Raw genomic sequence first — 129,632 nt, 5'->3', positions numbered from 1 at the left:
ACTGATTTCCATACTGGCTGGACTAGTTTACATTCCCACCAGCATTATATAAGACAACCCCTTCTCTTTCTAGCCTCCTGTTTCCTCTTCTGCAGGATGTAGAGGTAGCTCGCTGCTCCCCACCGCTACTGCCGAATCCTTTCACACCTGGAAACCTTGGACCCTTGCTCTGAGACCCACTAGTAATTTTCCTCTCTTTTCCAATCAGCAAATATTTGAGGATGTGCTCACATGCTTAGCCTTCTGGCTTTGCATATTTGGTTGCTTGTTTCTCTGCTCAAGTTTTTTCTTTTCGAGCAAAACAGTAAAAACACAGGGCTCCGAGAGGGGTCAAGAGAATGTTTCTCAGTGGAAGATTTGTGTCTCTCCTAGTAGAGGTGCTGGGGCTCCCTCAAAGCAGTGGGAAGCCCTTCTATCCTCTGACTCATAGCAACGGGGAGAAGTTTCCCATTGCCAACCAGGAGCTGGCCCTGACAATCCATCTCCCTTATTGTTTGAACTGTGCAAGCCCCAGGCTTCTTGTATACTTCCTAAGACGCTTGGGACAGGCTGCGAAGCATAGCTGCCCGCGTTTCCACATTTGCAGTGGGCTTTTGCAATACCTATTTTATCAGCTTTCTCCTGACTGTTATAGAAGGCGGGTCAATCAATATTCATTAACCTTGCTGCACTAAAGAGTGCCATGAAGCGGCTCACCCATAAGCAGTAAGAACATAAAGATAAAACAGAAAAATGGAAGGTAGAAGTCAAGGACCTGTAGCAACGGCTAGTGGTTAAGAGCACTTACTGCTCTTCCAAGAGGACACAGGTTTAGTTCCCACCACCCATGCTGGGCAGCTCACAACTGCCTATAGCTGCAGCTCCAGGGGGTCTGACACCCTCTTCTAGCCTACCCAGGCACCACCACACACATGGTATAAACATAAATAAAATAAAAATCTTTTTTTTTTCTAGATAGAGGTCCAATTCAAACAGGGACTTTCCTGTTATTTTTTTTGGGGGGGAGTCATAGAATATTGGTAGGTTCTGAGGCTCCATTTGTCTCTTGTCCCCATGAGGATCCTGTTCCACTCACAGCATTGGAACACATAGGAAAGGCTTTGCTGCCTTTCCCAGACCCATTAACCTTTTCCCTCTGTGGTGCTAGGAATCCAGCCCCGGGTCCTGGGCTACACAAGCGCCTGACCACCGAGCTATAGCCTCAAACCTTCCTACTTTTTTTTTAAGGCAGATTCTTGCTAAGTTACCCTGCTAGTCTTGAACTCATTCTACAATCTAGAATGGGTCTTAAATTCCCAATTCCCTTATCTCAGCCTCTCAAGTAGCTAGGATTACAGTCATGTGTCACCAGTCTGGCTCACACTGAACTCTGTGTAGGTATAGATGTGTATGTATGTGTCTACATGTTCAGTGCATTCAAGCACACATGTATGGGAATGCATGTGCACATATTCATTAGAGGCCAGAGGAGAGGTTATACCAGGTGTCTTTTTCCATCACTCTCCACCTTATGTATTGAAGCAGAGTCTCTCATTTGGACCCAGAGCTTGCCACTTTGGCTAGTTAGCCAGCTTGCTCTGGGGGATCCCCTGTCTCTACTTCCCATGTGCTTGGATTACAGGGAGGTTGCATGCCCATCTGGCATTTACATGGGTACTGAGAATCCAAACTCTTCTTTCGAATTTTCCTCATGCTGGCATGGCAAATGCTTTACCTACTGATCCGTCTCCCCAGTCCCTCACACTGGACTCTTGCTGCAACAAATGACAACATGAAGCTCCTCTAAGACTTTAGGACCGGGTGCATGCCTGCTTGCTGCAATGTTATGGGCTACTACCAGGTAAAAGGAGGACTCAATCTTCTGAACCCCAGCTCCGTATTGCGATGTCACTTTCAAGAGAAGATTGTCATTTGGGTACGTGTACAGGCTGGTGACAAGGGCAGTCTCTGAGAAGGGCACCAAAGCACAGCATTAGTATGTTCTAGAAAGAGGGGGCTTTGCTCAGCTGTTTGGGTGGCAAGCCTATGAGCAGCAGCCTTTTAATAAACAGTAAGATATAATATAAAACTACAGGCCAAATGGCTTATTTGCAAGAAGAAATATGGCTTGAAGCAATCCTAATCTTTGTCATTTTGTTTAAAAGCATACAGAGCAAACAGAACTGTCATCTGGAGATTTCATGATTAGCATATTTGCTTTAAAGCACAGAAGCTAGCTCAGCTCTATTCCTACTGGCTATGGGACCTTTTAGTGTACATGCGGCATGTATCCATCTGTCTATCCATCTACATTTACATGGCACAGTGAGCATGGCAGTAAACACCTATAGCCTTGGCACTCAGAAGGCAGAGGTAGGAAGATCAAGAATTCAAATCTGGCTGGGGGACTACACAGTGAGATTCTGCTTTCTAAATAAAAATGAGGTGCTGGAGAGATGGCTCAGTGGTTAAGAGCACTTGTTGCTCTATCAGAGGACCCGAGTTCAGTTCCCAGCACCTTGCATGGTGGTGGTTCCCAACCAGTTTCAGATCTGACTCCCTCTTCTGACCTCTGTGGGCACTGCATGCATGGGGTGCACATATGTACACACAGGCAAAACATTTACACACATAAATCTAAAAGAGGTTTAAATAAAAAATCTACATGGCAGAGAGACAAAAAATACTAAAACATGTATTATGTGGACAATGTTTTTCTCTGTTCTGTCACCCAGAATACCCTGGCCGCCACTGTCTCTCTCCCAAGGGGACCACTATGTTGCTTCACATATCTCTCCAATTTATATATGTAGACACACATAAATATCTTCACGTATGTGCTGAAACACATAGATCTTTAGTTGAGGAAGAGAGGACTTGTCTTAATTTAAAAGGGGTCAAGTTCAAATTTCTCAGTTCCTTCAGGCTTTGGGATAGCCCCTCCCTCAAGGCATGGTTGGAGAAAAACACATGGAAAATTTACTTAAAAGCTGAGGATGACATTGAACTCTTGATCTTCTACTTCTCATGTGCTGAGTTTATAGGTATACACCACCATAACCAGATTATGTAATACTAGGAATTGAACCTAGGACTCTGTGCATGCTAAGTAAGTACTCTACCAACTGAGCTACATCCTCAGCCTCCTAATTTATCTTTCATGTCTCCATTTAGACTCTTTGCCCTTCTTCTGCTCACCTGTCTGTCTTTTAATCAAAGCAATGCTTTCTCTCTCATGACACATAATCATTCATATAGCAAATATTTCTGACAGTGCATGCCAAGTACTGTTCTAGATTGATCTATATTGCATCATCAATGATAAACTTGTAATCCCAGCACTTGGGAAGTACAGGCAGGAAGATCAGAAGATCAAAGTCACCCTTGTTTCATCTTTCTTCTGGGATCCCCTTCAGGAGTGCTTGGGATTGAACCCAAAGCCTTGCTTATGCATGGTAGGTGTGGTGGTTTAATAAGAACAGACCCCATAGATGCATGTGTTTGAATGCTTGGCCCCTAGGGAGTGGCACTCTTAGGAGGTGTGGCCTTGTTGGAGGAAGTGTGTCACTGTGGAGGAGGGCTTTGAGGTCTCAGCTGCTTAAGCCCAGGCTCAGTGGCTCATAGTACTTTTCCAGCTACCTGCAGATCAAGATGTAAAACTCTCAGCTCCTTCTCCAGCACCATGTCTACCTGCATGCTGCCATGCTTTCCACCATGATAACAATGAACTAACCTCTGAAACTGTAAGCCAGCCCCAATTGCATGTTTTCTTTTATAAGAGTTTCTGTGATCATGGTGTCTCTTCACAGCAATAGAAACCTTAACTAAGACACTTGGTAAGCACTCTACCACTGATCTAGATTCCCAGTCCAGATATATAGTATTACAGCAAACTTTATGTAACATAAAACTGCTCTTCACAAATATGTGATTCAATGGATGTTTTTAGTATATTCACAAGGATATGCAACTCTAATTCCAGAACATTTTCATCACTTCAAAAAGAAACTGATTAACAGTCACTCTTCATCCTTCTTTTCAGGTCCTAGTGACCCTAATCTATCTCAATGGATTAGTCTACTATGGATATTTCATGTAAGTAGAATCATACAACTATATAATAATGCAGTTATTAAATGAATGACTTCTCTCTACTATTGTGTTTTTAAGTGTCATTCATATAGCCTCTATCGGCACTTTATTTCTTTTTATGACTATTAGTTCACTGTATGGAAACCATTATTGCTTTAATCTGTTGATGAATATTTGAGTTGTTTCCAGTTTTTGGTTATTTCAAATAATGCTGCAGCCTGGTGTGGTGGTACAAGTCTGTAATCCTAGTACTTGGAAGGTAGAGGCATGAGCATCAGAAATTCAAGGTCATTCTTGTCTACACAGGGAATAAAGAGCTAACTTGGGCTATGTAATACTTGGTCTCCAAAATATAAAACAAAATAAAGCTAGGCCTGGAAAGATAGCTTAGTTAGTAAAAAAGCACTTGCATACCTAGTAGGATCCCTAGCACCCACCTACAAATCCAAGCACAACTGTGTGCATCTGTAATCCCAGTGCTGGGGAGGTGGAAACAGGCGGACCCCTTGGGCTTGATGGCTAAGGAGTCTAGCCAATCAGTGAGCTTTAGGGTTGGTAAAGAGCCTATTTCAAAAAACAAGGCAGAGAAATGATTGTGGCAGACGCCCTATATCTACCTCTGATCTCCACATGCTTGTGTATCCCCACACTCAAACAGGGACACACACACACACACACACACACACACACACACACACACACACCAAGTAATGAGGCTATACCTGTTCCTGTATAAGTTCTTTTGTGGATGTATGTTTCATTTTCTTAATAATACACCTAAAAGCCAGGTGTAGTGTGCATACCTTTGATCCCAGCACTCAGGAAGCAGAGGCAGATGAATCTCTGAGTTTGAGAGGCCAGCCTGGTCTCCAGAACTAGTTTTGGGACAGTCAGACCTACCCGACAATCCCTGTCTTGAAAACCAAGAAATTAAAAAAAAAAAAGAAAAAGAAATATATATATACCTAAAAATGGAATGGCTAGGTCATATTATTTTTATTTTTTGAGATAGGGTCTTATTGTGTAGCCCTGGCTGGCCTTAAACTCACAGTCTCCCACCTCTGTCTCCCAGGTGCTGGGATTAAAAATGTGTGCCCACCATACCCACCTCTAATCTTTTTGAGGATCTGCCAGGCTATTTTCCAAAGCAATCAACCATTTAATGTTTCCAGCAGGAAGATATGAGGGTCTCCACTTTTCAATAGCTGTTACCATTTTTCTCTGAGGATTGTCATTCACGTAGGTGCAAAATGGCTGTTCTGAAGTTTATGAGACGGGGACTCCATCTGTCTTGTTCATCCTATATCCTAGAATCTAGGAGAGTACCTGGAACTTCTCAGATACTAAATATTTTATTGGGGGATTGGGTATAGCTCACTGATAGAGTACATATCCAACATACATGGAGTCCCAGCTTCAATCTCCAGCACTTAAGTTGGGGGGGGGGATAACTATATATGTACACACATACACACACATACATATATATGTGTAGTAAATAAATAAGATCAAAAGCTACTTTGTTAAGATGGTTAATATATTTAACTTCAAAAATAGATGCGTCAAGAATCTAGGTTTTTTTCCATGTACAGTACTGAATCACCCCTTTTCTGATACCATGGTCTTTCTTCTGAGAAGAAAATGGATGAATGTCCCCTTTTTATAATTTGTGATTTTTATTTATGTGTATGTGTTTACATGAGTGAGTGCTACTTATGTGTGGATGCCAGTGGAAACCAAAAAATGTCATCAGATTCCTTGGAATTAGAGTTAGAAACCAAGCTCAGGTCCTCTGCAAGAGCAGTATACTTCCTATTCAGCCATCTCTCCAGCCTCTGTAAGGTTCTTTTTCTATTTCTTCAGATCATTCTTTTTGGTTTTAGAAGTGCATATATTCCTGATTTAGACACAGATAATATCGTGGATATTATCTCAATGTGTTTGATATATATATATATATATATATATATATATATATATATATATATATATATTTATAAAATCTTAGATTTACTTATTTTTTGTGTATGAATGCCTTGCCTGCATGTATATAGCGCATCATGTGCATGCTCATTGGGTACCCTGGATCTGGGGTTATGGATGGTTGTGAATCACCACATATGTGCTAAGAATGAACCTGGGGCCTCTGCAAGAGCAACAAGTGCTCTTAACCCCTGAGCCATCTCTCCAGCTCCGATACACACACACACACACATTTGGTTTTTCAAAACAGGGTTTCTCCGTGTAGCCCTGGCTCTCTTGGAACTTGTTTCATAGACCAGGTTGGCCTCGAACTCAGAGACCTCCCCTTGCCTCTGCCTGGGATTAAAAGTATGGTGCCACAGCCCCGATATTTCTTGTATGAGTTTTTCTTACAAAACTCTGAACTTTTTTGTTCAGGGCCTTTTGCTCACCCCCAGATACTCTATGCTTGCAAATAGCCATCTTCTTGTGGCCTTCCAGGCTAGCCACACTGGAAGAGGCAAGTCTATTAGCCCTTTTTATCTCTCTCCACTCTCCATACCCATTTTTGGAAGCACCTGGCACACTTGACAAAGTGACAGAGGAAGTCAGGCTAGGGACTGGGTGACGCTCACATCCAGCGCTGAGCACTTGAAAAATTATTTGTTCAATGAATAAGCGAATGTGAATAGATAAGAAAGACTGGGACTGAACTGGAAAGGTTCAATGCAATCTGGTCAACAAATATTTATTGAGTAGTGACTGTGTCCTTGCCTTGTGGCTCTATGTCAAAATACATGGTAAACAAAAACAGGAGTCGGCCTTGGACAAGGAGTTTCTAAAACCACTTCTTAGCTGCATCTTTCTATTTCCATGCTTTTATCCACCTATTGATTTTTTGAGGATTACATTCTAGCCTAAGAAATCAACTCGTTTCCTTAGATTCAAATACTTGGTTCTCATCTGTCAGCAAAATCCCGATTCCTCTGTGCCCCCAGGGCACTGTTGTATCTCCTAAGAGCTAACCCCAAATGTTTGGGTCCAAGCTAACTCCCCTCAAAATGCTAAACTTCCTAATGTTGGTCGGGGTCCTTGGATGGGAACCTCCAAGCGAACGGACAGCACATCCACCAGAGGGTGCTGTGAGGGCAGGTTTGTGGCGGGAGGGGAGCTCGCCCAATGACCCTCCAACACAGGTAGGCGTTTTAGTTGGTTTCCTTTCTTTCTAGTTTCCTTCCCACCCTCTAGAACCGTCGCCGCCCCTCCCCCACGCAAGGATTCTTCTTGCACACAGGGATTCGACTTTCGCGGCGACTCTAGCCGTGCTTGGTTCCGGAAGAAGTCTCGCCTCTGTCGCAGACGCCCCGTGGCTGGAGCTCTCCTGTCCCCGGACCGCCAGGGGCGCAGGCGGCGGGTGGGTGGGGACCTCCAGGGCTGCAGCGGTCCGCGGCGCCGCAGGGGCCGCGAAAGGGTTAACCCGGCGGGGGGGAGGGGGGGCGCGGGCCGCGCGTGCGCTCTGCCGCCCTCCATTGTCTCCACGGCGGCGAGGAGCGCCGGCGAGCGCAGCCCGGGACCGAGCGGGGCGGTGCGGCTGGCTGGAGGAGCCGGCGGCGGCTGGAGCCGGAGCGCGACGCCACGCGACCGCGGCTTCCAGAGCTCCGCCTGGCTGCCCCACCGCCGCGAGCCCTCCCGAGGCCTGGAGGAGTCCCGGCCGTCGGCCCCGGTCGTCGAGTCCTGAGACCGGGGACGCGCGCGGCGCCCCGAGCCTCCGCCGCTTCCTGCTGCGGGCGGGCGGGCGGGCGGGCGGCCTCCTCCGGCGCCTCCCTCCCTTCGCTGCGGCTCCTCAGGCTCTCGAGCCCGGGGGCGGCCTGTGGCGCGCGGCGCCCGCTCCGGACCGCGCGTCTTCGGACCTTAAGGAGAACATGCATTCGTCTTGGACTGTTTGAAATTCTTAGTTTGGGGTCCCCGCTCGCTCGCTTTTTCCGCCCCGCGGATTTCCTGAGGGTTTTTTCCTCTCTCTCGCTCTCTCTCTCTTTTTTTTTTTTTTCATTTTCTCCCCTCGAGGCTCTTTTGTAAACCTCCCCCCCCCCTTTATGTTCGCCCAGCCCTCCACCCGCTTCTGAGTAGTGGGGGAGGGTTTAGGCCTCCAGGTTCCCGCCCCACCGGGGCCCGGGCGAACATGGGGGGCAAGCAGAGCACGGCGGCCCGCTCTCGGGGCCCCTTCCCGGGGGTCTCTACCGATGACAGCGCCGTGCCCCCGCCGGGAGGAGCGCCCCACTTTGGGCACTACCGGACGGGCGGCGGAGCTATGGGGCTGCGCAGCCGCTCGGTCAGCTCGGTGGCGGGCATGGGCATGGACCCCAGCACGGCCGGAGGGGTGCCCTTTGGCCTCTACACCCCCGCCTCCCGCGGGACCGGCGACTCGGAGAGGGCGCCGGGCGGCGGAGGGTCCACGTCGGACTCCACCTATGCTCACGGCAATGGTTACCAGGAGACCGGCGGCGGTCACCATAGAGACGGGATGCTGTACCTGGGCTCCCGAGCCTCGCTGGCGGATGCTCTACCTCTGCACATCGCACCCAGGTGGTTCAGCTCGCACAGTGGTGAGTCCGCGGGTGACAGAGGCCTTAAAGGGTGGAGTGTAAGGGAGGGCGCGCCGGGGCGCCCCAAACCTCTTCGTGTGCTAAGCTATGGGTATGAAGCTAACTCCTGCCTTTCCCTTGGTTCCTCCTGTGCCAGAGGATGAATAAGATCAAGTGGTTTAACTACTGCCTAGGGAAAAAGCTGTCTACCAGGCTGCGGGGCCGGGCGTTTTAGGACTACAGGCATGTGTTCACTTGTGGATGGCAGAGTGAAACCTGCCCATTGAAGTCCCATTTATTAGCATCGTGATCCTCAGAGAAGAGGTCTTCTTGTCTGGCTTACAGTTTGGACTGTCTTCTTTTCTGCCACAGCAGCATGGTGTCTACCTGTCTGGTTAGGGAGGTAATGTCTCCTAAACAAAGAGTGAGAAAAGAAATAAAACTAAGGGGCAAGTGGTTCTTAGGTTAGGGTTCTTACCCTTGCTAGGAAAGGGAGGTGGCTAGTTTTCCCTGCCAGCTGGGTAGCTGTATAAATTGTTTAAAATGGAGCAGGAGGCTGGCTTAGACAGGTGTGGTCTGCTATATGGAAAGCCTTCCTCCTTGGATTTGCAGGGCCAGGGTTCTGGTCTCCCATGCTGCATTCAGTAGACTTGGCTCAGTGACTCTCACATCCCTCCATCTTTTTTTCTCCTGCTCCATGATAAGTGCCTGATCTTCTCGTGAATCTGCATCTTTTTTTTAAAAAAAACAAAACAAAAAAAAAAAAAAACAAAGCACCAGCAAGGTGGAGTATTATTGCCCTGCAGTTGGCACATGACTGGGGAGGAGGAAGATTGAAAGAATCTGGATGAATTCATTCTGTGCTCCTCTGGTGACAAGCCAGGAAAAGGCTGGAGGGGGATTTCCCAGGCTCTGGCTGGTAGGGCAGAAAAGGCCTGGCAGTTGCTTCTAGAGGAAAACAGGTCTGTCTGCTTGGCTGTCCTGAGAAGGGCAAGGCAGGCTTCTGGAAACCTGGTCAAAGGGGTGTGAGACTGCTTGCTGTTTGCTAATTAGCAGTTGAAGTGAAGAGGTAACATATTCAGACTCCTTTGGGTGAGTTGGGAAATTTTAGATACTGTGTAGGAGAAAGCATTCTCCTCTCCTTAGGGTACATTATGAAAGATTTACCTGTGGGATTACTCTTGTAGCTATTTCAAAACAGTAGGTTTTAGGGGGTTCTCTCCTTTTTTCTTTCTTTTGGTCAAGTCCATAGTCTTAAATTTTTGATATAACTTTGGTAGGGGTATAGTGGCTAGTTTAGAGTCTCTCTGACTGTAATTAAACTGTTGGAAATCAAATACAAGGCATATCTGCCTTCGGTACCCTTTAGGCATTTGGTTTTGCGTTAGGCATCTTGGAATTAACAATCTTCCTATTTAGTTTGAGTCCAGAAGGAGTCTACTGTATTTGTGAGACTATTGTGATTACATTTGTAAATAAACTGTCATTGATATGCTTTTAAAACTGAAAATTAGTGTAAATAGGTTCTCTAAAATCACAGAGTGATTTTTGAGTGTGGCAAACAACTAATTTTATAAAGTCTTTTTTTTTTTTTTTTTTTTTTTTGGTTTTTTCGAGACAAGGTTTCTCTGTGTAGCTTTGCGCCTTTCCTGGAACTCACTTGGTAGCCCAGGCTGGCCTCGAACTCACAGAGATCCACCTGGCTCTGCCTCCCGAGTGCTGGGATTAAAGGCATGCGCCACCACCGCCCGGCTCTTTATAAAGGTCTTATATGGAGGAGTGAGAAAATCTTACCTTTTGGACAAGATTTCTTAAGTCTGTCTCTTACTAGAAACTTCTTTATCCTTGTTCCACTGCCAGGTTCCCTGATAAAGTTAGGCGCTTACAACTGAATTCCAAATTTTCACACTCTTCAGCTGTGAAGCCTTAGATTTCTCCCCCACCATCACACCCCCATTCAGGCTGAGAGTAGGGAGCACCACTGAACAATAGGAATACAAGAAAAGCTGGAGATACTAATCTTTTCAGTGTCTCTAAAGTGTGTGTTAACATTATAGGTAATACATTTATTTATTTATTTATTTTTATTTATTTTAGTATATGGGACCATTCTGTCCTTTTGCAAGACTTTGAGCCTATTGAATGCTCCCCCCCCCCCCCCCCAGGGCATCCTGCAGTTCACCTCAAACTGCCTCCACAAATTCCCAGATGCCTTTTGCTGGGGTGGGTGTACCAGCCTGACCGAGAACCACTGTTTAAAGGGATTGGCTCTTTTGTACAAATAAAGTAATTAGCTTTTCCTGTGCTGTTCTCTTGAGGTGAGGGCTCATTTGCATCAGTGGTTCTGTCTCCTAGAACAGGCCATGGAATTTTCTGGGGCATCCTTTTCTCTCTTGTTCATGGCTGCAAGAAGAGAAGCCCTTTCTACTTTGGAGCCTTTGAGTTAGGTCTGAGCATCTTTTGCTCTTGAGTGGTAAGATTCCAGCGGTAAGGTTTTCGAGCTTGATTGACCAGATGCCTGGAAACTGATACAGTGTCGTTACTTGTGTTTTCAAGGTGCTTTGGGGACTCCTGAGAGCGCAGAAAGCCATCATTAGTGAAACAAGTCAAGGCTGTGGGCTTATGCTGTGTCTGGAAGTAGACTATTGAGGGGTTCCATTCTTAGGTCCTCTTCTGAGTAGCTTTGACCTTGGACAAGACACAGCACCTTTCTCTAGGCTGATCTTTGTTATTTTAAAAATAGATGTGGTAATCCTCAGTGGTGGCAGCTTGTAATGGTTGTTCTCCAAAACCCTATGAGAGGATATACTGCAATCACATTTGTCTTCCCTGTTCCTGTGCCTTCCTCACGCTGTGACCCTTGAACATCTTGAGTTCTTTATGACAGAAATGTTTGTTCTTCCATTCTTCACATAGATAGCTCCTATGGACCCCTTAGGGCTCAACAGAAATTTCTCCTCAGAGGCCACTCTTAACATCTGGCCCTACCTGTGATTGTTTTCAATCATTTGTGCTAATCTTAACAGGGTTTTGTTTTTTTTTTTTTTAGCATGTTTTATAAGCATTTATCGACTTACTTATTTTTTCTTGTAGTTTGATTAAGTTCTCAGCTCTGTGAGACCAGAATGATCTTTGATCACTGCTGTAAGTCTTACACTGTGCCTGGTACAGGTATTTGCTGAATGAAAAAATGTGAATGGTTTATGTCCATCATCTCCTTCATCACTGTAACTCTACTCCCAGTTTGCAGGCGAGGTGAGGAACTCAGACAGCTAGCTAGTAGGTAGCAGAGGTAGGGACTGGAATGCTAGCCTGATAGCACCAGAACCCTGGCTCTTTTTATTTAGTACTTTGTTTGATTAATTATTATTTGTTTGTTTTGAGACAAGGTCTTAATATATGACCCTGACTGGCCTCAAACTTATATAATACAGGTTGGCTTTGAACTCTTAATCCTTTTGCCTTCACCTGAATTGTTTCAGTTATAAGCATTTGTTGCTTATGTCCAGCTGTGCCTCTCTCATCTGTAACTTAAGGAAGTAGTACCCTGGAAACTTACTAGCCAGTAAGTAGGAAGGCTAGGCTTATGATAGTGCCTGACTTAGAACCTTGAGCAGACGAGTCATGTAGTCCGGGATTTATTATATGTTCATCTGTAGATATCTGTCCTCCAGCAGAGTCATTGTTGAGGGTCTTTTGTGTATACACAAAAACAAAAGCCAGAGGAAATCCAAAAGGAACATGGTGGTGTCTTAGAGACAGTGGTGGTGTTCTGTGCCTGCTCTGTCTCCTTAGAACTTGATGAGCGGAGAGGTCTACATGTATGGGAACATAGGCCCCAGATGGAGGCTGGTGCTGTCTGGAGTCTGACCTACATCCAGTTCTCCCATAAATACTACTGAGGAAAACCACTTTGGAGAAGCAGTTACAGCCCTCTCCTTTCACTGTTCAGCTGCTGGTTTTGTTCTGAGGTGATACTATAGCTTTTGGTTTTCTGATGCTACTCTGGAGGTCTTTCTTTTTTGTAGTAGTTCTGTTAATCTTGGAATAGGGGTTCCCAAATATGGAGAGAAAACATGAAATATCCACCGTGTTAGGAGATGTTGTTATTTTCTGAGTTCTGCTGGAAAATGGCTGGCTATTGAGGGGTTTGGTCTGGCTTCTTAGTAATGTATGTGTATATTCAAAAAATCTGAATTTGTTCTGTATTTGTTCTGAGGCTGAGATGGAATGACTTTGCTAAGTGTCTGAATATGCTAGCAGGGTATCTTCTAAATTCTATTTTGCTGTCACACTAGGATTTTCAAAAGGTTTAATTTTTATCCTAGTTGCCAACTCTTGGAGTGGATCAGAAAACCTTTGTGTCTCACTGTAGGTATGCTGGAGGTAATGGGCCTTTGTGAGCTTTCTGAAGAAGCAAAAGCATTCTGTGGTCCCTAAAGAGCTAGATCCATGCCCTGCCCAGCTTTGCAAGAACATGCTAACCTTAATGAAGACTTTGTTTTTAATGCAGGATTTTTGGCTTTTTATTACCATGAGGGGCTTATTTTCCACGCTTCCTTCAGGAAAGATAATTTCCTAAGAGTCTTAGTTAACTCTTCCTCACGAGATCTGAAAGGCATTGCAAGCAACAGTGGTTAAATCCTTAACGTGGTTGCTTTATGGATGTGTATATTTTTATATTAAACAGACTCATCGCCAACTATGTCACAAGGAATACTGTGAGCCAGGGCATCCTTAACCAGAGAGAGAGTGCTAGCTCCATTCTTGAGAAGGAACATGCTGTGTATTCTACAAATGTGATGATACTCCATCTGAGCTCAATGGGCACTGAACTCAAGTTTTAGAATACCCAGTTATAGCCAGTAAGGTGGCTTAGCAGATAAGGGCACCTTGCCACCAAGCTGATGATTTGAGTTCAATCCCCAGGACGCACAAGGTGGAAGGAGAGAACCAACTCTCCTAAATTGTCCTCTGACCTCCACATGTCCATATACACATGTACACACATACATGCACACAAATAAAGTAAAAACTTGTGATACTTTAATTTGGCAGGAAAGACCTCATAGGGAACCAATGTTGACTTAGATGGATATTGGTCCTGCTCTTCTTAAGCCTTAAGTTAGGTTAACCACAGTAGGTCTCTGAAGTTGTGGTACTCATCGAATAAGTTAGCCCCAAACCTGAATGCTAACTTTAGTCTCTAGAATGATAGGTTATTATATATTTTTATACATTTTCCCCCTAAAGATTGCTGTGGCCCAGTCGAAATCAAATGGTTGGGTCTTAGCAGTCCCTTCCCCCACTTTTGGGTTTCTCTGTGTATCCCTATCTGTCTTGGATCTCACTCTGTAGACCAGGCTGGTCTTGAACTCAGAGATCCACCTGCCTCTGCCTCCCAAGTGTGCGCCACCACTCTCTGGCTGGTTCTTAGCATCTTAACATTATAGGCTTAAGTACTAGAAGAGGCTTATCAGAGACCTAGCAGTTTGTACTTTTTGGTTTTTCGAGACAGGGTTTCTCTGTGTAGCTTTACGCCTTTCCTGGAACTCACTTGGTAGACCAGGCTGGCCTCGAACTCACAGAGATCCGCCTGCCTCTGCCTCCGAGTGCTGGGATTAAAGGCGTGGGGCACCCCCCCAACACACCTCACCCCCCCCCACCCCCCGCCAGTTTGTACTTCTTAAGTTCTCATAAGAACTAGCTGTGGTGGTGCACGCCTTTAATCCCAGCACTTGGGGGGGGGGGGCAGAGGCCGGTGATCTGTGAGTCCAAGGCCAGCCTGGTCTACAGAGTGAGTTTCATGACAGCTAGGGCTACACAGAGAAACCAAGGTGGGGTGGGGGGAGAGAACCAAGTTTATCTTTGCATCCAGAGTTGGGTTCCTGTCTCTGGTGTGCTGTTTGGATAAGGAGTAAAGACCAATGATCAAGTAGGAAGTTGATAAGGAACCAAATTTCATCTTAAATCAGCAGCGGGGACAGTTTCTGGACTGATGGCAATTTATCTTGAGATCTCCCTGACTTGGAAGGCAAGCAAAAAGGTGAAGTCACAATATCATGTGACTCAAGGTGAGGTGAGGCATGATAAGAATTTATAGTGTACTCTCGGACATATAACAAGAATTAAGCCGGGCGGTGGTGGTGCACACCTTTAATCCCAGCGCTCGGGAGGCAGAGGCAGGCGGATCTCTGTGAGTTCGAGGCTAGCCTGGTCTACAGAGGGAGATCCAAGAAAGGTGCAAAGCTACACAGAGAAACCCTGTCTCGAAAAACAAAACAAAACAAAAAAAGAATTAAACAGATATAAACAGGAGCTCTCCTGATAACTGAATGACTCCAGAGTATTCCTAAATTTGACTGGGCCTGGTGTTCTCTGTGGAGCCTCAGGACAATGCAGATGTCTGGACCCCAATCCCAGAGTTCAGTAGAGCCGAGGAGAATTTGTAACAGATTCTGAGAGTGTAGTTAGTGTAGCATCTACTCAGCTCTGTCATGGATTTCATTTTCCCTTCTGAAACAGAAAGAACTTGGTGCTTATTTGGGTGTGTTTATTAGCATTGTTTTTTGATATTTCTAAACAAGGTAGATATTTTCTAGACAGGATCCATACAAGTATTTTTCACCAGCAAGAGCATTCTTCATAATTTTTTTTTTCCCCACATGGAGCTAAGCATTTGTCTCCTACATAAAGGCCTAAGCCAGTCTGCCATGGTCTTGAGAACAGACAGTAATTAGCAGCGTCCTCCTGGGTGTGCCTCCCCCTCCTTTTCCTGTAAGGCCCAGTCGCCTTGGGCTGTCGGTACCACTGAAGGGCCTGCTGAGTTGTGGCCTCTCACATACAGGCCCAGCCCGGAGCTGCAGAGGTCAAGAGCTAGGACAAATCATGACACTAAAGTGGACACATTACCCAGTTTCCATATTCCCCTCACTGTCTCAAAGCAGGAGAAACTGGTTGCACTGAGACATTCATTTAGTCAACTGATAATTATTGAGTACCTGCCGTATTCCAGGAACTTTTGTAGTTGCGGGGAACATCTTAAAGATTAACATTCTTTTCAAGAATCTTTGCTTTCTTCCTCTCCCCCCTCGCCCCCAGACAGGGTTTCTCTGTGTAACAGCCCTAGGCTGTCGTGGATCTCACTCTGTAGACCAGGCTGACCTCAAACTCACAGAGATCCGCCTGTCTCTACCTCCCAAGCACTGGGATTAAAGCCTTTCTTCCTTTTTAAGAGTCTGTTCTCCTCAGGCTTTAGGTTTTATCTTCTTTATCAGCTCTGTTGTGTAAACACACTCAGGTGTGTGAGGTTGCTGCACAGGTGTTTCTTCTGAACTCTTCAGTGACTGTCCATTTTTTACTAAACTCTATTTCTGGGCTAGGCAGGTGATCTTTGTGTTTCTAGCAGACTAAGAAATGTCTCAGGTGACCTAGTATCAGGGCTCTCTGTCTTCTCAAAGAGAACATCTAAAGAAGGGCTATTTTTCAGAATTGTCATTTTATCCTTGGACTTCAGTATCTTTGTTATGCCTTTGTTTTCTGGTTATTGAACACTAGAAGCATGGTTTACCACTTTTCTATGTCTGTCTTTGTTAAGGAAAGTTCCCCTTGGTCTGGTAAGTGTAGGTTTCTGAGCTCCATGGTATCGATAATCCAGTGCCCCCCACCCCCCGTTGCTTTATACTGAGGTAAAATACATTTTTTTCAAGACAGGGTTTCTCTGTGTAGCCCTGGCTGTCCTAGAACTCACTCTGTAGACCAGGCTAGCCTCGAACTCACAGAGAGCCTCCTACCTCTGTCTCCCGGTGCTGAGATTAAAGGTATGTGCCACCACCACCCGGCTCATCTTCGCCATTTTTAAGTGTCTAGCTGAGTGGTGCAGTAAGGATTGCAGTAAGGGATTGTAAAGTGTTTGTCTTGTGACTGTTTCACTTAGCTAATGCCCGTTACCTTCAGCCATGTTGTATCTCCTCCTGTCAGAATTTCCTTCCGTTTCAGGGTTGAGCATTACCACACAATGTGTGTTACAAAGTGTATAATACAGAATGTATACCACATTTTGCTTCTCTGTGCATTTGTCACTGACACATGGATTGCTTCCATGTTATTGTGGCTAATACTGTTGTGAGTGTACAAATTTAGACCCTAATTTTGCACCACCACCACCACCACCACCACCACCACCACCACCACCACCACCACCACCACCACCACCGCTCCAGTGATGGGGATGTTTCTAGGCTCTATAACCACTGAGCCATATCCCCAATGTTTTCATATATACCCAGGAGTAAAATTGCTGCATTGTATTTTCTATTTTTTTGAGATAGTGCCTCATGTAGTTCAAACTGGCAAACTCACTGTGTAGCTGAGGATAAATGTGAACATCTGACCCCCTGCCTCCAGCTCGAGTGCCAGGATTACCTGCCCGGTTTGTTTGGTGCTGGTGATTGAACTTGGCGTCATACATTGAAGGCAAATACTACCAAGTTCAGCTATGTCCCCAGCCCCTCTGTTTTGGAACCATTGTCCCCTTTCTCTCAGGTCTTGGCTGTATTGCTGGGGGATGGTCTGGAATTCACTGTGTAGACCCTGCTGGCTTAAACTCAGAGATCTGCTTGCCTCTGCCTCCTGAGTGCTGAGATTATAGGCATGGAATCACTTTTTTTTTTTATAATAGCTAACCTAATGAGTGTGATGTTGTAGTTTACATTTCTGCCATATGATTTTTTTTCCTAGCCATTCGTACATCTTTGTAGAAATATGTGTTCATATCATTTGCCTATGTGATTTTTTTTTTCATTTCATGTATATGGGTGTTTTGCACCTTGCACCCCCCCCCCCCCAATCTATGCACTACATTTGTGCTTGCTACCCTTGGATTCCAGTCTCCCAGAACTGGAGTTACAGAAGGTTGTGAGCTGCCATGTGGTTGCTGGGAATTGAAACTAGGTCCTCTGGAAGAGCAGCCAGTGCTCTTAACCACTGAGCCATCTCTCCAGCCCCTCCTCTGTCTATTTTTGAATCAGGTTAGGTTTTTGTTTTGTTTTGGGTTTTTTTTTTTTTTTTTGGATGATTTTTCAAGACAGGATTTTTGTGTGTAATAGCCCTAGCTGTCCTGTAATTAGCTCTGTAGACCAGGCTGGCCTTGAACTTGCAGAGATCTGCCTGCCTCTGCCTCCCGAGCAGAGGATTAAAGTTGTGCGCCACCACCGCTTGACTGTTTTTTCTTTTATCCTCATTTTTAATGTTGTTTTCAGTAATTTACTAAAGCCTTGTATGATAGCCAATACCAGTGACTGTTATTCCCAAGAATAACTAATAAACCTTTATTACTTTTTGCTCAAAATGAAGAATTTAAAAGGTTCATGTTGATGATTTTTTTCTTTTTGTTTTATTGAGAAACTATGACAACTGGCTGTTAGATATGCCTTAATTTCTGAAAGGCGACTTGGTGAAATGTTGCCATGAGTGTCGAGTGCACGTGCGTTTTGTCATCTTGAGCTTGTTGAATTAGACTCATAATATGGCCCCAAACTTCTTGTTTGTAGTACCCTTCCCTCTATAAAATATGATTAAAACATACTTCACAAACATCTGTTCTAAAATTACTCACTTCCATATTGTGTGTTACTGTATATCTTCTAAGGTCAAAGGTGACTTCTTAGCATGTAGGAGAAGCAGAGCTACTCAGATGATTTGGGACAGAGCTAGAAAGTCCCACGACCCCAAGCCTGTGTGGTCATTTTGCCCACAGTTCTGAGCTCTTTGGAGACATTTTTGTTTGTTTCCATCGCCAGTAACTTTTTTCCTTTAGAGAAGAGCTAGTTAGGATTCATTTATTCTGATACTCCCCTGAGGCCAGAAAATTCTACAGGAACTTAAAGGAACCCTTGGGATTCCACACTAACAAATTAGTTTCGTGAAATACTGTTTATTCTGTTTATTTACACCCTCAAAGTTATAATACCACTTATACTAGCTAGAAGGTTTTCTAAAACACCAGTCACTACTATAACAACCATCCCCAAATTCCCATGTAAACCATCGATTATTGGATTGACACAAACCTGGTCAAATAAGGCTGAAACTTCTGTACCATTGTAACCAGATGCCCTGGAGAGCTGTAGGTAAGTCTTAAGACCTGTGGTGAGGGCTGGCTTGCAAGCTAGCTGCCTTCCATCTTAATATCTGACTGGCCCAGTTATATTAGTCGAGTTTAATCAGTCCTACCTGTTCTCTCAATCTGAAGGCCAAATGCAGCACAAAAAGCTAAGTGAATATAAACATCTCCTGTATTTGGGTATAGGAATCTCCAGTGAAGTGGCAGACCTATGAAAAATACTATTATGAGCTGTTCTATTTTGCTGTGGCTTTGGAAAACCTTTGGATTTCTTTACTGAAATTTGTTTAGGGAAAAAAATCTTTTTAATGAAACAGTGTGAGTCACAAAGCAGCCACCCCTTCTTATAATAGCATTTCTCACCAGAGGAATTTTTGGTAGCTGTTGGGGGGAGGGATGTGAGTAGGTTGTGGATGATACATCCCTTGGTAGAACATAGCCAAAGGCTGCTACATGACAGCTCTGGTGCTTTCCTTGCTGACACCAAGCTCTGAATTCAAAATGCAGGACTGCAGAACAGAACAGAGAAACTTGGGTTAGTGAATGGATAACAGCAGCATGAACAATGAGATTGGAGCCTCGACATTGTAGATCAGTTCAAATCCCATTGCAGTGTAAAAGGATCGTGCAACAGGCCTGCAGTCAGAGTACTGATCCATATAGAGCAGAATATCGGCTTTCTGGGTTAGGAGATGGCAGTGGACCTAATGATGCCCATTTGAAGATCACAAATAGTTTCTTTCCTTCACTCTCTGCCCATTTCCAGATTGAAGTTACAAAGTGGAGGCACCTTCATTCAAAGAGTGGATTTGTAGAACTTGTCTTTGCCCTTAAAACTTTTGGTTCAAAATGGGGTTGTATTAAATTAAAATGCTTCTGCATAGTAAGGAAAGTGATTACCAGGCCAGCAGCCCGTTCTACAGAGCGAGTTTCAGGACAGCCAGGACGATGCAGAGAAACCCTATGTTGAAAAAAAAAAAAAGATAGTTTATAGAATGGTAGAAAATCTACCAGCTATTGATCCAACAAGAGATTAATATTCAGAATATACAAAATCACAAAACAAACAAAAAAACACTTAGCCGGGTTGTGGTGGCCCACACCTTTAATACCACCAGCACTTGTGGGGTGAGGGGCAGAGTCAGCAGGATCTCTGATTTGGAGACCAGCCTGGTCTACAGAGCGAGTTCTAGGACAGCCAGGACTACACCGAGAAAGCCTGTCTCGAAAAATCAACAAAACAAAACAAAATAGAATTTAGAATAGGGCTGGAGAGGTGTCTTAATGATCAGGAGCATTTTCTGCTCTTTTAGAGGACCCAGGTTCTGTTCCTATAGCATCCTCATGTTGTCTTACAACTGTGTAACTCCAACTCCATGGTGTTCCAATGCCCTCTTCTGGCCTCTGTGAGTGCTGCATGCGTATGCTGCACAGACGTACATAGACTCAAAACTCACATTAAGAAGAAAATTTAGAATTAAGATACCAGTATTCAAAAGCACTTGCCCTACACCTGTCTCCAAACCCAAGATTTAAGTTTGAAGGTTTTTGGGGGGTTGTGTTTGTTTAGAGCTAGGGTCTCATGTATTCCAGTCTAGCCTTCCCCTCATTATATAGCTACAGTTGACTTTCAACTTCTGATTCTCCTGCCTCTGCCTCCCTACTGCTGGGATAGCAGACATGAATAACTTCTTGGGTTATGTGGCCCTGGGGATTGAACTTAAGGCTTCATGCATGCTGGCAAGCATTCTGTTTATTGAGCTAACCCCCATTACTTTTTTTAGAGACAATAAAGTCTTGCTTATACTGGCCTATAACTTTGTAACCCATGCTGGCCTCAAACTAGCAATCCTCCTGACTCAGCTTCCTCCTGTTGTGTTTATAGATAAGAACTACCACAGCTATCTCTTGAGTCTTAGTTCTAACTGTCATCTTCTTCATTGACTCACAGTTCCACAGGCCTCATTTCCGAACCACAGCTTTATGTAAGATGTAGACACAGGAAAATCTGACAAGTTTTACAGCTCTTAAGATTTGAAAAGTCATGGCTGACTCCTATTTGTATTTTCCTGACTTTGTACTTTTTTTCCCCCACAAAGCCTCATACCAGTTCTAAGTCTCCAGGGCTCAAAGGGGGGAAACAGGAAATCCATATTTGATGCCTGAGAACCAGCAACAACTAATAGAGAAAGGGCACCAGTCCTCGGAGGGAGAGTTCTGGGCCTGGGGTGACCTGTATCAGTTCCTATACAACTTAGGTTGTGTAGTAGAAACTCAACTTTTCTGTGATGTCATCATTATAAAGTAGCTTTCTGTCTAAGGAGCAAAACACTTAGGAAAGGGGTCTTTTATCTAGCAGTAGGAGTCACTCTCCTATTTCTCTTACGTGGAGACTTGCTGGATGCTTATCTTAGGATCCCAGCTGCAGCCGGAAGTCCTTCCTCTTTCCTCCCCTTTCCTCTTAGTAATGAACTCTCAAGATTTTAGTCTTGTGGTTGGTGAATGGGTAAGTCAGATGGTCGGCGCTGTTTCGGTTTTTGTTTTACTGGTACATTTCAGGAAATCAGATAGTGCTGTGACTGAATAGGAGCTCTTCGGTGACTAAATGTTTTCAAACTAGGAACCATTTCAGGAATTCAAAAGATAATATACTTAATAGGCAAATGATAATTAAAACATAGACATAATTGTGTATGTCCTTTCCATTCTCATTTTCTCCATTTCTCCTCAACAATAACCATTGCCCTGACTGTGGTGTTTATCCTGATATATATGTGTAAGTGTATAATATATATCATATACATATATGTCATCTATGTATGCATGTATGTGTATATATATTATTTTTGCTGCTTACATTTGTCCAGAGCTGTATTTATTGTACTTGTTAATTTTTTATACATTGCATAGACTGCATCCTAATGTCTAAATGTGTGTGTGTGTGTGTATAACAAAACAGATTTGCAATGTGTAAATTGGTTTTACTTACTACCACAGTAGTTCACTTCCATTTCCATACTATTGGATGACTTTACATTACCATCTGTTGTTGTTCCCTTCTTAATAAATAAGTATTAAAATTGTTTTCACTTGCTTCAAGAATGTTTTCATGTTTCCTTAGCTTTTTTTTTTTTTTTTAAACAGTTGTTATATAGCCTGGGTAGGTCTTGAACTCATTTTGTATAGCTGGAGATGGTCTTGAACCCCTGATCCTTTTGGCTATCCCTCCCAAATGCTAGGATTAAAACATGCCGCCACCACACCTGGCCTCCTTACACTCTAATGAGTTTTTCTAGGGCACAACCTTAGTCATGAATAGCTAGGTCATAGAGGTGTGTATATGTGTATCTTTAGCTCTGAATTAAATAGTACCCAATATATGTCTGGTGTGCTTGTACCAGTTTGTACTCTCCAGATAGCATGCTTTCCTTCCTTTGTGTTTTTGTCTAAAAGTTTAATAGGATTTGGCTTGTGGTGGGTGTAAATTTCATATCATTATTTGTTATTGTATTTGTTATTAATACATTTGATAAAATTTATTTACATATATGTTAATATTGTATATTTAAGCATCATTTTTCAATTGTGAAATACTTGCTCATGTCTTTCTGTAGCACAAATTCTAATTGGTCTTAATAATAAAAATCCAGAGTTAATATAGGGGTAAATGCCAAAAGAGGAGAGAGACAAAGGAACAAGCCACAGCCACTTCTTACCTCCCCTGAATTCTCAGCCTGAAAGGGGGCGAGCTCCTGTCTCCTCCCACCTTTATATTCCTTTCTCTGCTCAGCCATCACTTCCTGTCTCCACCTCCCTAGTGCTGGGATCAAAGGCGTGAGCCACCACTGCCTGGCTCTGTTTCTCTTTTACACTGGATCAGTCTTGCATCTCTCACTCATGTTACTATTAGGTGGCTCACCTTCCTTTAACATCTCTCTCTCCTTTATTTATAGCATGTATATGCACATGTGTTTTTTTTTTTAAGATTTATTTATTATGTATACAGCATGTATGACTGCAGGCCAAAAGAGGGCACCAGATCTCATTACAGATGGTTGTGAGCCACCATGTGGTTGCTGGGAATTGAACTCAGGTCCTCTGGAAGAACAGCCAGTGCTCTTAACCTCTGAGCCATCTCTCCAGCCCATGCACATGTGTTTTGTTCCATAGTTTTTGTGTGGAGTTTAGAGGACAGCTAGGGTTCCTGGGATTGAACTCAGGTTGTCAGGCTTGGTACCAAGCACTGTTATCCACTGAGCCGTCTCTTTGGATTGGTTCTGTCTTGGTTTTGCTTTGCTGTCACTTGTAATATAGAAGTATCCTCTATTTGGGTTTATTTCTTTATTCTCTGATTTCATGTGGTTAACTCAATTTTAATATGACTGACTAGTCATATTTTCTTTCATGGCATATGCATTTTGTATGGTAAATATTTTCTTTCCCTGAAGTTTTTGGCTTTCAGGGCTGGAGAGATGGCTCAGAGGTTACGAGCACTGGCTGCTCTTCCAGAGGTCCTGAGTTCAATTCCCAGCACCCACGTGGTGGCTCACAACATTTGTAATGAGATCTGGTGCCCTCTTCTGGTGTGCCAGCACACATGCAGACAGAACACTGTATCTATAAAAAATCTTTTTTTAAAAAATTGGCTTTCATATTTAAAAACTTAATATATGGAGAATTAATTTCTTGTTGTTTTCTCAGAATTTGATAATAGCTCTAGGTTGGCTCCTGTCTCCACCTCCCAAGGACTGGTATTATAGGGGTATGCTACTACTTCCAAATTTTGAGAATTAATAGATTTTTCTCTTTTCATGTGAATAACCAGCTCTCTCAACATCCTGTTAGCAGTATCAAGTCTTTACTCTGTGGTTTGTAGAGCCACCCCTGTCCTGTCAGCTCTTTCCAGGCATATTTCTTACTGGCTTGTTCTGTTCCATGGATCAATTTGTCTGTCCTTGTGCTGATACTGTCTTGATTACTATAGTTTTTTGTTATTTTGTTTGTTTTTGAGACAAAGTCTCTATTATGTAGCTCTGGCTGTCCTTGAACTCACTCTGTAGACCAGACTGGCCTCAGACAGATCCACCTGCCTCTGCCTTCTGTGCTGGGATTAAAGGTGTGGGCATCACACCTAGCTGTGTGGCAATTGCAAATCCTTTCCCTTACTGGATTCTTTTTCGGGACTATTGGCTAAGTGAAACTTTCCAGGGTTACAATAAGGGATCGAGATGGGAGCAACAAAGTGAAGCCCGAAGTTCCAGGGATTACTGTTTATACCTGGGATTCTTAACGGCAGGATGTCTGGTGCACCCGCCCTAATGGGCAGTTTCACATTTTTCCTCTGCTATATTGCACAAACAACATTTCCCTATGTCTTTGTATCACAAAGAGCAGTTTTGAGTGTTTCAGACAACAATAAAAACAAAAACTGCCTGACTATTTTGGATACTTTTTGATTCCAGACAAATTTTAGGATCTGTGTTATTAATATCAGTGAGCAAAAAGAACTGAACTGCTGAGATTTATATCCTCATCACAGACTCATTTGCCATGTTTTTGTTGTTAATTTTTCACTGGTTTGTTTTTCTGTTTTTTTGAGTTCCAGGTTTCCTGGATGTATGTATGGCAATCCTTTTACCTTAGCCTTCCAAGTGCCAAGATTACAGGGCTGTGTCCCATGCCCACTTCATTTGCTGTCTTTATAAACGGATGATGAGACTGGATTTACAGATGTAAGAATTGATTTTTTTTTTTTTGAAGATTTACGTATTTTATTGTGTGTGTATGGGTGTTGTACCACATATGTGCCTGGTGCCCATGTAGGCCAAAAGAGGATGTCAGATCCCTCAGAACTGGAGCACATACACAGTTGTTAGCCACCATGTGGATGCTGGGAATTGAACCTAGATCATCTGAAATGCAGACAGTGTTCTTAACTGCTGAGCCATCTCTCCGGCCCCAAGAATATAATTTTTAAAATAGTTTTTTACATATTTTCAATTTATGAAATTATTTTCAGGTGGGGCAGTGGTGGTGCACGCCTTTAATCCCAGCACTGGGAGGCAGAGGCAGGCGGATCTCTTGTGAGTTCGAGGCCAGCCTGGTCTACAGAGTGAGATCCAGGAAAGGCGGAAAGCTACACAGAGAAACCCTGTCTTGAAAAACAAAAAAACAACAAAAAAAATTTTTCAGAACTTTTACAAACAGATTCACACACCTACTGTTAATATTCTGATCAGCCCCTTGAAATCCCACCCTTGGCTCCGCCCTCCATCTTGATGTAAAAACCTCATTCTAAGGGAAATCTCCTCCCCTTCCTCGCTTTCTCTTCCACTTTTCTTCCCACAAGTTGCACACCTTCCCCCTCTCCCTCCCTCCCTCTCCTTCCTCTTTCTCTTTCTGTCTCTTTCCTATCTTTCTCTTCATCTCTCTGTTATAATCAACTCTCCATGTGGATACAGCAGCTGAGTTGTGAGTTACTGGCCGCCGCCCGCATGGCATGCATCTGCCCAGCCCACCGGGGCATCTGCCGAGCATGTTTCCCGGCATGCCCGGGATACCCTCAGGGGTCCCCCTTGCAATAATTCATAATACCTACAGCTTTAAAACTCCTTGGATATTACCAGAAATACAAATAATTGACAAGTATTACGTTCTTGGCTCTGTAAAGCAGCTTAAGATCTTAAACTAGAATTGGTAAGTCTGAAAAGTCCACATTGACCTGATCCTGGGAAGAGGAGTATCATGTGATCTTAAAAGTGACAAGGTCTGAAGGGGTGTTAGGCCTAACACTGAGACCTACTTTAGTCAGAATTCCTTGTGTGAACCAAAATAGATACAGCCTCTGCTATGTCTTGGTACTTTGATGCAGTCTGTTGAAAGGCAGCTTTTAAAAAGCCCTTTTAGGGGGATGGAGTGATGCTCAGCAGGGAGGAATGCTTGGCTGCACTTGCAGAAGACCTGGGTTCAGCTCCCAGTACCCACATGGTGGCTCACAAGTCTGTAGCCCTAGTTGCAGAGAATCCAATGTTCTCTTCTGGCCACTGAGGGCACCAGGCATGCATGTGGTGCATAGACATACACACAGGCAAAACACATAGACACATAAAATAATTTAAAAACTTTTAAAAAATGATTTATTTATTTATTTTTATTTTACGTGCATTGGTGTTTTGTTTGTATGCATGTCTGTGTGAGAGTATCAGATCTCCTGGAGTTGGACTTATAGACAGTTGTGAGCTTCATGTAGGTGCTGGGAATTGAACCTGGGTCCTTTAGAAGAGCAGCCAGTGCTCTTAACCGCTGAGCCATCTCTCCAGCCCCTTAAATATTTTTGTGTTTTTTTAAATATATAATTTATTTTATATCCACTGGTGTTTTGCCTACATGCATGATTGTGTGAAGATGTCATATCTTTTTTTTTTTTTTTTTTTTGTTTTTTTTTTTGGTTTTTCGAGACAGGGTTTCTCTGTGTAGCTTTGCGCCTTTCCTGGGACTCACTTGGTAGCCCAGGCTGGCCTCGAACTCACAGAGATCCGCCTGGCTCTGCCTCCCGAGTGCTGGGATTAAAGGGGTGCGCCACCACCGCCTGGCTGAAGATGTCATATCTTATAGACAGTTGTGAGCTGCCATGTGGGTGCTGGGATTTGAACCTGGGTCCTCTGGAAGAATATTCAGTGCTCCTAACTGCTGAGCCATCTCTCCTTACAAACTTTTTTAAAGACACCTTTTTTTTTTTTTTAAAAAAAGAGACAGGGTTTCTCTGTGTAGTTTTGGTGCCTGTCCTGGATCTTGCTCTGTAGACCAGGATGGCCTTGAATTCACAGAGATTCACCTGGCTCTGCCTCTCCTTGCTGGGACTAAAGGCGTGCACCACCACTGCCCAACTTTAAAGACAACTTTTTATTATTATTATTATTATTATTATTATTATTATTATTTTGAGACAGGATTTCACTTTGTAGCTCTCGATAGCCTAGCACTTCCTGGCACTTGTTATATACCCCAGGCTGGCCTTGAACTCAGATCCACCCAAGTGTAGGTATCTACCACACCGGGTGGTGGTGGCACACACCTTTAATCCCAGCACTTGGGAGGCAGAGCCAGGCGGATCTCTGTGAGTTCGAGGCTAGCCTTGTTTACAAAGCGAGTTCCAGGAAAGGCGCAAAGCTGTCTCGAAAAACAAAAAACAAAACAAAACAAAAAGTACCTACCACCAACCCAACCTGGCCATGTGTTTTATTTCCTGTCTTCCATCAGATTAGTTGGGTTGTCTTTATCCTATACTTCCATCTATACCTTTCTCCATTCCCTACCATCTGGAAGCTTTCAGTTCTTTTAGTTGCTCCTCCTGAATTTTTGGTCTGCATACTTCAACGAAATCTAAAGTTAAATCATTATCTCTACTCTCTTCCTAAATAAGAACCCACAGTTTGTGTTACACATTGCTTTGGTTCCGTATTATAATCCACTTTGTTTTCATACGCTAGAATTAGTTATTGCTATTCTTATTTGATAACGTCTGCTCACTTGGATTCACCCACCTGCTTACCCTTCCTCTGCCTCCTGTTCTTTCATCTTACTTCAACCTGAGCTACACTCCCTGTCACCATAGGTGGGCTGCACAGGTGTTTTGTCATTCTACTACTGCTAATTTTTGGGTTTTGTTGTTGTTTTTTGTTTTTTTGCCAAATACGTTTTTATTTGTCATGACATTGGATAATTTACCTGGGGTTAAAAAAAAAAAAAAAAAGCCTGGGTTTGTAGGTTTTTCTTTTCTTTCTTTTTTCTTTTCTTCTCTCAATAGTTTTACTGCTGTGTTTTGTTTAGTTCCTGAATTGTAGTGGTGAGGTCTCTTTCTAAACTCTCGAGCTTATCTTTTGTCTGCTGCTCTGTTCCCTTTGTTCTTGGTTTTCTGCAAGCTTACTATAATGTGATCCTCACTTGATTTACCTTTATTTGTTCTGTTCTTTGTTTGTACTCAAATATAAGATTTCATAGCCTTCAAAGCACTTAAGAAAGTGCCTTGCATTTATATCTACAATTTTTTTTTGTTTTTGCTTTTTGTTTTTTGAGACAGGGTTTCTCTGTGTAGCCCTGGCTGGCCTGAAACTCACTCTGTAGACCAGGCTGGCCTTGAACTCAAGAGATCCACCTGTCTCTGCCTCCCTAGTACTGGGATTAAAGGTGTGGACCACCACTACCCAGCTCTTTAATTTTCTCATCTCTGTCTTCCCATGGCATAGATTGTTTCTTCACGCCACTTTTAATTTATAGCTTTATATTTCATTGAACTACATTTTAGATTCCTTGCAGTACTAAAGGTTATTTACATCTTGTCTTCAGTTGTAGAAAAACAAACAAAAATGAACAAATCACCTTTTTAATGCTTTTCTTGTTTTCCCCTCTTTGAGAAAGCAAGTGGGGTTAGCTAGCTGCTTTCTTTTACCTTCTCTTCCTGCTCAAAAACTCCATGAAGCCTTATCACTCTGGCATCATGCTGTTGAGCAAACAAGCACTGTGAACGTGAGGGTAGGCAGGAAGCTAGAGCCCAGCATGGCTTTGTGCTCCACTCCCAGAGGAAGAGCAGCTCCTGAGTCATGTGGGGGAAACCTTACAGCATTGTACCTCTGGGGGCTCACAGCTGTGCAGGAATCTGTTTCTATAGCAACAGAAGGCTTAACTCTTCCTCAGTTCTCAGAATATGCAGAGAAGTGACATGATAAACTTTGAGAGCGTCCTGTGCTCTAGGCAGGCTAGATTCATTTTCTCCCTTCTAGATCAATTGTCCAGTACAGTGGCCAATAGCTATGGGTGGTTATTTAAATTACAATTAATTAAATTGAAAATTCTGTTTCATGATTTTTAGTTTGTTTTTATTTTTGAGACAACATCTTAAGAAATTGCTTTATTAGCCTAGACTGGACCACATTAGATAGTCCAGCTTGGCCTTGAATACAAGGCAGTCCTCCTGCCATACCCTCCCAAGTGCTAGGAATATTGTACACCACTGTGTCAGCTTCAAATTCCATTGCTGAGTCACATGAGCTACATTTCCAGGATTTAGCACCTACAGATGGCTAGGGAGTGTCACAATTGGGTGACACACATAAAGAACAGTTGCACAACTGTAAAGTTCTGTAGATGGTACTGTAATAAACTCCGCCACAGCATTTTCACAGTCAACTCCTTTGTTAAATGTGTGATTTCAGTTGCCCTCCCAGTGCCTAGAGTCTGGAAGGCTCTCTTTTGAGTTACCATATTTTGTACCATCTGTATATTAAAAGAATCCAGAGAGGATATTGAGTCCTAAAAATGGCTTGTGGTTCGTTGATGATTCCAAGCTTGCCCCTTTTACCTATAGTTTGGTATGATGTAAAGAGGAGAAACCAGGTAAATAGAAAGGTCATGTTAAGTAAGCTTTAGGGAGAGTAAAGACTAACTTCTACATTGGCTTATTGGTCTTAATCAGCTGTGATTAAGCTGAGATGGAGAGGACAAGTTTGTGAGACGACTGGACAAAGCTAACTCATCTTAATGAAAAGTGTATATATATATATACATATATATTCATGAAAATATAATGGAACAAATTGTTTTACATGCTGGCTTAAATACCCCCCCCCCCCCCTTTTTTTTTTTTTTTTTTTTTTTTTTTTGAGACAGGGTCCTACTCTGTAGCCTGACTGGCCTAGACTGTGCTATGTAAGCCAAGCCAGTCTTGAACTCACAGAAATCTGCCTGCCTAAAGGTGTCAGCCACCAGACTTTGCCTAAAACACCTTTACCAGGGGCTGGAGGGAAGGATGGCTTAGCAGTTAAGAGCCTGCATTGTCTTGCACAGGACCAGAGGTGCTTCCCAGCACCATAGCAACCTGAAACTCCAGCTCCAGGGATTCCAGCACCCGCTTCCATCTTTCCCAGGCACTGCACTTATGTACACAGTACCCTTACACACACAAACACACACACACACACACACACACACACACACACACACACTTAAAAATAAAATCTTAAAACCTTTGGGATCTGGCTCAGTGTATGAGGAACTTACTGCATGTCATAGTTCAATTCAGCTGTCAACTTGACACATTTGGGAAGAGGGAACCTCAGTTGTTGAGTTGCTTCCATCGGCTTAGCCTGTGGACCTGCCTCTGGGCGGTTTCTTGATTAATTTTAGGCACGCAAGGGGTAGTGCCATCCCTTAGGTGGGTGGTGGTCCTGGGTTATATAAGAAAGCAAGCTGAGCAAGCCAAAGAAGAAAGAAAACCAGTAATAAGATCTTACTGAAATTTGACTCAGGTTGGAAGTTCCTTATAAGGAAACCATCTTCCTCTTCATCCTTTGGAGTTGCCATCTCAGTTCTCCTTTGAGTTGCTATAGAATGGTTTAGACACACACACACACACACACACACACACACACACACACACACACACTCACTCTGAATCTCATTCCCCATTCACATATAACAGCATTTTACTGGCTGAAGTCCAGAGAGACCAAGGTTAAGAATAGTGTGGGTCACACTAGCTCTAGCCCAGTGAACAAAAGGAAGAGCCATCCTAGTTTTGGCTTGTGACAGACGATGCCAAAATTTTCTTCACTCAATTATGGAGCTCTGGTGGAGACTCAGAGTCCTTCCTAACACAGTGTTCCAGGTGCCCACCACCCATACCAACCTGTGACAGTGCCATGCCCTTCGTTGCTCTCCTTTGCTAGGAATTTGAGGCTTGGGATTTGTATTCAGAGAAAGATTGTAGATGCTGGTAATGTAAGCCAGATGCATTTTAAAGAATGAACCATCATGGCCCAAGGCACAGAATCGGTACCTAAGTGAAGATGGAGCTAAGAGTGTGATTTGGGATGTGTTTAGTTCATGCCGATGGTTTTGTGGGATTGGCAAAGGTGGCTTGGGGTTGACTTTTTGGAAAAAAAAAAAAAGAATCTGAAGACAAAAAGACAGTTTGTGAGCTGAAAGGGGGGAATTCAGAAAGAATTCAGAGGCAGCATTTGTAAAGAGAAGTCATAAAAGAAAAACAAAATGTCCTTCAAATGATGAATGCTCTGTGGAAACAAAAGTTAATCGAACTTGGTGCTTTCTAAATGTGGGATTTCTTGTTGGATAAATCAGGACCCAAAAGTTCCTCCATTTTTTTTTAATCCCAAAAATCACCAGTTTTCAAACATTAGTATAGAAAGTGTAAGCCTCCCTTCCAAATCTTCTGTATTTCTCCAGATGTTTTCCCCAGCAGATGGATGCTTGTGAATAAAACACATGATGCTTAGCTTCCCTACGTCTGGATTTGTTTACTTTAATTCCTCTTCATCGTTCCATGTAATTCCATGCTTTGTGAATTATATTTTTTTATTCTTGTTTCTGTTATAATTTCTAGAAATTTTTCTTCACTGGACGTTACACTGTTTATAGGAACTCTCTCTGACTGTCCGGCCATCGTGACTGCCTTTGCTAGAGACATCATATCTTCCATCTCTGTAAGTTGTCGGAAGAACCCATAGGGAAAGATCGCATAGCACATCCTCTGAGCTTAGTTTGTTCTTAGGGAGTATTGAGTTATAAGCTAGAAAGTATTCAGAGCTGGGACTGGAGCGATGGCTCAGTGGTTACTGCTCTTTCAAAAGACCTGAGTTCAGTCTCTAATACCCACATAAGGCAGCTCACAACCTCCTGTACTTCCAGCTTAGGGGGTCTGAAGCCTCTGACCTTGGAGTGCACATGTTCTCAGCTGCACATACCTCCCACCCTTCTCCACTCATACACAACTAAAAGTAAAATCATTTATTTGTTTGTTTGTTTGTTTGTATATTTATTTATTTCCAGACAGGGTTTCTCTGTGTAGCTCTGCCTGTCCTGGATCTCACTCTGTAGAACTCACAGAGATCCACCTGCCTCTGCCTCCTGAGTGCTGGGATTAAAGGCCTGGGCCGCCTCTGCCGCCACCACTCGGTTTAGAGCTTTTTTTTTTTTTTTTTTTAAATTTAGAGCTGGGCACCAACTGCAGGGAATATGTGGTAAATAAATGATGTCAGCTGTGGACTCAAAGAGCCTAGCTCTTCCAGCCCTCAGTTCTGGGCCTGACTTGCACACTGCTTCTTTGCATTTTCTATCTAGTGGGATGATTGCTTCTGCCAATGACTAGAGCATAAAGGTTTTTTTTCTTTGTTTGTTTTTAAGTCTTGGATTCACAATCTGGCCAGCTCTAAAAGAAAACACTTTGCACTGGGATGTGGTTCAGGTTAGGCTGTGAGAGGATGAGCTTAGCTGGGGACTTTTGCTTCCTTGGGGTACTGCACCCTGAAACTGTCAAGTGAGCAGCATTCTGGTAGGGCCTGCCCTGTAGTCATTGGTTGGGGCCAGGGCTGTGACTGAAACTGGTATTGGAGCACACAGGGGGATGTTTAAGTGAGGTAGATCCACCAGCCCCAAGGTCTGAGCAGCTGTTAGGTATCAGGCTGGCAAGTGTCCTGAGGAGTTCCTGTCTCCTCTGGTAACCTGTGGGATAGTGAACTGACCACTAACTCAGCATTTTATTTGAATTTATAAAAGACCTCTGATTTGTGTCTTGGTAGACATCTGAAATATTCCTAAGTAAGAAAAAGCATCCTTTCTAAGTGTTAGGTTTTTTTTGTTTGGTGCTAGGGGTTGAACCCAGGGCCTTATACATATTACACAAATGTTCTACAAGAGTCTCCTCATGTGTAGTTTAAACTGGCTTCAACTCCCCATCCTTCTGCCTCAGTCTACCAAGTGCTGGGATTATAGGCATGTACTACCACATTTGGTAATATGTTGGGTTTATTTTTGTTGTTGTTTTTAATATTTAAAAAAATGAGTGTGTGTGTGTGTGTGTGTGTGTGTGTGTGTGTGTGTGTGTGTACATCACAAGTATGTGGAGGTTGGAGGATAACCTGCATGAGTTAAGTTCTCTCCACCATGTGGGTTCCCAGGAACAAACTCAGGTCATTAGGTTTGGTGGCAAAGAGCCCTTAGCCACTAAGCCGTCTCACTGGCCTGGTGTTGGTATTTTAGAGATGTTGCTACTTACTACATGTGACTGAGGCCTAGAACCTGGAAATAGGGCTTAGGATGAAGCTGAGCCCATTGCCCAACAGCAGGGCTATTGTTTATTGAGTTCCAGTAGATGACATGTGTCATTTCCTCCTTTCCCAGAGAAAGTAGAGAGATGAGCAGATTAGGAAAGTACTTGGGAAAATTCTGTAATGATTTGCACTTGAGCCAGGCTTAACACTTGAATACTTGGACTTTTCCCTGCTGTGACTCTTGCTTTTCTGTAGTCTGGGTTTTGTTAGGTAATGCGTCTTTTTAAAGCAGACAAGTAGAGTTGTAACAAATAGTAACACATGATAACAATATTTCTGACAGCAGACATTTATTTAATTAATGCTTACTAAGAGCCTGCCACTGTTTAAATGTGTTCGGTATATTCATTCTTTGTCTTTGCCCTGTGACATATTTGACAGATGCAGAAACTAAGCCCCAGTACTTAGGAACTTGCCTAAATGTCACATAGCAGGCAAGTGATGTGGCTTTAATGAATGGCACCTCATACTGTTAAGTGGCCATTCGGAAATGCAATTATTAGGATCTTTTTTAGCCCTGATGGTCTTTCCTTCAATTTACAAACCTTTGTAGTTCTATAAAATGATGAAGAAATAACAGACATTTTCTTACCTCTGTCTGCTCTAAGAATTGCACTCTTTTATTCCTCGTTATGACCAGTCCCTTTAACCACTTTTGACTCCAGTGGGATCTACAGTCCACAGACCCTGTGTCCTCCACCCTCTCCTGCCTGTCTTTCTCCCTTATAGCTTAAATTCCTCAGCCGATGATAGTAAGTCACTCTCAATGCCTTTCCCCCCTTCTGCCTTGTTACAGCTTGGCCAAGCCTCAACCTTGGTTAAATCAAGTTTGCCTGCTGTGTGGGTGTAGTCCTGGGAGGGAAGAAATGCAGAGCACCCCCCTTCTCCACTCTCCATTCCTGATCACCAAGTTTAAATGGGTTTAAACATGACCTGGGAAAGCTGACCTTTTTTATAGTGCATTCATTCCAACTTCTAGAGGGTTGTTCCTTACCTTCTCCTCCTCAAAACTATCTCCTTCATAGCTGACTGGTGGCACACACCTGCAGTCTCAACACTTGAGAGGCAGAGGCAGGAGAATTGCCAGTTCTGGGCCAATCTGGGATACATAATGAGATCCTTTGTTAGTCCCCCCTCACCCATCTTAGCCTTTGGTGAAGACCTTACTTTTACTTTCTTTTTCATTGAGAAAACAGTTAACTACCCTATCTACCCATCACCCACCTATATACATCTCTGCTATTCTTGTCTTTCCTGTAACATTATGAATTGTCCATATTCTTTGCAAAGGCTGACCCCTCTCCTTGTAAATTAGATCTCAGCCATTTTCCATAAGTCATTATGGAATCCTCAGCACTGATCTCCAGGCCTTCTCTGTTCTCTCCTAAGTGTGGCTTCTCTGGCACATTCCTATCAGCACTGGTGCAAACTGCTGGCATTTCTCCCACTTGAAAATAGCAATAACAGAGTATATCCTGCTTTCATTTCACTACTTCCCATGATAGCAAAACTCGTAAGAATTCTCATTCTGGGACTGGGGAGATGGCTCAGCGTTAAGAGCATTTATTGCTCTTGGAGAGGACCGTGGTTTTCTAGTTTCTTCTTTTAGGACCCAGAGTATGTAGTAGATTAGTGAATGTTCCATACATGTTTGAAGAGAAAGTATTTTCTGCTATTGGAGGATTGTTCTGGCATTGTTGGTTGAGTCAGTTTGGTTGTTGGTCTTGTTTGTTTGGTTGGTTGGTTGGGTTTTTGGTTTTGGTTTTTCCAGACAGGGTTTTTCTGTGTAGCCCTGGCTGTCCTGGATCTCGCTCTGTAGACCAGGCTGGCCTCGAACTCACAGAGATCCGCCTGCCTCTGCCTCCATGCGCTGGCACTAAAGGCGTGTGCCACTGCCCTTGGTTGTTTTCAATTCTTCCAGAACTATACTGATTTATGTTTACTTATTTAATTAATTGCACAGGGAAGTGTTAAAAAGCCACACCAACTTCCATTGATGAGCATCTTTGTTTGCCCTCTGACTTTTGCCTTTCTGTGTCTTTTTTTTTTTTTTTTTTTTTTTTAGGGTCTCATTATGCATCCCTGATTGGCCTGTAACTCACAGAGATCTCTGCCCTGCAAGTGCTGGGATTAAAGGCATGCTCCTGCTCCACCACACCAGGCACTATCTGTATCTATAGATATTTTCTGGTAGAAAATGTATGGTTTGGCATATTGCTTTTTTTTTTTTTAATCCAGACTAATAATTTTTTGCATCTTTAGTTAGTGTTTTGTTTGTTTTTGAAACATATAGCCCAGGCTAGCCTCAAATTCACTTTGTAGCTAGGGATGACCTTGAACTTATATATGTGTGTGTGTGTGTGTGTGTGTGTGTGTGTGTGTGTGTGTGCGCGCGCTGCAGGGTATGCAGAAGCCAAATGAAGACACTGAATGTCCTGCTCTATCACATTCTACCTTATTCCTGTGACAAAGGGTTTCATACTGAACCTGAAACCAGCAAATGCCATCAGTCCTCTTGTCTCCTCCCCCACAGTGTTGGGTTTCAGGCCCAGGTGCATATGCAGCCACAGCAAGCTTTTTAGGTAGTTGCTGGGCATTTGCTCTCAGGTTCTCATGTTTGTGCAGCAAAAACTCTTGCCCACTCATTTATATCCACAACCCTGACCTTGAACTTCTCATCCTCCTTCCTGTACCTCCCCAGGGCTCCCTGCAGGCTGAGGTAGCAGTACTCTACCAGCTGAGCTACATCCCCAACCCTTTCAGCTGATATTTATGCCATTGCAGTGTAAGAACAATATGAGTCTTAAGATAATATTCTTCCATTCATTTCCTCCGTGACCTCTGTGATTTTCATATATTTTATGTGCTCATGTGTGTGTGCCTGAGAGGAGAGTCAATGAATAGACACTAAAAGTAAAACCCACAGTTTGCAGTTCACAAAACAGACATGTGATGTAAACAGGTAGTAAAACTCAAGCCATAGGAAGAAGACACTTGAAAGGCACAAATAGCCTCATTTTTCTGGTTCTCTGCTTCAAGTGGCTTGAAGGGTGAGGGAAATTTTAACCTAACAGACAGATGAAGGCTGGGCTATAATTAGTAAGAGGCTGCCATTATCAGTTCAGTGCCGCACAGGTCCCACTTATATAAGAATGCAGAGGGATCATAAGGAAGCTCAGTCTTGTAAATTCAGAATTCAGCTCCTTGCTGCTAGCACTCCTGAGTATGAAAATCAGATTCCCCATTTCACATAAGCCTTCCTCTTACCCGGCGGGAAAACCAAGGACCTGTTGCCTCAGGGTCACTGTTCACTAGCCAGATCTCTGTCGGGAAATGGATCTCTAAGATTTGCTTAGCTGCTATGGGCTCCTGGCTCATCTCAGGTTCTCCTTTTAAGAACACAACTCTGGCAGCCAAGTTATCTGCTCCCTTATCCTGAAAGGTTTGGACAGGCTACCAAAAATGGAGAATCAACTTAATTTCTTTGAGCTATTGAAATCTTGAACATTTATAAAGCAATGCTGGTGCTTCAATAGTACTTGGGCAAGTAAGATTTGTTCAGTGATGGTATATATTTGTATATGTCTACATTAATGAATAAAGCAATGTGTGATTCAGTTTCTTTAATGTGTTTAAAGAAAATCTTTGGGCTATGTAACACTTTGTGAGCTCTAGCTCCATTGATCTAGGGTGGAAGAAAGCAACCATGTTCTTGAGTGCCTGACCTGTGCCAGGCACAGGTATGGAACTTGGCATATATTCTCTTTTCCTTTATAGCGATCCCAAGTATAGAAAGAAATTACTCCCATCATATGATCGGAAATGACAGCATCAGGATTTCTGCCTGGCATCTGCATTGTATTTTGCAACCTTTAGGATGGGCACACTTAAATGCGGTTGTGTTTGTTCTCTTTCCTGTCGGTTGACGGAAAATGTTGCTATGCAGGGGTAAGAACAGTGGATAATATTGCTGAGATCTATAGCTTTGGGGCCTTCTATTTAAGAATGGGACTCCACTGATAGGTTAATGTATATGATGTTAGTTTTACTTTTCTTCATGTTTTAATTCCTAGTTTCCTTTTCCATTCCTAAATTCCTTTTTTTTTTCCTTGACAAGGTCTAACTGTGTAGCTTAGGTTGATCTGGAACTCATAATGCAGACAACCACGCTGGCCTTGAATTCAAAGAGACCCATATGCCTCTGCCTCCTGACTACTGGGATAACTTGCTGACAGATATGGAACGGTCTATGATAAGGAAATTAATTGGAACCTGCTCATGAACCCTTCTTTCCTTCCACCTGGCAGTTGGGTTTTGGGCTCCAAGTCCCTGTGATTTTAGAGCTGAATCAAAATCCACTTTTAAAAATATATAATTTATTTTTATTTTATGTGCATTGGTGTTTTGCCTATGTGTATGACTGTGTGAGGGTGTCAGAATCCCTGGAACTGGAGTTATAGACAGGTGTGAGCTGCTGTGTGGGTGCTGAGAGTTGAACCCGGGTCCTCCGGAAGAGCAGCCAGTGCTCTTAACCACTGAGCCATCTCTCCAGCCCCTCAAAACCTATTTTTGTTGTCTATTGTTAGGCAATAAAATTTGCCTTAAAACGTAATGCCTTGCTGAGCTGAGTTGACGGCTCAGTCAGTAAAGTCCTTGCTGTGCAAATGTGAGGACCTGAGTCCAGTTCCCCAGAACCTCTGGGACAATCGAGCATGGTGGTGTGCGCTTGTAATCATAGTATTGGAGAGGTGGAGACGACAAGTGGGTTTTTTGGCCAGCCAGTTAGACTGGCTTGCTGGCCAGTCAGTCAGCCTAGCGTACTTGACAAATTCCTGGCCTCTGAGAGACCCTATCTCAAAAAGAAAAAAATTGTTGGACAGTGCCTGAGTCAGGATACCTGAGGTAGTCCTTAGCCTCTGCACACATGTGCACATGTAACCACATACATACAAAACTTCACATGCATGTACACATACAATTTAATGACTTACAGCCATAATAATTCTGTGACCCAGGAATTCAGGCTGGGTTCAGCTGGATTGTTGTTTGTGTAGCAACAGCTGGGATGCTTGTATTCAGACAGCAACTGGAGCTGGAATGTCTAAAATAACTGCTGGAGTCTTTGCCACCTTGACTGGCATGATTAGGAGGTAGAGTCCCTCTCTCCATGTGGCTCTGCCTTTGTTTGACTGGCTTGGGTTTTTAATGGCAACTAGATTCCAGGGGAAAAGCATTCTAAGCGACTACAGCAGAAATTTGCAATTCTTTTTTTTTAAATTATTTTAATTATGTGTGTGTGGCAGGAAGAGGTTTGTGGACATGAATGCAAGTGCCCACAAAGGTCAGAGATCCCCCTGGAGCTGGGGTTACAAACTGTTTTGTTTATTTATTTATTTAATTTTTTTTGGAGCTGAGGATCGAACCCAGGGCCTTGTGCTTGCTAGGCAAGCGCTCTACCACTGAGCTAAATCCCCAACCCCAACTGTTTTAAGCCATTTGTAGTGGGTGCTGGAAACTGAACTCAGGTCCTCAGGAAGAGCAGTATCTGCTCTTAACCATGGAGTCATCTCTCTAGCTCCAAGAAGTTATAATTCCTGAAGGGCCTGGCTTCAGAAGATTTCTCTCTGTAGTCTGGCCCATTGATAAGGGGATGTCGGGAGATGGGACATTGTAGAAGAACCTCTGAGATAGAAGCATAATCTACCCTTCTGTGAAGAACTTGACTCCACTCCAGGTCGATTAAGTCAGAATCCCTAAAGAACCAGATGCTCTTGGGAAAGTTGGCTGTGTACACTTGGAAGCATACTCTCCTGAGCCTGGCAGTCAGGCTCTGCATGCAACAATGGAAGCCCTCACTCCTTTGATTATGCTGATAAAATAAATTGAACATAATTTAAGTGCTGCTAACATTTTTCCCCTAGGTCTTGATCCCATTTTTAACTTCTATGAAAACTCTCCGACTAGGACTGTTCAGTAGGAGAGCACTTAGTAGCTTATGAAGGCCCAGGTTTGATCCCCAGCATCAGAACAAAGTAGCAAAGCAGAGCACCTCTGCAGACACGCTGGTGTATACTTTGGTGCCCTTTCAGTGAGCTACAACTCCTGTCCTGGTCTTCTTAAGACAGCGTTACTTAGGAGTCGTTTGAAACAAGTGTCTCACTGTGTAGCCCTGGCTGTCCTCAAACTTGGGGTCTTGCTGCCTGTGCCTCCCAGTGCTGGAAGTTTGTGTAAAGGCATGTGTAAAGTTTGCAGCAAAATTGAGAGGTAAGGATTTTTGTTTGTGTGGTTTTTTTTTTAAGCTCATACATAAATGTGTTGTATTATGCATTAATTTAAGGATTTAAAAAAATAGTTACAAATCCAGAACCATTTGTTAAAAGGGCCGTCTCTTTTCACCCATCTCTTCCTCATTATACTTAGTATTCCTCATTCTCACTGGTGAGTTGGCCATCCATATGCTTGTATAGGAGTGGCAGAGTGTCTGTCATAAAGGATGAATGATGCCTTGTCCTCTTTCATCTTCTTGGGAAGCTGAGATGGGAAGATCGAGAATCCAAGGCCTGTATCACTCTCCTGTCTCCTTTCTTTATCTTAAAGCCATCTTTGTACCAGTGAGTTTCCAAGATGCCTGGTCAAGTCTAGTTCCCTGTGCCCTGAGTGATGGGCAATTTTTTTTTTTTTTAAATGCCGAATGCCTTTTATTGAAGGAGGGAGGAGGTCTTAAATACAGGCTTATAGTACAATGGGAGAACCCCGGAGGGCAGAAGTTCACTACCGATGTTTTACAATCTTGCATGCCCAATATGTATGATACACAGACAAGGAACTTCCCTTAAGCATTCAGGAGGGTGGAACTCGGCAGGGAATTAGCATAGGGAGGATATCAAGGTCAAGGTCAGCAAGCCAGGCAACAGTTACCCAAAATGGGGGCCAGGGCCCTACAGGTCCCCTTTTTACTAAAAAATGAGCTTCTGACATAGGTTGCGTGGGACGTCAGCAGGTCACCTTACCTGTCATGGTGCCACACGGGCACTCTGTCTTAGGTTGGTGAGCACCCCCCAGGCATTACCTGTCTCTGAATACTCATTATCATACAGGCTCAATCATGTGTGAGCTGCAGAGTTAACTGCTGCCAAAGATCTCAAAGTGGTGCTGGGCTTGCAATCTGTGTGTTCAACACAGAAAAGACCAACAGAAGTCCTAACTCACCCATTAGCCAGTAGGCTAAAGGCAACTGAGCCATTCCCTTCCTTAACGAGCCTTACTGCAAATTGGAGTCCTTTTTAAGATGGTATCAATAGGCACTTTTGAGAGTGAGTGCTTTTATCAGAATTTTTTTGTCCGTTATTGCCTAAGTGGCTAACACATTATCACCCTGGCAGATGTGCCTTTATCTTTTCAGGGGGTTGTGAGAGGAAGTTCACATTGCACACTAGTGCTTCTTTCTGCAATTTTACTTTGCAGAACATTTAATCTTAGTCTTAACAAAAGTTGGCAGTTGTCTTTTAACGCTTCAGATTATGTATGTCTTTAAATAGGCTGCCTTCCAAAACTAAGGGTTTCGCTTTGTTTTGTTTTGGGGTTTGTGTTTGTTTGTTTGAACTAACTCTGTAGACTAGACTGGCTTTGAATTCAGAGATTCGCCTGCCTCTGCCACTTGCTGCCTGCATCTGCCTCCTGAGTGCCGGGATTAATGGCATGTACCACCACTACTGAAAACTAAGTTTTCAATGTTTTTTCTTCACCAGGCCTTTTTATGTCCAATTTGCTTAACTAAAATTTATTGAGAATTTGAATAGACAGGAGCCATTTTAGGTTTTACTAAATGTGTAGGAATGATTAATTATGGCTCTTGTTGTGGGACTTTACAGTTTAGTAAAAGTTACTGAGTTTAATACACAAGTGTAAAAGGCAGCATGTGGGAGTTGGGTGGAGACCAGCTTTCAAAGCCTGCTGGGCTTTCGGGAGCTTCCCTTTGCACTTATAAACAATAAAACCTTGATTCTTGGTATTTAACCCTGGGTATTGGCCATCACCCTCTTTCAGCTTTTGTGACTCACTTTCCTGCCACTTTTTTTTTTTTTTTTTTTTTTTTTTTTTTTTTTTTTTTTTTTTTTTTTTTTTTTTTAAAGATTTATTTATTTATTTATTATTTGTATACAGTGTTCTGCCTGCATGTGTCCCTGCAGGCCAGAAGAGGGCATCAGATCTCATTACAGATGGTTGTGAGCCACCATGTGCTTGCTGGGAATTGAACTCAGGACCTCTGGAAGAGCATTCAGTGCTCTTAACCTCTGAGCCATGTCTCCAGCCTCCTGCCACTTTTCTTAAGGCCGAGGCTAGAAATATGGCAGTCCTCCTGTCTCAGCTTCTTGAGTGCTGTCATTACAGGCATGGACATTGCCATGTCTAACTCCCTGGGCTGCTGCTTCTCCTTTTGTTTTTTCAAGGCTTTTTCAAGTTTCTCTGTGTAGCCCTGGCTGTCCTGGAACTCCCTACTGTAGACCAGGCTGGCCTCGAACTCAAAGATCCGCCTGCTTCTGCCTCTCAAGTGCTGAGCCAACATACCTGGACTCCTGGGCTTCTTAAAAATGGAATTCTTTTTTATTGTTTGGACATGCCTCCCTATATAGCCATGACTGTCCTGGAACTCATTATGTAGCCCAGGCTGGCACTCACTATCCTCCTGGTTCAAGAATTCTTTTCTCTAACATTGCCTAACACTTTGATCAGAAGATGGAGGTGATAGAGTATTTAAAATAGTGATTATTTTAGCTGCTACCTCTTCCCTTCCATCCTGTTAAATTAAAAAAAAAAAAAAAAAGCTTCGTTTTCACTGAAATCCCCTGGCAGGTGCCTTAGTTGGATTAATAGGGGTGCTTCTGGTGGCCTCAGGAATCTGGCTTTGGCACATGTTCTTTAAGCATTCGGTGTGAGTGTTTTTTAATTTGCCCACACCCATGCAATCCATGTTTCCTGTGCCAATACCAGAATAACCCTGGCCAGGGATCAAGATAAGCCTAGTAACTGTCCTAAAATTAAATGCTTAAACTCTGTTTGCCCTTTGCATTTTATTTTGAAGTCCTGAGCCCTTTTTCACCACTTAGGACAAGGCGAGGAAGGAGACACTTGGAGTCAGTATCCTAGATGTAGTAAGGGGCTGGGTAAGAAGGACAGTCATTGTTAATAAGCAGAGATAGAGCCAGTATAAATTTTCTGGGTTAAAGATAGTTTTAACCCAACAATAGGATGCTGTGACATTATTAATCACTGGCTTTCCCCAAGCAAACTATAGTAGTCTGGACTGTGAGTGTGAACTATACTGAACCAGGCCCGTGCCTCTGATGCTCCTCCAGCTCAGCTATGCTGCTCCTTAACGAGCTCACCAAGTAGCCCCAGTGAGGATATATTATGTGTATCCATGACACCTTTCAGATTATAGGAAATCATTCAAACTCTGAGAAAGAGGCTTTTGCCTAAGAGTGGCTTATAGTCTGACTACAAAATAAATTGCTTTTATTGCTGGTTTTATCATCTCCCTGTATGTACATTTGCTGCTGGTATAGTAAAAAGATGGTGGTGAGCTTTGTGTCCCCTGAAGAAGCCTTTGCAAATAGGTAGTGGGGAGAAGGGTAGACCATGTTTAAGCATAACCCTTTAGTTATTGTTTGAATGTATGTAGACATCAGAGTCACTTTTTAAAAATGTAACATTTCAGGCAGATGAGCTGGCTCACTGGATAAAGGTGCTTGCCACCAAGCCTGACAGCCTGAGTTCTAACCACAGAGAGAGAGGGAGAGAGAGAGAGAGAGAGGGAGGAGAAAGAAAGAAGCATTTCAAATGTACTGATGTAATATAGCAAATATATATACTTGTAACCAAGATTGTTGTATGAGTTCTGACAAAGCTTGCCTGGAGATCAGAAGCAGAGTAGCCAGCCACTTCTTACCTCTTCGAAATCTCAGACTGCATGTGTGGGGATCCTATCTCTATGAATCCTCAGAACGAATGGTCGAGAGATCCTGTCTCCACCCACCGTATATTCCTGTCCCTAACTCCCATGTGCTGGGATTAAAGGCACATGGGAGGCTGGGATCACAAGATGTCTGTATATTTTTTATGGGACTTTTTCCTGTTTTGGATTTTATTTTGTGGGGTTTTTGTTTTTTTGTTTTTTTTGTTTTTTGTTTTTTTTTGTTTGTTTGTTTTGTTTTGCTTTGTTTTGTTTGAGACAGGATCTCACTCTGAAGCCCAGGATAGCCTGGAATTCAATATATAGCTTATGATTACTTCAAACACAAGGCAGTCCTCTGCCTCAGCTTCTCACATACTCAGATTATAGATATGAGCCAGTACAGTTCAGTTGGATTTCTCTATATTTATGCCATCTCAGAGAGCCCCCATAGCTTTCTATGTGTTAATATAAATAGGTCTAGGGATATAGGTTCAATCCCTAGTACTGAAAAAGAAAAAAAGGGTGGGGGGGAAATGTTTACTTCTTTGAGATTTCCTTTTAAAATTCAGTACTGTGTTGTGTTTTTTGAGATGTTCTGTGCATATCCAACATGACACTCTTTATTAGTCTATATGCACAGGGAGCAGTTAATTGGAACACTTTTGTACCTGTTTGTAACCATTAGCATGAATGGTGCTGTGGGTTTTGCATGTGCAGATCTCTTGCCTTTCCCAATGCAGATAGATGGTCCTGTTATAGATGTCCTATTATAGTTGAGTTCTTTATGTCATTTCTGTCATGCTTAGGACTGCTGTAAGGATGCGCCACAGATTGAGTACCTTGTTCCAGATGCCTATAGTCTGTCATCAAGGTGTCAGCATGACGCTGTCTTTGGAGGCCTCTGTCCTTGGCTGGCAGATGGCCACCTTCTCCACATGTCTCCACACGGTCTTCCATTTGTGTCTGTGTTCTAATCTCTTACAAGGATAACAGTTATATTCTATTAGGGCCCACTCCCAAAACCCCATTTTAATATGCTGATTCGGCTTCTAATACATTATTGGATTAAAGCAAATAAAGTGGACCCCCTTTGCTTTACAAGGAGAATGCTCTTGGAGCCTTGCACTTGGTGACAGTTACAGTGAGTCTGTGGATATTGTTTATTAGGCCAGAGAAGATTCTTTGTGCCCTGTTTGCTCTCAAGAACGGAGAACATGAGGCCTGCCTCAAACTAGAGATCAGAAAACTTGGGTTCCTTCCTCATAGAGGTTCAGAAAAATAGCATGGGCTGTCTCTAAGGCTGATTTGGAAGACAGGAGCTTCAGACAGAGCAAATAACAGCATAAAAAGGCGTGGGTGTTTGACAGGCCAGTCACAGGCACAGGCACATAGGTATCCCTATGTTGCTCTGCTGCCCCTCAGTGTTTCTGTCAGCAACCCAGCATCTTTCCGCTGACTTCTTTCTGTCACTACACTGGTTTCTTTTGGTCACCATTAGGAGTCGTCTCCTCTTTGGATGTACTCTGGGCCTCCTCAGGCTTTGCATTGAGTGTTCTGATTTCCCATTGTTGTTACTTCCTAGCATATGCATTTTCCTAACTTGAGTGAGATACAGTTTCTGTACACTCACCGAAAGTACACCCCAGTAGATTTTATTATGTCCACAGGGTTGTGCAGCATCACCGCAGTCAGTTTTAGAACATTGTCATTATCTCCCAATGAAAGTTTCCCATACTTTTAAAAAATACTTAGTTTTTAAAATTCTATATCCATGCACTCGTGTGTGTGTGTGTGTGTGTGTGTGTGTGTGTGTGTGTGTGTGTGTGAGAGAGAGAGAGAGAGAGAGAGAGAGAGAGAGAGAGAGAGAGAGAGAGAGAAAGACAGAGACAGAGACAGAGAGAGAGAGAGAGAGAGAGAGAGAGAGAGAGAGAGAGAGCGCGAGCGCATGCATGCCATGGTACAATGTGTCGGTTAGAGGACAGCTTGCAAGCACCAGTTCTCTCTTTCCCCCATGTTGGTCCCAGGATCAAACTCAAGTCGTTAGACTTGTCAGCAGGTGCCTTTACCTGTTGCGCCGTCTAGCTGGCCATCCCATACTGTTTAAAAAATTCTCTTGCGGGGCTGGAGAGATGGCTCAGCGGTTAAGAGCAAGGGCTGCTCTTCCAGATGACCCAGGTTCAATTCCCAGTACCCACAAGGCAGCTCACAACTGTCTGTAACTCCTGTTCTGGGGGATCCTACACACTTACAAAGACATACTTGTAGGCAAAATACCAACGTACATAAAATGCAAATAAATTATTAAAAAAATTCTGTTGGGGAAGGGGTTGTTTGAGACAAGATCTTGTCCTTAGCCCAGGTTGACCTGGAACTCACTGTGTAGCACCTGCTGGCCTTGAACTTGTAGCCCTTCTGCCTCAGCACCCACATCGGAAGAGTTCCAGTGTGTACCTCTATATTCAGCTCTCATGACCTGTAGACATACCCATCTCCTCTCACTCTTGTAGTCCAGTACAGTCTACTTTCTGTCTGTATAGATTTATATTTTTCTTCTAGAATATACTTTTAAATTTTTTCCTGGGTTCTCCTTTAAATGTATCCTACAAGCTTGTTTTTTGTTGTTTTGGGACTGGTCTTTTGTAGCCCAGGCTAGCTCAAACTCCGCATGTAGCTGAGTATAATTTGAACTCCTGATTCTCCTCCCTTTACTTCAAGTACCTGCGACTACAGGCCTATCTTCCCACAAACTGTTTAATCATAAATTTTTGGGGAGGGGAGTGAGGACAGGAACAAGGTCTCACAGTGTAGCCCAGGCTGGACTGGAACTTATTATGTAGACCAGGCTGATCTCAGATATAATCTTCCTGGCTCATCTTCCCCATTGCTGGAATTATAGGTATGATGCCTAGCTTGAGGAATAATTTTGTCATGTTTGTATTGTTTCTAAGAATCACTTTGATATTAACATAAGAAGCCTTATGCTTCTTATTCATATTCATATTCAGGATTCATAGTTATAGAATATATAGTGAAATTATTCTTAGATTGTTTGATGAAGTTGGCAATTACATTTCCTTAGATGATCCAATACAAATGCATACTATTTGCTGTTTTAGGAATTATGGAATCCAGATTGCATGAATTAGACTAATTCTCAGATGATCTACCCGGGGCTTCTGTATATATCTATCTAAAGTTTCTTGGATGGAAACCACATTAAATAATTGGTCCAGATATAGTGGTATATACAGTAATCTCAGCTTAGTTCATGAAAAGAAGAGCCTTGGCTACATAGTAAAGTTGAAGCCAACCTGTGCTAAATGAACCTATCTCAAATGACAACAATAAACATAAAGCAAACAAAAATGAAGAAAAAGATTCAATCAAGGATTATGTTTTATATGTAGTTGTCATGTATCCTTAGTTCTGTTTCTTCTGGAACACTTCTCTTCGAATGGGATTGACATTTCTGAAGAACAAAGACCAGAAATGGTTGATATTTTGCGTTTGTCAGATTGTTTCCTTTAGGTTTAAATTCAAGTTAAGTTTTCTTGGCAGAAAAAGAACTATGCAGATGATTTGTGTTCTTCTGTATCAATGTCATTTTGTCCCATGAGTTCATTAAAGTAGTGTCTGAGTGTCTGCTAGGCAAAGGTGATCTGTGGTTTGGTAACTCTGAAATGGTATGACTGTCTCATTTCCTAGTAATCTTGGTCCCAAGAGCTTTAGGAACAGTAATAATCACCTCTACTACTGAACTACGTTCCCATATCTCCTCTCTTCAAGAGTATTTGTTTCATTTATTATTAGTCATTAATGTGTTTTTTTATGTAAAAGTGAAATACTATTATCTACTTTAAAAAATCATATTCTTTTGGGGGGTGGGGGTTGAGACAGGGTTTCTCTGTAGTTCTGGTGCCTGTCCTGGATCTCGCTCTTGTAGACCAGGCTGGCCTCGAACTCAGAGATCCACTTGTCTCTACCTCCTGAGTGCTGGGATTAAATACACGTGCCACCAAACCTGGCTTTCAGTGGTATTTTTGTCTCTAGAATTTTGAGTCTGTCTTTTCTGCCATCATCCTTCAGTATACTTAATTGGGTCTGTCAGATTGCACCGTTTCCTGCTCCTTGCCCTTGGTGGATTGCTTTGTAATTTTTGACTGAGTTCATCTTAAGCAGAATACATAGATCTGGCTAGTGGCTGCAGACTGTGGGCAGCCTTTCGCTTCTGTGAATAGCACAGGCAGAAATGTCCTTTCCTTTCCCCCTCGTTTCTGTTCTCTTGGTTTCTGGCACCTGGGGCTTTCTAGTGCTTTCCTTGTTCTCCGTCAGCAGAAGGTACTGGAAGCATAGGGCTTGCTGGTTGTCTAGGTGTTTGTTTATATTACTGTAACTGGAAGTTCCCAGGATTTTCATTTTCAGAATTGAGACTGGATACTTGAAAGGGTTTTTGAGACTCGAATTCATTCTCTTCTGTGAACTTTCAGAAATACCTATAGTTGATATATTTTGTATCATTTTGAAAGTCTGAGAATCTTGACTCTCAAATTATTATTAACCCTGATTACAGAGGCCTTACACCTTTGTTCTTAATGATTGGAGATTGGAGAAGGGATGGGGTGGTGGCAAGCAGTAAGGAGGAGAGTGAAATTGTAAATTATAGCTTAGAGTATCTTTCCCTGCTTAATCTTTAGTTCTTAAGGGCATCAGCATATCACCATTTTAAATGTGAGAAGCATGGTTTTCTTTTCAGTATGATTAAACCTGAGAAAATTATTCCATTTTAAAATGAAAGGCCTCATGTCTCACTCCTTCGAGGCTCTAGTTTCTGAGGTTTGTGATACATATTTTAAAAGTCAGTGTCTTACTTACAGTAAAAGAACTGGAATAATCTACCTAAAAGGAGAAAAGTGTGCTTTGGGCCTAAGTTTTAGAGGTTTTAAGGCCGTGGTCATTTTACCTGGTTGCCTTTGGGCCTGTGCTAAGGCAATGACTTATGGGAGAGTGTGTCATAGAGAAAGCTGCTCCTTTCATGGCAGCTGGGAAGCCAAGAAAGGGAAAGAGGATGGGCCAGGAAACCAGTAAACCAGTGTCCCTTCCCTTAAAGAAAGACTTCTTATTGTATGTGTGTGTGTGGTGTGGGGAAGGGGAGCGCATGTCCCAGTGTGCACTTGGAGGTCAGAGGACAACTTTCAGTTGAGTCTCTCCTTCCACCTTTATGTAAGGTCCTGGGATTAAACCCAGGTCTTCAGGCTTGCATAGCAAGCACCATTACCCGCTGAGGCATTTCTCTGGCCCCCCAAATCCCTTTCAAGGGCATGCTCTCATGCGATTGTAAAATTGTAACCACATCCTGCCTTTTAAAGGCTCTACAACCTTCTCATTAGTGCCCAAGGCTGGGGACTATGGTGTTTTTTTTTTGTTTTTTTTTTAACAGCATATGGACTTTTAGAGGACGTTTATCCAAGCCATAGCAACTGGATATAATAGGTGTGAAATATTCAGTTAAAAAACAAGACAACAAACCGGGGGTAGTGATGATTACCTATCATCCTGGCTATTGGAAAGCTGAGGCAAAGGATTGTCCTTGAGGCCAGGTGGGCTACATAGAGAATTCCAAGCCAGTCTGGCTATGAAATGAGACCCTGTCTCATATGAAATGTTCATATGAAATGAACCTTTAGAGTTCAAATTGCAGCTGCTCCAATAAAAATACAGGAAAGGCCTGTATTTTTCTTTTGGCTCCTTCAGCTGCCTTTACACCATCACAAGTTTGGCTTGTTGAGTCCTGATGTTTGGAGAGAACACAGTTTTTGCATTGCTAGTTTTACTATCTGAAAAGAAGGAAGAGATAATATTTATTCACAATTGGCTCAAAAGTAGCGATGGACATTTTTGGTATTAACTCCTTTGGTTGGAGCATTAGAACGGATAAACTTTTGTGGTTGAGATCCCTTCTCTGCAGTAACTGATTAGGTGGGGGTAGGGGTGTGTGTGTGTGTGTGTGTGTGTGTGTGTGTGTGTGTGTGTGTGTGTGTTTTGAAACATATCTTGTATAAACCAGGTTGACCTCATACTCACAGCCACCTGCCTCTACTTTTCAAATGCTGGGATTAAAGGTGTGTGCCACCATGCCTGTCTAAATTGGTAGTTCTTAGGTGTTTCACAATCATTTGAGGAACATTTGTTTAATTTTTACTTTGAAATTATTATAGGGCCAGGTGGTGTTGGTGTATGCCTTTAACCCCAGCACCTGGGAGGCAGAGGCAGGCCTGTAAGTTTGAGGCCAGCCTGGTCTATAGAGTGAGTTCCAGGTTAGCCAGGACTGTTTCACTGAGAAACAGGAGGGGAAAAAAAAGAAAGAAAGAAAAGAAAAGAAAAGAAAAAGAAAAAAAAGTATGATGTGGGAAACATAAGCTGAAAAATTTTGGGGTTGGGGATTTAGTTCAGTGGTAGAGCGCTTACCTAGCAAGCGCAAGGCCCTGGGTTCGATCCTCAACTCTGGGGAAAAAAAAAAAGAGAGAAATTATTATAGATATATTCAAAGTTATAAAAAAGAGTAGGTGGGCTCTTAAGTCTTCACTGTTTCCCACAAGGATTTATTTAATAAAACTAGGGTTTCTCAAAATGAGAAAATGGAACTTGGAGCCATTGGTACAATTTACAAGCTTTATTCAGATTCTTCAGTTTTTTGTTTTTTTTTGGGGGGGGGTTGTTGTTGTTGTTGTTCTTTGTTTTTCAAGACAAGGTTTCTCTGTGTAGTTGGTACCTATCCTGGAGCTCACTCTGTAGACTAGGCTGGCCTCGAACTCACAGAGATCCGCCTGACTCTGCTTCCCAAGTGCTGGGATTAAAGGCATGCGCCACCACTGCCTGGCTCAGATTCTTCAGTTTTTCATGAATTCATTTGTGTATGTTTTTATGCTCGTGCATGTTATCATTTGTGTGGGTTCATGTATTCAACATCACGGAGATACAAAATTGGTCCAGACCAGAGAGGGCTTTGACGCTGCTGCTCTCCCCTGCCTCTCCCCATCATTAGCCCTTATCAGAACTGATCTGTTCTCCATCTCTATAATTTTGTCATTTTTATAATTCTATATAATTAAAATCATGTGGAGTGTAACTCTTGGGATTGGTTTTTATTGTCAAGCTTTATTGTCTATAGTTATTTCTTTTTGATTGCTAAACATATACCATGGTGTGGATGGATAACCTATTTGTTTTACCTATCTGAGGAGCTTTCTTTAAAAAAATAAAACAAAACAACAAAAACCAACTACTACAGAGTTCTAGTCATTGTGATGTACACATGTAATCACTTGGGAAGTAGAGGCAAGAGGATCATGAATTCCAGGTCAGCCTGAACTACATAGTAAGATCTTTTTTTGTTTTGTTTTGGTTTTTGGAGATGGGGTTTCTCTGTGTAGCCTTGGCTGTCCTGGAACTCCTTCTGTAGACCAGGCTGGCCTCTGCCTCCCAAGTGCTGGGATTAAAGGCCTGTGCCACTACTGCTCAGCAGTAAAATAGTATCTCAAACAAAACAAAAACCCAAGGGTTATACGTGTAGGTCAGTGCTACAATGCTTGACCAGCAGACGGAAGCCCTCCCTTCAACCCCCAGCATCTAAAAAAAAAATCACCTGTCTTGCAAGGCTCAGCCACATTACTACTCCACAGCTACCCACTCCCCACCCCATTATCTTTTTTTATTATGCTTGTTATCACACATTTGTTTGTCTCTATTCTTCTACCCATCAACCTATTTTGATGCATTTATAAATAAACTGTATACCTGTCTCTGAATATTTTGATGCAGTATTCAGTGTTGGCTTTGGTGTTTTTCTCAGTGTAAAGTTTATATGTAATAAAATACACACACTAAGAATATATTCACTGAGTTTTGCTCTCAGCCCAACCTGACTCCCTCTCTAGACAGAGAATTTCACATTCTCCACCCATCTTACAGACTACAGTGAACCCTAGCATGCATTGTCTATCAAAGGTCTCTGATTTCGTTGTCTGTCCTGTCAGGAATGCTTGATGCTTGTTTCTCTGATGTGAGTGCTGACCTTGCTCCTGCAGAGCGGCTTCCATCCTTTAGCAGACAGGCCTACTGAAGAGTAAAACTGAGAAGCAGCCACTCAGTACCCCTCCACCCTGCCTGTGTTTTCCCACGCTTGCTTTATCACAAACTGCTCATCTGTGCCTCCCTTCCATCCTCCATCTTACTGTTACAATTTTGTCAAATGCAGACTTTATCTGAACATGCTGTCCTCAGTAATTCTGCTCCTGCGGAGCACAGACTTAACACTGAAGGCAGAACTGGTGGCCCCTGTCAAAAGGAGACTGAGCCTGCAGACAGGAGAAGCTTTCTCATTGGTTGTCATAGGGGTGACGTGTGTAGACATCCTCTGACTTAGCCCTGTGAGGTGCCTAGATTGGACCTGAGGGAGGAACCTCCTGAGGAAATGGACTCTGAGCGTAAGGTGGGCTCATTGCCTTCCTGAGGCTCTATTTATAGTCCTCAGAGGGAATCTCAGGGATTTTATATCACCTCCCACCCTACCTTATAAAATTAGTTCAGGTGGGTGGCTAGAACCATGAAGTTAAACACCAATTATCTAAATATACATAGGAGGTGGGAACAGAGGGTCAGAAAAGAACCCATGTTCTCTAACTTGAGGATTCCAAATGCAGGGATAAAACTGGCAGATGCCTCCTCATGTCTGCAGCTGTCAGGGGCTGCTGGAGCCCACCAGCTTCCCTCTCTGCATCCACAAGTCTAGCTAGAAGTGCTTCGTGCTGGAAAACACAGCTATGAGTGTTACTTAGTGGGGTTTGTTGTTTGGTTTTGGTTTTGAGACAGTCTTTGTTATGTAGTACAGACTAGCTTCTAACTCAAGATCCTCCTGCCTCAGCATCTCCAGTGCTGGGATTACAGGTGTGTACCACCGAACCTGGCTATAATTTCATATATTAAAAAGCAAATTTGACTTTTAACTAGAGTTTTCCTCATAAGTTCCTATCATGTCTCAGTCTGTACTTTGGCACATCCTATCACATTTTAAAAGCAAATATTTGACTTTAGAGAGAAGCATTAGCCTACTTCAGGGTTGTTCCTGGGCTCCTGTTCAGGCTGTCCCTCTGTGTCATCTGTAGGCTTGTTCTGCCCATGCTGTCATGGCAACTCAAGGTCTTCCAGTGTATGCCCTTTGCTGGTCAGGCTTCCCAGGCCTGGTCAGAACTTTACTTTTTGTTGACTCCATTATCTACTGTTTCAGCTAATGTGGTGTTCATTTTAAATGATTTGTTCCCTCATTGGCAGTTGGCTTTATGCTTTCACTTCCTCCAGCAAGGCCGCTTAGTTTCCCATGATTTTATAGTTCTCCTGGGAAAGACAGAGGTCCTTGTGGAAATAATTAAGCTAGTGGTTTTTCATATGCATTGTCTTCAAGAGTGTGAAGATCCTTCAACATTTGATTCAGAAATGAAGTTTCTGACTTTAGCAGTTAGGTTTGAAGAAGAAAACTAGAGTCCAGTAACTGCTGTTGGGGCTGGGCTCTTCTCAGAGCTCTGGTTCTAGAGATGGGGGTGAGAAGAGGACTGACCTGATGGGGGAAATTGATATGCCTTGGCTTTGCTAGAACTCTGTCTGTTCTGCTTGTTATCTCTGGCTGTAGGAGCCAGCTAGGCCCCAGCTCATCTTTTTTTGTCTGAGATCCTAGGTATATTTCCCCATCAGTCTGTGGAGGATGAGGTGGACAAAAGGTAGAAATGGAGGAAATTGTGTAAGATTATTGGGCCTCTTGCTTGGTTTTCGGCATTGACTCTGATCTCTGAGTAAGATATCTCTAATTAAAAGTCAAAGAAAGATTTAATCATTTAGCAATTGATAACAGTAGTTTCTCCTTGTCTACAAGGGATAGTTTTTCTAAGATCCTCAGTGGGACCCTGGAATCACAAACTCTCAATTTAAAGTGTTTCTCTGTATACCCTGCAGTTAATCCAAGTTAGTCTGTCTGCCCGTGACCTTTGCTCTGGTGTTTCCTCTGCATTGCTGCATTGGAGATTCGAAGCCATGAAGTAAAGCCGTCGTTTTCTTAACACTGTTGATCTGACAACTGACACTTAAAAGGTGAATAGTATATACAGCATGGCTATACCGGACAGGTGATTTATATCTCAAGCAGGATGGAGCATGGTGGAGCAAGATTTATTTCATCATACTACTCAGAAAAGTGTGCAGATTAACGTTTCTGATTTGGGGGGCTAGAGAGGTGGCCTAGAGGTTGAAAGTACTTGCTGTTCTTGCAGAAGACCAGAGTTTAGTTCCCAGTGCCCACATCAAGCAGTTCATAACCACCTGTAACTCCAGCTTCAAGATTTCCAGCACTCTTTTCTGGCCTTTGCAGGCACACCCTTCAGACTGTCCCCCTTTCTTCCCATCTCAGTACTTTTTAACAAACTGTTCTCGTTGAAATAAACATAACATAAATAAATATAAATAAATCTTAAGTAAACTTACAATGCTGGCCTACTGGACTTTCGAGCCTTCCCTTAGTGCATGTCTCCTGTCTTAGTTAGAGTTTCTGTTGCTGTCATAAAAACACCATGACCAAAAGCTGTTTGGGGAGAAGAGGAGCTGTAAATTCCACACCACAGTTCTTCACTAAAGAAAGTCGGGGCAGGAACCCGGAGGCAGGAGCTGATGCAGAGACCATGGAGGGGTGCTGCTTGTGCCTCATCCTTTGCGCAGCCTGCTTTCTTGGAGTCAGACAGGACCCGGAGGTCTCCTTCAACCTGCTTTCTTAAAGCACCCAGGGCCATCAGCCCCAGGGTGGTGTCACCCAAAATGGACCCTCCTCCATCCATCATTAATCAAGACAGTTCTCTAGACTTGCCTGGCTAATCTTATGGAGGTGTTTTCTCAATTGTGATTCCTTCTTCTCAGATAGCTCTAGCTTGCATCAAGTTGACATAGAACATATCCATTCTGTTTTCCTACCTGTCCCTCCATTACTGTCACATATATGACTTAGGTGTTATCTTGAAGTAGAATTAGGACGCAAGGAGCCAGGGTCACCCTTCTGAAGAACTTGATGTCCAGTACTTTAGGTATCGGCCAAGTTCTGTCCTCGGAGCATGAAATCTTCTCTGGTAGACTCTGGGCTTGATGGCACACATTGATTTTACCCTTGGGAGAGAGGCTTTTCTTTGTTCTGGAGGAACCCAGAAAACATAGTCTCAAGTACAGTGCTCCCCCACCCCTCCACCCACTCACACTTTGAGCTGGAAGCTCAGAAAGAAACAAATTCAAGGAAGAACTTTGTCTGGAGTTGCCTGTCTGTCTAAAGGATGTTCGCCCAGTAGACATGAGATTATCAAAGGCTCCCTCCTTGGAGTCTGAGTAAACAGAGATTAACTCACGGGAAGGGAGCCCAGAGTCTAACACCTCGCCCTAAGAGGCTTTACCACTGGCACTGGCTCTTCTTCTGAGGCTTTCTCTGAAAGACTGACTGCACAGCACGACAGCCATTGTTCACAGTGCGTTCATTCCACCCGCTTCCTGTGGCCTCTGCTCACTCCACGGCCTAGGCCCCTGTTCCTCACCGGCATCACATCCCCCTAGACACTCCAAACCCTTGCTTTTTTTTTTTTTGTAGCCCAGAATTCTCCAGAAGCTCAACCATGTGGCCCTTTTTAGTTATGTACTTTGTGTGATTCTGTGTACTTTTATGTTACTAAACTATTCTTTTTCACCTGTTTGCCTACTTGCAGTTCATTCCTCAGAATTGAATACCATCCTTCTCTAAAGAAAAGAGGTTCTTTTGTCCCTATAGCTCACAAAACAGAGGCATTATGGGCACACCAGCTGCCCACCTAGATGAAGAAATTCCCTCCAGGCCTTCCCACTGGATTGCAAAACTGTCTCTTCAGTTGTGAGGCTTGATCTGTTTGAGGGGCTCCTAGCAGGAGGACCAGGACTTACCCCAGTTGCATGAACTGGCTTTTTGGAGCCCATTCCCTATGGTGGGAGACCGTGCTTAGCCTTGATGGGGGGGTGGTGCAGCTAGGTCCTGCCTCAACTTGGTATACTAGTCTTTGTTGACTACCCAAGGGAGGCCTTACCTCCTCTGAGGAGTGGATGGGGAATGAGATGGAGGAGGAAGGGAGGTGGGGGAAGGGGAGGGAGGGGAAACTGGGGATGGTATGTAAATTGAAAAAAAAATAAAATAAAGAAGAAGAATGCTGTCTCTTAACCTTAGGTCCTAGGTAGCAGCTCTCCAAGTGAGCTTACTCATGAAATAACTTTGACTTGGTAGACTAAAAACATGTGCATGCAGTCTTGTGAACTAACGATTGGTTTTCTGACTTAAAAAATAGCTATCTATCTTTGAAAGAGTATGGGTCTTCCCTCAGACCATTAGCTTCAAAGAAAGTTAGCATGTTTTTATTCTGTTAATTCCTGTCTGACAACCCAAAGGCATCCTGGGGTGTTTATGATTTAGTCAGTTTCTTTGCTGAGCAGGCAGGTCATGTTTATACTTTCTGGAGTCAATTCTGGAGTTTGTTTGCTCTCATCTCGGCTGTGTATAGGCGAGGGTTGGTTCTTCGGGTCTCTCTTCCCATGTCTCCTTAGACCTCCTTTTTGCGTCTGTTTTGAAATTGAAGTACCCATAAAGATAAATTGAGTACCTCCTTTAGAAGCAAAGTCTTAAGGAAGTTGACCTTGGGAAAGAATTCACCTGTTCCTAGAGCCCAACCTGCAAGCCCAGTGCCTTTATGTCTGTCGCCCTTTCACTGGACATCTCTGTCCAGAGGCTCTGGAAGGGCTCAGGTTGGATCAAGATGCCATCATTTCTTATGACAACCCTCTCACAAAGCTCTAGGTTTGTGACTAGACCAAGTCTGTGAAAGCAAATATATCACTCTGTGTGTTAGTGTTACCATTCTTACCTTTTTTTGTTAAAGAATAAATCTGGCATCCTTACTCTTGACCAGAGTGGAAAGACCTGCATTTATTTGCAGGTCACTTAGTGTGGGGAGACAAAACTGTATTCTGTAGTCTGTGGACTGGTCTCATGAGAAAGACTTCCAATTTCTCTGAGTTCCCTGGTACACTCAGTGTACTGAGTCCCAGCTCACGTAAGTATCTGGAGCTCCACATTTAGACTTCTAGTAACAACTTTTCCTCTTCCTTACTTTTCAAATTTTATTTATGGGTGCTTTGTCTGAATGTATATCTGTGCACCGTGTCATGCCCAGTGCCCTTGGAGACCAGAAGAGGGCATTGGATCCCCTGGAACTGGGTTGACAGACAGTTGTGAGCCACCATATAGGCACTGGGAATTGAACCTGGGTCCTCTGGAAGAGCAACCAGTGCTCTTAACTACTGAATCATCTCCAGCCCCCGGTTTTTCTTATAGAGAAATGTTACTGCATTTTTTTAGAATCTCTTCTGGTTTCCTCATTCAGAGTCCAGTAGCTCCAAGGCTTCTTAGAATACTTCAGCCTGACTGCCTTCTCCTCCTCCTCCTCCTCCTCCTCCTCCTCCTCCTCCTCCTCTTTGCCCTCCCTTGCCTTGCTTTCATGATTCTAGCATAATTCAAATGCATGTTTTGTGCTGTCTATGCCAAGCAGATTTCTGTCTCCTAAATAGCATTTAGTGAGGTTATTCCAATACAAACGGATGGCAGCAGAATTTTGTTTTCTTGTTTGCACTTTAATAACTACAAGGAAGGTATTTTAATTGAATTAATTTGGTCCTGAATGGAGAGGTGCATGATAAACTCCTTAAGTTCTGAGGGAAAGAGCCTTTCTTTAATGGGAGAGCAGATGGTCCAGTTCTTTCTGCTCTTTCGTGTCCTTTGTCTCCATCTCTTTCGCTTTCAAACCTAGTTCTAGTTCCAAAGATAGAGATAGAATGAAAACCAGCTTCACAAGTGGAATTGAAACCCCATGAGCAAATGAGGGATTCCTCCTCTCTGGCCTCAGAATTGTGACTGGCAGCTGCTTTGGAGGAAATGGTTCTGTTTGCCTTGGAAATGGCTATTTATACATGGGGGCTTGTGTAGAAAGAAGGCTATCAATGCCGTTGTAAAGCCCTTCCACATATCAGGGCCTAACAAAGAACTTCTGTTCTCCCCTTTCGTGTCCTAGAAATAGCCTACTGATATCTGTGGGTGTTCCCCTTACTCTCATATAGGAGTGTATAGATCTGACGGTAGCCTAGGCTGACCCCATTTGGCAGACTTATCATCCATTACATGTATTGTGTTAGCTTTCAGTAGCCTTCCTTGCAGGAGTCACTCTGAGATAAACACTGACACTCAAGTCTAAGATTATTTCCCGATATCAGCGGGGTCAGCACCACTGAGGGCAGTGGGAACCAAAGGGAGGGATAAAGTGGTCAAGGCCTCGTAGAGCAGTGAGAACAAATGGTTAAAGATGAGGGCAGCCTTTTCAGACCAAAAATAACGGCCACAGCCGAACTGGAGAGAAATTGGAAGCTCCCTTTGAGTACTTTGGTAGAAAGTGAAGAGCACATTACTTTAGGCAGATAACTTGTGTTGAAGTTGAACCTGGTGGGAAGTAGGTGGTGGTACTTACACCTGCCCTGCTTGGTTGAATCCAGGAGAGTTATTCCACATTCGATGGTCACTTTCCTTGTCTCTTTTAAGTAAACCAGGTCTCATTGCACACTGTGAGCTTACCTTCTTTGGGACTTAGTTGAGAGGGTTTTGGCCTTGTTGGTTGTTTCTGAACTGTACCAAGTCAAGAGGCTGTACCTCCTAGGCTTTTCATGTGGAAAAGTGAAAGGCCAGGTCCTGGCCTTGATCCTGCCACTCTGTGAGCAGTAAACATTCAAAGTGTCCTCGGTCTGGGGCTAGAGAGCTGGCTCAGAGGTTAAAAGCTCTTCTAGGGGACACATGTTCAAATCCCAACACCCACATGACAGCTAGCAACTGTTGTAATTCTAGTTCCAGAGGATCCAACACCCACTTCTAGCCTCGGTGAGCAGTGTGTGCACCTGGTGTACAGACATACATGCAGACACAGTACCCATACACATGAAATAAAAATAAACAAAACACTTTTGAAGTGTTAACAGATTTGCCAGGAACAGTAAGAGCCAGAGGAACGGCCTGCTGCCTGAGCTGAGTAGGCATTGGGACTCCTTACAGATCATTGCAGCTACTCTCCCCATTGAGCCTTGGCACCAAGTATCTGCAAGATTTCAAAAAGAACAGATAATAAATCTCAGATACTGGGGTAGTATCAGAGAGAACTAGAGCCTTTTTATTTTTGTTTGTGGTAAAATGGCTCAGATCTCCTAGGAACCAGTTTTTCTGCCATCAAAAGACTCCATTCTCTTGAAGTTTGTTTTCGGGTCTTACTTGATCCTTCCGTTTCTAGATGTGAGTAAAGAAATGTTTTGAGCCAGAAGTCTGAGGGTTTTCTTCTACCCAAAGTCGTGGTTGGAAATTGCATAAATCGATTTCAAAGTGGACATAGATTTTAAGCAGATAGATTTGGCTCCTCCCTGTTCTCTAGGCTGGCTTTGTTTCCTTTGATCGCTGGAAGTCGTTTTCTTTGTGTTTCTTCATGCCATTTCTCTTTTCACTCCTTTGTGCTTACAGTGTGGGTAGGATTATATGACCAGTCATCCTGGTTTGGTCATTGGGTTCAGTTGGCTCAGTCCAGCAATATGAAATGCCTTTAATCGATTAACAAACAAACAAACAAACAAAACAACAACAAACCCACAGAAGCACTTAGACTTACCACAGTCAACCCAAGGTGAAATGGCAGTTCTCAGCACTGTATCAGGAGTGGGGAATTGTATCTGTCTACACATAAGAGCACCGGGACCATGAAATCCTCCTCACTGTACTGAGCATAGGAAATTTTGAAGTTAGAGTAAGAGTTTAAGGTTTAAAAAACCTGGATTTTATTCTTGGCTAATACCCTTGATTTTGAGGTAAGACCTCTAAGGTCTTCTCTTCTTTCCTTCTCTGTGCTATGAGGTTACTAGAATTCCTTCACTGTATAAGGGGGAGGTTGCTAAGAAAAGAAGGGAAAATTACGTAAGCCTGTCATGGTGATGTCATTCTCGGGATGCGGAAGAAGTCAGACCCTGCACTGGAGATCTGACATTCTTGGCAGCGTTGTTGTGGTTGATATTTTGTATGTACAAGATGGCCTATCAGAAGTCACCAAAGGAAGAAAACCCTCGACGTATGAGGCTCATCATGGAGATCTGTGTCCCAGTATAACTATCCCTCCACTGTGTTTGTCTTTCCTCATAGACTAGTGTACTATATTAAAGAGTTAATCTAGCTGGGCGTGACGGCACACACTTTAATCCCAGCACCTTGGAGGCAGAGACAGGTGGGTCTCTTGTGAGTTTGAGGCCAGCCAGAGCTACATAGTGAAAGCCTGTTTTGGAGTTTTTGTTGTTGTTTTCTTTTGTTTAAAGTTAATCCAGAAGCCTGCCCCTGTATGTTAGTTTCTGATCTGGCTAAGCCTGCTGCTGAAATGTGAGGAGATGCTGGCTTCTGTTGTATTTCTCTCCAATTATTCTGTAAGAGAAACATAAAATTGGGTTACACCCTTGACAAAATGTAAGCAAGAAATGCCCTTGTTCTTGCTGTGACGATACATACAAGACACCTTGCATACATAGCTGTTCAGTGACTTCAAAAGACTTGAAACAGTTTAAAGAACTGGCTTTGACAGACTGTTCCAGCTCATTTGTAATAACAAGCTTAGAACCGTGTGTGTTTAAAGGCATTTTAGAAGGGCAATGCCTTGAAGTGTCTCACTGAAACAACACTGCACCCAGCCCTGGGAGCTTAGGGTGTCAGGCTGACACCTTACACAGCACTGATCTCTCAAGGCATCTCTGAAGGCAGCTGAAGAGTTTCCACCATCAATGGCTCATGGTCAATACTCTGACCTTTTGCTGAAGTTGAAAGTTGCTGGAGGGAGATGAATTATTTATCAAAAAGAGTCAATTAAAAGGGATAAGTGAAACAGTGCAAACACAGATGTGTCTGTCTTTCCCTTTCCATGGCAGCCTTTTCCTCCTCGTGTGCTTGAATTCATTTTGTCGTGTATTCGTGTAACGGTGGGCACACAGCCAGAGTCACCAGGAGAAGCTCTCAGTACCTCTTAGTCACTGTTGCCATCTTCAGAGCATCCCTGTGAGAATGTCTGTGCTTCAGGAGACTGTGGGTGCTAGAGCTGGAAGGCATGGGACAAGAATTTATTCCATAGAGCGTCCTGGGACAGAAGCCCCAGGGCCCTGGCTCTACCTAGTACAGGGGAGGAATGAGGAGCAATTTTTGAGGTTAATTGTCCCAGTGTCAATAAAAAGAAAAATTCTGTATTGTCCTAAATATAATTACAAAGCCCAAAGAGGAATAGATAAGGGAAGTCAATAAGTTAAACAGTTAGTTACCTGCCAAACCAGTTGAACTAAATATATGCTGAAATCTTGCTTTAAAACCCTTGGTAAATGGTCCCAGTTACCACTGTATCCTTCTTACATAGAACTTTCCACACTGCTCACCTCAGCTGGCTCAAAAGCAACAAGTACTTCTGCCCTTCATGCCCAGAACTTTCCATGTCACCCTGCCCTCTTATCCATAGCTAGTCTAGTTGAATGTAAACTGCTTTCTTTCCCCAAATTTACCATAGTGTACTCTTGATTCTCTCTATGTCCAACTGTTTCTAACCTTGCTGCTGGTAGTTACAGAACTTTGTGTCAAGACCCAGTTCATGGGGCTGCAGAGTTGGAACAATGGTTAAAAGCACAGGCTGTTTTTCCAAAGGACCCAGGTTTGAATCCCAACACCCACATGAAGGTAAACAACTGTCTATAACTCTGGTTCAGAGGACCTGGTACCGTCTTCTGACCTCTATAGGCACCAGGCACCTACACAGTGCATCGTCATCAAATTGGAAGGGAATTTAGAGGGATAAACTAGTGTCCTCACCTCACTTTAGAGGTGAAAAAGTAGAGCCGGGCGGTGCTGGCACACGCCTTCAATCCCAGCACTCAGGAGGCAGAGGCTGGCAGATCTCTGTGTTCAAGGCAAGACTGGTCTACAGAGCGAATTCCAGACCACCAGTATAACATAGTAATAAAATTTGTCTCAAAAAAGGGGAGGCAGGGCATTGGGGGGTTGATAAAAGAAAAGACAAACAGACACCCAGATTTGTCCACAATCATGAGAGTAGTTGGGGATATACTCTAGGTGACAGTTCAGGTGCTATTTTTTTTTTTTTTTTTTCTGTTTTTACCACATCATCCTGGCTGCAAGCCAAGGCCTTTAGAGCCATACTGTGTGAAAGTATTGGCTCATTCTTCCTGCTCTATAGTCAGGAAGAGGGTGGAGGAAGTCTTGGCCTCTACCTCTAGCCTCTTAGAGGGGGATGTGCACATTTTGGGTGAGCCAGTAGATTCCAGTTCCAGTATGGACACTGCCAGTTTTCCCTGTTCCTCTTCATTTCTGACCCCCGTCCTGCCATGGCATCCATAGTGTTTGCCTTACATGGATATGATGCTATGGAGCTTTTAAAAGTATATATAGTGCGACTGGAGAGGTGGCTCAGCAGTTACGAGTACTGGCTGCTCTTCCAGAGAACTTGGAAGTTCAGTTCCCAGCATCCATATGGCAACTCACAGCCATCCTTAACTCTATTTTCAGGGAATCTGGTGCCCTCTTCTGAATTCTTCAGCACCAGGCATGCAGGCAGAGCACTCATACATATAAAATAAAAATAATAAATTTGTAAAAAGATGCCTTGTTAGAATATGATTTTTTACCTGGCAGTGGTGGTGCATCCCTTTATTTAATCCCAGCACTTGGGAGGTAGAGCCAGGCGATCTCTGTGAGTTCCAGGCCAGCCTGGTCTACAGAGCGAGATCCAGGACAGGCACCAAAACTACACAGAGAAACCCTGTCTCGGGAAGAAAAAAAAAAACAAAAAACAATTTTTTTAAGTATATAGTAGTATTTCACTTTTACATTTAAAACTTGTAGTCCAGTAACTAGCCAGTAATTCCAGATACTTAGAAGGCTGAGGCAAGAGAGTCGAAAGCTCAAAGCCTGCTTTGGCTCACAGCATGAGTGCAAAGCCAGAATCATGTAAGCCTAATAACTTGGTGAAAAATTGTCCATGAGTTTAAAAAGCAAAAGAGAGTGAGGAATCTAACTTAGTAGTAGCAGCACATATTCCTAGTACGGGCAAGGCCTTGGCTGTGTCCAGCTCCTCCGTGCACCCCCAGTACTGTGCAAAGTAGTAATGATAGGTGAAGGTAGAGTGCACCGGCAGTTCTGAGAGGGGAGAATGCGTTTTATGAAATCTCCATGTGTCTGTCTGGTGGCACTTGGCACCTTGTGTGTCCACAGATGTCTGGAGAAATGAACACTGTGGACACACTATAAACCTGCCCTGCTCCTTGGGCCAGTGAAGGACCCGCTTCTTTTAGCCTACTCCAGAGAAGCGAAGGAAGGTGAGGTGTCGTTTGTTAGCTAGTGATGTGTATGCCTCCTCCTTCTGTATGGGACAAATGAAAGAAGGGAACAGATCTCCTAGCTTGAGATTTTTTTTATTCAAATATCAGCTCTGTTCTCTGTTTCTTTTAGTTCTTATGTATTTCTCTATCACACAAATAATATATATATTCCTTTAAAGTTCTTTTACCTAAGTCTCCAAATAGCTAATCTTTGAGATAAGAGCCTGATTTTTAAACAAAATTGTTTGGGGAAAAAAAAAGTCTGTATTTTGTTTTGTTCTGTCCACCCACCCACCACCACCAGACCCAGGCATTTTCTTGCATGTTACTTGGGGGTCAGACTGTATACTGGGATCTTATGGCTAGCCTGCCCTCACTTCCCTGTACCTTGGTTTCCTCAACTGTCAGATAGCAGTAACAGTGAGTCAGAGCATGCCCGGAGCCTCAAGAGATGAGATGCTGTAGTGAGGGCAGACACTCGGAGCTGGGCTGACACGTGGGAATGGCACAGAGCTGTGGCGGCTGCTCGTGGTTTTCTGCCCACTACTGTATTCCCCTCCTCCCACCATCCTACTGGGTGGATGGAAAGCTGAATGAGCAGCAGGCTCAGAGTGGCTGTGGGAAGAGAATGGAGACGTTTTCTGGCTACTCTTGGCTATCCTTGAAGTACTAGTACTTGGCACCCAATGTGTCTGGTATCAGTGAGAGCCAACCGGGCTTTTCCAAAGGACTGACTGCCCAGCCTGCCCTGGCTCAGTGTGTCCCTGGCTGTGTTCCTGACGGGGCCCTGCAAACGTGGATGGGCACTAGATGGAGGATCAGGTTGTCAACCAGGCAGCCTTCACATAACTTAAGATTATTGAAATAGGGAACTGAGATGGGGAGGGGGCTTACACACTTAGGAGAATAGGCCATGCTCCTATGGCTGCTGCTCTGAGGCCCTGTGCTTCCCTAAGGAAAGGGGGAATAATATGTGTTCATAGAATGAGAAACTGTACAAATCCCATTGCATTGGTAATTAAGTAATGTGATAATGCAGGCCAGAGATGAAAACAGAGGGGGAAGAAAGGAAGGGAGGGAGGGAGGAAGGAAGGAAAAGAAAGAAAAAATAGAGATGTTAAGAGCTTAGGGGAAGCTGGTCAGTTCTCTTCTTAGTATAGTCTCTATAAGCTAAGGCACTGGGCTGTGTTTGCAGCCATAGAGTGGATGTGTCAGCTTGCTTAGATATGGGAATGACCACTCTGCCACACTACCCCTGGTATGGGGGTCCTTATCTTAGGAGAACCAACTCTATAGACTTGGCTAACTACAGAGGAGGGGAAGGTAGGAGGAAAGTGCAGAACCAGAGACAGAATGGCCACATGAGCATCCCTATTTGCTTTCTCAGGGTAGAGACTAGAATTTGGATTATCTTTCTTTGAAGCTAAATACTACAGAGAAAAGACTTGTGGATACTAACGTAGTCACAAATGGAAAAGCTCCTGGCACCTCTAGTACACAAATCCAAATAAACAGTAGGTAACTGATGGCAGTATTGAGGACACATAAACCACAGAAAGTGCATTTTCCCCAAAATACAAGATGTCATCTATTGCTGTGATGAGACACCATGACAGAAAAGCAAGCTGGGGAGGAAAGGGTTTATTTGACTTCTGTATTACTGTTCATCACTGAAGGAGGTCAGGACAGGAACTCAAGCGGGGTTAGAGCCTGGAGACGGGCTGAGGCAGAGGCCATGGAGGGGTGCTGCTTACTGGCTTGCTCCCTATGATTTGTTCAACCTGCTTTATTATAGAACCCAGGACCACCAGCCCAGGGATGACACCACCCACCATGGACTTGGCCCTCCCCCATCATCACTAATTCAGAAAATGCCCTACAGGCTTGCCTACAGCTCATCTTTTGGAAGCATTTTCTCAGTTGAGGCTCCTTCTGCCTCTTCTTTCCAAATTCAAAGGTTACAGACATGTACCACCCAGCAGGCATGAGCAAGGACACGCTTCTGAATTCATGTTACACAACTGGCTGCCTGGTCACCCATGAGCAGGTAGAGGTGTGGAAGGGGCGGGACCTTTTATTTTAGACATACTATTTGATTTTTGTAACGAACTCAGTTACATCATTAAATATTTTTAAAATTAAATCTCCCCACCTCAGTTATCCATGGGATGAGCCAGACTGGTGTAGACTACTACTCAGATATAAACAGTCTCAGACCATGGCTCTAGCAGAAGGACTCAAGCAGGGTCAGAGCCTGGAGACGGGCTGAGGCAGAGGCCATGGAGGGGTGCTGCTTACTGGCTTGCTCCCTATGATTTGTTCAACCCGCTTTATTATAGAACCCAGGACTACCAGCCCAGAACAATGTGGTTCTTTGCCCCGTAATAATTTATGACATATCAGTTCGCTAACAAAATACCCAAACTGAATAGTTTAAGCCAGTAACAATCATTATGTCTCACGGCATTTATAAGCCAGAAAATTAGGAGCAGCTCAGTGAGGCATGGGGCTTTACAGCTTCCATGAAGCTGCAGTTGGATGGTGACTGTCTTAAAGGCTTTTTCACTCACATGCCTGCCAGCCAATTCAGAGAGACTCAGGAAGGACTAGGAGTCTTAGCATCTCTGTTTCTGTGTAAGTTTTTCATGTGACTTGTCCTGCCTCAAAACCCTCTCTGGGTAGCTGTATATACTGTATCTTAACTTGGCTAGGGTTGCCATTCTAAAAGAACCAGGTGGGAGCCAAATCATTTTTGATTAATTTATATATTTTGAGACAGGATCTCATTATGTATCTGTGACTGGCTTGGAACTCACTATAGACTACACGAGCCCAGAACCCAGTGATCTGCCTACCTCTGCCTTCTGAGTGCTGGGATTAAAAGCATGCATACTACACCTGGCCATATTTCCCTTTTAACCTTGCCTTGAAAGTTGTACAGAAGCATCTCTTGCCACATTCTGTTGGTTCAGGTGCAAGATGACTTAGGTAGAAACATAAAAAGCCTGTCTTTCCTGAGTCCTAGTGTCACATCTGTTTTGGAGAAATAGCAGCCTGCTACAAAGTACAACCCTATTCAAATTCTGTTTTAAATTAAGCTTTTAAAAATAATTTATTTTTATTTTATGTTTATTGGTATATGTCTGTGTGAGGGTGTCAAATTTTGGAGTTACAGACAGTTGTGAGCTGCCATGTGGTTGCTGGGAATCTGGAAGAGCAGTCAGTGCTCTTAACTGTTGAGCCATCTCTCCAGCCCCTTAATTTAAGCTTTTATATTGTTTTTTTTTGTTTTGTTTTGTTTTTCAAGACAGGGTTTCTCTGTGTAGCTTTGCGCCTTTCCTGGAACTCGCTTATGGAGACCAGGCTGGCCTCGAACTCACAGAGATCCGCCTGGCTCTGCCTCCCGAGTGCTGGGATTAAAGGCGTGCGCCACCACCGCCCGGCTCAGCTTTTATATTGTATATCTCAGGCTGACCTGGAGCTCACAGTTCTCCTCCCTCAACTTATCTGCTTGTTGGAGTTACATCCATCTATCTATCTATCTATCTATCTATCTATCTATCTATCTATCTATCTAGATATAGATATCACCACACCTGTCTAGTAGGAGTTACAGGTATGTATTAGCACACCTGTCTAATAGGAGTTACAGGTGTATCAGCACACCTGTGTAGTTGTTGGACTTTTGGGTGTGTATCACCATACCTGTCTAGTTAGAATTACAGCTTCAGAATTCCAGTTGGACTTTTTTTTTTTAACTTATATTGTTAAGTGTATCAGGATAAGCTAACCTTTAGAGAGAAAGGGGCTGTCTTATACTTATAGAGGTGTACGCCAGTAATTCCAGCTACATAGGAGGCTGAGGCAGGAGGATCACAAATTTGAGACGAGAATGAGCAATTTAACAAAACCCTATTTGAAGATAAAATTAAGGCCACAGATGTGGTTCAGTGGCAGAGTACTCATCTGTCACATGTAAGACCTGAGGTTAATCTCCATCACTCTAAAAAAAAAAAAAAAAATTAAAAGGGGATAGGAAATAGATAACTCAATAACATAAGAGCATTTTGCGTAGCATGTATGAGACCCCAGGTTCAATCCTCAACAGCACACAAAGGGGAGATTTTTGCATCAGAGTGTTGGAATTTATAAGCTGTTAAGCCATAGTCAAAAAGCAGTGTCTTCAAGAACAGGTAATGGAAAAAGGAAATAGAATGCAGATCTGACTCATACATGGAAGCTTAGTATGATATAAAAGGGCACCACAAATCCTTGAGAAAAGGATGGGTTGCTCAGTGGATAATGTTGAGAGAATTGACTAAGGAGATAGAAGAACATAAACTGGACCTTCATAGGAAACCACACATGATGGTAGGCTAAAGACCTAATGAGAATTGTTCATACTATAAAACTAACTCACTCAACTATTCCTCATCTACAGATCTGAAATCTGGAAACTGAAAACCAGACACTTACTCTTTAATCCATATGGCTTGAAAACTTGAGCTGAAGTGAGACTGTTTACAGGTTTATTCATCTTGTTTAGTGTGAATATCTTATTCCACTGCAGCTTTTTTTTTTTTTTTTTTTTTTTGAGACAGGGTCTTATGGAGCCCAGGCTGGCCTTGAACTTGATGTATAGCCCAGGATGGTTTTGAACTTCTTTACCTCCTGCCTCCACATGCTGGCATTACAGACATGTACCACCACCATGCATGACCTTATAGTAATGCTAAAATACCATCTTAGATCCACACAACATTGAGATTTCCTCATTTATATTCAAAATGTTTTCCCCACTCAATACGTGTTTAGTGAACATCATTATTGTTCATTGAGCAGTAATACATAGTGAACATTGTTAAACATTTATTACTATAAATCACACTGGAAAATATAATGCTAGCAGAAACAAAGCTGTGTGAGGACATGAGCAATGATGCCTTTTGGAAGGAGGCCTCCTACTATAGCATGTTGTGGGGGTGATATACTACTAAATCATCCTCTTTGTCCTAACCCTGTTTCTCACCGCCCCCCAGGTAGACCTTAGGCAAGTGGTTCTCAACCTTCCTAATGCTGTGACCCATTAATACAGTTTCTCATGTTGTGATGATCCCCAACCATAAAATTTTTTTTGTCACTACTTCATAACTGTAATTTTGCTACTGTTATGAATCTTTTTTTTTAAATTATATATAGTGTTCTGCCTGCATGTGTCCCTGCAGGCCAGAAGATGGCATCAGATCTCATTACAGATGGTTGTGAGCCACCATGTGATTGCTGGCAATTGAACTCAGGACCTCTGGAAGAGCAATCAGTGCTCTTAACCACTGAGCCATCTCTTCAGCCCTATGAATCTTAATGTAAATCTTTTTGGAGATAGAGGTCTGTCAAAGGGGTCACTACCCATAGGTTGAGAATTACTGCCTAATTCTAATCTAAGGGATATTTTGGTTTCTTTGGTCCAGAACATCCTTCCCTGTGTGTGTATGTTCTGTGTGGTGTGGTGGGGATGTATATTGTGTGTGTGATGTGGTGTGTGGTGTGTGGTGTACTGTGTGTGTGTAAGATATGTGTGTGATGTGTATTGTGTGTGTGTGTGTGTATATTATGTGTCTGGTGTATATTGTGGGTGTGGTGTGGTGTGTGGTGTACTGTGTGTGTAAGATATGTGTGTGATGTGTATTGTGTGTGTGTGTGTGTGTATGGAGGATGTGTGTGTGTGATGTATATTATGTGTCTGTGGTGTATATTGTGTGTTGTGTGTGTAATATACATTATGTGTCTGTGGTGTGTATTGTGTGGTTGGTTGTGTGTGTGTGTGTGTGTGTGTGTGTGTGTGTGTGTGTGTGTGTGTGGTGGATTATGTGTACGGTATGTGTGTGTTAGCTAGTATTTGAAGCTAGGGCCTTGTGTGTAATGGAAACACTCTGCTGCTGAGCTACACCCCCACCCTGACATTGGCTTTCTGCAAAGCCAGAGTCAGTTGATTTCTAGAATGACCTTCATTCTAGATTATCTTAGTTTCCTCAGAGTTGTCATTTAACCCATTTCTCTAGCCCTTTGATTTTTTGGTAAACTAGAAATTAGGTTAGGTCTAAATATTTAGTTTCAGTACTTTGGGCAAAAATGAAAGTGCTGTTGCCATGCACTTCATATGTATCCTGTGAGGAAGCATCTAACAAGTACCAGATCTCCATCATTTGTTCATGTAATGAATCATTTGTTAAGGGGGTGACTGTAAGATCTCTCCCTTGGGAAGGTGCATTTATCCATTGCAATGAGCCAGTCACTTTTCAAACTGTTAATTACAAACTGTTAGTTGGTGGCTTGCAGCTGTCCTGTTCTACCCCAGCTAAATGACTGATGATGATCTCATGATAAAGCTTTATGGTCCTGAGGCAGTGATTTCTTCAGTGGTTGAGTAAGCAGTAAGTGTGGTGCTATCCTAGATGTTACATGAGTACTGTGTAATAGGATCTTTCTTAAGTCTGGAAAGATCTGAATCCCAAAACATCACTGGTCCCAGGTTTATGGAATAAAGGCTATAAAGAAGAAGACAATAGAAGGTCACTTTGTCAGATAAACGATGAAAGACTTGTAAAAGCACACGTAGGCAATAACACAGATGGTACTCAAAGCCTAGACCCTCAGGAGGGAGAGTGTGAAAAATAAAGTCAAGGAAGGACTGAACCTTGAGGTCCTGGCCAGTTTTAAGAGGCTAGAGGCTGTGAGTATAGTTCATTGGTAGAATGCCCTAAAGTGTCAATTTCTTAACAATTTTACTTTATGAAATTTACCTAAGGGATGAAACATAACAAGTACCCAAAGTGCCAAGTGAATATTGTTTCTTTTACTAAAAAACGGGGGATAGCCTCAGCATCTATGTGTAGGGAATTAACTAAATAACTTATATTTTCATAAAATAAAGTACTGTATAGCTGGTTGTTTTTTTGTTGTTGGTCTTTGCTTTTGTTTTTGTTTTGTTTTTATTTTTTATTTTATACACAAGGTTTCTCTGTGTAGCCCTGACAGTACTGGAACTTGCTGTGTAGACCAGGCTGGCCTAGAACTCAGAGAACTAGCCTGCCTCTGCCTCCCGAGTGCTGGGGTTAAAGATGTGTACCACCACCGCCCAGCAATATACAGCTGTGTCTTAAGAGATGAGGGAGGTTTGGGATTGCAGTTCGGTTGTTAGGATGCTTGCCTACCATACACCAAGGCTCTGAGTTTGAGCCTCAGCACTGCTTAAACCACCTGTAGTGGTACAAAACTGTAGGGGTAGAGGAGGAGAATCCAAAGTTGAAGGTGATCCTTGGCTGCATACCTAGTTTGAGAGCAGTCTGGGCTACCTGAGATCCTGTCAGGAGGAAGAGCAGGAGAGGAAAGTCCTTTTCCAGGAGGCTAAAGTGGGTTCTGTTCTACACTACTTCCCTATTCCTGTTGTCTACGTGGTTAGTTTTACTCATTGAAGCCACACTCAAGGATTTGTTAACCCAAACACAGCCCTGGGTGGTCCTGTTGTATTGTGATCTTTGAGTATGTTTGAAGTCCCTGCCACCAGCTGCCATAGGGCTGGGATTGGGACTGGTGTCTGTGCAGTAGACTTCCCCCATTGCTTCTATAGCTATAGCCTGCTTTCCATCAGGGTACAAAATATAATACTCAGTCCAACATGAAGGCTTGGCCTCCTTCCTGGCCAAAGCCGAGGATGAGTTTGCCTTTTCATGCTGTGATCTCTTCCCTTGTTTACTACACCTTTTCCTCTTTGGGAAAGTGTGCCTAAAGCTGCTTCACCGTGTGTGTGTGTGTGTGTGTGTGTGTGTGTGTGTGTGTGTGTGTACTGAGAAAGATGGGGCTCTCCTCGGGCCCTCTTCCTCCCCCTAGTTTCATTCAGCAAATGGGTGGAATCAAGCTAATACCTTGAAGAGAATCATTGGGCTCTGAGATATTCAGAAAAAAATGCTGTCTACTGTTCTCTTGACAGAGGTGTGAACAGTGTTCATTGAGTCACTCTCTTCAAGATTTAACTTAAGTTGAACCAGTGTTAGGAAAGGACCACTCAGTGTACTGTGAATGGCTCCCCTAGCTGCTCAGACTAGAATTATTTGATCTGTCCTTTTCCTGCCCATCATGCTCCCACTCCACTCCAGCCCTCACACCTGTTTTGTTCACTACTTAGCCTAATTCATAACTGCAGCCCATATCTTCCCTCCCAACTTCTACCCCTTACAACAAATAAACCAGCTATATTTATTTTTTCTTTTATCAGATTCCCCAGATTTGTATGTCTAAAACGGAGTCATCTTCCTTTGCGTCCTCCAGCACCCTGTTCTCTAGGATTCCATCTTCATGAAAACCCCCGATGGTTTTCTCCTTGTCCTACTCTTAAACTGGAATACACCGCTAACTCCGAACTCCCATTCCTCTGACTTACGGAGTTTGACACACAGTCTGGCCGTATTGCCCTGGCTAGCCTCAAACTTGTGATCCTCCTGCCTCAATCTTCCAAGTGAGTAGCGCCGTTACAGGCCACCACACTTGGCCACGTCTAAGCTAACCTATGTACTTTGCTACTGCAACCTAACAAGTTATTTGTGGATGCCAAAAAGCTCAATAATCAGGATAAATAATTATTCAGAGTCAAGTCAACCAGATGTCCCTTCTGGATTCTGAGTCCACCAGATGGCCCATTGGGCACCAGCCCAGGGCCCAGTAGCATAGGAGACCTTCATGTTTACCAGGGGTTGGCAGGGCAGTGAGGCCTGGTTCTCTCCACCCACACCACCAACAGCCTAAATAGCAGGAACTCCTTAATTGCTCTATAAGCTTTCAGGGTCTCCCAGGCTGTGCTGTTGCCAGAGTTGGTCTATCTTCTGTCTGCCTGCCTGTCTCTATCTTTCTCTCTCTGTCTCTCTCTCAGTATGTATGTGGAGGGGGGGGGAGGGAGGGAGAGAGGAAGGAGTGTGTTAGTTTAGTGTTGGGGTCTTTCTCAATTGCTCTTCACTTTAATTTTTGAGACCTGGCCTCTAACTGAACTTGGAGTTCAATGATTCTGCTAGGTTTACCAGACCAGCAAGCTCTGGAAATGTGCTTTTCTCCACTTCTCTGTCCCTTCCCAGTGCTGAAGTTACAGATACATGCTCCCATATTTTTACATGAGTGCTGGGGATCTCAACTCAGGGTCATGCTTCTGCACCTTTAATGCCAGCAGAGGCAGGTGGGTCTCCGAGTTCAAGGTCAGCCTAATCTACACAATAAATTCTGTACCAGCCAGAGCTACAAAGTAAGTCTTTATCAAAACAGACCAACAAACTAAGTATTTAATAGTTTATTAATAGGATATCATAAATGTAGATCTTTCTATGTATAGTGTAGGTATGTACATGTTAGTGTGGGTGTGCACATGTATGTATATGGAGGTCAGATATACTCCCTACCTTATTATTGAGACAAGGTCTCTCACTGAATCTGGAGCTCACCGATTCTGCTGATTCAGGCTAGCTAGACAGAGTTCCAAGAATCCTCCTGTCTCCACCTCTCCAGCTCAGGGATTACCAGCTTCTTAGATGGGTGTTAGGAATCCAAACTTAGGAACACTCTATAGACTGAGCCATCTCTCCAGCCTGTACTGTGTGTCTTGGTGACTTTTCACAAACTGAACCTTTCTGTATGACCCGTGTCCTAGGACACTGCCTCATGCCCTTTCCTGTCACGGCCGGAGGGCTAATTGCCCTCCTGACTTAGAACAGATTTGCCTGACTTATTTTTACGCTTCAAATAGATAAAAATCGAGCAGTATGTGCTGTAGGTCTGCCTCCTTCACTGAGCATTGTTTGAGAGTCAGCCAGCATAATGTAGTGTAGTGCTGAAGACCTTTAATTAGCCTTGCTGTAATAGTTTCCATTATGTGAATGAACTATACTTTATCCATTTGTTCTTATATTGCAGCTGCATAACAAAATATCCTAAAACTTCATGGTATACAACAACTGTTTATTCTGTGGACATGGTGGGAGCAGCTTGCCTCTGCTTCATGATGAGTCTCAGCCGAAAATGAGGCAGTATCTAATGTGTATGGGTATTTTGCCTGCATGTATGTCTTTGTATCATGTGAGCACTTGGTGCTCATAGAAGCCAGAAGAGGGTGTCAGATACCTTGGAACTGGAGTTACAGATGGTTGTGAGCCTCCATGTAAGGGCTGGGAGTTGAACCTGGGTCCTCTGGAATAGCAGCTAGTGTTCTTAACCACTGAGCCATCTCTCCAGCCCCGTGAGGCAGTATCTTTGGAAACTTTGGTGGTTTAAATGAGAATGCCCTACTTCCCATAGGTTCATATATTTGAATACTTGGTCCTCAGTTAGTGGAGCTGTTTGGAAGGATTTGGAGATATGGCCTTGTTGGAGGTATGTTACTGGAGGTGGGCTTTGAAGGTTCAAAACCCCACACATTGCCATTTAGCTCCTTCTACCTCTTGCTTATGGATCAAGATGTAAGCTCTCAGCTACTGCTCCAGTGCCATGCCTGCCTGCCTGCTGCCATACTCCCTGCCATTCTGCCATGGACTCTAACCCTCTGAAACTATAAGCCCAAAATAAACTCTTCTCTAAGTTGTCTTGATCATGGTATCTTATTATAGCAGTAGAAAAGTAACTAAGGCAGATGGCTCATTCACTCACATGTCTGGCTCTCAGCAGAGACCTCTGCAAGGGTTGTCAGCCCAAGGTGTCTATGTGGTCTAGCTCCCTCCAAGCATGGTGGGTGGTTGTGAGGGCAGGGTCCTAAAAATGCTAGGCAGCAGCCATATTCTTTGTACATCCCCACCTTGTACAGCCTGACATTCTTGCTATACTCTTGGTCCGAATAGTTCAAAGTCCACTCCAGCACTAAATGAGGGGTGTCAGGAGTTCTTGGGGGGCAGTGAGAATAAAACAGTACTGAGGGCATTTTGGAAAAATTACACCTTCCAGCTGATGATAGGTATAGTATTGTATGATTATGTCATTCTTTTCTGAGGCAGCCACATTAGAACTCATCTAGTTCCCCGGTCACCTCAAGGCCTGGCTGGCTTTCCTTATCCTTCAGTCACAGCTTGGACTTCCCTTCTTTTTAACAAGAAGCCTCTCCTGACATTATTGCCATCCTAGCCTCAAAGGTTTTAGTGTAGTTTCCACTCCTTATTCTGGTGCCTTCTCGTAGCCCGATCATAATGCAGACTACGAGGCATGGTTTTGCCTATTTAATTGTCCTTGTCCCTGTTAGAGTTGGAGCCCTGTAAAGCAGCTCTTTCCTTCCATGTGTGTTGTTCAATGTCTTTCCCAGAGCCTGGCATGTAGTAGCTACAGTGAAATAGAGAAAATGGATCCAGCCTTTAGTGTTTGCTTGTTAGAGACAGTGGTGTATGTACCAAACAATGCAACACACATAGGAATTAGTCATATTTTAACATATTCAGACACATACCCTTCTGCAACTAGTCAAGTGTTAGAACAGAAAGGAGTTTTAGATAGATTCATTTCTCCTTCTATAGGTTAAGAATGTGTACAAGTAGATGGTCCAGTGAACAGCAATTCTAGGTCCTCATTGTGATAAGAGGTGTTGCCATGAAGAGGTTGAGGGGGTTGTAACTAATACAAGAAAAACTATCTAATAAGTATATACATTTGAGCCCCTCTACCTTTACTCTGAGATACAGAAACTATGTAAGTTCAGTGATAGACACATAAGCCACTAGTCATGCCATTCCCAGTGTGAGCTCCAAGAAAGCCACCTTTCTGTGACTTACAGGAAGAACTAAGCTGTCTTTCTTCAGTCCTGCTCCCTATCCCCAGCCCTCAGGTCCTGGATCACTTTGCCAACCAGTTATCTAGTTGGATAAAAGAAAGCATTTTTTTTTGTTTTGTTTTTGTTTTTTTTTTTTGTTTTGTTTTGTTTTTCGAGACAGGGTTTCTCTGTGTAGCTTTGTGCCTCTCCTGGAACTCACTTGGTAGCCCAGGCTGGCCTCGAACTCACAGAGATGCGCCTGGCTCTGCCTCCTGAGTTCTGGGATTAAAGGCGTGCGCCACCACCGCCCAGCAAAAGAAAACATTTTTAAAAGGGGAGGAAGCTGGGGGAGCTGGCTCAGTGGCCCATGAAAGCCAGAAGAGGGTCCCTGGAACTGGAGTTACAGATGGCTGTGAGATTCCATGTGGGTGCTGGGAATCAAACCTGGGTCCTCTGGAAGAGCAACCAGTGCTCTTAGCCAGTGTGCCATCTCTCCAGTCCCCGAGGACTTTAAATAGTTGTATTTGTTTTTAACTCAAACATATGTCATGGTGCTACCAGTTCTTTTGTTTCCTTTGTGTGTTTGTATCCCTCAGCCCTTCTTTATTTTTAAGATCTGCCACTGTATGTGTATTTATTCCTGCTAGTGCCTGCTTGTTGATGAGTGTCTAATAGTGTACGTATTCTCTGCTGGACCCCTGCCCATCTCCCATGGGGCTGTTCTGGGCTGCCTGACACTATGATGTGACAGACATCCTCTGTGTCTGAGAAATAGCCCAGAAGTGGGGTTGCTCGTTCACTGTCATAGAGCAGTGAACTTCCTGGAATCTCTTCTAAGGACTCAGATATAACTGTTACCCATTTCCCCCTGTTTGCCTGAGTGGGCAAGGTAGTTTGCTTCAGATGTCCCAGCTTTACCTTAGATCTGGAATTTTGCAGTGCTATCCTCCAGAGAGTAGAGAGAAAGGCTGGGATTTGATTCTCTCGTAGGTTGGACTGCTTTGAATACTTTGACCTGTTCAAATGCCCGCTGTTCCTTCTGTTAATTGCAGAGACTCATTCTCCTGTCTTGAGTCCTTCACTTGTTTCTGGACACTGTCTAGAGGCAGTAAGGGACAGTGGCAGGAGACACAGTGGAACACACTGACCCGAGCATACATTTGGCTTCTCTCTGTGTGTGCCAGGCCACCAGGCTACAGGATGGGTATCGGGAGTCCACTTGCCAGCATACATGAAGTCTGCCCATTTCTATCTTTCCTGCTGGGAGGCTAGAAAAGTCACAACACAGTATTTAGAAGACAGAACACAATGTTCTAAGTTGTATGAAACATTTATGGTGAACTTATGTCTGGAATTTGCTTCAAAATAATCTGGAGCAGGGGAAGTGGGTACAGTAAAGATCAAATGACTGTAAAATTTGTCATCCAAATGTAGACACATTGAAGATTAAAGGAGAGAGCTGTTAATTACACTAGGATAACAAGCTAAAACCAGGTTGTCCTAGCAAACCAAGACGTGTACCCCAGGGAAAAATGAGATGGGACTGACCCTGAGTTTACCATTGTTGTAGCTGGGCAACTAGTACCTGGAATCTCATTTGTTTGTTTGTTTGTTTGTTTGTTTGAGAATTACCATAATGAAAAAGGTTTTTAAGAAGATGCTTATTAGACCACCAAAGCATTCAGAAGGCTCCATTGTCAAGCTGGCAATTTAGCCCAGTGGAAGAGTGTTTTTCATGCATGAGGCCCTGGGTTTGATACCCATCTCCTCCCCACCTCCCCCCACCCCCAAAATAGTCCTTATTGCCCAGGAAATGACTGTTAAGTCCCTTGCCAGCTTGTTAAGAGTAGTAAGCTTAGGTTGTCTTCTGGCTGCACTCAGGGCACACAGAGGTGGAGGAGTTGAGAAGAGTTGATAGGAAGGCTCCACCTGCTCTTGTTGACAGGAAGAATGAGAAGCTGTACATTGTTCTAGCCCAATGTGACTTGGTTTGGGCTGCCCAGCAACCAACCACAACAGTTGCCTTCACACACATCACAGCCTGGTAGTGGTCTCTACATAGGCACATGCGATTGTTATCTGTGGCAGGAAGCAGCCTACAGACAGTGGGTTCTTAACCGACATTCTGCAGCACACACACTTCCCTGTCCTACTTAACCTTCGCCCTGGTTTCAGCAGTTGCTGGAACTGAGGGGTAGAAGGTAGAAGTTTACTCCTCTGTTGAGAGTGAACTCCAACAACAGGCTCACATACCCACAACTGGTTCTTCTTTCCAGTAGTACATGGTCCTCCTTCACACAGTTCCATGCAGGGTAGTTCATTCCTCCAGTGGATATCTTCAAGAACTCTCATATGCCAGACTTAGAGGCTATAGTAGTAAAAGAAAGGCTACCTCCAAGGAACTTATTGTCACAGGGGCCGCTGACATCAGATGCAGCAGCAGTGACCGCTAAGAAGAAAGTAAAGTTGATGGGTGACTGAGAGTGGAGGGATGGGGCTGTTCTAGACGAGGGTTCTAAGGGTGTCATAGAGGGACCGAAAAACAGGTGCAGCAAGGAGGGGGTGAGCAGGTAGCAAAGGTGAGCGATCGGTCACCTCTCACTTGCTGCTAAGTGGTCAAGAGTCAGCTTTAGGATACTATCATGGAAAGGTCATTGGTGACTTAGCAAGTTTGGGATAGGTACAAGAGATACAGGAAGGAGAGAGGTGAAGCTACTCAGTGCAAACAGCTCCTTCTATGTGCTTGAAATCCACCTGCCTCTGCTGGGGTTAAAGGTGTGTACCACCACAGACTCCTTAAATTATCAGATATAAATGACCCTGATTTTGGAATGTAGAACACCAAGAGCCTAATTCAGTCTTCATCCTTTAGAGTTTCATCAAGTAAATCACAAATGGTTGGGCTATTCCTGAAATATCTATTACATGTTTCAGTCTTCCACCTATAATCTTTCATTATGCAAATATTCTGAACTTTTGAGCTTAGACCCTTTTAACAATCTAAATCTGTTAATCCATTTCTCAGAAAAGCACAGTTACCTGAGAACTTGATGTATTTTTTTCTAGAGATAGATGGATCCTGAGTGGATCCCAAGAGTTCAAGAATCTATGAGATATACCTAGACTACTAAAGGCTCCACAACCACAGAATAGGATCTCTGTGGCCCTTTCTCTTCTCTTCCTTACGGGCCAGCCATTGACTCACCAACAGTAGAAATTATATTTACTGTTTTGCTGCATGTGAATGGACAGACTGACTGAATTGCCTATCTTGAATGTGGCCAACAGCTACATTTTCACTGGTATCTAGAAAACATACTGTACTCTATGGGCTAAAAGTTTATGCTCTACCCCCAACTCATGTATGGAGTCCCATGATCCCTGGTGTGGTGTTGTTTGGAGGTAGGGTCTGTGGGAGGTGTAGAGTCTTCATGACGGGGGCTGTGCCCTCAGAAGAGATTGAGACACCAGCACTCTCTACCATGTGAGGACACAAGAAGGCTGGGGCCTGCAAGCCAGGAAACGCGTTCTCACCAAACACCACATCTGTTAGCACCTTCGATCTTGGACTTCTAAGTCAATAGGACTGTGAGAAATAAATATTTGCTGTTTAAGCCACCCAGTCCACATTATTTAGTTATAGCAACCCAAATAGATATCCCACATAAATTGTAGCAGGACCAAGGGAATCACAATTACAGTTTTGTTTTCTTTTCTGAGACAGAGTCTCACTATGTAACCCTGTCTGGCTTGGAACTCATGGAGATCCCATCTTCCTCCCTCCAGAGTACTGGAATTATAGATGCGCACTGCCATGCCTAGTAAATTCTCTTTTAGACAGGCTCTCTCTAGCCCCTGGTTGTCAGGAACTCACCACCGTGCAGACCAGGCTGGACTTGAACTCACTGAGATCCTCCTGCCTATGCCTCCTGAGATTACAGGCGTGTGCCACCACTGAGGCTCTAACTCTACTTTTAAAATATGATGCTTTGGACCAGGTTTGCTGTCACATGCCTCTAATTCCAGCACTTGGGAGGCAGAGGCAAGTAGATCTCTGTGAGTTCGAGGCCAGCCTGGTCTACATAATGAGTTCCAGGACAGCCAGGGTTGTGTAGAGAGAACCTATCTCAAACAAAACAAACAAACAAGATTGGGGTCCCCCCAAACACGCTAGGAGAAAATCCATCCTCTGCCTTTCTGGTGGCCATCTGCTCTTCCTATTGTGGCCCTTTCTTCCATTTTTGAAGCTACAGTGTAACTAATCTTCAGATCTTTCCCCAACTGCTTCCCATAGTTGTATTTCTTCCTCTGACATTCTCCTGCCCCCTCCTTTCTTCATAAGGATGTATGGGATTCTATAGGACCCACCGGGCAACCACATCCCATTGTAAGACTCTTAATTTATCACAGCTGTGTGTGATGTAAGGCAACTTCAGCAGGTTATGAGATTGGGATGTGGATGTTTTTGTAGGGCCATTGTGAAGGGGCCCCAAAATAGCTTGACCACACAGCAGCCATTACAGGCTTAGGGGCCTAGACACAGCTTCTGTGACAGGCTTACTGGCAGGCAACAACACCCAGATCCAGGAAAAGCCTTACGCTGATACCACCCAGGGATCTACCAAGGTGTGAGGAAGTACCTGACATCCCAAACATTCCAACCATTAGATAAAGTGGACAGATGTCCTTGAGCCTAGCACACACCTATTTTTGTTTTACAGACACCCCTAGACAATTGTCAGCCAATCAGGGTCCTGGACGCTGGAAATCCCCTCACCCCAACCTCTGCTATGATAAAAACTCTGCCCCACCTGAGTTCAGGGCTCTCTGCTCTCACCACTGTGTCAGACAGACAGAGAGACCAAGCTCTGGAGCTTGAAATAGAGGCTCTTTGCTTTTACATGCGGGATTCGGTCTCTGTGGTGGTCTTTTGGGGGTCCCCGCGATCTGAGCATAACACTATTATTCTGCCTACCATATATTGTACAAATGTGTGCATGTATGTTGTGATTTAATGGTTAAGTTTGTAAAAGCACTCCTGATTTACAGCTGAGGTAGTTCAGTCAGTGAAGTGCTTGACTGGAGGACCTGAGTTGGATCCCAAAACACACATAAAAAGGATTGGGCTTGATGGTGTATATTTTTAGTACCAGGGCTGGGGGAGCAGAAACAGGCAGATCCCTGGGGCTCACTGGCCAGCCAGCCCAGCCTACTTGGCAAGTTTTAAGCCAGTGAGAGACACTATCTAAAAAAAAAAAAAAAGGTAGACAGTGCCTGAAAAATAATACCTGAGACTACCCTCTGGCCCCCACGTGCACACATGGCGCTCTCTCTCTCTCTCTCTCTCTCTCTCTCTCTCTCTCTCTCTCTCTCTCTCTCTCTCTCTCACACACACACACACACACACACACACACACCTGAGACTACCCTCTGGCCCCCACATGCACACATGGCTCACACACACATACCTAAGTCTACCCTCTGGCCCCCACGTGCACACAGGGCACACACACATATGCATCTGTACACAGTTTGGGAGGTGAAGTGCCCTAATGTTGGCTTCATTTCTCTTGAGTAGAAGAGAAAGCCTAAGAATACTAGAGTGCTGAATCTAGATCTGTATTTTTCTGTTTTGTTCTATCTGGGTGCTTGCTTTTTAATTCTTTCCACACATTTCAATAAGAAGTATTTGTCAATATTTATGTTCCTGAAGCCAATCTTCTGGGAAATTGATGTGCTGACTGGAAATGAGGAAATGTTAAAACCAATATAAAAATAGTCTTCAAGGCAAAATGTCAGAGTGAAGAAGGAATTTGCAGTCCTGTGGTCCTCTAATTTTATAAGCATTTATGAGTGAAAGGTCCAGTACATAGGCAGCACACTGACATAGTATTTTGCCTACTGACTTGTGCTTGACTGTGATGGAACATTCTGTTACAGACCTTTTGCTTGCCAGACAGATTGCTTGTTATCGTTAGGAGGTCCTTGACTTTCTTAACCTTGGCTCTGTTGTCACAGTAAAGATTTATGAGGTGTCCTGTGTTCCTGCTACCATATTGGAGTCTTTTCTTCCAGCCTCCTTGTTCCCACCTTGGACTTCCTCATTTTTATCTACCAGAGTCAAGTAATCTGAGCCAGAGGAGAAGAAAAACAATGGAGTACTCGGCCTTGCATGGCTTAGTAGAGCTCACATACTATTTTCAGGATCTTAGAGTTGGAGGTCCTTTTGGTTTGTGCTGTACCTAGGGACTCTCTAGGAAATGCCTTTGACCCTTTAATCAGTACCTCCTAGTTCTCTAGGATCTTCCTTTCTAGCTGTGGGTGACAGAAAAGCAGGACTTTGGGGACTCTGACGCTCCTTTGGTAGAGCTGAGTGCTGCCCCACAGCCTTCAGGAAAACGCCATCCTACTCTCCTGGCGTTTTTCTCTTTACGTGTCATTTCAAAACACATGTGGCCTTTGGAACTATGTCCTAAGTATCTGCCTCCATGTGCTTTAGTGTATAAGGACAACTGAGCAAAGGATGTGCCAATGAGAAGGGGCCAGAGCTAAGTCCAAGCAAGAATCCAAATCTTCATTGTTACTATGTGCCAGGGCCCAAGCTTGAGCTGATAGTTTTTGAGATGTGGACATGACCAGCATATATTTTGTAATCTGGGATTTTAGTAAGTACCTTCTAGTGGACTTCCAGTGATGTGAAGGCCAGGACCACTGGCAGTAACAGATGTTAAGTTGCACAGTGCAAACAAATAGTTTTATTCTATATGAGCAATTAAGTACCATGGCCATTTGCCAGTAAGTCTAGTATTATACTAATCATGATCTGGTAATATGTTCAAGCATTTTCTCTCTTGTCGTTGAAAAATTCCAATCAGCTAATGGGATGGAAGTGCCTTTAGAAACCCTTTTTCCCCTTTGTCCTTTTCTCTTTCTTAACTGACCTTTTCTTCTCCAAACACATTCTTGCTCATTCTCTCCCGCCTCTCCCCTTTCTCAGAAGGAAAGCTGGAAGTGGGAGAGATGGCTTAGAGGTTAAGAGTATCAACTGCTCTTCCAGAGGACACAGGTTTGATTCCCAGCACCCACATGGCAGCTTATAACTACTGTCTGTAGTGATGCGCAGACATATATGTAGGCAAACACCAATACACATATAATAAATGAATAAAACAAAACAAAACGAAATTGGCATCTCTAGAGGGAAGAACGGAAGCTAATTGAGTATTGGGATTTTTAACTATATCAATAAAGAGCCCCAGGACTTAGAAAACAATCTCTGTCTGGGGGAGAAGAAAGCCTGCCACAAGGCAGATCCAAGACCAGTCCTGTTTTCTTTGGAAGTTTGTTGAAGGTTGGTGCTACAATGAGACTCAGTTTATACCCCCAGTGCCTGGCTCCTGCTGTCCCTGGAGCTGGAAGATGTGATACTCCTTTCTGTTACAATACAGAGACAACTCACAAGTCATTTGCCATTGATAATTGCCCTGTTTACTTAAAGACCAGCTTTTTTTTTTTTTTCCTTATTTGATTTTGGGTTTATTTGTTGACAGGGTATGGTAGTTTGAATGTAATTGGCTCCCATAAGCTCATAGGGAGTGGCACTATTAGGGGGTGTGGCTTTGTTGGAGTGAGTATGGCCTTGTTGGAGGAAGCCTATCACTGTGGGGGTGGGCTTTAAGGTTTCCTATGCTCAGAATACCACCCACCCCACCCCCACCGTGAGTCCGTGGACTTGCTGTTGCCTGCAAGATGTAGCACTCTCAGCCGGGCAGTGGTGGTGCACATCTTTAATCCCAGCACTTGGGAGGCAGAGCCAGGCAGATCTCTGTGAGTTTGCAGCCAGCCTGGGCTACAGAGTGAGATCCAGGAAAGGCTCCAAAACTACACAGAGAAACCCTGTCTCGAAAACAAACAAACAAACAAAAGATGTAGCACTCTCAGCTACTCCAGCACCACGTCTGCCTGCACATCGCCATGTTCTCTGTCATGATGATAATGAACTGAACCTCTGAACTGTAAGTGAGCCATCCCAATTAAATGTTTTCTTTATAAGAGTTGCCGTGGTCCAGTGGTGGCACACGCCTTTAATCCCAGCACTCAGGAGGCAGAGGTAGGAGGATCTCTGAGTTCAAGGCCAGCCTGGTCTACAAAGTGAGTTCCAGGAAAGGATCCAAAGCTACACAGAGAAATCCTGTCTCAAAAAACAAACAGACAAAAAAAAGAGTTGCCGTAGTCATGGTGTCTCTTCACAGCAATAAAAACCCTAAAATACAAGGTCTCACTATATAGCCCTAAATATTCTGTGTTAGTTAAACAGTGCTGCTCCGGGCAGCGGCCATGCCGGGGGAGGAGAGTGTTGATCAGAAGAATCACAGCCATGGTTACCTTTTTAGAGCTTTATTGGGGGGCGGGGGGAGAGGACAGACAGAAGGAGCGGAAAGGAAAGAGAGGGACACACAGAAGGCCCACCCGCTTTTTAGGCTGGGACGCCGTCGCAGTCTGATGACGTAATTAAGGACAAAATCCCTACATTCCAGACTTTCACTTATTGTAAAAAAGCAGGTAGATGGGAATAGAGGCATTGTTCCTCTCAAAAACTGCTTCCAGCTGACTTTTGGACGTCGGTTGGCTCTTGGGGGAATAGAGAAGAGAAGTCTTCCGAAATAGACAGGCGTTGTGGGATGCTGTCTGTCATCCATTTGCTCTGGAGACATGTATCCCTCTTGGCTGTGGCTGGGAACTTTCTGTTTGACAAGATGTTGATGATCTCTGGACTCCAGTTCTGTGGTGTTCCTGTACCATTAGCTGAACAGTGAGTTAGAACAGGGAACTGGGAAGAGAAAAGCTTGTGGTGCATGAGAATTTATTTTTTGGAATTAGGGACAAGGCAAAGATCAGGGCCCTGTCTGTATGCACGTGAGAAACACAGGCAGTTTGAGAATGAGTGGGTGGAGTTAAGGTGAGTTAGGGCTCGAGTCAGTAGAAGCCGCCCAAGCCCGCCCATTTGATCCCACCCACTGCTGGCAGAAGTCAGACAGAAAAGGTTGCTGGGGCAGACGCAGAAGTGGGGAGGAAGAAGGGTTTAGAACTTTAGCAGAAAGCTTGGAGATAAAGTAACTTTTATTTGCCCGTTCGCTGGCAGAAGTTCCCGCCACACTGCTTTGTGGCCGGGTTTTCGCTGTGCTGTGGCCAGGTTTACTGGTGTTATGCGGCCAGGTTTACGCTGTGCCTGCCCCTATCCGCCAATGTAGGTGGCAAATGTATCCGCCCCTTTGTCTCATGGCTGTAGCCAAGAGAACAATAAAAAATTAAAATAACAAACCGGGATCAGACTCCAATCTCAGGCGTCCCCGAGGAGTGAAGAAAGATCTAAGAATCAGTTCAAGTTTGTCATCCTCTTCATCAAGGGATGGGAAGGGCTGCGGCTGCACTGCAGTTGGTCCACCCGGTAGACCTGAGACAGCATTGACCTCCCGTCAGGAGCGAAAATGTGCCTCCCATTGCCAGCACAGCCTGAGGACAACCCCTGGGGTGTCAGTCACAAAGAATATAGCTCAGACTATAGCCACGAGAACGGCGGACTTACTGTGAAGAATCATGGTGGTATCAGTAGTGGTAGCTTTGTGGGGGTCCAGCAGAGGCAGCAAGGGATGCGTACGTGCGTGCTCACGGTCTTGTGGTCTTGCTTGATGGGGGAAGAGGCGGCAGCGGTCACAGCAGGTCCTCGGTGTTCAGTGGTGTATCCGAGTTACGGCACCAATGTTGGTTAAACGGTGCTGCTCTTGGCTGGCCGCTGGCCGCCACCCTCGGCAGCCATGCCGGTGGAGGAGAGTGTTGATCGAAAGAATCACAGCCATGGTTACCTTTTTAGAGCTTTATTGGGGGGGGGGGGGAGAAGGAGGTCCATACGGAAGGAAGGAGCAGAAAGGAAAGAGCGGGACACACAGAGGGCCCACCTGCTTTTTAGGCTGGGACGCCGTCACAGGCTGATGACATAATTAAGGACAGAATCCTTACATTCTGAAACTCATTATGTAGACCAAGGCTGGTCTTGAACTCATAGAGATCCAGCTGCCTCTACCTCTTGAGTGCTAGAATTAAAGGCTACTACTGCTTTAGTTTGGGAGGGAGGATCTAGGAGAGATGGCTTAGAAGTTAAGAGTGGTCATTGTACTTGCTTCCTGTAACTGATGTCATGAGGAACAAGTTAGGGAATCCATCTGTTCTTGAAGAGTATTCTTTGGCATTGCCCAAACACTAGAAAGTCCACACTAGCAGTGATCAGGATTATTGGGTCCCAGGAACATAGGTATGTGGCCTGTTGGAGGTTGAAATGGACATGGGAGAGTCAGGTGAAAGTAGGAAGAGCATGGTACTCAGCTAAATAAGCATGTTACAGCTGGATTTATCCATCTTAATTGCCTAGCTTTTAGGTAATCCCTGGTGTCTGGGAACTAGAAGAAATTCTGGCTTGATCCTTTGTTTACTGGATAATCTTCCATTTTCAACAGAGGGTTGAAATCCATCCTTTAAATAAGACATCTCCAGAATGCAAGCCAAATGCTCCCTTCTGGAGACCTTATACCCACATTTTTTGTGAGGCGGTTGGGATGCCTGTAAACTTGTCCAAGCATGGTAGCCAAGCGACAAGAAGTAATAAATCAGTGTTCATCTTGCCCAGTAATTGGAAACCTGATTTCACGTTCAGGCTAAGGTTTCATTTTCTTGTACCGATCAGGCTTGGGTTGTCACATTCTTGTCCCCATCTACCACCCTGTCCCTGCTAAGTAGCCCTTCTTACAACCTAAAGAAATGGGTTCAATATCCTCCCTATGCTAATTCCCTGCCGGGTTCCACCCTCCTTAATGCTTAAGGGAAGTTCCTTGTCTGTGTATCCTGTATAATGGGCGTTAACAGCTTAGATGCAAGATTGTAAAACATCAGTAGTGAACTTCTGCCATCTGGGGTTCTCCCATTGTGCTGTAAGCCTGTATTTAAGACCTCCCTCCTTCAATAAACAGCATTCGGCCAAAAAAAAAAAAAGTGAAAAAAAATCTAAATAGACATAGATCCCAAAACTTATGAGAAAATGTTGAGCAGAATGTACCTGCTCCTGCTCACAGTCCCAGCATTCATTAGGAAGAGCTTGAGTTTCAAGTCAGGTTAACATGTTAGCACTGAGTGGTGGTGGCACAGACCTTTAATTCTAGCACTCTGGAGGCAGAGGCAGGAGAATCTCTGTGAGTTCAAGGCCAGCCTGGTCTACAGAGCTAATTCCAGGACAGCCAGCGCTACACAGAGTAACCCTATCTTGAAAAACCAAAAAAAGAAATGTTAGCAAGGTCCAATACAGCAAGGAAAGATCCTAAATAAATAAATAAATAAATAAATAAATAAATAAAAAACAAAAAACAATTCCAAGTGGTCAACTCAGAAACCATATACATAGAAGTAACACTAAATGAACTGAGCAGGTTGTATTTATATATCTAAGCATTAAAGAAAAAGAGGTCATGAATTTGAGAGGGAGCAGGGGGGCCCATGGGAGGGAGAAAAGGAGGAAAATGATATAATTATATTTTAATTTTTTTAAATAATGCTTAGCAACCACAAAAATATTTTATTCAATAAAATAAATTTCAATGATAAATAAAATAAAGAAAAAAGAAAAAGAAATGGGTTCAAAGGGAAGAATGTGGAACAGTGACTAGCCTGAGCTCCTGCTTCTGGCAGGTGCGGCTTTTAGTCTCCATACGGCTGGAGTGCTGCTGGGGCAGCCTGGGCTTGTCACGTAGCAGGATGGGTTGGAGCCCCCCGGTGCCTCTCTGCACACTGTTCCCTTTGCTTCCCGCTGTAGACGTCTTCGCTGAACCTGTTCTGGTGTGCAGCAAATGAACAAGACTACTTTACTGATTGAGCCTATGATTTGTTTAAATGTCCATTTTTTCCATGTATTCATTGCATATACTCAAACATTAGCAACTCAAAAAATTGGTGTTCAGGAGGGTGGCGGTGGTACATGCCTTTAATCCCAGAACTTGGGAGGCAGAGGCAGGTAGATCTCTGTGAGTTTGAAGCCATCCTGGTCTACAAAGCGAGATCCAGGACAGCCAGGACTGTTACATAGAGAAATTCTGTCTCAAAAAACAAACAAAAAATTTTGCATGCCACGTTGTCATATTAACAGCTTTCTCCCCTCTCTGTGGGAGATGGATAACACTGCCTCATACAAGTGATGACATCTTGGAGTCCACAACACATTATAAAAGTACAAACTGTGACTCATTTTCCCTATGTGTGCACACACATGCATGGCACACGTGTGGAGGTTAGGTGACAACTTCTAGGAGTCAGTTCTGTCTTTCCTCCATGGGCTCTGGGACTGGAACTCAGCTCACCAGGTTTGCACGGCAAGAACTTTTACCCTGAACCATCTCTCCCGCCTCAGTTCTCCTTTTTTGTTTTGGTTTTCAAGACAGGTTTCTCTAGTTTTGGTGCCTGTCCTGGAACTCACTCTGTAGCACAGGCTGGCCTCAAACTCACAGAGATCCGCCTCCCTCTGCCTCCCGAGTGCTTGAATTAAAGGTGTGCGCCGCCGCCGCCGCCACCGCCGCCGCCACCTGGCCTCAGTTCTCCTTTTTGGGGGGAAGGGGGCAGTCTAGGGTTGGGTTTTTTTGGTTTTGGTTTTTTGTTTTGTTTTGTTTTGTTTTTTTGTTTTGTTTTTTCGAGACAGGGTTTCTCTGTGTAGCTTTGCACCTTTCCTGGAACTCACTTGGTAGCCCAGGCTGGCCTCGAACTCCCAGAGATCCGCCTGCCTCTGCCTCCCAAGTACTGGGATTAAAGGCGTGCGGCCACCACCGCCCGGCTTGTTTTTTTTTCAAGACAGAGTTTCATTGTGTAGCCCAGGCTGGCCTCAAACTCAGAGATCCTCCTTCCTACCTTTGCCTCCTGAGTGCTGGGGTTAAAGGCATGTGCCACCACTGCTGGCTTCATTTTTAACTTTTCACATGAAAAATTTGTCAGTTTCCTCCAATAGGTGTGTTTACCAGCAAGCCCCTTCTCCCCTCCCCCAGCATGAATAAGAAGTACCAGATACAGTCCATAAGAGCAGCAGCCCACCTTTCATATTGCCTTGCCCTCGGTGGAACATTCACAAATCTTACCTTTGGGCTTTAAAGCAATACTGGACAGGAGTCTGAGAGCTCTGTGAATATTACTAAGTAGTTTGTACAGGCGCCTGTGCCTGCCAAACAACTTTGTTGTTGTTTGTTCCCCTGACTCCTAGTCTGGCCCTCTTCCCCCAGGCTAGTGCAGAATCCTGATAGCAGAAGTGTGCCAGGTACCAGGGCTGCTGGAGTATAGTCTGCTAGAGTAAAGAATAGAGATACTTTTGAGAGAATTGTATAGTGGGAAAACTTGGAACTCACTCTCTCTTTTTTTTTGTTTTTTGTTTTTGTTTTTTCAAGACAGGGTTTCTCTGTGTAGCCCTGGCTGTATGGACTTTGTCTGTAGCCCAGGCTGGCCTTGAACTCACAGAGATCCACCTGCCTCTGCCTCCTGAGTGTTGGAATTAAAGGTGTGTGCCACTACTGCCCGGCTAAAAATTGGGAATTTTAACAGAAAATAGCTAAACATAGTATGTCAACATGTGATACATACATTGAAAATGATTTGTGTATAGATTATTACTGGTTTGTTTTTGGTGTTAAAGCAAGGTATCACTTTGTAGCCAGGCTAATCTAGAACTCAGTATGGACTCTAAGCTGGCTTTGAAACAGTCCTACAACCTGAGACTCTTAAGTGTTGAGATTGTAATTATAGGAGTGAGCCTCCATAGTGTACTAAATATGTATACCCAAAGAAGAATAGGGATATCAGAACAGACAGGATTCTGGGATAGATGCATAGCTCCTTGACTTGCAGTGCCATCCATTTACTTTTGAGCCGAGCAAGGAGCATGTAGGTAGAGCCCAGAGGACAGTAGAAAGCTACAGAAAAACAAACTAATGAAGTTATGAGGGAAGAGATGCTCAACATACAAGCAGTGGTAATACTAAAAGGAGATGGTATGCATCAGTCTGAGCATACTAAAAGGAGAAGGTGTATATCAGTCTGGGCATACAAAAAGGAAAAGGTATGCATCAGTCTGGGCATACTAAAAGGAAAAGGTGCTGTGGGATGTTCTGTATGGCAAATGTGTTAATAAATAAAACACTGATTGGCCAGTAGCCGGACAGGAAGTATAGGCGGGACTAACAGAGAGGAGAATTGAGGGAACAGGAAGGGAAGGGGGAGACTGCCTGCAGCCGCCACCAGGACAAGGAAAATGTAAGGTACCAGTAAGCCACGAGCCACGTGGCAAAGTATAGATTAATAGAAATGGGCTGAATATAAGAGTAAGAGCTAGACAATGACAGGCCTGAGCTAATGGCCAAGCAGTTTAAATAATATAAGTGTCTTTGTGTTTATTTTATAAGTGGGCTAAGGGACTGCCGGGACTTGGTGGGACCTGGAGAGAAAACTCCAGCTACAAAAAGGTATATATCAGTCATGGTAGGCTAGGACTAGGTTGTGATATAGTAACAGACAGTCCTATGAGCTCAGGGGCTTAGTTCCACACATTTATTGTCTCTTGGTCGGTAATATGCAGTACCAGTCAAGAGTGGGGACTCTGTCCACTCTTGGCAGTTGTTACTCAGGGACCCAAGCTGACAGAAGCTATGTCTCCCTGCGAGTGTCACATTGCAAGTAGCCTGGTGACTCATACACCAACTTGAAGTCCACTTGGATGAGAAAGTAGATTCACAGTTCCTTAGCTAAAGTGTATTTCAAACCCACCCTTAACTTCAAGGGGAACTTGTTTGTTTTGTTTCAAGACAGGGTTTCTCTGTATAGCACTGGCTGTCCTGGAACTCACTCTGTAGACCAGGCTGGCCTTGAACTCAAAGATCCGCCTGCCTCTGCCTAACTTCAAGGGGAATAAGCAAATGCAGTGCTACTCTATTCTGGAAAGCTAGAAATAATTGAGCAGTGGCACTCAGGACTTACCACTAGAGAAATAGTAAAGAAAGGATAGAAAATTTATCTAAAGAAATATTTGAGTCTGCATATTGAAAGAAAGGGGGAAATGACGGGAAAGACACACCGAAGCACATCCTGATAACATTTCAGAAGTCTTACGGTGGAAAGAGAAACCTTTCAAGTTTCAGACCAAATGAACAAATTATTTACAATGGAAAAAGAATTAAATTGACCCCACATTGCCTGTTTGCAACACCTGGAAGCTAGAAGATGGTGAGATTTCTTCTGTAAACCACTAGGGATTCAGGGAATACAAACACTCTTGTACTCAGAGGAGAGAAAGGGCTTTGAGCTTGTGTGAGGATTCATAGTGTGCGCCCTCCTCCTCCCCACTGTCTTTGTCCTTAATGTGCTCAGGTGCTTTGCTCTTGATAGTGAGGTGCCTGTGGGTGTGCATCCCTGTGCCTGTGTGGACGCACATGTGTATGGGTACCTAGGTTTGTGGGTGCATGTGGCAGCCAGAGGTTGTGCCAGATGTTTTTTTCACTCATTTCCCCACCTCATTTTAAGACAGGGTCTTTTTTCTCCTGAGACAGGGTTTCTCTGTGTAGTCCTGGCTATCCTTGAACTCACAAAGATCTACCTGCCTCTGCCTCCCAGGTGCTGGGATTAAAAGCATATGTCACCACCACCTGGCCTTGAGACAGAGTCTCTTACTGACCTTGGAGCTCACCCATTGGCTAGACCAGATAACCAGGAAACCCCAAGGAATTTCCTGTCTCTGCTTCCCCAGTGGTGAGATTACTGGTGTACACTGCCTTACTGGGCTTTTTACATGGGTGCTTATCGGGGTCTATGGGGGTCCAGCCCCTCGATAGTCCCCTCCCAGGGTCCGGGAAGAATCTACAACCAGCTGATAATTAATCTTTGTTGAAAAGAAATGAATCTATGTACATGAAACTCCTTAGTTCATACACTTTATTATTCTGTGATAGTTCTCTCTCTACACAGCTTCTATTCTGCTCTCATGTCTAGCTCCGTTCTTGTCTGATTTCTCTATATTTATCTACTGTCCCCTCTAGGTTCTATCTTAATTCCTTCATCTAGTTCTGTCCCTTCTAGGTTCTCATCTATCTATTTCTTTCCCATATCATCTCCTCTCCCATCTCCTCTCTCATCTTGTCCTTCCTCATCTTGTTCTTCCCCATCTGGCTCTTCCTCATCTTCTATCTCATTCCTTTAGTACTCTCTTCTAGCCCTTCAACCTAGTTCTTCCCCATCTCAGTTTGTTCCTCTCAAGTTCTTACCCATCTGGTTCTTCCATTCTCTTTTCTCTTCTCTGTCCTGTGCCCTGGAAGTCCTGGTATATATACACTTACAAGCAGCATTCCCTTCACAGTGTAAAGCCAGGCTTCCAGGGTCAAACGGAGGGGTGATAAGAATCACATTGAGAGGCAATAACCATTAATTATCATTTGCAACCCCAAAGGGAAGTGACCAATGGGGAAATGAATTAACTAAAGGCTAAATTCAGGTAATATCTAAGAAGAGGGATCTTATGTGCTCAACTATTAAACTCTTAAACATGATTAGTAGAAAATGTTAAGAATCTATAAGTTGCTAGGTCAATGGGAGAAAATAAAACTGTCTTCTTTTTTCCTGTGGCTCCTATCTGTCCAAGCTATCTGCCATTTTTCTGCAGGGTGGGGGAAGTGTGCTCAGTCACTAGGCAACCTGTGTACAGCTAGATGCCTCTGGTGATAGTTAAAGGGAGATCTGGAACTAGAGATAAGGTTTGGGAAAGCAGGAAGTAAAGCTTAATTGGCACATCCGCCAGGCCTTCTCAAATGGGTATCCTGGATGCTTAAGTCTGTTCTTAGAAAATATGGAGGTATCTCTGATAAGGTACTTTCCTCCATCTGGGGATGGACCTGGCCGGATGCTGCCAATGCTGATAATTACAGGGAGGCTTGAACTGGGGTTCTGGCTGAGCATAGCTGTCAGTGCAGAAGATTATCTAAATATTCCTAGAAGTGGTTAGGTAAGGAGTTAGCAGTCTATAAAGTTAGTAAGGCTGTAAGAAAGGAGGGTCCCAGCTGAATTGTGTAAAGCTATTACTTAACGTCCACCTGACCTAGGCCGTGTCTCCTTGTGGAATTTACCTTAAATCAGGAGACTTGAATGTGGACTGTTATTACTGCTAGTCCTTGAAAGTGGCCAAGGGAGATATCTGATTCCAGAGAAAGCCTTTCCTGAGGCTGTTCTCCAAATACCTGGAATGTGTATGTCCAGAGAGTGATCAGACCACACTGTTAGCCCTTCTTAGGGAAAAGTCAATTGGGAAAACTATGAAGGCACACATGATTTTCATAACAGAAGACAGCTGATATATAACAAGCCAAGTAACACCAAAAACTCCTTGGGATTTGGCTTCCTCTGGAGGAATTCCCTGATTTCTCCAGGTAGTGACTTTGCCATAACCAGCTGAGTTCTTATGATATATTCCTGCAGCCTGCAGCAGGTGCTAGGGACTTGAACTCAGGTCCTCATGCTTGCATGGCATATGCTTTTCCGACTGAACCATTTCCCCAACCCCTCTTGTTCTTCTGAAACATCCACATCTCTGCTCACTTGTCACCTCTTTTCTGAAAGTCTACTGTATCTAAATTCACCATGCATCTTCCTTTTCACATCATGGCCTGACACTTTGTCTAGTGTCTCATTATGAACTTCCAGCAAATCTGAGTGATGTTTAACCCACGCACCTACCAGTATGTACTTTATTTTAGTGTAGCCACCTAAACTTCCAAATGTCAGCCTAATGTCGTCTGCTGCAGTTTAGCTTTTTCATTTATTTATTTTTTCCTTTTTTTGAGACAGTCTCAGATAGCCCAGGCTGGCCTCAAACTCACTATGTAATTGAGGATGACCTTAAATTTTTGATCCTTCTGCCTCTACTTTCTTTTTTTTTTTTTTTTTTTTTTTTTGGATTTTCGAGACAGGGTTTCTCTGTGTAGCTTTGCGCCTCTCCTGGAATTCACTTGGTAGCCCAGGCTGGCCTCGAACTCACAGAGATCCGCCTGGCTCTGCCTCCCAAGTGCTGGGATTAAAGGCGTGCGCCACCACCGCCCGGCCTGCCTCTACTTTCTAAGTGCCAAGAATGCAGCATTCACCACCACACTTGGTACAGATTTTTGTAATTCAGGTAAAATTGTGAAACAATGAAATCTCAAACCTGAAGTTTATATTTGATAAATATTAACAGATGCATACACATGTATAACTTAAACCCTCCTCTTAATGTAGAACATCATCATTACCCTGGAAATTCTCACAGTACCTTCTCTGTCAACCTCTGTCCCAACTCCTGTCCCTAAGAGACAACCACTATTCTGATTCTTCTCACAATCTGTTAGTTTTACCTGTTCTAAAATTTCCTCTAATTAGTCATAATGTGTGTCCTAATGACCTTCACTGAACATGTTTTAATGTTCATTCATGTTGTTGCATGTATCAGAGTGATTTTTCCCATTGTAATCTATGCATGTATCACAGCATTTTTATCCCTTCTGTTAATGGACAGTTAGGCTGTTTCCGGTTTTTGCTTGTTGTTAATAAAACTGTGATGTATATTTTTATAAATATCTACTTATAGACATATGCTTTCATCTGGTGGGGGTGGGGGCAGAGGAATTGCTTTGATCATAGTCTGGGAGTGTGTTTTATAAGAAACAAACCCACCTTTTTCCAAATGGCTGTCATTCCAGCCTTTCATGTTACAGCTGTTCCATAGCCTCACCGACATTTGGTGATGTCAGTTTTATTATTTGACATTTTGCCAGACACATATATTATGGTTCTCCAAAGAAACAGAAACTGTGCACACGCATACATGCATGTGTGCATATGTGAAGAGATTTATTATAGGAATTGATTGACATGATTTGTGAGGCTGAGAAATCCCATAGCCTGATGTCTGCAAACTGGAAATCAGGAAAGCCAGTGGTGTTTCTTTGTTAATTTTTTTCCCAATGGTGTTTCCAGAAAGGGCAGTAGTATCAGCCTCAGTCCAAAGCAAAAGTCCAGTGTCCCATGGAGCAGTCAGGCAGACTGAGAATGAAGACCTCACTTTTTTATTGCATTCGGGCCCTCAGCTGATTGTATGAGACCTACCCACACTGGGGAGGATAGTCCGCTCTATGGTGTCTACCCAGTCTGACGGCAGTGTTTGGAAACACACTTTCAGAAACACCCAGGAATAATACTTAGCCAAATATCTGGGGACCCTATCACCCAGTTATGTTCACATGTGTATATACACACACACACACACACACACACACACACACACACACACACACACGCACCCTTTGGCTCTAGAAGAGCATTGCAGAGGCCAAGTCCCAAAAGAGAACTTCTGGGCCTTTCTGGGCCCAGAATTGTCTTCAGGAGGCATAACTCAAACTTCAGTTCATCCATTGATATATTGTACACTGGGTTTTTGAAGGGGAGAGGATGTGGTGAGAAAAATATATGTGTCTTTGTGCTTGAAGAATGGGGAACATATGGTATAGAAATGTTTGGAGTGGCCGGGAGGTGGTGGCGAACGCCTTTAATCCCAGCACTCAAGAGGCAGAGGTAGACAGATCTCTGAGTGAGTTCCAGGACAGCCTGGGCCACACAGAGAAACTCTGTCTCAAAAAACCAAAAAAGAAGAAGTGTTTGGAGTGTCCCCCATGGTATCTTTGTCGCCTGTTTATATTAAATCCCACTTAGTCATCGTGTAGGCAAGTCCTATTTTATTGTCAATAAGCACCACAGGATGTGGCAGGAAAGACTGACGCAGGCATCTGGGAACTGCCTGGTAGAACAGAACTGGGGTGGTACCCTCGGAGCTGCCAGCCGGGAGGCACACCACCCTCTTTGTACAGATAGGAGGCCCTCTAGGGTGCACAGCTCTTTTCACCCTGGTTGCCTCTTTTGATTACTCCACCTTTAGGTGATCCCAAAGACAGGCAGAACTGGGGCAGCCATTAAAATAGCGCATCAGCATCGGGAGGGTGGGGGGAGAAACTGGAGCAACAAGAGCCAGCTCTTGGTCCTGCCCAGGAAATCAGGTCTTAAAGGAGAAGGTTACAGTTTGGGAAAATAAGAAGTCCATCTGTGTCCAGAGCGTGGAGATTCTTAACTTACATTGTAGAATATCTGGGAGGTGGCTAGGGAGCGCTCTGGACCAGTTATCCCATCTGCTGCTGTCGTGAGACTGAGAAGCCAGGTTAGCCTGCCTGCCCCAGGAAGAAGAAGCTTTTTAATTCACATGACTGTGAGCTTCCTTGAGGTCACTCTTGATTCACCTGCCAGTGGTCCTAACCTGACCCTGTGAGTGGGCTCGCTTGACCTGGCACAGGGCAGACTTACCTTCTCTTGGCTTGAGTCTCTGGTAGGTAACTGAATGCCAAAGGATTCCCACTTAAACAGGGCACTTGTAAAAAGGAAGCAGCTGGGCTCTGGCCTTTGCTTTTCTGCCTGAGAAAGGAGAGCAATTGGATCTTCATTATGTCCTCTGTTGACTACTCTTGGTTGAATCTTGTAGCGAATTTGCATGATGGAGCCACCAAGCGCAGAATCAGGCCAGCACACATAAATGCGCTCCTTCCTCCCTCGATCATTTGAGACACTAGCGGCACAGGTCAAGGGACCAGCTGGTAAGCCGGCGCCCCTCCTGCACTGACAGGAGACAAGTTCCTTAGCCAGCAAGCTCTAACCAGTGGCAGTGGCCAATGTGGCACCCACCCGTTTGGAGGACAGGGGCTGGGAGAAGCTCCAGGTGTGCCAGGTGAGTCCTTCAAGAGCACGTGGGGAGTGTCTGGAGACCACCTGTGGTTTTCTCTGGAAGGAAAATAAAGCTTTTAGTCACTCTGAAGCACTGCTGAGACCTCTCAGGAGGTCTGAGAAAGTCATGTGGCTTGGCTACCTCTGCAGACCTTTGGTTTGTCTTGGTTTGCAAGGCTGATTTTCATTCAGTGCAGACTTCCTTCCAAAATGGGATAAAGATTTCCAAGAAATTTTAACCTTCAGATAGTTCATAAATATCAGTATTTGTCATTCCATAGGGCTGTTGGTGCTGAATCAAGACTGGACAGATACAAGAAAAGATTGGGGCGGTAAAGTGGTAGAATCCGTCTTGATCATCGGATGACCTTTCAGGAAAGAAGGTGGGGACATTAGCTTTTCCCCCTTAGCTCTCCATTTTTTTTCTTCCTCTCTTACTTTTTGCCCTTTATTTTCATTTGAAAGGTAATATACAAGCAGGGCTGCAGACTCTGTGCCAAGTAGAATGCTGAATTCTGCAATGCTACACTGACAGAATTCCTAGAACAAAAATTATCGCCCATGTTTAAGGATTATCTAGAAACATGGCTGTGGGGCATTGCAGAAGTGATTTGAAGACCTGTGTCTGTGTTCTGTTTGCTGCTGAACCCTTCCCCTGTGCTGGTCAGCCAGTGGGACAGCAGGATGCTGGCTTGTGGCCAGATTTGCTGGGTGTCAGCTCTCTCTTTCTGGCTCTGTTAATGTTGAACAAGTTACTTGAGCTTTTGACCTTCCCTGTATTTCTATGAAATAGAGCTAATATAGCACCTGCCTATTGGTAGTACTTGCACTGTATGATAAATAAGAAGCTGTGTAAAGCACAGTGGCTGTCCTTAGAAATGACTCAGTAACTGCAAAATACTACTTGCCTATTATATTGCAAGAGGAGACTTGTTTCCACGTTGGCAGGATGGAAAGTACCAGTGGTGGGACCCAACAGAGTCTATGCGGCTATGCCCTTTTTGTCTGCGAGTGTATATCCACTTAGTCTTGGTCTGATTAAGTCCTTCCTCTAGCCCTCAGTTCCTTCCTAGTCATTTATTGCTCTAGGCCTGATGATGATGTTATCTCGTTCAGTCTTTGCAAACATGAGGTGAATTTCTCCATTTTTTTCCAGTAATAAAACTGAGGGCCGGCCAGGCAGCAGTGGCGCATACCTTTAATACCAGCACTCGGGAGGCAGAGGCAGGTGGATCTCTGTGAGTTCAAGGCCAGCCTGGTCTACAGAGCAAGATCCAGGACAGGCACCAAAGTTACAAGGAGAAACCCTGTCTCAAAAAACAAACAAACAAACAAACAAACAAAGAAAAAAAAACCCTGAGGGCCAGGGAGGGACATATCACTTGCCAAGGTCCTGAGTCTAGAAAACCCCCGTCTTCTTGTCATTCTCTGATTGCATAAAAATAGTCCCTAATTACTTCACAGGACTTGTAAAATGAGTTAAAATGAAAGCACTGAGAGGTACAGACTCTGCTTTAGTCAAAATTTTCCCAGCTCACCTCTTTCTCAAAATCCCATGGCAAACTTTTTCTTCCCTGATGGAAAGAACTTTGGACTGAGACCTAAGAAGACCCAGTGTAGTCTCAGCTATACTGCCTCAGTATGTGACCTCACACTGCTCCAAGGCCTTCCTGGGGCCTGGTCCCTTTCAGTATAATGAAGAAGAAGATTGCTCTAAACCCAAGACCCTTGCCAAGTTAACCCCTAGGATATAAATGTCTGGCGACGGTAGACCTTGCTGAGTGGCCTGCTTGCCAGTATCTCAGCACTAACTCCACCCCTTCTCCTTCACACTGAAATACCTCACACATCAACACAGGACTGTTGTGATGCTGTTTCAGGCATTACCTGAATCTTCTCAGAAGTGCTGGGGAAATACGCAGCATGGGAAGTGTAAACTTTCTAGTAACAGATCACTTGAATAGCTCTGTGTCTGTCTGTGCCCAGGCTTGGGTTGGAGGGCCGGTCCGGAATGCCTCCTTCCATGCCGCTGTAGCCCAGCCCTCAGCCTGCACACAGTGCAACAGACAGGTATGCTTAAGCCACTTAAACTCTTAAGAAACCTTGCTCTTTTGAGTTGGAAACATCAGAAAATGTCTTGTAAACACACAAGAACTTAAGTTGGAAATGAAGTGTCTTTATCCTAAAACTCCGTCTTTTCCTCGTCTCTCCATTACATGTGTGACACTGGATCTGCACATACATTCCTAAGCTGGCTTACAGAGATAAGCAGCCTAGTTCTGCCAGAAAACTAGGGACAGCGTACCCTGTCCCAAGCTTCTAACCGTCTTCTGGTTTTGTTACTTATGAACTTGTAACCATGCAGAGGTCAGATATTGGTACTATTTCTAAGACCTTAGGTGAGGTGTTTAGATGCTGAGAATTTTTAAGGAAATAGGTGGAGGGAATAAGGGGCAAAGCCATGGTGTCCACTTCAGCTGTAGTTAGCTGAGTACCAAGTCTTCTGTTTGGTCCTGTAGCATTATCACTACTGGCTATGGTGGCACATGCCCCCCCCCCTTTTTTTTTTTTTTTTTTTTTGAGAGATGGGGGTTGAAATAGGGTTTCTCTCTGTAGTCCTAGAACTGACTCTGTAGACCAGGCTGGCTTCAAATTCAAAGAAATCCACCTTCCTCTGCCTCCTGAGTGCTAGGATTAAAGGCATGTGCCACCACACCTGGCTTTTTTTTTTTTTTTTCTTTTTTTCCCCATTATCATTGAGGAGAAGACTTGAAGTGAGTACTCTGTGTGACTTGCTTCTTGTTTCTGTGCCACTTTACCCCAGTCACAGCTTTCCATACAGATTTGCAAGGCATCATGTGAGGGACACTGGGGCAGGTGTGGGCTCCTCTAGCTTGGGACTCACAACTGTGTTTTGAATGCTTTTATCAGTTTCTTTAAAAATGCTTCAAGGGCCGGGCGGTGGTGGCGCACTCCTTTAATCCCAGCACTCGGGAGGCAGAGGCAGGCGGATCTCTGTGAGTTCGAGGCCAGCCTGGTCTACAAAGCAAGTTCCAGGAAAGGCACAAAGCTACACAGAGAAACTCTGTCTCGAAAAACCAAAAAAAAAAAAAAAAAAAAAAATGCTTCAAGGGAGGCAGCGGCAGGCAGATCTCTGTGAGTTCAAGGCCAACCTGGTCCACAGAGCGAGTTCCAGGACAGCTAGGGTTACACAAAGAAACCCTGGCCCGAAAAAAAACAAAACAAACAAATAAAAGCATTAGCTACTCTTGCAGAGGACCCAGGTTTGGTTCCCAGGACCCATGTGGTAACTCACAACCATCTGTAACTCCAGTTCCAGGGACTCTGATGCCCTCTTCTGACCTCCATGACACCAAGCATACATGTTCTGCATGTACATATATGCAAGCAAAACACACAAATTTTAAAAAATAAATAAATATTGTAGATGGTCATTACCAACATCAAACTATGAAAATGCTAACTGAAAACTAATAGAACAGTGAAATCTCGGCAGCAGTAGCTAGATGCATTATGTTATGTTAGCCCATCCAGACCAGGTAAGAGTCATTGTTACAGCCAGGCAGTGGTGGTGTATGCCTTTAATCCCAGCGCACAGGAGGCAGAGGCAGGTGGATCTCTGTGAGTTCGAGGCCAGCGTGGTCTACAGAGTGAGTTCAGGACAGCCAGAGCTATACAGAGAAACCCTGGCTTGAAAAACAGAAACAAAATAGTCATTGTTACCAAAGAAAGAAGCTCTGATTTTCTGTGATATACACAAATGGATGCAGGCAAATCAATAACTTTTCAAAGTCAGTGGTTCTGTGGTAGAATTTGCATGCAAAGAATTTATCTCTTTGAAACTGTTCAATAATATAAAATGGAAAAGATTAAAATAGTAACAATTCATCTGTCTTATTACTGGGCATGTTCATCAGTGCATTAGCCTGCTTGGGGGCGGGGAGGAACCAAACCATTTGTGTGTGTGTGTGTGTGTGTGTGTGTGTGTGTGTGAAGTTAGCTTTGCTTAATTGTAGTTCAACTTGGAAGATTCTCGACCAAATTTTACCAATACTGTTATAATGCTGAGGAAACCCTTGGTGTATAACAGTCCAGATTGCCCTAGCAGTAAAATATCAGATTACAACGTCCTGTGTTCGCCTCGCATTGAAAACGGCTGCTTTACTTAGTAGTGTTTAGGAGCACTCTGAAGAGCTGCGCCTCCTCTTCCCCCGCCCTGCTCACATGCTTCTTAACGGATATAGCTGCCTTGGTTTCAAGGGAAGCAAAGGATTCTTGAGTGAAGGGTGAATGAAGGTGCTATCCCAGGCAGGGGGGGTGAGTTGAGGGGTTGGAGGTGCAGGTGACGCAGTGACTCCTCCTTTGGCAGAGATGGAAGGGTGGTGAGCTCTGTCACTTAACGATTACTCGGCTGCCTTGGTTTGCTGCTTCCCTGGCCTTGTTGGCTACTAGGCCCCACTGAAAAGAGTCTAAGAGAACATCAAACTCGAGTCAGCAAGCTCCGTGAAATGCTGTGTGGCAGAGCACCCTAGTGAAAGCTGAAGGCTATGGACAAAGGGAGAAGCTCAATGACTTAATGAAGGAGAAATTGGGTCTTGGCTTTGTCCACATTGTCTCTGTCCAGAGCGCTGACTCCACACGGTTGTTGTGGTTGAGCATGTCCACAGTGACTATGGATATCTGGATTTGGAGAAGGTTTTTCATGCTGTTTTCCTCTCTTTCAGGTTTCAAGTGCCCCATTTGCTCCAAGTCTGTGGCTTCTGATGAGATGGAAATGCACTTTATAATGTGTCTGAGCAAACCTCGCCTCTCCTACAATGGTAAGGGCTGTCTGTCTCATCTGCTTCCTGATGTCAAGATGAGTTGGACAGTTGGGGGCATAGCCTCCAGGTGGGGGGGCTCTGTGTAGTTTTCTTTTAGCAGCAGTATCTGTGTGGTCGTGAGGAACCTACTGTTCCAAAGAGCCTTGGTTATAAGTTGGGGTAGCTGAGGAGTGGCCAAGGAAGGCAGGGCCCTGGGCAGGACTATAGAAAGTGAGAAGTCTCTCAGCAATTTTGAATATTGTATCCCTACTCAAAAATTTCAAGGACTAGAGATGTAGCTCAGTGGTAAAATGCTTGCCTGACATGCACAAGGCCCTGGATTCCATTTTAGCAACACCCCCACACACACATCATATTTTGTAAATTTTAGATTTTCTTACTTGCTGGCCAAAGGATCCCAGTTGCAGGAGGGCATGCTGTCTGTCTTGGTACATGCAGCCTGAAGACCTCTGGACGTGCCCGAAGGCCAGCTACAGGCAGGCTGTGGCCTGTCTTTCCTCCAGCAGACGGCCTTTCCTTTTCGCTGTGACTGCCGTGCTCCTGGGTCTGCTGCTTTACCCATCGTCCCCTGCTCAAGCTCGGCTTTGTTCGTTACCCAGCTCTGCCTGGGACCGTGGAAAGGGTTTTCCCTGGATCTCTCATAGCTTGCCACAGTCATGGCCTCAAGTACTGTGTTCACTTTGTCTCACATGGGTTGAGACCTTATGAAGACTGTTTTGTCCTGTGGGCTGCTGGCAAGAGCTCTCTCTAGACAGTGCCTTTGCTGTCATAGCACAAAGAAGCTTCACAGGGGGCTTGGCCTGAGAACTTGGCTTTTAGAATCATTGGGGAGAACTTTGTAATAACTCTGTCTGTAACACAAAGTGATGTCAGGACTAAGCAAAACAAAGTCACTTCGCCTGCTAATATGGGAAATGGGGAAGGTGAGGGTCTCCAGCTCCTTTCCCAGAGAACCCAGGACTTCCTGTGGACCATCACTTGAGGGGCTGGTGCTGCTGGTCCAGCCTTCTCACCAGCAACCTGGGCAAGTCCCCTTAGAGCACTGCTTCTCAACCTTCCTAGTGCTGTGACCCTTTAATACAGCTCCTCATGTCGTAGTGACCCCAACCATAAAATTACTTTCGTTGCTCCTTCATAACTGTAAATTGGCTACTGTTATGAATCATAATGTCAATATCTGATATGCAGGGTGTCTGATATGTGACCCCTGTGAAAGGGTTGTTCATCCCCAAGGGGTCACGCCCACATGTTAAATCATTGCCTTAGAGGAAGGGAAGGTTGGCCACCTGAGACAGAGCCACTGTGGTCCCCTCTGCTCCTTGGTTTTCTCTCATCCTTGACATGAGAAGCCACCTCTCCCTGTCTGTATGCTCCAGACTTGCAGTTCAGGACTCTCTTTCAGAGCCCATGTCTGGCTCCTCTGTACGCATGACTAATGCAGAAAGGAGGCTGTGGCCCCATGGACACCTCGTACTCAGTCTGTTTTTTCTTTTCTCTGAAGACACTAGAGGTAAGAAGACAGTATTTGGGGCAGGGTGTGGTGCCTCTCACCTTTAATCCCAGCACTCTGGAGGCAGATGCAGGTGGATCTCTGAGTTTCAGAACAGCCAAGGATACACAGAGAAACCCTGGGGGATGGGGGTGGGAGGCAGTGTTTGTCACCTGGGTCCTTAGGCCAAAGCTTCCAAGGCAAGAGCTCTGAGCTTACTTTGGTTTTACTGGTAACATATTCTATCTAGTTTCTCATCACCCCAATCTCACATACTTTACCTTATCTACTTTAAAAAAAAAAAAAAGTGGATCCAAAAAGATGACTCAGCAGTTAAGAGTTTGGGGACCTGAATTCAATTCCCAGCACCCATATGCCAGCTCATAGACATCTGTAACTCCAATTCCAAGAGATCTAATGCCTTCCCGCTTCCACAATCACCAGCACAGACATACATACAGTTTAAACACCTCTACACATGAATAAATCTTTAAAGTTTTCAAAGAAAAAAGTAAGAGGAAATCTCTGGCTAGAAGCCAGGCGCTCTTGGGACTGCTCTAGAAAGGGCCGATGTGAAGTTGTCTTCAGTGGTGGTGACATTCTGTTTCCTCATGAAAGGTGACTGCAGGGACTGTAGAGTTGGCTTAGTGGTTAAGAGCCCTTGTTCTTGGCACTCAAATGAAGGTTCACCATCTCCTTGGACACCAGGCACACATGTGGTACATAGACATACATGCAGACAAAACATTTATCCACACAAAATCGTAAAATAAATCTTTAAAAAAATTTCAGTGACTAGAGGGCTGAGAATGCAGCTCAGGTGTAGAGTGCATGCCTATGGTGTGTGCGGCTCTGTATTTCCTCCCAGAAGTAGGAAAAGGAGAGTGGAGAGAGAGAGTTAGCACCAGTGAACTGGAAAGCAAGCTCTGGGACCTCCTGGTCACAGCCCTGGAGACCTACACATGCACACACATTCATTCACACCTTCCACAGTTGCTGGCTCCAATGGAGGAAATTTCTATAAAATTTATGATGGTTATATAAGATGAAATTTAGTTACCACCAAAGAAACAAAGTAGAAGCCTCCTAAATGAGGCAGATAGAAAGTAGTATTTTTCTTATTATGAGGGTTGGCCCAAGTGGAAGGTTGGAAGGCCTCCAGTAGTTGCCTGCCAGATTATTTTTTAAAACTTAGGGAAAGCAAGACCAGTTTTACTAGTCCAGCAAGTGCTCGGAGAAGAGAACTGGCACCTAGTGCTGCTGGGGCGAGGACTCAGGCAGGCAGGCCAGTGACCACCAGAGACCCTCTGCAGGAGCGGGGGGCAAGCTCCAGGCAGCAGCCGTTAGTATTCTCACCCTTCTGGGCCTTCCTATGACAGCCCTGGAACCTAAGACTCCTAGAACTGAGGGAGTTACAGAGAAGAGAGGAAGGAGGTAAGGAGCCCTCTGGGTAAACTTGATTGCCCTCAGTACCTGTGTCTTTCTCTTTCTAAACTCTGGCCATCATACTGCCCAGGTAGCAATACAGAAGCTCCTGCAATGGAGGTATGACTTTTCCTTAGCATGTGACAGGGCGGTGGTGGCCCACACCTTTAATGCCAGCACTCGGGAGGCAGAGGCAGGTGGATCCCTGAGTTTGAGGACAGCCAGGGCGACACAGAGAAACCCTGTCTTGACAAACCAAACAAACACGGATGAGGAAGAAAAAGGAGGAGGAAGAGGAAGAAGGAACAAGAAAAGAAAGACAGAAGAAGGGATATTCTGGTGAGGCAAGTATTTTGCTACAGCGTCAAGGACATGGCAACCAGTATGCTACCTCAGTAGATGCCGGGAGTTCTGTTCTGGGGTACAGGCCCATGCCTGGCTTCTTGCTTTATGATGCTCTCCCTTCTCTGCCAAGAGGTATTGCCCTATCTTCAGAGCTCTGAAAATGCTTTTGTGGGAGCTCCTTCCTCCTTTCCTTATCATTTATTGTGTGTTCCTGTGTGTCTGTGCCCACCTGTGGGTGTGTACCATTGCCCACAAGTGGAGGCCAGAAGACAACATGGTGGAGACTATGTGCATTCCAGGGACTGGACTCGGGTTGTCAGGCTCTGCAGCAAGTTACCTACTGTGCCATCTTGCCAGCCCAACATACTTTCTTGGAGGAGATGGGACATGTGGGTGCATGCAAAGGCCAGAGGTCAACATCAGATGTCTTCCTCACCTTTATTATTTTTTTTTAGATTTACTTTTTTTATTTTATGTGTATGAATGTTTTACCTACATGCATATGTGTGTACCACATGCATGCCTGGTGCCCTTGGAGGTCAGAATATGGTATTAGACCCCCTGGAACTAGAGTTACTGTTGTTGTGAGCCTCTAGGTGGGTGCTGGTAACCGAACCCAGGTCCTCTGCAAAAGCAACAAGTGCACTGAACTCCTGAGCCATCTCTCCAGTCACCTCTTCTTATTTTTTGAGATGGGGTCAGTCTCTCACTGAACCTACAGCTCACGGATTTGGCTAGGCTGGCCGCCTAGCTAGTGAACTCTAGGGATCCTCCTGTCTCTGCCTTTTCGGTGCTGGAACCAGAGACACGCACGACATGCTGGGTTTTTAGATAGGTGCTAGGAATGGGAACGCACATTGTGTCTGAGTGGCAGGCCCTTTACCACCTGAGTCACCTCCCTAGCCCACATAAGCTACAAGAGGGCAGAGGAGAGGACACTGCATGGAGAAGCTGGACACAGCTTTTGTGACTGTGAAACAAACACCCCAGGCCTTTATTTAGTCGGCTTCACCCCCCTGGATATGCTCATTGCAGCCAAATTTGTCAAAACATTGCATTACACCTCATAAAATCCAGGGGTTGCACACGAATCCTAAATCATCTTTTAATAAAAACCCAGAGCCAGATATTGGGGTAAATGCTGAAAGATCAGAGAGACAAAGGAACAAGCCACAGCCACCTCTCACCTCACCAACTCCTCAGCCAATCTCCAGGACTCCTCAGGCTGAATGCCTCTGAGTCCTCAGCCAAAAGGGCCTCTCCAGTTCCTGTGTCCTCGAGCCTTACATGCCTTTCTCTGCCCAGCCATTTCACTTCCTATCTCAACCTTCCTAGGGCTGGGATTACAGGCGTGTGTGCTTCCCCAGTACTGGTAGCAAAGGCATGAGATCTCAAGTGCTAGGATTAAAGGCTGTGACTCCCAAGTACTGGGGTTAAAAGTGTGTGCCACCACTGCCTGACCTCTGTGGCGGGCTCTGACCTTTGATCTTCAGGCAGGTTTTATTAGAGAACCACAAAAATATCACCACCACAGGGGTATTGGGACAAGATTCCTCTGCTGGTAGGAGACACTCTGCTTAAGATGTCAGGAGAGGCTGGGCGGTGGTCGCGCACGCCTTTAATCCCAGCACTCGGGAGGCAGAGCCAGGCGGATCTCTGTGAGTTCAAAGCCAGCCTGGGCTACCAAGTGAGTTCCAGGAGAGGCGCAAAGCTACACAGGGAAACCCTGTCTCAAAAAACCAAAAAAAAAAAAAAAAAAAAAAAAAAAAAAAAGATGTCAGGAGAGGACACTCCAGCATTACTAAGAAAGGAATCAGAGAACCTTGTCCTATCTGTAAGACCAAACCTGTGTCTTACCTATACCTTCTGCTAGGAGTTTTCCCTTTTCTTCCGTCCTCCTTATTGACATGCTGCAGGGGGAATGTAGATGCATGCTCCTGCTCTTAGCCAAGTCCGAGCTGGGCCTCAGCCTTCCCTCCCAAGCCCCATGCCACCAAGAGTTCTGGGGGCCCTTGGTGAGTGCCCTGCCAGAGCACTCCATGGGTCAGCTAAGTCTTAGGATGTTCAGAGGCAACAGTGCTTACTCTCAAACTGCCCTATCCATTGTGAGCACCTGGAGACCCCCAAACGCCTTACAGAAATGGGAAGCTTACGCTCCCTGTGAGATGGGTATTGTTTTTAAGCCACAAGGGAAGTCGCTCATGGCCTGGACCTTTAAAGGAAACAGGTAGGATGGCAAGAGCTCAGGCTTAGAGTCATGACAGCTGCATAGATGTCCCTCTGCCAGGGTCTACAGGACTCTCTGAGATTTCTCTGAAATTCTTGGTCTGTAGCTGGCTCAGGAAAGCAAGGGCCCTCCCCTCCTCCTCCTCCTCCTCCTCCTCCCTCCTCCTCTTCCTTCTCTTCCTGGGCATGTCAAGGAGCACTTGAGTCCATCTGCATTGTCATCTGCATGTGTGCCGGGTCCAGGGTCCTTGGCTTTGTGCCACACAGTCCCTGTCTGATGAGTATGGAAGTCTCAGAAATGCTTGATAGCCAAGCCTCTGCTTCTAATCCACTTTCTGATCCCAGGGACATCTGGTGGCTGCTCATTCTCAGAGCCCTGATGATTGAAACAGGAAGTTTTAAAGAGACCTCTTGAGGATCTTTGCTCTTCCTACCTTCTGCTCCCTGGGTTCTGGGCTAGGTATGGGCACTACTGGATTACCTACACTGTCGGATCCTATGCCTCTCTTTTTTTTCATTACATTTTGTGCGTGTGCACGTGCGTGCGTGCGTGCGTGCGTGCGTGCGTGCATGTACAACTTGGGAGCAGTTCTCTCCTTTCACCATTGTGGGTCTGGAGAGCAAACTCAAGTCTTCAGGCTTGTGGCAGGCACCTTTATGTACTAAGCCATCCTGCCAACCCCAATTCCAAGCCTCTTATTCTTTTGGGCCACCCCAGAACCTCCAGATGGCCTTCCACAGCCTCAATCCCAGTGTTTTCTGTTTCCTATTCTGTGTCAGCCTAACATGGTAGGTTCAGTTTTCCATACCGTCACGCTGCAGACAGCCAGGCTGGCCAGTAAAGTCCATAAAATGGCTTTGTGAAGAGGCCACGAAAAGTGTGTTTTTAATCAACAGGTGTTCCAGTCTGGGTCTTCTAGTCCTTCATTGACAAGTGTTTAGGGTTCTACCTGTGGATCCTAAATGAATCACACTTGTTCTCCCTGCTCTAGTGTGATGTACACTTTGAAGAAAGAAAAGTCAAGTCAGTCCTATTGAGGAAGAGAGCCTCTGAGCCAGACCTCCATATCTGCTCCCCACCCCACACTAGCACCTGGGGGCCACATGGGCTCAGGAGGTGCAGATGGAACAGTGAGCACAGACCATACAGGAAGTCTAACTGGCTTCTTGGGTTCACTGCTGAGTTACCCATTGGTAGGGGATTCCCAAGGGAAACTTTTAGAATCTAGGGGAGAGAGGGACAAAGGTTATGAAGGGCTATAGCCTGAAAGCCATGTCAGGGGTAAGATGCCCCAGAGAATGGGGAAGAAATGGCTAAGGATGTCTCCACTGTCTCTAGACTAAGTGAGTTTTCCTTCCATCTCTGTTGAGGGTTCTGTTCTCCAGTGTGTTCCCATGAAAAGCATCAGGCATAGCCAAGTTGAAAGCCTTTGCAATAAACACCTGTCTCCTGGGCCCTGCATTGTATTAGATCTCCTTTGTCTATTCACAATCCATCTTACCCTTTGACTACATTCTCAAGTAAAATGCAAATCCCAGGTGTCTTAGTCAGTGTTCTGTTGCTGTGAAGAGACACCATGACCACAACAATTCTTTTTCTTTTTTTTTTTTTTGGCTTTTTGAGACAGTTTTGTAGTTTTGTGTAGTTTTGGTTCCTGTCCTGGAACTCACTCTGTAGCCCAGGCTGGCCTCAAACTCAGAGATCGGCCTGGCTCAGCCTCCCGAGCGCTAGGATTAAAGGTGTGCGCCATCACACCCAGCTTCAGTGCAGTTCTTTGTTGAGGATTTTAAGTATAAAAGTAGTATGTGTTCAATCATTTAAGACAATATAAAAGAACATCAGAGTGCTTTACTTCTAATCCTACTTTCTGTCACTTTAAAGGTGTATTTTTCAGGATTTTTCTTCTTTACCTGCACAAAGTTATATGTGGTATCTATTGCTTTAAATGAATGGGATTGGCCACTTTAGGGTGTTCTTATACTTGCCAGGTTTGGAGTGTGAGGTGACAATGTTGTGGCAGACCATTGTCCATCTCCTTTCTAAGTTCATATTACACTTTCTGTTGTATCCTTGGCTTAGCTAAATGTTAAAAGAGAAAGTTATGACCACATGTTTTCAGGATCAGGAAACCCAAGTGATTTCTCTCACAACTCCTAAGGATAGGAATGTCAATATCATATTTTATCTATTTTATTCCTCTGCCCCAGGATTCTTGGGCAAGGGACTTTGAGCCTATGAATAATTGCCCCCCCCCCCCTTTTTTTTTCCTGAGACAAGGTTTCTCTGTGTAACCCTGAGACTTAACTCTGTAGACCAGGCTGGCCTCAAACTCAGAGATCCGCCTGCCTGTGCCTCCCAAGAGCTGAGATTAAAGGCATGTGCCACCACCGCCCAGCTAAATAATCCATATTTTATGGGTCCTTAATAGTTTTCTTTCCACCAAACAACAGTGGAAAAAGAAGTCATCAGAACAAAGGACCCTAATCCTGGACCATCCTCAAGTCCCCTGACAATGGCAAGACGTGACTTCTCTGGTTTCCTCATTCACAGGATGAACATGACACTGAGTGCCTTGCCTGGCTTGTTTTTTTTTTTTTTTTTTTTTTTTTTTTGGTTTTTCGAGACAGGGTTTCTCTGTGTAGCTTTGCGCCTTTCCTGGAACTCGCTTTGGAGACCAGGCTGGCCTTGAACTCACAGAGATCCACCTGCCTCTGCCTCCCAAGTGCTGGGATTAAAGGCGTGCGCCACCACTGCCCGGCCCTTGCCTGGCTTGTAAGATCCTTCGACTCAAAGAGAAACATAGACACAGAATCTCATTTTAGTCATTGCTACAGTTGGGGACTGATGGTCTGCTCGGTGGGAAGTGATCTAAACTCTCCTTCCTGGACAGCCATAGCCTGCTCACTTGATGTTCTGTTGTGGTTTGGGTGATTTCCGGGTGATTACATGTCACCTCTGCATTACCAGGCCTGTCCATGGCTTTACTAGAGTTTAGTCTAAACTTTCTCCTTGGACAGTCTCTTTAGTCTGTTCTCTGTACGTGTTGCCCTGTATCTATTCTGAACCCCACATCTAGACTAAAGCAGGTTTCTGGAAACCTCCATTGGTATGTGTCTATAGAGATACTCAGTAGACACCTGGATTCGTCACTCTCTGACTTTGCCTTTTCCTGTGGAGTCTCTTAATGACTTACCATGCTGTCGCCCAACCCTTGTGAGCACATGTGCTGTTGCTGCATGCTCCAAGTTGGCCTCCAGAGTGAGCACCCCTTCTCCACCTCTGTGCCTCTTGGCTAAGCAAAGGAGACTGAGGTTCCACAGCACAGCACGAAGCTGCCCTAGGGACTTGGTTTCACCCCTGCTTATGATTCCTTAGGCTCTTTGCAACCTGTCTTAGCCCATTTCCTCAAGTTCCCTAGTGTCTGACATTGTTTCCTTTGCCTGGAACCTAATCCCTCCCACCCCAGCCTATGCCTTTGACTCATATCATTGTGAACTTCTCCAAAGCTGTCCTTGAACAGTCTGAGTAAGCACTTTTCTTCCATACCCCTAATACCTGGTTCAAGCTTCTGGTTCAGAAGGCTCTTCTATTTCTCCATTGCTGTCCCCCACAGACAAAGCATACATAGTACTTTGGATCATGTAAGTAGTTCCTGGACCTGTGTTTGCTCTGTGCCACCCACCTGCTGCTGCTGATTAACCCCGTTGGTCTCCCTGTCTCTCTTGCAGACGACGTGCTGACTAAAGATGCGGGGGAGTGTGTGATCTGCCTGGAGGAGCTGCTTCAGGGGGACACGATAGCCAGGCTGCCTTGCCTGTGCATCTATCACAAAAGGTACAAGGCCCTGCCTGGCAAGAACAACTGTAACGAATCCCACATCCACAGGGTAGATAGTCTTCACCAGCCATTCAGTCCTCTTTGGCTGTGGGATGGCCTGTACACCCTTTGCTCTCTGAGAGAGGTCAGGCATCTACTGTACTGACGGAAGACCCAGTCATAGCAAGGGCAGGGCAGAGGTGAATTGCTCAAGGTTCGACTCTGCTTGGGCAGTTCAGATGGTAGGAGCTGTGGGCAGACTGGTTTGGAATTCTACAGGATCCCACCTGAAGCTTGACTGCCTTCCTTCCCTCTGAACCCTGTCCTGCAGAGAGAGAGGTAGCAAGGGTAGAACAGCCGTCCTTGGCGGCCTGTGAGACACCCTCCTCCCCCAAGGGCCAGGAGGCAGGAAAAGCCACTACCTGTAAGTACTGAGAGCTGCTCTAATTAGCCAGGCCAAGATTTGTCCTCTACCTTCAGCGGTATCCTTTTTTTTTTTTTTTTTTTTCTTTTTTTCCTAACTGGAAAGAAGACACCTCATTGCCCAGGACAGTAAGTACACCAACAGTTCCTGTGGCCACCACCTGCTCTCTGCTCCTCCAGCCAGCACTGGTTGCTGGCATGGGGGCTTTTCTAAGCCCAACCCAGGACTGCTGGTCTTCAGTGTCACAGCTGTGCCTGGCCTGTGATTGGCCTATGAGAGAACTGGTTCTTGGTCTGGTTTCTACCACAGATCCCTGCAGCATCCCGGGGAGGCACTAACCAGAGCCAGGAAAGAAAACCCCTGGCCCTGGGGAAAGCTAAGCAAATGATCTTTTTGGTCACTCTCTTTGAAAATGCCCAGATGTGGGTTTACAAAACAGGCAGTGTCTTGGGACCCTTGCTGTTTCTTCTTTGATGCAGACAGTCCTCTATAAACACTGGAGAGTGAGGCCTTGCTACACCCCTTCCCAGGCTCACTTGCTTGGCAATGTCAAAGAGCCCAAGGGTCTAGCCCCCCTTCCTACTGTTGTAGCCAAGCTAGGCAGACTTGGAGCTTCTGAGAGGGGTGCCCCCATCACCCCAGATCTGGCCACACTTGTCACTGGCCAGCCTCTCCTCTGGTCCCACTTCCTGCCCTCCTCAGAGACAGTTAACCTGCTGCTGCTCTGTGTAGCCCACCTGCTCTCATCTTCTCAGTGTTAAGTGCTGCTGTCCTGGGCTCCTGTGCTTGGGCTTTGGGCCTCACAAGGCCACTCTTGCCCTTTCTGCAAAGCCAGATCTACCAGAGTCTGTACCTACTGGCCCTGCCTCCTGCTGAACCAGGATCATTCTTTTTTATTTCTTTTTTATTTTTTTAAATAATTTATTTAACTTTTTTTTTTTTTTTTTTTTTTTTTTTTTTTTTTTTTTTTTGGTTTTTCGAGACAGGGTTTTTCTGTGTAGCTTTGCGCCTTTTCCTGGAACTCACTTGGTAGTCCAGGCTGGCCTCGAACTCACAGAGATCCGCCTGGCTCTGCCTCCCAAGTGCTGGGATTAAAGGCGTGCGCCACCACCGCCCGGCTATTTAACTTTATTTTATGTGCATGAAGGAATCAGATCCCCTGGAACTGGAGTTGCAGACAGCTGTGAGTTGCCCTGTGGGTGCTGGGAATTGAACCTAGGTCCTCTGGAAGAGTAGCCAGTGCTCTTAACCACTAAGCCATCTCTCTAGCCCCCACCCCCCCAGGATCATTCTTTATTTTTTTTAAAGACTTATTTATTTATTTGATTTATTGATACAGGGTCTCACTATGTAGCTTCGGCTGTCCTAGAGCTCACTTTGTAGACTAGGCTGGCCTTGAACTCACAGAGATCTGCCTGCTTTTGCTTCCCAAATGCTGGAGTTAAAGTTGTGCATCACCAACACACCCATCTTATTTTTTTATTTGATGTGCATGGGTATTTTGTTTGCATGTATTTTTATGATGTGTGTGCCTGGTGCCCACTGAGACCAGAAGAAGGCATTGAATCCCCAGGAACTGGAGTTAAAGATGTTTGTGAGCCACTATGTGAGTGCTAGGAACTGAACCTGGCTCTTCTGAAAGGGCAACCAGGGCTCTTAACCACTGAGCCGTCTCCTCAGCCCCCAGGATCATTCTTTAAAAGAAAAAATACATATATTAGTTTTAAATTATGTGTATGTATGTGCATCTGTGTGTATGTGCATCTGACTGCAGGAGCCTACCAAGGCCAAAGGAGTTAGATCCTCCTGGAGCTGCATTTACGGGTTGGCTGTGAACCAGCAGATATGGGTGCTGTGAACCAAACTTGGGTCCTCTGGAAGAGCAGCATGTACTCTCAACCACTGACCCATCTCTCAAGCTCCCCCTCTGCCCCTGCGCCCTCAGATCATTCTTGATATTCTCCCCTTTCCTACTTCAAGGGAGTGGGGGACATGATAATTTTTCCCTGGGTCCTTTCAGGAGAGATTTAGAAAGCCCTCCCCCAGAGCCCAAGCCCTTGACAGGCCCCCTGGGCGGGAGCAGTGTTGTCAACAACTGATGTGTCTCCCTTGGTACCCGCTCCAGCTGCATAGACTCCTGGTTTGAAGTGAACAGATCTTGTCCAGAGCACCCTGCTGACTGACCCTGCTGGGCTGGCTTGCTGACTCCTCTCAAAGGTGAGCCCATAGTTGGTGGGGGCTCTGGGCTTACAGGGTCAAGTTTCTGGGAGTTGGGGGAGAGGGGGAAGGCTGCCTGATACACACCCCTCCAAGGAGAAAGCAGAAGCAGAGAGAAGGACAGGAACCATGTCCTCAGTGAGCAGTTCCCAGGGTGTGGAGGGATTTTCCTGAGGAAACATAAGAGAGGGACAGTAGCATGCTCATGAAGAACTCAGTGCAAAGGTAGAATCACATTCCTTGCCCTGAGAAAGGCAGATCCCCTGCAGAGTGCATGGGCTGAAGCGGATGAGCCCCAGCCGGGCTCCACAGCTGTCTCTTTACAGCAGCTGCCTCATCCTTGCTCATCTCTCGCTCTGCTCCGTAGGCTCCATTTCTCTAGAAATGGAAGACTCACTAAATAGAGACCTGTGGAACGTTCAGTGTCCACTGCAAAGTGCTTGTCTGAGCTCTTTTCACTGCTGGTTCTCCCCCTGCTGGCCACCTTACCCCACTTCTAGGGGAATCTGAGGGCTCCAGGCCATACTCAGCCCTCTGTCCACAGCACAATGTCACAGTAACAGCAGGCCAGCATGACAACTCCCTCCCACACATGCACATGTATCTCCAGTGTGAGTGTTCCATTTCCTCCCCAGGGTGCCTTGTTTAACTGCTAACCCCCTCTCCTAGTCTCCTATCCTTACCCTACCTGTGCTTTCTGAGGCCTGTGCTGGCATATTCTCCCTCCCTCCCCTCCCCTCCCTCCCTCCCTCCCTCCCTCCCTCCCTCCCTCCCTCTCTCTCTCTCTCTCTCTCTCTCTCTCTCTCTCTCTCTCTCTCTCTCTCTCCTCTCTCTCTTTCTGGCAAACAAAACATAAGTCCCAGAAAAACCAATAGCCCATTTCCACTTCGTCTCACATCCAAAGGTTTGGGGGGAATTTCTTTTCTTCTCTTTCTCTCTTTTGTTCTGTTTTCTTTTGTTAGGTTTATTTTATTTATTCCAAGTAAATGCCCAGACCAGCTGACGGTGTCAGGCAAATCAGGGACATTTGCTCTTTTTACCTTCACCTCAAACTCTGATGACAAGGGGAGAAGACAGAGCAAGGGTGAGAGTGAGGCAGGGGATTGGACCCTGGCTTCAGGATGCAGGTCCAAATTGCCGGCATGATGTTTGGCTTCCGGGGGCCTGCCTGAACTGAACCAGACACCCCGGCCCACCAGCCTGCCCTCGGGGACACGCTGTGCTGCTGCCGCCGCCGTGAGATGCAGCAGCAGTTCCCGGCCGGATGGAGCACGACTGACTTCTTCCGACCCACACAGGGACAGACAGCCCTGGTCCTGGGAGGAGGCTCCTCGGACACTGGACAGAGCTGAGCTTGGGACACCAGAGGGAACAGGGCACCCCTTCTGCACTGACTTCCAGAACATGGTCCTCCCTCCTCCCTGAGGACAACCAACTGATTGAGAGCGAGTCTGAGAGAAGAATGAATTGACCTCTATCCTTCCCCTCACCTTCAACCCAAGAGGGAAAGGGCATTTTCTTTTTCACCTTTGAAAGGCGTTGTGGGTCTGTCTTTAAAGTGTTTACAACAACAAAAAAAATTATATAAAAAAAAGTCTAGTGTCGACTGGTGTTTTCCCTCGTGATGTTTACAGATTGCTGTTTGCTGCCCAGCTAAAACCCACTCAGTGACAGAACCAAGCATAGCCATGTCTTTCCTGCTAGCACTCTGACAGCGGGCGGGCGGGCACACGGTCACTTCCTTTGCCCAACGCCCCAGTTGGCTCTCTGTATCACCAACCTTTCTACTTTGGGGGATTTGTTTTTTGTTTTCTTGTTTTTCTGTCCCATCTTTCTGGCTTGGTTTTGCACTTTTCTCCCTTAGTACCCTGATACCTTGATTTCCTTGCCAAAAATGAAAAAGGAAGATGCAGAAGAGCCCATTGAGGACACTTCCCCCACTCTGTTCCCATGTCTTCCCTGCCTTCCTCCTGGATCTGGTCCAATCAGAGGATTTAACAATCACAAATACCCTGAAAAAATGCCTGGACAGTTTTCTTAGGCCCTTGTGGTTTTGTTGGGTTTTGTTTTTTTCTGAGAAAACTTAGACTAACTAAAGGAACATATACTGCTACCCCTGTTTTCAGGCACACTGAGAACATTTTAGCCATTGATGTTCACACGTGGCATCAGCCCATGCAGGATAGGTTTCTGTATTTATATATTAAAATACAAAAAAAAAAAAAGCTCACAAAATGTTTTAAAAATGTTCAAAGCTCGGGAGAAAAGCTTTTCTTCATCAGTCAAGGTGTTTTGATATGGTATTAAAATAATGTCTAATAAAAGATGCACCGTGTGATCTTATTTTAATGAAGTGTTGTTACACAGTCAAGAAGTGGAGGGCAAAGGCCAGTTTCCTCTGTCCGCCTCCCCAGCCCAGCACTCCTTTAGTACCTGGAGTGGCTCAGCCGCACCTGGGCAGAGGCTGGGCAATGGTGGCTCAGGTGTGTCTTTCAAGTTTATGAATTCTTAAGCATCATGGAGTAATTGTCAGTCTGCTGTCATTGCTGGTTGTGATGGAATGTTTCTGGGAAGATATTCAGGGGCAAAGAACTTGCGGTCATCGGGTGCTGCAAGGATGTGGGCACCTCCAGCTCCCAGCCCAGCCTGTCTCTCACAGCCTCTGCTCCCCATCCTGCATTCTGCTTGCCTGATGCTCCATCACAGCTCAGTGCTGACTCATAGGCCTGCTTCACTGAGGCCCAGAAAGAGTTTGGAGCTGTGCCAACTCACAGTCCCTGAACCAGAACCAGCCACTCGGTCTCATAAAAGTTGGCAAATTGCAGGCTGGGCAGGAAACTCAGGGCAGGGGGTGGCAGTGCATGCCTGCCCCATCTCATAGCCAGGCTCCAGGAGTTGCATTTCAGAGCCTCTTGCAAAGCCAGCTAAGGAGAGCTCTGGAGGGAGATGGCTACATATCTCTGCCATGACCGTTTCCAGGCTTGCCGCTTGTACTGCTGCCTCAGGGCCCAGTCCCAACAGGCCCTCACGTTTGGACTGTGCTACCATTCTTGCTCTGAGGTCACTTTTCCTCAGATGCTTCCTGAAGCAACTACTCTGTACATTTGTTGGAGGCCAGTGGACACATGTGAGCCGAGGCAGGCAGGCGAGCTCAGAGAACTGAGTGCTTTAGAGCCTGAGTGTTGAGACCTCGGGACCTGAACTGGGAGTACTGTTAATACCAGGAACTGGAATGTCTGTACTGGGGCACTTTACTCCCTGGCAGAATGGTGAAGAAATAACTTCATCCGAACTTGACTCCTTGCATGTGAAGTGGGGACAGTCTTGCAGCTCTGTTGAGTGAGGGTCAGGGGTCAGCCCCAAAGGCCTGGCACACGCACAGCAGGCTCCCCTGTCGCTTTGTCACTGCAAAGGGCACTGTTCTATTCCCAGCACCTCCAGCTTCTGCCTGGCAACTGTGTCTCCCTGTTCTATATATAATCCTACCAGCAGAGCTGGCGGGGCAGGGCCCAGCCCTGAAAGACATCTCCTTGCCTGACCCCTGGGCCTGGAGACAGGCTGTGTGTGCCCACCTTGGCTGTGTGAGCCCGGCTGCTTTGGCAGCGCTGTGGCTGAGTCCGGCGGTTGAGTTGGTTGGGCCAACGCTGGGCCCCACACCGGGTGCTATTCTCGGCTCTCCAGGCGGTGCTCATCTCATCCCCAGTGACTTCCGCCCCCACCCGGCACACCAAAGCCCTCTGTCGGCTGTCATGTCCTCTGAATTTGGACCCAGATTGCCAGTGCCTGGTGTGAGGGTGGAATAGGCTTGTCTGGGCTTCCCAGGTGGCACTTGGGTCTGTCACCTGCCATCCAGACAACTCTCCAGAATCCTATGTTGCTCCTGCTCTGCCTTTCTGAGAGGGAAGAAAATCTAGAAGAGCCAAGGGATGGGTTCTTCCCCTTTGTGCTTAGAGCTCAGAAAGTCTGAGAGCTCCAGGAGCCGCTTTTGAAAACCCCATCTACTAGCCATTTAATAGTATTGAAGCTCATAGGAGAATGTCCTTCTTAGGAGATAGATGCTGAATTATATAGTTGAGTGATTTCAAGAAATGTATAATCTAACCCCATGTGGTTCCCCCAAAAAATACACAAAGCAAATAAGGCAAAAATGTCCATTGTTGAATCTTCAACGACTGATATTTCAGTGAATAGTGTACTTGTTCTTTCAACTTTTCTGTATGTTTCGAAGTTTCTTTAATAAAAGACGTTGTGGGGAAATGGCTGTTTATTGAGTTCCTACTAGTCGCCTGTTACTGGAGGGTGTGTGGGAACCCTTCCCAGCAGAACTCAATTGGAGGGATTGTGGGAGGGGCAAGCATTTGTCTGGGGGAGAGTTCACTAAAACACTTTCCCTGGTGATTGAGTGATGTTTGGGTTTCTACATCCTGAAGTGGTTTGGGAGAGAACCATGAGACAGACATCACAGGGAAGGGGTCCTCAGAACTGAATTTGGACTGACAAAGTAACCATGGCGGCCTCTGCCCTGGAGCATGGTGGGAGAGGTGGTTAGGAGCTAGGGGGTACGAGAGGCTGCTGCTTCCTCTGCCTGTGGCTCCTTCCCATTTTCTTTGCTTTTTTCACCCCAAAAACCTATAAGTAGGGGAGATGGTGCTACAGTTAACTGGGACCCACAAGGGGTAAAAAAGGTCTAGAGACTGGCCACCTGGCCCAAGGCTGGGAACTGCAGATACCAGTGCCAGAGACTGCAGCTGTCCCTAAAATGCTGTTTTGGATTTGTGGTGTCACGCGCCCTCTTGTGGACTTCTGGGGAACAACTGCCATGTACCTCCAGACAAGCACTCTGGCCAGGGAATCTCAAAACTGTCAGGCCCCAAAGTGGGTAAGCCCCTGACTTTGAAAGTAAAAGTTGGTGGATACTGCATTATACCATGGAGAGGGGTGGTACACAGGTTATCTCATCTCCATTTCAAGCAGCAGCTTGAAGAGAGTGTTCCAGCCCAATCCTGATGGGGAAGCTATGATAAGTGTCCTCCACCACAGGTGGGTCTTATGCCTCAAGTATGCAAAAGCAGAGAGAGGTTGGGCCTGGCTTTCTTCCAAAGCCTGAACTCCATCCACCTCCATCCATAGCTGCAAATAGAGTTCATATTCATGGGTGATGGGGGACAAGGGGAAGGCCTAACGATGTGGAATGGAAGGCTCCTTCCCGATGCAGAAAACGGGTGTGCCTATCCCTATGTATAGGATGAATCACAATGATGCTGGACACCAGCAGGAGAGGCCTCCACAGAGGGATCTGATCTTAGTCTTGGAGTAGAACCACACCATCTCTGCCAGCCAGGAAGAAACTCCACTGGGAAACACCCTGGGTTTTCTACTGGAGCTAAAAGCTAAGGGCATCAAGGAAAGTCTCTCTCTGTAAGTCCATCCTCTTCACCTTCACCTTGAGCCCCAGCTACAGAGAGATACCTGGTAGGCAGAGACAGCAGTCATTCTGTCTTGCAAAGTCAGTGACATGAAGGGAAGGTCCAGGACAGGGGCTCTGCGTTCTGGGGACTGGGGGCCAAGTGTTTGAAGTTCCTCATAGCACTTTGCCTGGGTTCATGAGACCTCGGGGATCCAGTGTGTCTTTGAGCTGCCGCATAGTCTCCACACCCACGGAGCCCACTTCCTCTTGCAGCAGCTGCCGCTTGCCCAGTCCGATGCCATGCTCTCCGGTGCATGTCCCGTGGAGTGCCAGGGCACGCCTAGGAGGTCAATTGAAGGAACTCCTCAGTGGCTCATCTCTGCCTCTGCCCTCCCCAACCCCCACCTCTCCCTAGCTCAGTCCTTACCTGCCCAGATTTTCTGCAAAGGCCTTGACCTTTCTCTGCTCTTCCGCATCATCTGGGTTGACCAGCATGATGCAGTGGAAATTACCGTCACCCACATGCCCAACAATGGCTCCTGGGGACCCAGAGAACAAAGCTGATCATCTCTAGCCTCCTTGCCCAGGCCATGGCCAATCCCAATGCCTCCCAAACAGCAAGTACATAGAACAGAACCTGTGAGTTGTGAGGCCTTAAGCTCCTCCTTGGTCTCTACCAGGATCTCTGGCAACCGGGAGATTGGCACACACACATCCGTAGAATAGGCCTGAATCAGAAGGCAAGCTTGTGTGGTTCTCCCTATCGCCCACTACCTACCTAAAGGTAAGGGATCACTGTGGCTCAGGCTTAGGACCAGTCCAGGGGATCTTGATGCCATAGAATGAAACATCTGTCCTCTAGCCCACTAGCCTTGGTGTGTTCATTAGCCCAGGTCTCCACTACTCCTTTGGATCCAAGCCTGGACCACATGCAGGTTCCTAGTACCCCACACTACTGAGCTGCATAATCTGCCCAGAGCCTAGCCTTCCCTTCTGGGTAGACTGCCTCTTTCCTTTCCATTTTCCCCCCCGGAAGGCCTTTCCTTCATGTTTAAAATTCCTAAGGGCTCAACACTGCACCTGGAGCTGGCTCACATGAAGAATTCCCAAGTTTTGGACCTAGAACTGTTCTCCCTCTAGACTGGTCGGGAGCGCAGGGTTCAGGTGCTAGGTGCGGTGGTCTATACTCCTGGTCTTCATGCCCACTCAGCCAGCCCTTGGTGAGCCTCAGCCTTCTCTATGCAGTAAAGTAGTGGGTTGAGGAAAGGGATTATGTATGGGCTGAACTGCAGATCCCACCTCCACCCCAGCCCCCAGCTCACCTTCCGTCCAGGAGACAGGGCCAAGGCTGCATACCAAGCATTGTGCCTCGCTGCCCAAAGCTCGCTGCGCTTTTCAGCTTCCTTGGCCCAGGAGAAGTGAGAACCCCCATTATCCTGAGTGATTGCCTCTGTAGTAGGAACAGAAAGGCTGATCCTTAGTCCTGTACTAGCACAGCCCAAGCCCCACTGCACTACCCCCCCCCCCCCCCCCCCGCACTCCCCCCAGCACACCTGTGCGTTGCAGCTGTTCTGCTAATGCCTGCTGGGAGCCATGGAACTCCAGGAAAAGTGTGGGTGCCACAGGGCAGTTCAGTTTGCTGTACCTGTTGCAGGCATCCATCATGACGTCATCCAGGAACTCTGGGACCAGGGAAAGGGCTGGTTAGGTGGCGCCTTGGCGTTCTATGCGGGCCTTTCCTGTAGAACCCACCCCGACTGACCCAGTCCCTAGCTCACCAATGCGGGCCACAGGCACTGCAGACTGGAGGATCTGAACTGTGCTGTCCACTGCAGCTTGAACACTGGGAAATGCACAGGTGGCTGCCACTGTGGCCTCAGGTGCAGGGTGCAGGCGCAGGGTGGCAGATGTAATAATGCCCAGAGTCCCCTCGGAACCCACAAAGAGTCCTGTGAGATTGTAGCCAGCCGAGCTCTTCCTGGGCGCAGGGACACATAAGGTAGGTGAGTGCCCAAGACATGTGAGTGATTTCTGTCTAGAAGCCTAAAGCTAGAAGACGGGCTTGGAGTGATCTCCTACAGCCCCGTCGTCGTCATCACAGTGTTCGTGATTTAATGATCCAGATAGGCCTTGCACAGGGGAGTCACTCCCTGGGCCCCCAGACAGAGTTCCAGGGCCTTTGTGAGTATCACTCACCTATCCAGGAGGCCCTGCAGCAAGGTCAGGCAGTGCTCACCTGTAATGGCGACCTCACCTGTAATGGCGACCGCGGCCTGCAGTATGAAGCAGTCTGCCATCGGGCAGCACCACCTCCAGGTTGATGACGTTGTGGCGCATGGTCCCATAGCGCACAGCATTGGTGCCTGAGGCGCCAGTGGCTGCCATGCCACACAGAGAAGCATCTGCACCTGGGTCTAAAGGATAAAGTGCTGGAGAGGGCAACTTGGGAAACTTCCCCTGTGGGAAAGATGTGGTCCTCTGAAATTCCCCACACAGCCCCCCAAAGCCCTCAGGACCCTGAGATTAGTCCCAGGCCTACCAACAGGAAACCAAAGGCCACTGTCTCGCAGGTGGGTATTGAGGGCTTTTCGGGTGACGCCAGGCTCCACCACCACAGAGAAATCTTCTGTATTCAGCTCCATGATTCGGTCCATATGGGTCAGGTTGATGCACACTCCACCCTGGTAGCAGGGATGCCAAGAAGGCTGACCAACCTAGGTCTCTAGGTCAGGAGCAACCCCTGGAACCCCATTCTGTGGCTGAGGCCCCTAGCAGTCATACCAGAGCTCTAGGATGACAGGTGGAGATAGCCATAAATGTGTCTTGTGTAACGGGACTGGACCCAGGACACCCCACTATACCTGCACGGCACAGACTCCCCCTTCAACACCAGTGCCGGTGCCAAATGGGATGATGGGAACACCTTGGTTGTAGCACAGGGTTGCCAGTCGGCTGACCTGGTCCACATTCTGAGGCCACACCACAGCATCAGGAGGTTGACACCTAGAAGCAGGCAGGCCTCAGAAGTTTGGAAAGGTGTGGCATCCCCTCGCCCTCTCGTTTCCAGGAACCTGGAGTTTTCCAAGGACCTGAGGACAGGGCCTCAGCAGATCGGGACAGAGAACATCTCTCTAAGGAGAATGCCACCGCATTCCAAACAGGTGGCAAGAGACAAGGACAGCCCAGGACCCTGGTCCCAGCAGCAGCTTCTGATACCTGTGCATTGACTCATCATGCCCATGATGCTCTCTGACGGCAGGAGCAGTGGACACATGGGGGCTCCCTACAACTGCCTTCAGAGCCTCCACAAAGTCCTGGCTGAGTCCACCCTGCAGGGAAGAAACGGTGCAAGGGTCATAGGAACGATAACAGGAGCCACAGCCCTGCCCTGTGGCAGGAGGAAAGAATGGGGAGCTAGTCAGATCGCAAGATGATGTCACAGAGCCTCGAGAACTTCACACCAGGCTCCCCGCCCTCCAGGACCCCATCCACACACAGACGTATACCTGTGACCCCCTGGAGCAGTAGCTCCTCCAGGGAGACAGCCTCTGGGTTGCCACCCGAAGGAGCGTGGCCATAGTCAGACCGCAGCTAAGGTGAGAGTACTGGGAAGGGGAGGAGGCGGTGCCTCTAGTGGAGCCCAATGGCCGCACTGGGTGGAGCCTGCTTAATTAAGGTGGAGCTAGCTTAAGGTGGCCCCTGCAGATCTGGGGAAAAAAACAAAAAAAAAAACAAAAAAAAACAGGACAGCAGCCGCTTCCGTGCCTTAAAAGTCCACCACTTCCTGTAGCCCTTCAAACACAAACTCCTTGTGTGGAGGCTTTAAAAGTCCCCCTGACTCCTCGGACTTCTCCGTCCACACTTCCAACCTCCTCTTGACCTCTAGGCTCTCTCTAGTTTCCCTTTTCATTCCAGAGCTCAGGCCAGGTTCATGACCTTGGCACACGCACTGTACCCTGAGATATAATGTGCCTGTGTCTGAAACAGGTATCACAAACAGGGATCAAGGTCCGAAGGCATTCAGTTAATATCAGACAACTGAGGATATGAGCCATTTCTCCATCTCTCTTGGCTTTAGTTACTTTAGAAGGGCTGGCACGGTGATCTTTTTTGTTTGTTTGTTTGGTTTTTGGTTTTTCGAGAAGCTTTGGTTTCTCCGTGTAGCTTTGGTACCTGTCCTGGATCTCGCTTTGTAGACCAGGTGATTCCATTTTTTTGTAGGCTTTGACAGAGAGTCTTGCTACAAAGTCCAGGCTAGCCTTAAAGTCACAATCTTCCTGCCTCAGGCTCCCAAGTGCTAGGGTTACAGGCAAGCACTTACATGCCCAATGTGACTTCGTTTCAATTTTGACATTTCTCCCGTCTCTGAACAGTGTTTCCCTGAAGACATCACTGATTTTCTGATGGTTTGATCTCAACACAAGGATGAGATCTGTTCTGCTTGGTCTGATCAGATCCATGTTTTAGGTAAAGGCAGCAAGGTGGCAGGTGTTGTGGTGATTTGAATGAGAATGGCCCCATAGCTCATGTATTTAAATACTTCATCCCCAGTTGGTGGAACTGTTTGAGAAGGATTAGAAGATGTGGCCTTTTTTGAGGAGGTGAGTCATACATTTCCAGTTAGTTCTCTCTACTTCTCCTTGCCTTGTGCTTGTGGATGAGATGTAAGCTCTCTGCTGCTGCTCCAGTGACAAGGCTGCCTGGCAACTACCACGCTCCCTGCCATTATGGTCATGGACTTAGCCTCTGAACTATAAGCCCCCAATAAACTCTTTCTTCTATGAATTGCCTTGGTTATGGCATCTCATCACAAGAATAGAAAAGTAACTAAGACAGATGCCAAGGAGTTAATGCCAATAAAACCCTTGATGGTCAATTTTAAACAACTGATAGGTATGAAAGGAGTGCCGCTTAGGTCAGGCATGCCTGGAAGCCACCCTGTGGTTTGTCCTGTGGTAAGATCTTGGAATTTCAAAAACTTAGCTCAGGTGAAATTTAGTGGCTTGCACCTTTAATCCCAGCACTCAGGAAGCAGAGGCAGGAGGGTCTCTGTGAGTTCAAGGCCAGTCTGGTCTACAGAGTGAGTTCCTGGACAGCCAGGTCTATGGAGAGAGAGAGAAAGAGAGAGAGAGAGAGAGAGAGAGAGAGAGAGAGAGAGAGAGAGAGAGAGAGAGAGAAGAGAGAGAGAGAGAGAGAGAGAGAGAGAGAGAGAGAGAGAGAGTTAGTTAGTTTCAGGCAAGCCAGGGTTGTATAATGAGATCATGTCTCAAAAAAGGAGGGGATGGGTGATGAGGGTGTGGGGAAATACCGGTTTTTAAAAAATGCAATCAACAAGAGCTGAAAATTAAGTACTCCATAGGTGACCAATGTCTGATGCTTTTTTTAATTGTTAAGAAGCACTGCTCAGAGTACACAGTAGTAGTGAACATCTTAGCTTAAAGAGGATAGCCAGGAGAGCTGGGGAAATGGCTCAGCCTGGTGCTGGCACCAAGCCTAGCAACCCGGGTTCCATCCCCAGGACCCACAAGGTGGAAGAAGAGAATGGACTCCCCCAAGCTGTTCTCAGACCCCCATAAGCATGCTATAGCACATGCACATGCACTCGAACTCTCTCCCTCTCTCTCTCTCCCAGATTTTTTCTTTGCCTCAGTTCCCAGAATTAACATTTGAAAGTACCAGGTTCAAACAGTCTACTAGGAAGCAAGCTCACATTAACATTTCATTTAGTTAACATCCCAGCTAGACCTAACATGTAAAAAGTTCTGTATGACCGCTTGTTTCCAGTCTCAAATTCTCCAATTGACTAGAAAAATTCCTGAATTTTTTTTTTTTTTTTTAAAGATTTATTTATTTATTATGTATACAGTGTTCTGTCTGCACATATCCCTGCAGGCCAGAAGAGGGCACCAGATCTCATTACAGATGGTTGTGAGCCACCATGTGGTTGCTGGGAATTGAACTCAGGACCTCTGGAAGAACAGCCAGTGCTCTTAACCGCTGAGCCATCTCTCCAGCCCCAAATTCCTGAATTTTAACGAATCTGTTTTTCAAAGGAATCGAGGGAAAAAATATAGACAGGGCAACAGCCACTGTATACTGACATGATCCAAAACTTGTCCCCCAAATACAATCATACAAATGTACAGTTTAAATTAGGCACAATGAGAATAATAATTTTAGCACACATAAACAGAAAACAGAAATACAAAAATGAGGGCCTGGAGAGCTGGCTCAGCAGGTAAAAGCACTTGCTGCTCTTACACAGGACCCGAGTTTATTTCCCAGCACCCACAATCAGCTTCAACTCCAGTTCCAGGGGACACAGCGCCCTCTTCTGGCCTCCACAGGCACCAGCATGCTCGTGGTGCACAAATACACATGCAAGCCAAACGCTCATACACAGAAAATAAAAATAAATCTTTTTTTAAAAAAAGAAATGCGCCGGGCAGTGGTGGTGCACGCCTTTAGTCCCAGCACTTGGGAGGCGGAGGCAGGTGGATCTCTATGAGTTCGAGGCCAGCCTGGGCTACAGAGTGAGTTCCAGCACAGCCAGGACTACACAGAGAAACCCTGTCTGGAAAAAAAAAAAAAGAAAAAAAAAAAAAAAAAAAAAGAAATGCAAGGTGAAGTGGCAGGAGGTTTAAAACTCAGTGATTTTCGGGGCTGGAGAGATGGCTCAGAGGTTAAGAGCACTGACTGCTCTTCCAAAGGTCCTGAGTTCAATTCCCAGCAACCACATGGTGGCTCACAACCATCTGTAGTGAAATCTGGTGCCCTCTTCTGGCCTGCAGGGATATGTGCAGACAGAACACTGTATACATAATAAATAAATAAATCTTTAAAAAAAAAAAAAAAACCTCAGTGATTTTCAGTAAATCTAGAAACAGATTAAGTTTTGACTCACATACCTTAAGACCATCATGAGGGAGCAGAACATGGTGGCGCACACCTTTGATACCAGCGCTCCAGAGGCAGAGGCAGGCAGATCTTTGAGTTCAAGACCAGCCTGATCTACAGAGTGAGTTCCAGGACAGCCAGGGCTACACAGAGAAACCAAAACAAACATCATGATCATGCAAAAAGCTGATAAAAATTCCCCTTGGGGGCACCAAGATAGTAAAAAAACAACCTTCTGTATGGTTACACAAGTCACAGTGAAGAGTTCCTTAACACCCTCATTTCTCTGTCTCAAGTGGTTGAACAGAACCCAAATTAACTCAATAGAGCCCCCCCCCAAATTTCCTAATGGACAAGGCCTGTCATACAATGGTACAATAACCCAAATGGTTCAACAGAACTCAAACAGTCCAGGGTTCTACAAGACAAAGCCAGTCACCAAGTAGCAGTTACCAAAATGGTTCAAAATGAACCTAACTAGCTTGAAAGAGTCCCAGACCAAAAGGAAGGCAAAGCCTGGGGTGCGCTGACTAGGAAGAAACTCACTAAGGGTCAATTTTTTTTTTTAAATCCAAAACAAGTCCAAATACTCATATCTCTGCTTTATCCAATAGAAGTAAAAAGCAGGGCTGGAGAGATGGCTCAGAGGTTAAGAACACTGACTGCTCTTCCTGAGGTCCGGAGTTCAATTCCCAGCACCCACATGGTGGCTCACAACCATCTGTAGTGAGATCTGGTGCCCTCTTCTGTGTACGTAATAGATAAATAAATCTTAAAAAAAAAAAAAAAAAAGTAAAAAGCAGCCGGGCGGTGGTGGCACACACCTTTAATTCCGGCACTCTCGAGGCAGAGGCAGGTGGATCTCTGTGAGTTTGAGGCCAGCCTGGGCTACAGAGCTTGGCCAGGACAGCCAGGGCTACATAGAGAAATCCTGTCTTGAAAAAAACAAAAAACAAACAAACAAAATAGAAGTAAAAAGCAACTAATGCCCCCTGAAATGGGAAGATAAGGAAAAGTCCCTGGAGTAAAGTGACTCCAGCAGCTGTGTGGGAGCCTTTGATCTTTCTTATTTATCTGAGGTTAATTTGTTAAAAGTGGCCAACACACACACACACACACACGCACGCACGCACGCACACACGCACGCACGCACGCACACACAATCTGTCTTCCTGGTTATGTGACTTGGAGTTGTTAGGGCCAGCACCTGAACTCTGGCATCGCCTAGCCACCCATTCCCAAACTGGCCGCGTAAGCTAACAAATGATACTGAAAAAGCAGAGTAAGATTTATGAAATGTGACCACATTAGGAAGAGGAACCAGGAGGTCCAATGACTCACCCACTTCCAGGCCATCTTTGGGGTCCTAACATGAGGGTTAACTTAAGTTTAAGTAGAGGGTAAGAGGTATAAATAAGCTAATCACTCCTAGTTGAGTGTGGTCCCACCATCATCATTGTCTCAATTCCAGTCTCTCCTCAAGGGGCTCTTGACAAGTTGTCGGTGTTGTATGACAAGCTGGGAGACAAGCTCTTCCTCTGGTTGGCACCAAAATCCCAGCCTTTTGCTCTATTCAGCTTGAGGTCCATTGTCTCAATAGCCTGATAGCCTAAGGAAAGAAAGAAAGAACACAGTATCTGTTTATAATATCTTCATTCCTGTAAGGATGGTTACACAAACACATCACTTTTAAATAATTAATTTCACACATCACTTTTAAATAATTAATTTCAGTCTTTATGGTCCCTAAAGGCTCCTGTTCATCTCATAATGCAAAGTTCATTTAGCCCATCTTTAAAGTTCCCAAAGTCTTAACAGTTCCAAAATTGTTCAAAAGCCCCAAGATCTTCTCTGAAGTCATGGCAATCTCTTCCTGTGAATCCATGTCAAATAAAACAAGCTACGTACTTCCAATAAACAACGGCATGGAATAAACTTTTCCAGTCCAGAATGAAAGGATGGAACGATAGCAAGGAAATGTTTACTAAGGCAAGATCACAACCCAGCAGGACAAACACCAAACCTTGCAATTCCATATCTGGCATCTGGGACTCAAGATAGAACCATCTGGACTCTTTTTTTTTTTTTTTTTTTTTTTTTTTGGTTTTTTGAGACAGGGTTTCTCTGTGTAGCTTTGTGCCTTTTCCTGGAACTCACTTGGTAGCCCAGGCTGGCCTCGAACTCACAGAGATCCGCCTGGCTCTGCCTCCCGAGTGCTGGGATTAAAGGCGTGCGCCACCACCGCCCGGCTGGACTCTTTTTTTTTTTCTTGGTTTTTCGAGACAGGGTTTCTCTGTGTAGCTTTGAGCCTTTCCTGGAACTCGCTTTGGATACCAGGCTGGCCTCGAACTCACAGAGATCCACCTGCCTCTGCCTCCCGAGTGCTGGGATTAAAGGCGTGCGCCACCACCGCCCGGCCATCTGGACTCTTAACAGCCTTGGACAGCTCTGCCCATCTAGCTCTGCTGCCTGAAGTACATCTTCCCTCTGTCTTAGACAGGCTCCACTCCTGAGCCTGTAGATTTTCTCTGCAGACATCCCAAGGTCCTGGCATCTCCAACACCCAGGAGCCTCTACTGCAGTGTTAGGCTTCACTGTCCGACCTTTACGATGGTCTTTCAGGGCCTCCCTATGGAGAATCTGACTCCACCACACAGTGAATGGCTTAGGCAGCTTTCTGGAATTTTGCCACAAGCCTCTATGACCCCGTTATTCTTGCATCTTTCTTATCTTCAAAACCAGTACCATATAGAAGACATGGCCAAGTTCTGTTTCCAGCTTGAGAGGTATCTTGTCCCCTGGGAACACAGTTGTGTCAGCCTCTGTGTGCCTTCCAGGCTGACCCAGTAAAAACACTTTCCTAGGCAGCCACTGTGGAGCAGAGAATCCCTGTGTAGCATTCTCCATTTAGGCTCTCCATTTTCACAACTTGGAGCGTTAGGTGGGTGGGACTTGCCCTGGGGCACTTACTATCCCAGCGCAGAGCAAGAGGCTTTCCTCTAATTGCACTGATGTCATCAATTTCAGATGCTTTGTCCTCACCCTCCTTGTTTGTGGCTTTAAATTTGCTCACACCCCTTCCTTACCAGACCAAACACTTTTCCCTGTCTTTCTGTCTCTGACTGTGTATCTGAGTAAGAGCAGTGAGCAGTAACCATATCACAGTCTGAATGTTGTCCTGCCTTGAATTCCCTCCACCAAATAAATTAGCCCATTACTTTAAAATTCATTTTTACTCAAGTTCTCAGTACATGGGCAGAATGCAGCCCAATTCTTTGCCAGAATGTAATATAAATGGCTTCAGCCTGGTTCCCCCCCCCCCAGCTGAGGACCGAACCCAGGGCCTTGCACTTGCTAGGCAAACACTCTACCACTGAGCTTAATCCCCAACACCATCAGCCCAGTTCTTGATGGAGTCCTCATTCCCTGTGAAAGCTTATGAGCCAAGTCCACTAGACACATTTCCTCTGGCATTCTAGTCTTCTGAAATCCCATCAGAATGGCCTAAGCTGTGCTTACTGCATTCCAGAGCTGCTCTAGCCTTCAACTTCCATATTCCTTCCAAAAACCAAAGGACCACATGGTCAGATTTATTACAGCAATAACCACTCCTAGGTACCAAGTTTCTGTATTACTTACTTTTCTTATTCTTAGGACAAAGACAACTTATGGAAGGAAAGATTTCTTTTTGCTTACAGTCCATCATGGCAGGGAAGGCTTGCACCACCACTGCCAGGCATCTCTACTTTTCTTATAGAACACATTCTGTGTGTTTGTGTGTGTGTGTGTGTGTGTGTGTGTGTGTGTGTTCACATATGTGTGTGTGTATGTGTACATTCATGTGTTTGTGTGGGTACATTTACATCTGTATGTGCAGTCAAGTGTTTATGTATGTGAGTGTCTTAGTCACTGTTCTATTTCTGTGAAGAGACACCAAGACAACAATTGTAAGAGAAAGTAGTTAATTGGGTTCTTGCTTACAGTTTCAGAGGTTTAGTCCATTATAGTCATGGCAAGAAGCATGTTGGCATGCAGGCAGATGCTGGAGCAGTAGCTGAGAGCTACATCCTGAGAGAGAGAGAGAGAGAGAGAGAGAGAGAGAGAGAGAGAGAGAGAGAGAGAGGCTCACTCTGGGCTTGGCTTGGGCTTTTGAAACCTCAAAGCTCACCCCTAGTGACACACTTCCTCCAACAAGGCCACACCTCCTAATCCTTCTAATCCTGTCAAAGAATCCCACTGCCTGGTGACCAAGCGTTCAAACATATGAGCCTCTGGGAGCCATGTTTATTCAAACCACCACAGTGAGCATTCATGTGTTTGCATTCATGTGTGTAAGTGTGGGCGTGTACTTGCTCCTAGCAAGCATATGGAGGTTAGAGGACAATCTCGGGTGTCGGGCCTCAGCTCCCACCTTGTTGAGGCAGGGTCTCTCTGTATACCAGGCTGGCTAGCCCAGAAGTTTTGGGGGTTCTTGTTTCTCCACTCCCCACTTCACTGTGGGAACACTGGGATCACAGATATGCCCGACAATGTCCAGGACTGCATGGGTTCTGGGGTTCAAACTCACCTCCTCCTGCTTACACAGTAAGAACTTTTGACCCATTGAGCCCTCTCCCTAACTGGGGACACCATTCTGACTTAAGAATGACTGGTGAGGAAACAATGGCTAGTCTGGGGTTTGGGTGGTTTGTTTTTAAAAACTCAGTGAAGGGAACTGTTACTTCCAGGAAAACAGCCCATGATATTTGTTGCTCAATGATAAAATGAGCTTTCATGTTAAACAGAATTTGGGCAAAACCCTATCCTGTCTCTCCATGCTTAACCAGTGTTGACTGAGAAAACTGGTGGAATTAATATGGTATTTGGTACTGTGTGATAAAATGTATCAGCATAGCTGGGTGGTGGTGGCCCACGCCTTTAATCACAGCACTTGGGAAGCAGAGGCAGGCGGATCTCTGTGAATTCGAGACTAGCCCGGTCTACAGAGGGAGTTCCAGGACAGCTGGGACTACACAGAGAAACCCTGTGTTTTTTTGTTTGTTTGTTTTGTTTTTTTCCCCCGGAGCTGAGGACCCAATCCAGGGCCTTGTGCTTGCTAGGCAGGCGCTCTACCACTGAGCTAAATCCCCAACCCCGAGAAACCCTGTCTTGAAAAACAAAAAAACAAAAAAAAACCAAAACAAACAAACAAACAAAAAAGCCAACGTATAGAAGTATGTGATTTGATGAGCCATTTTTCTTTCTTTCTTTTTCTTTTTTTTTTTTTTTTTGGTTTTTTCGAGACAGGGTTTCTCTGTGTAGCTTTGTGCCTTTCCTGGATCTCTCTCTGTAGACCACGCTGGCCTCGAATTCACAAAGATCCGCCTGGCTCTGCCTCCCAAGTGCTGGGATCAAAGGTGTGCGCCACCACCGCCCGGCTGATGATCATTTTTCAAACGATCAAGCTATGATGGTACAAATTCACAACCGGATAAAAGACTCAGTCAAGGGCTGGAGAGATGGCTCAGAGGTTAAGAGCACTGACTGTTCTTCCAGAGGTCCTGAGTTCAATTCCCAGCAACCACATGGTGGCTCACAA

At 45.0% G+C, this 129,632-nt stretch overlaps 2 protein-coding genes and 1 non-coding gene across 5 annotated transcripts; 1 reads left to right on the top strand and 2 right to left on the bottom strand.

The window, feature by feature from the left end:
* Nucleotides 1-8,072: 8,072 nt before the first annotated feature.
* On the top strand, nt 8,073-113,354 carry Znrf1 (zinc and ring finger 1). 3 transcript variants are annotated; one of them, XM_059263980.1, is made up of 5 exons: nt 8,073-8,636; nt 99,709-99,804; nt 109,022-109,127; nt 111,659-111,750; nt 113,049-113,354. In XM_059263980.1, the coding sequence occupies exons 1-4, from the start codon at nt 8,213-8,215 to the stop codon at nt 111,714-111,716; spliced, it is 684 nt and encodes a 227-aa protein (XP_059119963.1). In that variant the 5' UTR covers nt 8,073-8,212; the 3' UTR covers nt 111,717-111,750; nt 113,049-113,354. The 3 variants fall into 3 exon arrangements, with proteins under 3 accessions (XP_059119963.1, XP_059119964.1, XP_059119965.1); XM_059263981.1 differs by having other exon boundaries at nt 112,950-113,354; XM_059263982.1 differs by lacking the exon at nt 113,049-113,354 and adding an exon at nt 112,713-112,943.
* Nucleotides 38,265-38,337, bottom strand: Trnaa-agc (transfer RNA alanine (anticodon AGC)). Its single transcript has one exon. It is a non-coding gene; the product is annotated as a tRNA-Ala (tRNA).
* Nucleotides 113,355-115,887: 2,533 nt separating the features above from the next.
* On the bottom strand, nt 115,888-120,754 carry Ldhd (lactate dehydrogenase D). The gene is made up of 11 exons (XM_059263979.1): nt 120,664-120,754; nt 120,374-120,486; nt 120,019-120,160; nt 119,697-119,838; nt 119,412-119,571; nt 118,936-119,135; nt 118,711-118,839; nt 118,480-118,607; nt 117,795-117,885; nt 117,585-117,696; nt 115,888-117,497 (listed from the first exon to the last, which is right to left on the bottom strand). Exons 1-11 carry the CDS (start codon nt 120,733-120,735, stop codon nt 117,332-117,334), a joined length of 1,455 nt encoding a protein of 484 aa, XP_059119962.1. The 5' UTR covers nt 120,736-120,754; the 3' UTR covers nt 115,888-117,331.
* Nucleotides 120,755-129,632: the final 8,878 nt, after the last annotated feature.

This window comes from Peromyscus eremicus, chromosome 5 (assembly GCF_949786415.1).
Source record: "Peromyscus eremicus chromosome 5, PerEre_H2_v1, whole genome shotgun sequence".
Taxonomy (NCBI): Eukaryota; Metazoa; Chordata; class Mammalia; order Rodentia; family Cricetidae; genus Peromyscus; species Peromyscus eremicus.
Note: the sequence above shows the minus strand (reverse complement) of the source record. Positions and strands in the feature narration are given on the sequence as shown.

Coding starts and splice junctions, on each gene's coding strand:
- Znrf1 (XM_059263980.1), top strand. CDS start 8,213: ATGGGGGGCAAGCAGAGCACGGCGGCCCGCTCTCGGGGCCCCTTCCCG. Junction 99,805..109,021: donor ACCTCGCCTCTCCTACAATG/GTAAGGGCTGTC, acceptor TCTCTCTTGCAG/ACGACGTGCTGACTAAAGAT. Junction 109,128..111,658: donor CTGTGCATCTATCACAAAAG/GTACAAGGCCCT, acceptor TACCCGCTCCAG/CTGCATAGACTCCTGGTTTG.
- Ldhd (XM_059263979.1), bottom strand. CDS start 120,735: ATGGCCACGCTCCTTCGGGTGGCAACCCAGAGGCTGTCTCCCTGGAGG. Junction 120,487..120,663: donor ACTGCTCCAGGGGGTCACAG/GTATACGTCTGT, acceptor TCTTCCCTGCAG/GGTGGACTCAGCCAGGACTT. Junction 117,886..118,479: donor CCCTGTCTCCTGGACGGAAG/GTGAGCTGGGGG, acceptor CTTCTGATTCAG/GCCTATTCTACGGATGTGTG.